The sequence below is a fragment of the Fundulus heteroclitus genome, chromosome 9 (assembly GCF_011125445.2).
Source record: "Fundulus heteroclitus isolate FHET01 chromosome 9, MU-UCD_Fhet_4.1, whole genome shotgun sequence".
NCBI lineage: Eukaryota > Metazoa > Chordata > Actinopteri > Cyprinodontiformes > Fundulidae > Fundulus > Fundulus heteroclitus.
In genome coordinates, this window is record NC_046369.1 from 23,718,097 (window position 1) to 23,862,275 (window position 144,179).

The 144,179-nt window shown below is 41.6% G+C and overlaps 5 protein-coding genes and 1 long non-coding RNA gene across 9 annotated transcripts in view; 3 read left to right on the plus strand and 3 right to left on the minus strand.

Moving 5' to 3' along the window:
* Positions 1-14,227: 14,227 nt before the first annotated feature.
* LOC105927826 (L-selectin-like) lies at positions 14,228-18,152 on the plus strand. The gene is made up of 7 exons (XM_036141671.1): positions 14,228-14,269; positions 14,371-14,450; positions 15,103-15,501; positions 15,602-15,706; positions 16,965-17,049; positions 17,680-17,783; positions 17,890-18,152. Exons 2-7 carry the CDS (start codon positions 14,411-14,413, stop codon positions 18,150-18,152), a joined length of 996 nt encoding a protein of 331 aa, XP_035997564.1. The 5' UTR covers positions 14,228-14,269; positions 14,371-14,410.
* A 20,028-nt stretch (positions 18,153-38,180) lies between these two features.
* On the plus strand, positions 38,181-38,566 carry LOC105927824. The gene is made up of 3 exons (XR_004931693.1): positions 38,181-38,263; positions 38,359-38,392; positions 38,503-38,566. It is a non-coding gene; the product is annotated as an uncharacterized LOC105927824 (long non-coding RNA).
* A 4,803-nt stretch (positions 38,567-43,369) lies between these two features.
* On the minus strand, positions 43,370-45,103 carry LOC105927881 (tubulin alpha-1C chain). The gene is made up of 3 exons (XM_012864848.3): positions 44,883-45,103; positions 44,657-44,805; positions 43,370-44,572 (listed from the first exon to the last, which is right to left on the minus strand). The coding sequence occupies exons 1-3, from the start codon at positions 45,001-45,003 to the stop codon at positions 43,598-43,600; spliced, it is 1,245 nt and encodes a 414-aa protein (XP_012720302.2). The 5' UTR covers positions 45,004-45,103; the 3' UTR covers positions 43,370-43,597.
* A 12,300-nt stretch (positions 45,104-57,403) lies between these two features.
* lmx1a (LIM homeobox transcription factor 1, alpha) lies at positions 57,404-72,722 on the minus strand. Of its 2 annotated transcripts, none has more exons than XM_036141278.1 (8): positions 72,386-72,722; positions 71,800-71,980; positions 63,374-63,594; positions 60,660-60,829; positions 60,234-60,311; positions 59,622-59,694; positions 59,157-59,345; positions 57,404-57,856 (listed from the first exon to the last, which is right to left on the minus strand). In XM_036141278.1, the coding sequence occupies exons 1-8, from the start codon at positions 72,510-72,512 to the stop codon at positions 57,714-57,716; spliced, it is 1,182 nt and encodes a 393-aa protein (XP_035997171.1). In that variant the 5' UTR covers positions 72,513-72,722; the 3' UTR covers positions 57,404-57,713. The 2 variants fall into 2 exon arrangements, with proteins under 2 accessions (XP_035997171.1, XP_035997170.1); XM_036141277.1 differs by having other exon boundaries at positions 60,660-60,832.
* Positions 72,723-74,738: 2,016 nt separating this feature from the next.
* rxrgb (retinoid X receptor, gamma b) lies at positions 74,739-120,217 on the minus strand. Of its 3 annotated transcripts, none has more exons than XM_021317649.2 (11): positions 120,039-120,217; positions 110,607-110,729; positions 91,075-91,310; positions 83,722-83,866; positions 83,361-83,540; positions 79,991-80,169; positions 78,536-78,665; positions 78,015-78,147; positions 76,747-76,838; positions 76,556-76,661; positions 74,739-75,262 (listed from the first exon to the last, which is right to left on the minus strand). In XM_021317649.2, exons 2-11 carry the CDS (start codon positions 110,671-110,673, stop codon positions 75,115-75,117), a joined length of 1,416 nt encoding a protein of 471 aa, XP_021173324.2. In that variant the 5' UTR covers positions 110,674-110,729; positions 120,039-120,217; the 3' UTR covers positions 74,739-75,114. The 3 variants fall into 3 exon arrangements, with proteins under 3 accessions (XP_021173324.2, XP_021173325.2, XP_012720272.3); XM_021317650.2 differs by having other exon boundaries at positions 79,991-80,151; positions 120,039-120,216; XM_012864818.3 differs by lacking the exon at positions 110,607-110,729 and having other exon boundaries at positions 120,039-120,215.
* A 7,104-nt stretch (positions 120,218-127,321) lies between these two features.
* atf6 (activating transcription factor 6) overlaps positions 127,322-144,179 on the plus strand; it is a 51,518-nt gene continuing 34,660 nt past the window's right edge. The window contains exons 1-7 of the mRNA XM_036141279.1: positions 127,322-127,548; positions 130,094-130,170; positions 130,337-130,415; positions 131,826-131,923; positions 132,633-132,756; positions 134,726-134,929; positions 137,676-137,845. Coding sequence (XP_035997172.1) covers positions 127,449-127,548; positions 130,094-130,170; positions 130,337-130,415; positions 131,826-131,923; positions 132,633-132,756; positions 134,726-134,929; positions 137,676-137,845 — 852 coding nt within the window. The 5' untranslated portion in view covers positions 127,322-127,448. The remainder of the gene's footprint in view (positions 127,549-130,093; positions 130,171-130,336; positions 130,416-131,825; positions 131,924-132,632; positions 132,757-134,725; positions 134,930-137,675; positions 137,846-144,179) is intronic.

Here is a 144,179-nt window from a genome sequence, read left to right on the forward strand (position 1 = left end):
ATCAAATTTTACTACTCATTTTGAAAGAAAATGCGAAAAGCTGCCCAGAAAAGAGCCAATGAGCATAAGTCGCTCACAACTACCACGCCTGCTACTGACGACCATAACTACACTGGCATGGAGCCACAAACAGATGCTGAGGAGGATGAATTTCCTCCGCTCCCGGTTACACCAAGTAAGTCTCCAGCTGCCAAGAAACCTTCTCCTAGTATTCCTCGAACAACAAGCAACCCAAACACTGAAGATCCCATTACCATGCTTGCTAACCTGATCAACACAAGAAGTGATGCACTGGAAATGAAGTTGGGAAATATGCTTGAGCAAATGGAACTTTTTAAAAAGAAGGTTGACTGCATTGAAAAACGTGTAGAGCTCACTGAAAAAAACACCACAGCTTGTTCGATTCGTGTTACCGAGCTGGAGCGCTACAGTCGCCGTTGGAACCTCAGACTTCACGGCGTCCCCGAGAAGGAGAAGGAGGACGTGGTGACGGAGGTGACCCAGGTCTGCCAGGAAATTCTGCCGAGGGAAAAAGAGAGGCTTCAGCTCTTTATTGATGTTGCTCACCGTGCTGGAAAAATATTCACCGGCAGCTCCCGTCCTCGACCTATTATCATTCGTTTTGTCGCCAGAAGGTACCGAGATTACATATGGAAAGCAGCTAAAGGCAACGACTTTCTAAAAAAAAATGGTCTCCGTTTTACCGAAGATCTGTGCAAAGAAGACCGCGACTTCCGACAGAAACTATGGCCGTCCATCCAGAAAGCTCGAAAAGAGGGGAAATCAGCATATTTTGTAGGTGGTCGCGGTTTCATCAATGGCGTAGAGATTCCTGCAGCTTTTGACCCAGTGGAGGAGTAATCTGGAGTTTAAATATCCTGCTTGGATCACTCTTTTGTTCTAAGAATGTATATTCTACTGCCAAATAATATTTAGTTCCTTAATAAGGTGCTGGTCCACGATGTTTATGTTACTATTCACCTTCTCTGACCGAGCACTTTTTTCTTGTTCTCTAAATGTTAAATCTTTCATTTATTTCTCTCAATGCCAGGGGGATGCGTAATATGTTAAAAAGGAAAGCTTTATTTCTATTTGCCAAAAATGTCAATCCTGATTTTTGTTTCTTTCAGGAGTGTCATTCAGTTGTTTCTGATGTTAATTTTTGGAAAGCCCAATGGGGAAATTCCATTTGGTTTTCTCATGGTTCTGAGCATTCTGCAGGAGTTATGACGTTAAAACATAGATTTAAGGGAAATATTATTGCTTCTGAATGTGACCTAATGGGACACTATATCTGTCAAGTTTTTTCTCTTTAAAACCATTGCTTCATTTGTGCTAATATTTATGGTTACAACAACAAAGGAGAGAATGATAAACTATTTCACTTAATAGAGATTTTTTTTTTTAGAATGGTTGAAGAAATTCCCCAAAGCTATAATTATCATAGGAGGAGATTTTAATACTGTTCTTGATGGGGATCTTGATAAATGGCCTCCAAGCAGACCTAATGCCTCTAACTCAACTGTCAAATCCTTTATGGAAAAATTCAACTTGACTGATATCTGGAGAGCTATCCATCCTCATGACTATATATTCACTTGGAATAATAAATCCTCAACTAGAATGTCCAGAATTGATTTCTGGTTAATATCAAACACAGTAAACAAGGAGAATGTAACTGTTAAAATACTTCCTACTCCTCTTACTGACCACAAAGCTATTGAATTAATTTTAAATTTTTCAGACAAAAAACAGTCTTTTTACTCACCATCATACTGGAAAATGAACAGTTCCTTACTGCAATTTGAAGAAGTCTCTGCAAGTATATCAACGTTATTAAATCAATACTGGTCTAAAGCTCATGTAGATGCTCGCTATAACCTTAATTGGGAATTGTTCAAATTTGAAGCTGGCAAATTCTTAAGAAAATTTAGTAGTAATAGGATCAAAACTATTAGAGCAGAAGAAAATTATATAATTTCCAGAATTGTTGAGATGTCTTATTCAAATCCTTCCACTTTAAGTGATTTAAAACAACAAGAATTAGCTGAATTACAAATTAAGTTAGACAATATATATATAAATAAAAGTAAAGGTGCTTTTGTTAGATCAAGAAAAAAATGGATGGAAGAAGGAGAACAAAATACCCATTACTTTTTCAATCTTAAAAAACATAATGCTGTCAATAATTCTATTAGCAGACTAAAAATTAACAACTCAACAACTGATAACCCCGATAATATTGCTAAATACTGTTGTTCTTTTTATGAGAATCTGTATCGTTCTAACCTCTGTCAAGCCTCAATTGATTCCTTATTAAATAATTTAATAGTGAAACCGATTTCTAATATCGACCAGAAACGTTGTGAGGAACCAATCACCATTCATGAAATTCTTGATGCTATTGCACATCTCAAAACCAACAAATCCCCTGGCACCGATGGTCTAAGTGCCGAATTCTATAAAAACTTTTCTAATAACCTCGCCCCTTTTTTACTAGAGGTTTTCAATGAAAGCATTAAAAATGTCTCTCTGCCAGCAACTCTTACACAGGGCTTAACCACACTTATACCGAAACCCAACAAAAACCCTTTATTTCTTGATAATTGGCGACCGATTTGTCTTCTTAATACCGACTATAAAATATTAGCCTTGGTGATCGCTAAAAGATTAAAATCAGTCCTTCATTCAATCATTGACGAAACTCAATCAGGATTTATGAAAAATCGGCATATCACGAATAATATAAGACTTGTTCTTGATATTTTAGATTATCCTGATTTTGTTTCTGATAATGGATTTATTTTATTTTTAGACTTCTATAAGGCTTTTGACACTGTAGAACATGGTTTTATATTTCAAAGTTTAGAAAAGTTTGGATTTGGAAAGCTATTTATAACGATTATCAAAACTCTATATCGAAACAACAACAGTTCTATCAAATTAAAGAATGGCTCCTCTCCTAGATTTAACATTAGCAGAGGAATCAGACAGGGGTGTCCTGTCTCCCCCTACCTGTTTCTTTTGGTAGCTCAGCTTCTGGCAGACCATATTAAAACGAGTCCTCTGAAAGGGTTAATTGTTGCTGAAAAAGAACTTATCCTAACACAACTGGCTGATGACACTACCCTGTTCTTAAAGGACAAGGATCAAGTTCCATTAGCGATCCAAGTAATAAATGGTTTCTCAAAAGCTTCTGGTCTGCATCTGAATCTCAACAAATGTGAAATTATGGCAGTTAAAGATTGCACAGAGACGTCAATTGAAGGCATTCCAGTTAAAAACAAGGTTGTTTATTTGGGCATAACCATTACAAAAGAACAAAAAAATCGTAGCTCCGTAAATTTTGAGCCTTTAATTCTAAAAGCTAAAAAGAAACTTAATCAGTGGTTGGTCAGGGATCTCTCACTACGAGGTCGTATTCTACTTAGTAAGGCTGAAGGCATCTCTAGGCTCACTTATGCTGCTCAGGCTTTAGATCTTGATAAAGGTGCTGAAAAAGAAATAGAAAAATTGCTCTTTAACTTTGTTTGGAGGAATAGAATCCATTACATTCGAAAATCTACTTTAATTAACTCGTACGAAAATGGAGGGCTTAACTGTTTATCTTTCTCCACCTTAACACTTTCAAAATAAATTGGATTCGCCAGTTCTTCGCATCTCAAACTTCTATATGGAATACTATTCCCCATCACATTTTTTCAAAATTTGGGGGTTTAACCTTCTTCCTGATGTGTAATTTTGATGTACATAAACTTCCTGTCAATCTCTCTAATTTTCACCGTCAGGCTTTTTTGTCATGGTCACTTATCTACAAACACAACTTATCGCCTCATCGGTATTTTATTTGGAACAATAAGGACATCCTATACAAGAAAAGATCATTGTTCTTGGATTCTTGGTTCAGGCATGAAATTACTCTGGTTGATCAACTGTTTGATGACAATGGCACATTATTGAGTTATGAGGGGTTTCTCTCTAAATTTGACCTCCCCATTTCTTCTGGAGAATACGCAAAGGTTTTTGGTGCTATTTCATCTGGGATTTGCATGTTATACAGACAGAGGCCTAGACTTAATTCTTCTTCATCTCCCTCTCTGACTCCCATGGACTCTTTTGTTGGAAAAATATGTCTCACCTCATCTCTACGTAAGAACAATAAGTCAATCAGATCCCTCTTTCAGAAAGAAATGACCACTGTTCCTGCTGTTATATCATATTGGACCCGATTTGTATCTGATGTGTCCTGGAAACGTACATGGCTGTTACCTAATCACTTTCTCCTCACTAACAAGGTGAAGGAAGTCTCATTCAAACTCATTCACAGGATTTATCCTGTGAAAGACTACCTAAAAAAGTTTAAACATGATATTCCTGTGAACTGTACTTTTTGTGATTTTCTCCCAGAAACTGTAACACATTTGTTCTGGTTGTGTCCATACTCTAAGATGTTTTGGCTACACTTCTGCAACTATGTGAATTCAAATGTTATGAAAAATTTTCAGCTTCATTGGAAAAACATTTTATTTGGCTTTCAACTGCAAGATAAAATGTTTCCCAAACCTTTCCTTATCAATCTTTTAATTTTGTTAGCCAAATTTCACTTGCATAAATTTAAATTTCTAAAAAAAAAGCCGGACTTTAAAGTTTTTTTAATAGAAGTTAAGCAATATTTTCATACAATTCAACTCTCTTCTCATCAGAAGGCACAGAAAACTATAGCAATCTGTTCCCAACTAGAAATTCTAGACAACTTAATGATGTAGAACGTTTGGTTATCTAACATAACCCCAGTTCTTAGAATAATATGAGCGAGGTGTCTCGCTATGGGATGCAGCCTCCTGCAGCCCTGATAGAAGCATTTATCTCAATCTGCCAATCCTGATTGGCCGGTGAAAGTGCTCGTCTTAAGCCACGCCCAGTAGCCCCGACTACTAAAGCGTGCGCAGATCACGTCACTTCAATTCAACAAGCAAACCTCTTCTCACCGCCCAGCAAGAAGGGTTGTCTGGCGAGACACCTCGCTCATATTATTCTAAGAACTGGGGTTATGTTAGATAACCAAACGTTCTTTTTCATAATATTCACTCGGTGTCTCGCTATGGGATATGGTAGCTCCCGTATTGCCAGACAGCTTATCGAACAAGAACCGGCCGTATGGGGAAGGTCCATAAGTTCCGTTATGACTTCAGGACCGCACTGGCCACGCACGGTCTGGACACGTCAAGCATGTAGAACCGCACAAAAGTCAGAGGCGAGGACCAACTCGCTGCCGAACAAATGTCCTGAACGGACACTCCCCTGAATAAAGCCCAGGACGCGGCCATCCCGCGGGTAGAGTGTGCACGTAAACCCGCCGGGGGCTGCAGACCCCTGCTTTCATACGCCAAAGCTATAGCCTCTACCACCCAGTGGGCGAGGCGCTGCTTTGTGATCGGCTGTCCCTTACGGGGCTCCGCCCAGGAGACAAAGAGCTGATCACTCCTCCTGATGTTCTGTGTCCTGTCCATATAAGAGCGTACGGCCCGAACAGGGCACAACATGTGCGCTCGCTGTTCACCGGGGGAAGCGGAGAACGCCGCCAGCTCGATCGGTGAACAAGAACCAACTACTTTAGGAACAAAAGCTGGGTTGGGTTTCAGAACCATACGCGTGTACCCCGGGTCGAACCGAGTACATGCGGGGTTCACAGAGAGCGCATGAATGTCGCTGACTCGTTTCGCAGAGGCCAGAGCCAGTAACAGCACTGTCTTAAGAGACAGATGTTTAAGACTGGTCCCCAACAATGGCTCAAAAGGGGGCCCTTTGAGCCCTTCCAGAACCACCATCAAATCCCACGGGGGCAGCAAAGGTTTGGAGACAGGGAGAAGCCTGCGCGCGCCCTTCATAAACCGGCACACCAAAGGGTGTTGGCTCGCCGTTTTGTCCCCAAATCCTATATGGCACGCCGCTATAGCAGCCAGATAGACCTTAACCGTGGAAAAGGCTTTTCCTTTATCAATCAGTTCCTGTAAAAACGACAGAATCGCTGGTACAGAACACTGAAAAGGAACGTAGTCCCGTTCAAGACACCACCGCTCAAACAGTCCCCACTTGGAGCCATATAGAGTCCTGGTGGAGGGAGCCCTGGCATTTTGTATAGTATTAACTACACTCTGAGGGAGCCCAGCAGTGGTCAAATTGAGCCACTCACGGGCCAGGCCCACAGCTGCAGTCGCTCCGGGTGCGGGTGGAACACTGTCCCCGCCCCCTGCGAGAGCAAGTCCCTGCGCAGCGGCAGCTGCCAAGGCTGGGCGCACAGCATCTGGAATATCTCCGCCAGCCAGTGTTGTGCTGGCCAGTGTGGAGCTATCAGGATCAGCTTGTGATTGGATGCCCTCACTCTGGCGAGAGTAGGGGGTATCAGGGCCAGCGGGGGGAACGCGTAGAGCAGCTCGTGCGGCCAAGCGTGCGCTAGTGCGTCTACGCCCAGGGGAGCATTCAGGGTCCTCAGAGAGAAGAACAGCTCGCATCGAGCGTTTTCCCTGGACGCGAACAGATCTATCTGGGCGCGGCCATAGCGCGCCCATATCTGCTCCACGACTTGCGGGTGCAGCGTCCATTCTCCGTACATTGGCGCGCCCCTGGACAGCAGGTCCGCACCTGTGTTTAAATCTCCCGGGACGTGCGTCGCCCTCAGGGAGAGAAAGTGGGCACTGCTCCAGAGGATCAGTTCGCGTGCCCGATCGTGCAACATACGAGAGCGCAAGCCTCCCTGGCGGTTGATATACGCCACTGTTGTCGTGTTGTCTGTCCTCACCAGGACATGGTGACCTGAGAGGAATGGGAGGAAGTGTCTCAGGGAAAGAAACACAGCTGAAAGTTCGAGGAAGTTTATGTGCAGGCGCTGGAGAGCTTGGCTCCAGCGACCCCTCACAGACCTGCCCTCGTGAATGCCGCCCCAGCCGTATAGGCTGGCATCCGTGGTCACAACCTTCCTGGACGAGACGGTGCCCATGGGCACCCCTTGGGTCAGGAAGGACGGGGCTCGCCAACAGCGCAGAGCTGTTACACAGTCCGCTGTGACCGTTATCCGCCGTGCGCCATGACGCACGGGGTCCATTCGGAGCGAAGCGACCCAGCGCTGAAAGTCCCGCATGTGAAGACGGCCGAGGCGAATCACGAGGATGGCTGAGGCCATCAGACCCAGCAACCGAAGGCACAGTCTGAACTGGACGGATCTGTGCCGACGGAAGTGTGCAAGGCAAGCTCTGAAAGTCGTCACCCTCTCCTCTGATAGGCGAGCTGTGAACGGCACAGAGCGCAGGGATAACCCCAGAAAGCATATCTCCTGCGTCGGAGATAGGTGGCTCTTTTCCATATTTATCACAAAACCCAAATCCATCAGGTGTGCTGTGACAATATGTGTGTGAACCCTGGCTTCCTGTTCTGACTGCGCTAACAGGAGCCAGTCGTCCAAATACGTGGCCAGACGTATCCCACGGCGTCTGAGCGGGGCTACCGCGGCCTCTGTGCACCGTATGAAAACCCTCGGGCTGAGAGACAGGCCGAATGGTAGAACACGGTATTCGTAACACACCCCTTGAAAGGCAAATCGGAGATATTGTCTGTGAGGGGGGTAAATGGGAATGTGGAAATACGCATCTTTCAGATCCACGGACGAAAACCAGTCGTTCGGTCTTACTAGACGCAGCAGTGCTGCATGTGTCAGCATCCTGAACTTGTATTTCCGCAGGAATTTGTTCAGGGCTCTCAGGTCCAGAATAGGGCGGATTCCCCTCCCCCCCCGTTTGGGGACGAGGAAGTATCTGGAGTAAAACCCTGACAGACTCTGTTCGGGAGATACGACAGAAACCGCTCGTTTGTCTATCAGAGAGAGGATCTCCTCCTGTAAGACTCGAGCTGATTCTCCCTGTGCATGTGAGTGTACTACGCCGGAGAAACGAGGAGGGACAGTGGCGAATTGAAGCCTGTATCCCCGGGAAATTGTGCGTAATACCCACGGTGGGGCCGCTGCTGCTTTCCAGCTTTCCCATTTGAGAGAAAGAGCAGGAGCATACTGCGGCTTTTGCTCCGCGCCCCCCTGTGGTAGAGCCGGGAAATGATCCTCGGGTACCACCGCAGGTGTGACGGGGCGCTCTGCTCTGCTCCGCGGGGACGGCGACGCCCATCCCGGTAGCAGGGCTGCAGGGGGCTGAATGGCCACCCTGCTTATGGAGAGAGCATTGTTTGTTTTGGCTTTTTTTATTATCTGCACCCTCGGCTCGTGGCCTGGATGTGACAGATTTATTGTTTTTATTTTCACACCGTTCAACCTTCGAACGTGTGTGTATGTGTGTGCTTGTGGACATTCTGCTCGGGGCGCAACAGCGCAACTCTCCGAGGCGATGTCCCTCTCCTCGCGGACCGGCTCTGGAACGGGCAGCGGTGGCACGGGGCGCGCACGAACAAGCCAAAACGGTGGGCCTGCGCAACGGGGAACTGCAGGCTGCACCAACTGAGGAACGGGCGGCTGTCAGGCCGCTCTCTTTTTCTTCATCGCCCGGGGGACCGAGGTCGCGGCGGCTGTGGGCAGCGGCGGCGCAGCGGTCGGGGAGGCGGATTTCCCATGCCAGCCGGCTCCGCGCTCCTTCCTCATCGGGAGGGGCTGGCCAGGTGGTGGTGGCCGTCTCGGTATTTTAAAACGCGGCGGCTGGGAGGCAGCTTGCCCAAAGGTTTTGCGCTGCACCGGAGGTGAAGGCGCTGGGGCTTTCCGAGGGAGACAAAGCTTGAGGGCCTCGTTGTCCTTCTTTTTTGCCTCGCATCTCTGCTGCATTGTGGCCAATGCGGAGCCGAAGATGCCTTCAGGGACGATTGGCATATCCAGGATGTCATCCCGCTCCCTGTCGGTCAGGTTAGCGAGACTGAGCCATCTCGCTCGCTCCTGGACGACGAGGGTTGCCATCACTTTTCCCGTGGCCTGGACCGAGACACGTTGGATGCGGAGAGACAAATCGGCGATGACCGCCATTTCCTCCCACGCATCCGGGTCTTGCTCCTCAGCGGACGCGCCAAACAACTCCGCTTGGTAGGCGGTGAGGATGGAGAGGGCGTTGAGGGCTCTGGCCGAGAGGGCAGCTGCTTTGTACGCCCTTTCGGTCAGCGCAGACTGAAAACGATCGGGCTTAGCTGGCAGCGTCGGGCGCCTGGTGGAAGCCGCGGACAGCTGGCTCGCGCTGCCTGGGCAGAGATGCGCAGCTACCGGGACTTCCACCGGAGGCATGGAGAAGAAGCCATGGGCGTCCATCGCCTCGCAATCGAGGGATGCCGCGCCCGCAATGGGGCTCCTGTTGCTGTACGGGCAGCTAGTCCATGTTTTGGAGAGCTCAGTCAGCAACTCGGGGAAGACAGGAAGAAGCTGCTTCATCGCGTTTCGCGCCAAGGGAAGCCGTTTGCCTTCATAGCGGGACCGGGTGGGCTCCGCTATTGCAATCGGCCAGGGGATCTCCAGTTTCTCTGCCGCGCGTTTGCACACGTCGAGCAGGTCCACATGGAGGGAGGGAGCTGGTGAGCTCGCTCCCCTGTCTTCCCTGGTGGAAGGGCTCGGCAGCTTCGGCTTTTCAGTCTGGACTGGCGCCATGAAGATGTCATCCTCTTCCTCGTCCTCTGATATGAGGAACGAGGCGTCGTCATCCTCCTCCATGGGGCTAACATCCAGCACGTCTTCCTCGGGAAACGGGGGAGCACGGAGCTGCTCGCACTGGGCACTCCAGTCGTAGCCAGTCTCCGGGGCTTCCCCAGCCATGTCCTCGTCCTCCTCCGCGGCTGCCTCGTGGGCGGCGGTGGGGAGGAATGGGTCACGGTCCGAGATGCTAACCTGGCGGGCTAGTCTTCGTCTGAGGCTCTTGACCGTGAACACTTTGCAGTGCCCACAGGACCCGGGAACTTCGAGGGCTGACCTGGCGTGGTCGACCCCCAGACAGGAACTGCACACCGGGTGGGTGTCCTTCCCCGAAATTTTGTTCCCGCAACCACAAAGACGGTATTCTCCTCTGGTGTGAGGGTTTTTCACGGTTGCCATTTTCCGACGAGCTGGAGTGCTGGTAGGGAAAGGGATCGTGGCTAGCTGGTGTGCTAGCTTGGTGGGGTCGAGAAATTCGCTGGTGTGCCAAATGCTCGACCGACTCGAGCGTCCGCGGAGGGGAGCCGAGAGGGATTCCGCCGTGGAGTGAACGGAAAAAAAGAGAAAACGATACCGGTCCGGTCTGGAGTGAGCGGACAGGGCAGAAATCGAAGCACAGTGCTAGCGTCCGGCGACGGAAGCTAGCAAGGTCCGTCTATGGGCAGTTAAGCTAGCAAAAGGCTCCGACGTGAGATAAGCTCTGAGGTGAGAAGAGGTTTTGAATTGAAGTGACGTGATCTGCGCACGCTTTAGTAGTCGGGGCTACTGGGCGTGGCTTAAGACGAGCACTTTCACCGGCCAATCAGGATTGGCAGATTGAGATAAATGCTTCTATCAGGGCTGCAGGAGGCTGCATCCCATAGCGAGACACCGAGTGAATATTATGAAAAAGAACATATATTTACTTGTGGATTACATACACGTATATATGACACTCCCCAGCGCATATGTTTGTATAATTGCTTGTCTTTTCTCCTAACTGTACTTGTTTATTCTGACATACCCCCTGGCATATTTGTTTGTTTGTTTGTTTATATATTGTTGTATGACTTTAATTGAAATAAAAAAAAAAAAAAAAAAAAAGGACGCAGCCGACCCAGCTATGGACATATATAAAGAGTAGACCCCGCATCGACCGCTGTTGCCTATTGGCGCTGACGAGATTTAGGGGCGCCACCTTGGGGCGGTCGACAACTCCGCTCAGTGTAATGTTTTAACCAGGTGCAGAAGCAATTTTAGTCAACTATACTCGCTGATTATTGAACTAATTTTCACGTTGTTGTTTTTTTTTTTTTTACTTTAAAGCTATAGCTATTATAACAAATTGTTCAGTGCATTTAAATATTCTTAGTGTGGTTAAAAGTAATTGAATATTCTGACAGAATTTATGTATGCTGCAAAACACAGCCACTCATACACTTGTAATAATGATGGTGTATGACTAGATCAAAACACAGTTACAGTATAGAGAGAGAGAGAAGAGAGAGAGAGTAGAGAGAAGAGATAGAGAGAGAGAGAGAGAGTAGAGAGAGAGAGAGAGAGAGAGAGGGAAGGAAGAGAGGCAAGAGAGAGAGAGAGAGAGAGAGAGAGAAGGCGAGAGAGAGAGAGAGAGAAGAGAGAGAGATGAGAGAGAGAGAGAGATAGAGAGAGAGAGAGAGAGAGAGAGAGAGATATAGCAGAGAGCAAGAGAGATAGATATAGAGAGAGGCAAGAGAGATAGAGAGAGAGATAGAGGAGTGCAGAGAGAGATAAGATAGATATAGAATATATAGATAGATATATATATATAGATATATTCAATATATAGATATATATAGATATATATATATAGATATATATATATATATATATATATATATATATAATTCAATATATATATATATATATATATATATATATATAATTCAATATATATATATATATGTGAATATCTTATTCACCAATGTCTAAAGCTCTGATGCCTTCACGGAGTAGATGCAATTTTGGAGAGACTAAGTCACAAAAACTTGGACGTGTAGACCTGTATCTCTCTATCTAATATTAAAAAAATCACATTCTAATATAAACAATATCTTTTAATCTTATTTGTGAAAAGTTATCCCTCGAGCCCTGACGTCAATAGTCCGTCGATTTAAACAAAAATACGCTGCCCAGTGCTGAGATATCATTAGCGTGTTCAGCTTGAATCAGCAGGTTAGGGTAGCAGGTCGACCGCCCCAAGATGGCGGCCGTAATTCCTGCGACGCGACAGTCAATGCGGGGTCTACTCTTATATTATGTCTATGGTGAACTACCCTATACATTTTTAGATATGATATGAGATTTGAAAAATAAAATGCAATGGTCCTTTTTCTTTTTGGTGGGCCTCCTATGGGTTTGTGAAGCATACCTGACAGTTTTAAGAATTCAGGTATTCATTTAAGTTTAATTAATCCTAAATTCCAAAATTCCAACATGACATTACTCATCCAGCTTGAGCAATAATTATTTAACTTGTGGGCAAAAGATGGACTAAACTCGGGACTAAATCAGATGGCTAAACTAGAGCAAACAAGGACTAAAACTTGCGAAAACAGCACCAGGTATAGAGACCACCAACAAATCCTGTGTTCACTCTCCACATAAGTAATTTAAGATAGCTACTGTGGCATAACGTTAATATTCTTTACATATTTGCTGAAGTGCTGGATTTTTTAAAATCTTCCTTAATTTTCAACAAAGAAATGTCTTAAGTTCTTAAGGCATAAAAATTCAAAACCATACCTCTGATAACTGTTCAGCTCTGTAGATCAAAAAAAAAAAAAAACGGCCTTTTTTATGTCACAGGATAGCTGCAGCACCACCAACTATTCTGCTCGATAGGAGGGGTAGGCCAAAAATGCGGACCAGATACAACCCTGGCACGTTCTTGTGTGTTAGCGCCAAGCTTGTGGGGAAAATGCGGACTGGATTTTTATCAGTGTGGCATTTTTCTAATAAGTAGTCTCACACTCACACTACACTTCCCTTATTAAATCGATCCAGGCCGAGCTCAGTCCGAGCTTGGATCAGTTAACCAAGCCAAGCTTGGTTCTGACGACCGTTTACACACCACGCTAGCACGGTTCCTTGGTTTCCTCGCCTCCTAGTGATGATCTGCGGTACTACTGCTCTCTAGGTTTGAAGGCGGCACCCAGCAAATCAAAATGGCGGCGCCCGTAACATTCAGGCAGTTATGCTTGGTGATAAGTCGTTTTTTGCGGCGAGTCAGGCTAAGATGGCAACTTTTGATGAATTTACTTGACAGAGACGGCTTTTGGGAAGTGGATAAGACAAACGAACGTCTAATAAGGATTTACAGACGCCGGAAACAACAACAGACACGGAGGTTCATCACACACTGATAAGCAGAATCCTCACACTGGAAATCGTGTGGCACAGTAGGGAAGCTAGTATTTTTATGAATGTCTGAAATGTCAGCTGACCACATGGAGATGACGCGGTCTGCTCATGTGCTCTTCATTATCAGATAACCGAGATAGAGAAAAACCGAGCCGAACCCACATCTGGAACTGGGCGGTCCGGTTATATCTGGCTCGGTTCAGTTCAGTTTGCGTTCCATTTACACTCAATAGTTATCTCAGTTAACGAGCTCTGACTGGTCTCGGCTTGGTTAAAAAAGGGTAGTGTAAACGGGGTAAGAGTCGAGCGAGCGGAGAAACAGCCGATCGAGCGCACAGCTGGTGTTGAGCGTGGAATGAGCAGATCGAGCGCGCGAGCGCGCGAGCAGAAAAGGAACTGAGAGCGAGGACAGTGGATTGAGAAGAGTTTTGAGCGCGCGCGTTGTCTCACTGCACGCTTGGATTGGTTCCTGCGCGCTCAATCAGAAGGCACAAATATCAGTCCATATTCGAAGCGGCAGTTTCTCGCGCGGCAGTAGATAAACCATGCGCAGAAGTAGTTTAACATACATACGAATATGTTTATTTTGCTCGCGGGACTTATGACATAAATGTAACTCGATAGATTTCTACCTTAATATCTCAGGACATCTTGCATCCACTAAGCCACCACTAGGAACCCGTATTAATCCTAAGCTGCTGTGGACCAGCTGGAACAAACTGAACATGACTATGTTGAATACTTTTTCTGCAACATTTATTACAATAAAATAAGATTCAATTTTTAGCTTTGTGTCATAATTAGAATCCATCTGACTGGTGATAATTAAAAGGGTTCCCCGTGAGGAGAATAACACTGAGTGTAAAAATGCGCTATAGGAGTTAAGAAGATTTGGAAAATGTCCATATCAGGACACAGAATTCACAGGTTGGCCAAGATATGAATTTGATCTCTAAATTGTAGTGAAATTTAAAGCCGCATAAACACTTCACTTAAGACTTTTTTTTGTCCAAAGTACAAGGAAACAAGTGTCTGTGTAATTCAGAAGAGAAAGAGATGTGACGTTGGGGAAATTCTGTGGAAATGCTTCGCTGGGAGGAAGCTTCCAGGAAACCTGGACGGGATCAGAGGAGGGTATAAAAACAGGCTCCTCATCAGATGAAGCTCTGAATCATATCAGGAGAATCAAAAGACTCTGGAAGCTCTTCAGCCATCACACCTAAAACTGTAAGTTCAGTGGATATCTTTTCTTTTTGGGTATGATTAGGTTGCTATTAGATAGTTTGGCATTGTTTTATCCTAATGCACGTTTTGATTTATTTCAACAGAAATTCATCTTTGGATCATTTCAGAAGAGTGGATATAAAGATGTCTGCCTCATCACTGCAGTTGGTCTTTTTTTGTTCAAGTATGTAAATATAATTTAAACAAAAATCTTACTAAGATTAGGGCTGGGCGATAAATTGATTTAATCGATTAATTCAAATTTACAATTCTTTAAGATTTCATTTTTGGAAAATCTGGATTTTATTTTGCCAATACACTCATTAGGTTTCCATGAAGAGAACAGCATGTGATGCTGAGTATATGTTTAGGCAAATGTATTGTCAAAATATTGAAACTTTTTTTTACCATAATATGAGGTACTTCACAAACTTAGTTTGAAGTTCACAAGTGCAGTGAAGCCTGTTCTTAGCTCAATGTGTAATACCACTAGGAGCAAATGTTTTGTTATATTTTCATTGTTTATAATGGCACGGCTACCATCTTGTTTTACAAGCATGTTTCACAGCTTGCACTTTGAATCCAGGTCAACTCCCTGACAAAATGCTTGACATAAAAAGCAAGGTTTTAAAATAATTTCTTTAATTTCTTTTTATGAAACAAAAAGGAGGAAAAAATCGATTAATCGGATTTGGTATGATAAAATCGGATATTTAATTTTTAATCCATATCGCCCAGCCCTAACTAAGATAAAATTTTTTACCTTTTGTAAATACAGTTTTAATGCATTCCTTCTGACCCCACAGTCTAACACGTATCTCTGTTCTCTGTGTCAGTGCTGTGCCTGTGGACTAGTGTAGAGGGCTGGTCTTACCACTACTCAGACGAGGTGATGGACTGGGAATCTGCTAGACAATGGTGCAGGACAAATTACACAGACATGGTGGCAAATCAGAACCAAGAGGAGATTGAGCACCTGAAAAGCTCACTGCCGAAGAAAAGTGGCCACTACTGGATTGGGATCTGTAAAGTTAATGACGTCTGGACTTGGGTTGGGACCAACAAGCCACTGACAGCAGAGGCAAGCAACTGGGCAACAAATGAACCAAATAATGGCCAGCAACAATCGGGAGAAGCCGAGGATTGTGTTGAGATGTACATCCAGAGGGAAAAAGAGGAAGGAAAATGGAACGATGAGGCTTGCACAAAACACAAGACTGCCTTGTGCTACACAGGTGAGAACTCATTTTGTTTTCTCTAGTTTTGGTGATATCATGAAATCATCCTTAAAACTTAGAATTTTGAGAATTAAAAAAGTATTTACATTTTTAACAGCTGCCTGTAAAACTGACTCATGCCTCCATGGTGAATGCGTGGAGACCATCAACAGCCACGTGTGTAAATGCAATCCAGGTTTTTATGGAAATAGGTGTGAGCAAGGTGAGAAGATGTACTTTATTGTTTCTATTTTTAGAAATTGGGTTCTATATGATGGAGCTTGATTTTAATAATCAAGCTCCATCATATATCAAAGCTCTGATTACCCCATATGCTCCTATTTTCTGACAAATCTTATAATGGCTTAGGTTATCCTGAACTATCTCTGTAGTAATGCTGCTATAGGCTTAGGCTGCTGGAGGACATCAAGATCCATGTTTCTCATGCTGCTGAGTTCTCCTACTGTTCTACAATTTGCATTGTGTGTTGTTATTTCAACTCTGTCTTTGTCTCTTTTTTGCCTCTGTCTTTTTTCTCTTTATAGTTGGTACACCTGGTCTGGTGTTCTGTTATTTGTGACACCATCCAGGAGCTGCAAATCTTCTGCCATTAGCCTATGACATAGAACGCATTCCTGGATCAATGGGTGCTTCTGTGCTTTTTGTGTCTCTTGTCTGTCTTCTCTAACCCCCAGTCGGTCGAGGCAGTTCACCCATAGCTTGATTCTGTTGGAGGTTTTTCCCTCCTATTAAAGGGGAGTTTTTCTCTCTACTGTCGCTTCATGCATGCTCTGTATGAGGGACTGCTGAAAAGCCATAGACAATGCAGACAACTGTCCCTGTGGCTCTACGCTCTTTCAGGAGGAGTGAATGCTGCTTGTCAAGACTTGATGCAATCTACTGGGTTTCCTTAGATAGGAAACATTTTGACCAAACTGTCTGGATGATTTGATTTAATTGGACTTTGAAAAGTGCCTTGAGATGACATGTGCTGTGAATTTCCGCTATATAAATAAACTGAGTTGAATTAAACTGAATGTTGATTCTTGAAGCATATGACATCTACATTTATTATGCTCTTCTTGCAGTTGTACAATGTAACAAAGAGGAAGTGATCAGACCCCAAAAAGGAGGTTTAGATTGCACTCATGAGTACAGGAACTTCTCCTATGACTCTTTGTGCCACTATTCCTGTAAGGAAGGATATAAGCTAAGTGTGTCTGAACCTCAAAGATGTCTTGCAACAGGGAACTGGTCAATGCAGTCTCCCATATGTGAATGTAATTTGAACTGTAATGGAAAGCTGAAATTACTCAGGTATATGCTTCTTTTTAACAAATAAAAGGTTCTAATTGTCCAATGATTTTCTGTGGTTTAAAAACTTAAATGTAGATTTGATGTGGTGATTCAACTAATACTAATGCCTTCAATACCTACTGAAAATCTCTTTTTGACATGATTTTCTGCTCTCTGTGATCCAGCGGTTCAGTGCCCCTCCCTCCAGAATCCAGACAATGGTTATATTACCTGTGCAGACGATGCAAACCTGAGCTTTAGCTACGGAAAGTCCTGCAGCTTCCGATGTGTCCCTGGCTATCGGCTGGTGGGACCGAGCACGCTCACATGCACAGCAGCAGCTGAATGGAGTGAGCAGGCGCCACACTGTGAAGGTGAGACACATAAAAGCTGCACAACTTTAAGAAAAATTTAACCCAATCTTGAACAAAATACATTTCAAAACTATTTTTAATATTTTTTTTCTTTATGACAGCTATCACTTGCCAGAACCCTGGAACAGGAGATCACCTTATCCTTCAGTGCAGCAAATCATTGCAATCCAACTCCACCTGCAACTTCAGCTGTGAACCAGGCTATAAGCTGCAGGGAGAGCAAAGCATTCAGTGTTTAGAAGATGGAAAGTGGAGCGATGCCAAGCCTTCCTGCAAAGGTATGGATGGCTTATCTTATACACAACATAAGCCATGTCTTAATCGTATATTACATTTACCTTGCATGGTTTCATAGCTTCACTTATGTTAAAACTATGTTGCCTTTTTTGTCACTAAGGGATGGGATTTTATTAAAAAGCTTGTTTTAATTTCATTGGTTTCATCTTGCAGCTGTCCGGTGTTCTGCTCTTAAGGATCCAGGCAATGGTTTCATTACTTGTGAAGACATGAGGTTCAGCTATTCCAAGTCCTGCAGCTTTAAATGCGCTCCTGGCTATCGATTGGTGGGACCGAGCACGCTGACATGCACAGCAGCAGCCGAATGGAGTGAGCAGGCGCCACACTGTGAAGGTGAGAGATGAATTTGGGAATGTACACCTTCTTTAGAATTCTGTCACCTTCTATGCATCAAAGAAGACTTTTCACTAAACATACATTTTATATCCTCCTGCATTAGCCATCACCTGTCAGAATCCAGTTGAGGGAGCTAACATGACTGCAAACTGCAGCAAACCTCTAACTGACCTGCGTCCCAGCTCCACCTGCAGCTTCAGTTGTGAACCAGGCTTTGAGCTGCTGGGGGCAAACACCACTACTTGCAGTCAAGATGGACATTGGAGTGAGGCCACACCTACCTGCAGCGGTATGAATAAAAACATCGACCTGCATGCAGATTTGAGATTTGTTGCTTCAATGGTAAAATCTTTAAATATATTCTAATGGGAGAAGAATTTGTGGTTTAAAACACACAACCGAGTTGAAATTAGATCAGATAATTTACTTTTCATTATGTTTCCACAGCTTCTTCAGCTTCTTCCACTGACATTGCCACTGGTTTGGTAGCAGTGGGCACTGTCTCAGCATCTGTTGCCGCTCTAATTATGCGGCTTCGGAAAAAAAGGAGGCAGAGGAAATTGGTGTTGAACAGGTAAATTTTGGCATTTATATCTCAAGACAGCCATCACCTGCCTCGATTATTAAAGTCTTGTCGCTCTGACCCCTGTCACCATGAAGGGCTTAAAGAGGACCCTCCTAAAGTACATCAAAAACGGCATTCCTGCTGGCCGGGACAATCTGAGTTTGCCAAAGGAGAACCAACCTAAAGCGGATGCCGTCTCTTTAGCACCAACACCTATGTAAGAATGCTGTTTGTGGACTTTACTTAAAGGAGCAAAAAGCGAAATTTCATAATTTAAGATAGAAAGAACAAAGAAATAGATTTGTGAAGAACTAAAGGCATATTTTAAGTTGGACTATGGTATAACATCACACACCACCTCTCTGTGTTGTTCTCCAATCTCTTGTTTACATAGCCGGGCCGGTCTCACACGCACGTACATGCACATGAAGAGTTGCCACTCAGTCAAGACTTACCTACTCCCCTCCCATAAAATGCCACCGCCAGGCACAAAATGGCGGAGAGCACACCCATCGGATCAAAATCTTCTCTTCCTAACAGCATTATAAAGTTATGAGCTAGTTACTACTTCATTCTCTGAAAGGAGATGCTGTTCTGCTGCGTATTTGTCCTTTGCAAATAGGATTATACGAGCTGATGGGTGAGAAGGGGAAATGGGTGCTGGAGTAAGGTAGAGAGAGAGTCGTGGCTTGATACACTATTGGTTTGGCCTACAGACAGTGCTCAAGCTCTACCTAGTGGTGAAATATCGCTTACCGCTCCATTAAGTAGAAACTTTGGTTATTTACAGGTCCATCTCAAAATATTAGCATATTGTGATAAAGTTTGTTATTTTCCATAATGTAAAGATAAAACTTGAACATTGATACATTTTAGATTCATTGCGCAATGAATGAAATATTTCAGGTCTTTTATTGTCTTAATACGGATGATTTTGGGATACAGCTCATAAAAACCCAAAATTCCCATCCCACAAAATTAGCATATTTCATCCGACCAATAAAAGAAAAGTGTTAATACAGAAAAAGTCGACCTTCAAATAATTATGTACAGTTATGCACTCAATACTTGGTCGGGAATCCTTTTGCAGAAATGACTGCTTCAGTGCGGCGTGGCATGGAGGCAATCAGCCTGTGGCACTGCTTAGGTGTTATGGAGGCCCAGGATGCTTCAATAGCGGCCTTTAGCTCATCCATGTTGGGTCTTGCGTCTCTCAACTTTCTCTTCACAATATCCCACATATTCTCTATGGGGTTCAGGTCAGGAGAGTTGGCAGGCCAATTGAGCACAGTGATACCATGGTCAGTAAACCATTTACCAGTGGTTTTGGCACTGTGAGCAGGTGCCAGGTCGTGCTGAAAAATTAAATCTTCATCTCCATAAAGCTTTTGAGCAGATGGAAGCATGAAGTGCTCCAAAATCTTCTGATAGCTAGCTGCATTGACCCTGCCCTTGATAAAAGACAGTGGACCAACACCAGCAGTTGACATGGCACCCCAGACCATCACTGACTTGGCACTGCACTTCCGGCATTTTGGCATTTCCTTCTCCCCAGTCTTCCTCCAGACTCTGGCACCTTGATTTCCAAATGACATGCAAAATTTGCTTTCATCTGAAAAAAGTACTTCGGACCACTAAGCAACAGTCCAGTGCTGCTTCTCTGTAGCCCAGGTCAGGCGCCTCTGCCGCTGTTTCTGGTTCAAAAGTGGCTTGACCTGGGTAATGCGGCACCTGTAGCCCATTTCCTGCACAAGCCTGTGCACGGTGGCTCTGGATGTTTCTACTCCAGACTCAGGCCACTGCTTCCCCAGGTACCCCAAGGTCTGGAGTCGGCCCTTCTCCACAATCTTCCTCAGGTCACCTCTTCTCGTTGTGCAGCGTTATCTGCCACACTTTTTCCTTCCCACAGATTTCCCACCGAGGTGCCTTGATACAGCACTCTGGGAACAGCCTATTCGTTCAGAAATATCTTTCTGTGTCATACCCTCTTGCTTGAGGATGGCCTTCTGGACAGCAGTCAGGTCAGCAGTCTTACCCATGATTGGGGTTTTGAGTGATGAACCAGGCTGGAAGTTTTAAAGGCCACAGGAATCTTTTGCAGGTGTTTAGAGTTAATTTGTTGATTCAGATGATTAGGTTCATAGCTCGTTTAGAGACCCTTTTCAAGATATGCTAATTTTGTGAGCCAACTTTTTACTTCTACTTCTTACATTTTCAAGCAATTATCTGTACTTTCTACTCATTACATTTTGAAAATTGTCTAATTACTTATATTTTATGTCGGTCTGTTTTAGTTCTGGCTTGTCAAAATTAAACAAAAACATACAAAAAAAAAAAAATTCAGATAAATAGCGCTACCCAAACAGAGCGATTTTGATTGTGGTTCGAGGCAGTACTGCCCCAAGTTGTTTGCCAAACACACAAACAAAAACTTAAGAAGAACAAAACGTAGAAGAAGAACATAAAATCTTTGAGATTATTTGTTATTTTCCTTTTTTTCTTAAATTTTTGATTAACAGCTAGGATTAATCATTCATTTTGACCACACCCTCTACTGTATGCAGACAACCATACTCCAGTAATTGTTATAAAAGGGCAATGCACTGATTTTCATGTCCAGTTTTGTTATCATGCATGTTGCCCTCATCAATTCCTGTAGCTACGCTTGAATGTTCATTTAAGTTCCAATAATAACAAGTAAAAGTTATTTATAATATGTCTATGAAGTTTAAGTTTTTGCACCAATACTTATTGGCAACCAGCCATCAGATTTTGTGCTCCATGAAAGCCATATAGATGTTCAGTATTGCACCTATATGGACATTTACTGTAATATATTTCCATTGTACTAAATGGTTTGTTTACAATGCACATATATGTTGGTGAAACAGACGATCCCAATTTCTTTGTATTTTTTTGCATCGGTACTTTTATAAATTCATTTGAGTTAAATGTTTGAGTTGATACAGAAATATTTTTAAAACCTAGTATCTATGCTTCTACTTGAGTAATTGGACATCCATGTAAATTTCACAGTTCTTTAACTTGAAGATTTCAAGTTCTGCTAATGAGAATTTGCAAGCTTTTTAACTTCTCCAGGAGTGTTTATCTGGTTCATTAATGTAATTGTGTGATGTTTTACATTGTTTTGTACATTGTCCCTCCCTATTCCCTGATTCACATCACCTGAAGCCATCAATTATAATCAATCTAGTTCCTCTGGTACTCTATTTAAACATGCCTCCCACAATCATTTTCCCCCCAGATTGTCTCTTTTCACTCCCTGCATTGTTCTCCTCAGTATCATTGTCGCTCAGCTTGATTATGCTGTGCTTGTGTTGCCTTCCCTTGTATGTTATTCTAGTAATTGTGTGTGCCGCTTGCTTCAGTGAGTTCTTGTAAGATTCTGTGACTCGCTCTGCCTTGTCTGGGAATCATCGGCTACTTTATCCGGTCACTCCCTGGACTGCCTCAGATTTAGGATTCTGCCTAGCACCTTGGATCATCAGCCATCACCAGCTTGTGCTGTTGTCACCTGCCTGTTTTTCCTGTAACCATCTCCAGTTTTACAATAAACCTTTTAAACTACAACAACCTGTTTGGCTTGAATATCAGATTATTTATTTTTTTGGGTGCTGCATTTGATACAGTTGATCACAATATTCTCCTACAAAGACTTGAGCATACTGTAGGGATTAAGGGAAAAGCATTAGGCTGGTTTAAATCTTATCTGTCGGACAGATTCCAGTTTGTTCATGTTAATAATAAATCTTCCTCAAACTCTAGGGTCACTTGTGGAGTACCACAAGGTTCAGTCCTTGGACCAATTCTATTTACTATATATATGCTTCCGATTGGCAAAATTATCAGACAGCATGGGATTAATTTCCACTGTTATGCTGATGACACTCAGCTATATTTATCCATAAATCCTGATGAATCCAATCAGTTACTTCGACTGCAGTCATGTCTTGTTGACATCAAAAGCTGGATGACTTTAAATTTCCTGCATTTAAATTCTGACAAGACAGAAGTTGTAATCTTTGGGCCAGAATCTTCAAAAAATAAAGTTCTTAATCAATCACTTAATCTGGATGGCATTAACTTGGCCTCTGGTAATAAAGTTAAAAATCTTGGTGTTGTTTTCGACCAAGACATGTCATTTAAATCTCATATTAAACAGGTTTCCAGAGTTTCCTTTTTTCACCTCCGGAATATCGCCAAAATTAGAAACATTCTGTCCAGGGGTGATGCTGAAAAACTAGTCCATGCATTTGTTACTTCAAGGCTGGACTATTGTAATTCTTTACTATCAGGAAGTCCACAAAATGCAGTTCAAAGTCTTCAGCTGATCCAAAATGCTGCGGCAAGAGTTCTGATGAAAATCAACAAGAGGGATCATATTTCTCCAATTTTAGCTTCCCTTCATTGGCTTCCTGTTAAATCAAGAATAGAATTTAAAATTCTCCTTCTAATGTATAAAGCTCTTAATAATCAAGCTCCATCATATATCAGAGCTCTGATTACCCCGTATGTTCCTAACAGAGCACTTCGCTCTCAGACTGCAGGTCTGCTGGTGGTTCCTAGAGTCTCTAAAAGTAGAATGGGAGGCAGATCCTTTAGCTATCAGGCTCCTCTCCTGTGGAACCAACTCCCAGTTTTGGTCCGTGAGGCAGACACCCTATCTATTTTTAAGACTAATCTTAAAACTTTCCTTTTTGACAAAGCTTATATTTAGAGTGGCTCATATTACCCTGAGCTATCTCTATAGTTGTGCTGTGATAGGCCTAGGCTGCTGGAGGACATCAGGATCTAATTTTCTCACTCTACTGATTTCTACTGTTCTTCAGTCTACTGTTCTTCAGTTTTGCATTGTATTACATTGAAATGACTGTTGTCATTTCAGCTTTTAACTTTTTGCTCTCTCTCTTTTTCTTCATAGTAGGTACACCTGGTCTGGCGTTCTGTTAACTGTGACATCATCCAGAGAAGACGGCTCACCCGCTACTACCATCTAATGTAGAACAGATTACTAGATCAATGTGTGCTTCTGTGCTTTTTTTGTCTCTCTTGTTGTGTCTCTGCTCTGTCTTCTGTAACCCCAGTCGGTCGAGGCAGATGACCGTTCATACTGAGCCCGGTTCTGCCGGAGGTTTTCCTTCCCGTTAATGGGGAGTTTTTCTTCCCACTGTCGCTTCATGCTTGCTCAGTATGAGGGATTGCAGCAAAGCCATGTACAATGCAGACGACTCTCCCTGTGGCTCTACGGTTCCCCAGGAGTGAATGCTGCTTGTCGGGACTTTGATGCAATCAACTGGTTTCCTTATATAGGAATTTTTTTTACCAATCTGTATAATCTGACCCAATCTGTATAATATGATTGAACTTGATTTTGTAAAGTGCCTTGAGATGACATGTTTCATGATTTGGCGATATATAAATAAATTGAATTGAATTGATTTGGTTCAGTCATTGCAATTTGCACACTTTTTAGCTTCTCAGGAGTGTTGTTTTGTACATTCAGCTAGAACATTTATTTCTTCGGTTAGTGTCTGTATGTTATGTGATTTGTGAGCCGATTTCACCAAATTTACTTCATGGTTACATAACAACAAAGACTCCTGATTCTTGTTTCATTTACAGTAACAACTAAAAAGCCTGGCTGGGCAGTGAACCGGTTACGAACCAGAGCAGCCCTGTGGAAACTTACGTTGTCCCAAATGACAACGTACCTGAGCTGCTCTGGGCCATCTACCTGATCTGGTGGAATGAGTGTGTTGTGTAGGGTGTCCAGGAATGTGATCAGATGGGCGGCGTTGTAGACTCATGACAATTTCAGAAATAGACATGGAGTGGTCACTATTGTGAAGCACAATCACTGTGATTACAATATTGAAATATTTATAATTTACTGTATACAGTGTTGAGAATATGCATCAGTTGTGGGACTCACTTGCACATAGTTACAGTATATTGCAATTCTTAGACTCTTTCTGAATTGCGTTCAAATGGCACCCTGTAGACCTGCTTCATCCTGAGATGATTCCTCTGACTCTGCCTCTGTTTCCAATGTTGGCATCCATTGCTCCAAAAAAAAACAAAAAACCGTGTGACGGGTGTTTGCTCACACTGACTCATCACCCTTGTGATGAGTCAGTGTGTGCATATTTTAATGGCTGTGTGTTCCTTGTGAAAACAGGATATTTCCGCATGAAACTTGTGCCAAAAGCAGAGTATTATGTGTAGTGTTTTGAGGAAAGTGTGTTTTAGAACTGCAATGTGAGTGTAAAGCAGGAATTGTGCTTGTAGTTCAGCAGAATTGTTTCAGGGGATTGGTGAATGAGTTATATGTTGTGGTCATTGTGTCTAAAGTACCACAATTTGTGTGTAAACAATTGAGAAAAACTGTGAGTATAAAAGGTACCAACACAAAGATACGACCATGTTCTTTTCCCATGCTGATCGATGACAGTCATCCTGTCCTGCTGACTCTACCCAGACCTCTGGGTCAACAGGAGTAGATGAATGGTACTGATGTTTGTCAGGAAGGAAAATGTTCTGATTAAGTTGTCTGTTTCAAAAATATCAGCATTCTAAAAAGTCAAAAGGAGTAAAAGTCAAAATTCACAGCAAATACTTTTACTTCTTTACATAACTCCACCAGACCCATGCCAATTCTCTAATGGGGCCCCTGACCCAAATTTAATTTGTCTCCACAACACCTCAGACATCTTTTTTATCATCCCTGTTTGATCCTATTACAGTTCTTTCACGAATGCTAAAACATATTTCTGGAAACCTCCTCCCATTTTCTCAAAAACCCAAATCCAAAAACCGAAACTACATTCACAAAACCACAGTTCTTTTTCATAATATTCACTCGGTGTCTCGCTATGGGATGCAGCCTCCTGCAGCCCTGATAGAAGCATTTATCTCAATCTGCCAATCCTGATTGGCCGGTGAAAGTGCTCGTCTTACGCCACGCCCAGTAGCCCCGACTACTAAAGCGTGCGCAGAACACGTCACTTCAATTCAAAACCTCTTCTCACCTCAGAGCTTATCTCACGTCGGAGCCTTTTGCTAGCTTAACTGCCCATAGACGGACCTTGCTAGCTTCCGTCGCCGGACGCTAGCACTGTGCTTCGATTTCTGCCCTGTCCGCTCACTCCAGACCGGACCGGTATCGTTTTTCTTTTTTTCCGTTCACTCCACGGCGGAATCCCTCTCGGCTCCCCTCCGCGGACGCTCGAGTCGGTCGAGCATTTGGCACACCAGCGAATTTCTCGACCCCACCACGCTAGCACACCAGCTAGCCACGATCCCTTTCCCTACCAGCACTCCAGCTCGTCGGAAAATGGCAACCGTGAAAAACCCTCACACCAGAGGAGACTACCGTCTTTGTGGTTGCGGGAACAAAATTTCGGGGAAGGACACCCACCCGGTGTGCAGTACCTGTCTGGGGGTCGACCACGCCAGGTCCGCCCTCGAAGTTCCCGGGTCCTGTGGGCACTGCAAAGTGTTCACGGTCAAGAGCCTCAGACGAAGACTAGCCCGCCAGGTTAGCATCTCGGACCGTGACCCATTCCTCCCCACCGCCGCCCACGAGGCAGCCGCGGAGGAGGACGAGGTCATGGCTGGGGAAGCCCCGGAGACTGGCTACGACTGGAGTACCCAGTGCGAGCAGCTCCGTGCCCCCCCGTTTCCCGAGGAAGACGTGCTGGATGTTAGCCCCATGGAGGAGGATGACGACGCCTCGTTCCTCATATCAGAGGACGAGGAAGAGGATGACATCTTCATGGCGCCAGTCCAGACTGAAAAGCCGAAGCTGCCGAGCCCTTCCACCAGGGAAGACAGGGGAGCGAGCTCACCAGCTCCCTCCCTCCATGTGGACCTGCTCGACGTGTGCAAACGCGCGGCAGAGAAACTGGAGATCCCCTGGCCGATTGCAATAGCGGAGCCCACCCGGTCCCGCTATGAAGGCAAACGGCTTCCCTTGGCGCGAAATGCGATGAAGCAGCTTCTTCCTGTCTTCCCCGAGTTGCTGACTGAGCTCTCCAAAACATGGACTAGCTGCCCGTACAGCAACAGGAGCCCCATTGCGGGCGCGGCATCCCTCGATTGCGAGGCGATGGACGCCCATGGCTTCTTCTCCATGCCTCCGGTGGAAGTCCCGGTAGCTGCGCATCTCTGCCCAGGCAGCGCGAGCCAGCTGTCCGCGGCTTCCACCAGGCGCCCGACGCTGCCAGCTAAGCCCGATCGTTTTCAGTCTGCGCTGACCGAAAGGGCGTACAAAGCAGCTGCCCTCTCGGCCAGAGCCCTCAACGCCCTCTCCATCCTCACCGCCTACCAAGCGGAGTTGTTTGGCGCGTCCGCTGAGGAGCAAGACCCGGATGCGTGGGAGGAAATGGCGGTCATCGCCGATTTGTCTCTCCGCATCCAACGTGTCTCGGTCCAGGCCACGGGAAAAGTGATGGCAACCCTCGTCGTCCAGGAGCGAGCGAGATGGCTCAGTCTCGCTAACCTGACCGACAGGGAGCGGGATGACATCCTGGATATGCCAATCGTCCCTGAAGGCATCTTCGGCTCCGCATTGGCCACAATGCAGCAGAGATGCGAGGCAAAAAAGAAGGACAACGAGGCCCTCAAGCTTTGTCTCCCTCGGAAAGCCCCAGCGCCTTCACCTCCGGTGCAGCGCAAAACCTTTGTGCAAGCTGCCTCCCAGCCGCCGCGTTTTAAAATACCGAGACGGCCACCACCACCTGGCCAGCCCCTCCCGATGAGGAAGGAGCGCGGAGCCGGCTGGCATGGGAAATCCGCCTCCCCGACCGCTGCGCCGCCGCTGCCCACAGCCGCCGCGACCTCGGTCCCCCGGGCGATGAAGAAAAAGAGAGCGGCCTGACAGCCGCCCGTTCCTCAGTTGGTGCAGCCTGCAGTTCCCCGTTGCGCAGGCCCACCGTTTTGGCTTGTTCGTGCGCGCCCCGTGCCACCGCTGCCCGTTCCAGAGCCGGTCCGCGAGGAGAGGGACATCGCCTCGGAGAGTTGCGCTGTTGCGCCCCGAGCAGAATGTCCACAAGCACACACATACACACACGTTCGAAGGTTGAACGGTGTGAAAATAAAAACAATAAATCTGTCACATCCAGGCCACGAGCCGAGGGTGCAGATAATAAAAAAAGCCAAAACAAACAATGCTCTCTCCATAAGCAGGGTGGCCATTCAGCCCCCTGCAGCCCTGCTACCGGGATGGGCGTCGCCGTCCCCGCGGAGCAGAGCAGAGCGCCCCGTCACACCTGCGGTGGTACCCGAGGATCATTTTCCGGCTCTACCACAGGGGGGCACGGAGCAAAAGCCGCAGTATGCTCCTGCTCTTTCTCTCAAATGGGAAAGCTGGAAAGCAGCAGCGGCCCCACCGTGGGTATTACGCACAATTTCCCGGGGATACAGGCTTCAATTCGCCACTGTCCCTCCCCGTTTCTCCGGCGTAGTACACTCACATGCACAGGGAGAATCAGCTCGAGTCTTACAGGAGGAGATCCTCTCTCTGATAGACAAACGAGCGGTTTCTGTCGTGTCTCCCGAACAGAGTCTGTCAGGGTTTTACTCCAGATACTTCCTCGTCCCCAAACGGGGGGGGAGGGGGATCCGCCCTATTCTGGACCTGAGAGCCCTGAACAAATTCCTGCGGAAATACAAGTTCAGGATGCTGACACATGCAGCACTGCTGCGTCTAGTAAGACCGAACGACTGGTTTTCGTCCGTGGATCTGAAAGATGCGTATTTCCACATTCCCATTTACCCCCCTCACAGACAATATCTCCGATTTGCCTTTCAAGGGGTGTGTTACGAATACCGTGTTCTACCATTCGGCCTGTCTCTCAGCCCGAGGGTTTTCATACGGTGCACAGAGGCCGCGGTAGCCCCGCTCAGACGCCGTGGGATACGTCTGGCCACGTATTTGGACGGCTGGCTCCTGTTAGCGCAGTCAGAACAGGAAGCCAGGGTTCACACACATATTGTCACAGCACACCTGATGGATTTGGGTTTTGTGATAAATATGGAAAAGAGCCACCTATCTCCGACGCAGGAGATATGCTTTCTGGGGTTATCCCTGCGCTCTGTGCCGTTCACAGCTCGCCTATCAGAGGAGAGGGTGACGACTTTCAGAGCTTGCCTTGCACACTTCCGTCGGCACAGATCCGTCCAGTTCAGACTGTGCCTTCGGTTGCTGGGTCTGATGGCCTCAGCCATCCTCGTGATTCGCCTCGGCCGTCTTCACATGCGGGACTTTCAGCGCTGGGTCGCTTCGCTCCGAATGGACCCCGTGCGTCATGGCGCACGGCGGATAACGGTCACAGCGGACTGTGTAACAGCTCTGCGCTGTTGGCGAGCCCCGTCCTTCCTGACCCAAGGGGTGCCCATGGGCACCGTCTCGTCCAGGAAGGTTGTGACCACGGATGCCAGCCTATACGGCTGGGGCGGCATTCACGAGGGCAGGTCTGTGAGGGGTCGCTGGAGCCAAGCTCTCCAGCGCCTGCACATAAACTTCCTCGAACTTTCAGCTGTGTTTCTTTCCCTGAGACACTTCCTCCCATTCCTCTCAGGTCACCATGTCCTGGTGAGGACAGACAACACGACAACAGTGGCGTATATCAACCGCCAGGGAGGCTTGCGCTCTCGTATGTTGCACGATCGGGCACGCGAACTGATCCTCTGGAGCAGTGCCCACTTTCTCTCCCTGAGGGCGACGCACGTCCCGGGAGATTTAAACACAGGTGCGGACCTGCTGTCCAGGGGCGCGCCAATGTACGGAGAATGGACGCTGCACCCGCAAGTCGTGGAGCAGATATGGGCGCGCTATGGCCGCGCCCAGATAGATCTGTTCGCGTCCAGGGAAAACGCTCGATGCGAGCTGTTCTTCTCTCTGAGGACCCTGAATGCTCCCCTGGGCGTAGACGCACTAGCGCACGCTTGGCCGCACGAGCTGCTCTACGCGTTCCCCCCGCTGGCCCTGATACCCCCTACTCTCGCCAGAGTGAGGGCATCCAATCACAAGCTGATCCTGATAGCTCCACACTGGCCAGCACAACACTGGCTGGCGGAGATATTCCAGATGCTGTGCACCCAGCCTTGGCAGCTGCCGCTGCGCAGGGACTTGCTCTCGCAGGGGGCGGGGACAGTGTTCCACCCGCACCCGGAGCGACTGCAGCTGTGGGCCTGGCCCGCGAGTGGCTCAATTTGACCACTGCTGGGCTCCCTCAGAGTGTAGTTAATACTATACAAAATGCCAGGGCTCCCTCCACCAGGACTCTATATGGCTCCAAGTGGGGACTGTTTGAGCGGTGGTGTCTTGAACGGGACTACGTTCCTTTTCAGTGTTCTGTACCAGCGATTCTGTCGTTTTTTACAGGAACTGATTGATAAAGGAAAAGCCTTTTCCACGGTTAAGGTCTATCTGGCTGCTATAGCGGCGTGCCATATAGGATTTGGGGACAAAACGGCGAGCCAACACCCTTTGGTGTGCCGGTTTATGAAGGGCGCGCGCAGGCTTCTCCCTGTCTCCAAACCTTTGCTGCCCCCGTGGGATTTGATGGTGGTTCTGGAAGGGCTCAAAGGGCCCCCTTTTGAGCCATTGTTGGGGATCAGTCTTAAACATCTGTCTCTTAAGACAGTGCTGTTACTGGCTCTGGCCTCTGCGAAACGAGTCAGCGACATTCATGCGCTCTCTGTGAACCCCGCATGTACTCGGTTCGACCCGGGGTACACGCGTATGGTTCTGAAACCCAACCCAGCTTTTGTTCCTAAAGTAGTTGGTTCTTGTTCACCGATCGAGCTGGCGGCGTTCTCCGCTTCCCCCGGTGAACAGCGAGCGCACATGTTGTGCCCTGTTCGGGCCGTACGCTCTTATATGGACAGGACACAGAACATCAGGAGGAGTGATCAGCTCTTTGTCTCCTGGGCGGAGCCCCGTAAGGGACAGCCGATCACAAAGCAGCGCCTCGCCCACTGGGTGGTAGAGGCTATAGCTTTGGCGTATGAAAGCAGGGGTCTGCAGCCCCCGGCGGGTTTACGTGCACACTCTACCCGCGGGATGGCCGCGTCCTGGGCTTTATTCAGGGGAGTGTCCGTTCAGGACATTTGTTCGGCAGCGAGTTGGTCCTCGCCTCTGACTTTTGTGCGGTTCTACATGCTTGACGTGTCCAGACCGTGCGTGGCCAGTGCGGTCCTGAAGTCATAACGGAACTTATGGACCTTCCCCATACGGCCGGTTCTTGTTCGATAAGCTGTCTGGCAATACGGGAGCTACCATATCCCATAGCGAGACACCGAGTGAATATTATGAAAAAGAACGTTTGGTTATCTAACATAACCCCAGTTCTTAGAATAATATGAGCGAGGTGTCTCGCCAGACAACCCTTCTTGCTGGGCGGTGAGAAGAGGTTTGCTTGTTGAATTGAAGTGACGTGTTCTGCGCACGCTTTAGTAGTCGGGGCTACTGGGCGTGGCGTAAGACGAGCACTTTCACCGGCCAATCAGGATTGGCAGATTGAGATAAATGCTTCTATCAGGGCTGCAGGAGGCTGCATCCCATAGCGAGACACCTCGCTCATATTATTCTAAGAACTGGGGTTATGTTAGATAACCAAACGACTTCTCAATCAAAATCAAACTTTCACCTCAAAACCAGTTCTCATGTGGTCGAAACCAAACAATGGGTTCAGTTCACACAGCAAGTAAAAACAGATTCACCTCAGAGCATTCGTTAGACACCACAGAAAACAATTCAAGACACAGAAACCAGTGGATGAAACTAACAGAAAAAGTTCATTGTTAAATTTAATATGAAATATCTTTTTTAACAAGATGAAAATTGAACAACAGAAAAAAGGGGGAAAAGACGGAAAAGCGCTTTACTGGCTCAGATTCATTCACCAAAAACTTGTTTTTGTGCATGATCTGGCTACAGGACTTCATCCACATCGCAGGCTGTACTTTCACTTGGCATTGATGGGGAACGAATCCTCTGATGTGCCGAACCCAGCCTTGACAAGAATCAACAGTTACATCATCACAGGCCTTTTTCATTGCCTGTAGTAAAATGTCCCTAGTATAAGGATGTCGGTCATAGACCTTCTACCGCCATGAAGAGAAAAACTCCTCATTCTTTAAGGGGCTGTGGGGTGGAAGGAGGACCTTGATGAAACACTGGTTGTTGGTGAACCACTTGCACATCAGGGCAGCATGGTGAAAACTCACATTGTCCCAAACTGTGACATACATTAGATGCACTGCTTGCTGATCCTGCTGTTTATGCGCGATCACAACATCCTGTAGACCACCCAGAAAGGTCAGGAGATGTTCAGTGTTACAGTATATGGTCCCAAGTTTGCAAACCGGTGGAGAACCCCCAGGTTACCTATGGCTGCGCAAAGGGTGACATTGCCACCATGCTGGCCAAGAAATTCCACAATGACACATTTGCCAATTGTCAATTGCCTGTTCTTTGAATGTCCTGATGATGCTGGCCACAGAGAATCTGCTCAAATTAGGCAGGATTCTTTGTCGTGATTGCCTCATTGTTAGCCCATTACAGTTTTTATTGGTTGCTTTGACCTGTTTGAAGAAACTGGCAACCTCTCAGTTTTCAGCATCACCATCTCTGCAGAGCAAAAGACACTTCCTGCAAATGAGTTAACCCATTCTCATTGGTTTGACACATTTTCCCTGTCCTTTTGCAAAACAGTTAACGCAGATGTCATTCATGCAGTCCAAACTCCATTGCTTTAGCTGCGGTAGCAAAACAGAAACCATAAGTTCCAAGCTCTTAGAAACTTCTTGATCAGAATGAAATCACTGAAACACCTGATAAACACTTCTTTACACAATTTTTCAAATTGCAGTCAGTTTGCAGGCTTTACGTAAAAGGTGCCATGTTGTGTGCTGTTCTTTGCAAGCATGGATGGTCAACGTAAGGCAGATGAGAGTCAGAGTAAGAGGTAGATGAGTCAGGGGAAGAAGATTATGAGGAAGAGGAATCCATGTGTGAGTTGGCAGTGTAGCTAGAAGGGCTGAAGTTACAGATGAAATTCAGGCAACTACAGTTTTTATTGGTTGCTTTGACCTGTTTGAAGAAACTGGCAACCTCTTAGTTTTCAGCATCACCATCTCTGCAGAGCAAAAGACACCTCTTGCAAATGAGTTAACCCATTTTCATTGGTTTGACTCATTTTCCCCACCCTTTTGCAAAACAGTTAACACAGATGTCATTCAAGCAGTCCAAACTCCATTGCTTTAGCTGTGGTAGCAAAACAGAAACTATATGTTCCAAGCTCTTAGAAACTTCTTGCTCAGAATGAAATCACTGAAGCACCTGATTGACACTTCTTTACACAATTTTTCAATTTGCAGTCAGTTTGCAAGCTTTGCGTAAAAGGTGCCATGTTGTGTGTTGTTCTTTGCAAGCATGGATGGTCAACGTAAGGCAGATGAGAGTCAGAGTAAGAGGTAGATGGGTCAGGGGAAGAATATTATGAGGAAGAGGAATCCATGTGTGAGGTGGCAGTGTAGCTGGAAGGGCTGAAGTTACAGATGAAATTTGGGAAACTATGATTGATCATGTGGTAAATCATGGCCTTTCACTTAGAAGTGCAGGACAAAGAGTCCAAACTTTTCTCAATAGAAACACGGTTGCATCCATTGTAAGAGTTTTTCAATGGGAGAGCAAGTATTGCTGCTATACGGTATATACATCTCTATCTATTCCTATAGAGGAATTCTTCAGTGCATGGAGATGGAAGGTATATAATCACCGCCCCTATGAGCAGATGCCCTTGCTCTATGCAATGTCTGCTGCTGCACAAGATGTAGATGCAGAGGCATGTCAAGGATGGATCAGGCATGCAAGAAGATTTTTCCCTAGGTGCATCGCAAACAAAAATATTGAATGTGACGTAGATGAGGCCATGTGGCCTATTCGTCAGGACAGAATGGACTAGAAGGAACAAACAGCTCTAGTATTTTCTGTTAGAATATTTCATTTTTTTTGGAATATTTCATTTGTTTATCTGGAAAAAAGAATGAAGAATCAATAAAATTTGCATGACAACATATTTGCTTCTGGATCCATTTTTTGCAAAAAGGCAAATTTGACTACAAATGACACTGCCATGTAAGCTGCGTACAGTCTTTGGCTACAATGAACCAGCAATGCTGCACTGATTTACACTAAGTGTGGTATTTTGTATTTTGTTGCCCCTTGTGTAACGAATGATTGGAAGGGCTGAAACATTTGTGTGCAAGTTGTGTTGTTTGAGGGCAACATTTGCTTTTGGTCCATATTTTAAATGTTTTGGCAGAGTTGTAACCTTTTGCAAACAAAATGTTTCATTTTGACCATTGGTGCCACTGTTTAGGTCTCTGCGTTAACTGTTTTGAAAAATGTGGGTTTTCAGTTGACTGCTGCGTCAAAGCAACCTATAAAAACTGTAACAAGAACACGATGTACAATGGTGATGGATGCTCTCTGTCTTTCTCTGCCTATTCCTTGTCTCCTTCCTCCTCGTCCACCACCTCTCATCTGTACTCCTCTGCCTCTTGGTATGTTTTGGTCCATTGTATCTTTTCGCGCATGTGCCATCTACTCTTCAGACCTGGCTTTTGTCCCACCCAGTTGATCTGACTGCATCATTAGATACACGTGTGTTCAATTCTGAGTTGTTGTGTGTTAAAGATCACCCTTTGTTGGAGTTGTGTTCACATTTTGCTGCAAGTGTTTAGAATTTTGCTAAGCAAGTGGATCACGGTGTGAAATGTGTTTAGTAACTGTGAATGTGTTCAAGGTTTTTGCAAATAAGAGCAGATGAGTTTTGTAGATTTTGTCTAAGTACCTGAAAAGTGTTTGAGGTTTGTCCAAAAGCAGCTATGACTCCAAAAAACTGTTTATGGAAGTGAGAATTTGGTTTTAAGAATAGGGTTTGGTGTTAGAGCAATAGTGAAAAACTGTATTTGTTTTGCTTTAATGTTACTTGTTTATAGGTGGGTAAATCAGTGATAATTTAAAAAGATTGGACAACAGGTGACAGATCTCATGTGTATTGTTTGAGAGTCCGATCTTTGTTCACTAGAGGATGATGTTCAGAGTTCAGTTCAAGGGGGAAAGTCCAAAGAAGTGGAAAATAAAATGTTGCATAGATGATTTAACATTTTTCAAGCTGTGAATTTCTGTTCTGCAACAACGCCAACATTCAGTTGAAGAAATTCATATATGTTCTATTTCTATTCTATTTCTATATTCTATTTCTATTCTAATAACTCTAATATATATATATATATATATATTTATATATATATATATATATATATATATATATATAAATAATTAGATATCTAAAACAGTAAATGATAAACTAATCAAAAATACATGAATTTGAAGGCGACAAATTCATGGTTAGCTCTTTAAGCTCTTTATAAGTATTTGCAAGACGTGTGGAGAGGGTTGCTAAGAAGGAAGTTGAGGGTTTCTGGTCAGAAACCAACGAAAGGTGTGCGTGAAAGCTGGATATCAGCAGGACCAGGCATCAAACTGGGCCAAGACTGTGAGGATCTGCATTAAAGGATGGGAAACACCGACAAGGAAAAGGTGATTAATGCCGTAAACTTAAGGACATGGTGTCTTACACCCTTTCATCTGTTTACTGTAATAGCTGCATCCCAGTGGACAATTAGAAATTTCCAATATGTAACATGATCTGGGTACCAGCTCCTGTTATCTACAGCCAAATCTAAAAATATAAGTGATGTAAACAAAGTAGGGGAAAGTTATGAAAGGAGTGATTCTAGTTTTAACAGAATTTTGGAAAATTGTAGTTTAATTAAACATAGCACACAATTTCAAGATAATCTTCTAAATGAAATAAACAATTAAGAAAAACTCTGTCTGACAACAAAGGACATTATGGAAAATTGTACATGTTCTGAAACAGATTCATTCAATGATGACTCTGTTGGCTATGTTTCCTGCTTCCTGAAATAAAAAAAAAAGGTTGAACCTAGCATAAATAATCAAGGTGTTTCTCCAAATGTTGTGAAATAGTGTAGAAATGAAACATCCCTGTCCCATCAAACTAAAAGAACCTGAGCAACTAAAAGTGGGTTACATAAGTTGGAAACCAAATGCCTGAATCATCTTTATTCATCTTTTTTGGTTTCAGTAAATTGCACATAAAAACTAAAAACCTGACCCTCGAACCACCATTATCAGAAAGGAGTGGAATTCCCCGAAACATTAATTCACGCTTAACTTGTCCAATAACTCCTTCAGCGCCTCCATTCAGTCGGTATTGTAAACATCCAGCTATTCTATGATAATGTCGGCTAAACTTTAAAAGGGAAAGTATAAAACTCCTTCGCCAACCTGAAGCTGCACCTAATATTCAACTTATATCAGGGTGCTGTGGTTTGAGCTTTTCTGTTTGAAATAAGTGGGAAAACAAGTTGTTGTTTTTAGTTTTTGCTACTTTTGCATCAGCATTTGTTGGTAAGTAAGATCTTTTTATTTTTGCAGATTACCTTTTTAGTCGTTAACTACTCCCCTTTATCTGTAAACAGATAAAAGCTGTTAGCTGAAGATGAAGTTGTTTCTGTTTATCATTCTTGGTGAGTTTTGATTTAAGCACATTGAAGAGTTGGATAAATATCAGTTGTCATTAGACATAAATCAATTCACCTTCCTAATCTATTTTCAGCTTGGTCGTTTGCAGAGGCTACCTTTGGCTGGACTTATCACTTCTCCAATCAAACCATGAACTGGACCCAGGCTAGGGAGTGGTGCCAGGCCCGTTTCACAGACATGGTGGTGATCCAGGAGCAGGCAGAGAACGACTACATTGTCTCCATTTTGCCCAGCAAAGACAGTACTCCATATTACTGGATTGGAATCACCAAAAATCACATAAATGAAACCTGGAGGTGGATCGGCAATAACAGCACGTGGGTCGGTGAACATTCATGGGCCGAAAAAGAGCCAAACAACAAACACGTCGCAGAGTTTTGTGTTGAGCTCTACGTGAACAATAGGTCGAACCGAGGGAAGTGGAATGATGAGACATGTGCCAAGGAAAAATCCCCAGTTTGCTATAAAGGTGAGTAAAACGGATACTTTTTTTTTTAGAAACTAGGTTAGGTGCTTGGATCCAGGTACTTACAGATTCACTTCTATACAGAAAACCCCTATTGCTATCTTCTGCTGTCACTTTATACATTCCATATTAAATAATACTGTATATTCTTCAGTGATGTATCAAGGTGTTGCTTGTTTGTATCTGTATCGGCTGGTTGTGCTGTTCTTTTTATATCCCTCTTGTGGGTGAAGAAGCAGACTGAGGATGTTGTATCGCTCGCTCCCTTTTCTCTCCTCTTTCTCTTTCACCTTTTTTCCCTTTTTTTTCCACTTCTACCTTCTTGTTTCAGTGTCCATTAAACATGTATTCTGCATATAAATTCTAATAAAGCTTCTTAAAACAGAAACTAGGTTAGTTGAAGGTAAAATAAACATATGTGATATGACAATGGGAATACTGAATGGTGAATAGTTTTTTTTCTTGACAGCTCAGTGTAATGATACATCATGTGTGAACGGAAGGTGCTGGGAGACCATAAACAACACAACGTGCCTGTGTGAGCCCGGCTATGAGGGGGACAAGTGCCAAACAGGTGAGGAGAAAGAGCTATAGCTAAAAGAATGAAACGCTTGAGATCCGCAGTACAGAGCCTGGACAGAACCATCAAGGTTTAGGATAATTTGGGATGAAAAAGCTAATGTGCAAAAGTTCTCTTCTAGCAGGTCCTGTTCAATGTACCAAAGTTCACATAGTAGACTAAAGCAGATTACTTTATGAACCACTGTCCAGACATCTCACCTGTTTGTCATTTCTTTCCACACACAGTCATTAACAGTGTTCTTATACTCATCCTGCTCTTCTTATGAACAATGATCCCAACATCTGTTCCCTTTATTTCCTGAAGCACACTTTATCAAAATATACACGCATAAGCACCTATGTCCTTTTAAAAAAACACAATATTTGATTTTTTTGGTCATTTTTGGATGATTACATAATGGCTTTGTGTTTGACCCGTCCGTGTCCCCAGCTGTGGAATGCCCCCCACTGTCTCAGCCTGGAAATGGAGACTTTCACTGCTCACCAGGTGGCTGGACATTTAGCACGACCTGTCGCTTTAAATGCCACACAGGATTCGTCATAAACGGCTCATCTGATGTGACCTGTGAGGCCAACAGGACCTGGAGTGATCCACAACCTTTTTGTGCTGGTAAATGTGTTGAGTCAAAAATGGCGTTGTGCATGCTTTAAATAAGAGAAACTCCCGTACTGTTTACCTCTACATAGAATCGGTTACCATGACTCTCTGCATTAGTATGCTTTTCTTTTCTTATTTTATTGGAAATGCATCTGTTTTACACATAACTGTAAAACACGACATAATTGCACCTGTGTTCAATCCGTTTGCACCCCCAGCTGTGAAGTGTCCCCCCCTCCCTCAGCCTGCTGATGGAAACCACAGCTGCTCCGATGAGGGCCAGATATTCAACTCAACCTGCCACTTCAAATGCCATTGGGGTTTCTTCATGATGGGCTCATCGGCAGTGACCTGTGCTGCGAATGGCTACTGGACCGGGCCGAGACCTGCTTGTACAAGTAATTATATGTGGTCTAAGCCTTTTGTGTTAGTTGAAATACATCGGGATGCTATTTGAAACATTGACTCTACAGTGGAAGAAAATAAAATCTGTAATGCTTTCCCCCAGGCTATAAACGGGCTCTGATGGCTGTAGCTGGGTGTGGAGTCTTGTCTTCATTCTTCTGCATCTGTTTCTGCTGCATAAAGCACAGAAAAAGTCAGTGTTTCTCTGTTTGGCTTTAAAGAAATGCGAGATGCTGTACAAACCTGCAGGCCAACTGATGAGTGTTTGCCTGATTTTTTTTCTTACAGGGTGGAAACGTGCTCAAGACAGGTCAGTGTTGAAGTAAGGAAGTTGTTCATAGCATCTCCACTGTTTTCACATTCTGCAGGGCGTTCAAGCAACGCAACACATATTGTGTATCTCTTTAATGTCAGTCTACTTGTCCTTCATAGGCAGCCTGAGGATGCAACAAGTCCATCCAGCGATGTAAATGGAGAAACAACAAGCGGAAACACACTCACACCCTAGCAAAATATGAACAGATTATTACAGTGTGCAGATTTTTATATTTATCATGGATAACTGTTTGTTTTAAACACTACCAAACCAGTTTTTCCATTACTTGTCCATTGTTAAGAACTGTTGTATGAACAAAGGTTGCATGTTGCACCTAATGGATTCTAATAAGAAAATGCTGTGGATGTCTTAAGACTTCAATCAAATTAAATGAAAAAATACACTTGAATGCAGTTGTTACAATTTTGTTACCCATTTTTAAGAATTAATCAGATTCTGTGGAAATCATTGAAATTAATTTATTTACTTCTAGTTCTTTGTACTAATGCACATGTTTTTTGCATCTTTGTAGGGACCACAACTTGACATAGTGTATTTAAGGGAGCTGTTAATCATTTGTTTGTTAAATTATTGCATTGTTTTGGCTGTTGAAAGTAAGGATTGGCTCGACTGATCATGGGATAAAATATATTTGATTATTGGAACATTTGTTCTGTGGAGATTAGATGCGTACATTTACTTAGACACTTAAAGCATGCATACGATTTCATATGCAAAATACAGATAAACACCTAAGTGGTAACACATTTTTCTACTGATAACACATGAGGAGGCATCCTCCTCTTTGGGGTTGTACATAATGGTCGTCTAGCCGGTCCCCTAACATTAGGGTAACCAGAGGAGAAGAAGAAGGAGGGAAGAGGAGAGAAATACTTGTAAATCCTTTGTTCTTTTTGTGGTTGGCAGCTGGGGCCCAGTGCTGGAATCTTGTAATCATTTCTCTGCCATATTTAGATTAAAGTGTTCAAGTCTAACTCTGTATTTATGTCATCCTTGGAGGGTGTTTTATTTTGGTGAGCTGCTAATAGGAAATAATCTAACCGGAGGGGAAGATAATGTGTCTGCACAAGGTCTGAGTGTGTGTGTGTGTGTGTGTGTATGAATAGAGCCCAGTGCTGGCTTTTCCCTATATACAAATGAAGACCTGCAAATTCATAAGGTTTATATTAGGGGTCCAACTTCCTAACAGAAAGTAGGTTTAAGCTATAGTAGATAATCCTGTTCAGGAACACTTTTTATAATACTGCCAGTAAAAACTCTAACCAATCACTGCTCTTCGCACCGAAGCAGGGATTTGTCATAGTTTTGTTCCTGCTCTCACTCCCCTCTATCCCTCAAGTTCTGGGCGTATCATCTTATCTATTGGTTTTTCCATATGCCATCATTCTGACGCAATTCGTGTAACGCCAATGTGTGCGCCCATTCCTTGTTAGTTCACTCAACCAATCACCTCGGGGAAGGTCTGAGACAAGAGCCAATAGTTACCCTTGCAGGGTATCACCTGATGTGGGTGAGCAAGTGAACAGAAACAATGGGCCCCAGCATGCATGTTCTCACAGGAGAACATCAGCTGGCAAATAGAGTGCAGATAAGAGGTGAGGTACAGCCCCAGAACCCAATTCACACTACTCTCCACCCAAACTTTAATTATAAAAAACATTCCTTGTTAGTTTCTGCTTGCTGGCTGTGCATGTACACTTCTAATGTTAATGGATTTGGTTAGCTTAGCGGTTAGCTGCTCCGCTGCTCTCATCGAGACTTGCCTGAGAGTCACAAAAAGCAAACCACGTTCATGTTTATGAGAAGAAGAGGAAGGACTCAGTAGAAAGAAACAAGACCAAGAGATTTTTTCATGCAATCCCCCTGAAGAGTGGAAGAGTAAGGTAAGACAGTCTCATGCATGTGCAAATATTCAAAAAGGGACTTGGGGAAACTTCTGGAAAAATCAAATTTAAACCCACTGTCAAAGGTCACACCAATGTGTTCTTGCAAATAAATAAGAACAAGAATGAAGATAAGAAAACAACACTGTTGCAACTGTGTTGAAGATAATATTGTTCAATTATATTAAGCTGGATGGCCGTTCAAGGCCGTTCTGAGTCAGACAAGGAGGCAACCAGTCAATGCCAACTCTGGAGGAGCTGCAGCCCAGGTCAATAATCTTGTTAGGATAACTATTAATTCTGCACTCTGCTCAAATCAGGCCTTTATGAAAGGTGGGGAATGAGGAAAGCGATTGTTGTAGAAAAGTCACAAGGTGTTCCTTCTTGGTTTTGCTGCAGGCCATGTATGGCATATAGAAAGCAGAAGATGTTGTGATCAGAAAAACCCAAAATGAAACTCTCTGGCCTGCATGTAAAACGGCGTGTGTGGCAGAAAACTATCCCTTCAAAACATTGTGAATAGACCCTCCCTACAGTGAAAAATGACGGCAGTATTTGAGTTGTGGGAAAGCTTTTCTTCAGCAGATACAGGGAAACTGGTAAAAGTTGATGGGAAGATGGTTTAAGAAAATAACGGAGCAATCCTAGGACAAAAGCTGTTTAAGACTTAAGACTACATGGAGGTTCAGTTTACACCAGAATAATATCCTTAAATATTTGTGCATATTTGTTTCTGTTTTTTTTTTTTTTAAAACAGCTGGGAGAAGACATCTTTACACACAGCCAGAGCTAGAGAGGTTTAACATGTTAGAACAGCCCAGTCCAAGCCTACATCTAATTGAAAATCTGTAGTTATACTTAAACCGACTTTCTCCTCTTTGTGCATGCACTTATTCTCAGGTAATAGTAATCAGGATGTTACTGATGTGGTATATGATACACGTGAAGTGTGTTTTAACTTCAGACGTTTAAAAAAGAAAGTATCCTCTCTCTAAAAATCTAAAAAAAAATTCACAATCGCATGCAACCTCTTGCCAGATCATGATCAATGTTCTCAGTGCTGTTTCCAACCCTTGGGATCTAAATACTTTTCCTGCCATTGCCATTGTGATTACAGCTTAGTAGACGTACCCCGACCGCTAGGCAAAGCGAGAGGTCATTGGAGCCACCCTGTTCCTTTGTGCTCAGGCACATGGAAGAGGAAAACCTGCAAAGTTCATATGTCACACATAAAAGGAACAATAAAATATTCTGCTTACTCTCACTGGGGTAGCATGAAATACTGGCTGCATGTCAGAGTACCAGAGCTACAACTCTACTGCTGAATTTTGGTGTTTTAAAGATTACAAGCTTAATAGTCAGAGCCGGCTACTGTGGTTGGGCAGCAGCTGTTGACACCGCATGAACAGGTAAATAAACTGCCTTTGACAAAAAAAAAAGGGCTTTTGAACTTTGATGTTTTTCATTTAGTCCGGCCCTACTGGAACTTACCAAGGGACTTTTTCTGCTTTGTTTTTGTTTTTGTAATACCCGATTGTGGCCTTCTACTTAAACAGGCTAAAGTCCTTCCTGTCTAGACTGGACAACGGGTCAGATCCAGGTTACACTCGTCACCAGTTTGTTTCACACTCATTTAGTGACGCATTGAGTAAAAACTCTGTGCTTTAATTTGTTGGTAACCCCTGGTTCTTTTACTATAAATTATGTAATCAAGACTGATAATACCCATACGTCACAGCTAATTGCTGTAAGGAGATTTAAACCTAATGTATTTTAAAAGGATATGGATATGGAGCACATCATTTCAAGTGCTTTGTCCATTACATTGGCTCACAGTGTACCTACACCTGGAAGAAGGCTAAGAATACCCACATCCAGAGAGGGAAATTTATGCCAATTGGTGCTTGCAATGGGTTGGCAATCAGTCTCTGCCTCAAGCAGATAAATAAATATCTATATAGCCAGGGCTCCATCCGAAAACGTCTAATTATAGCTCCTTGCTCCTGTTCCTTGACCCTTCATGGGGTCAATGGTAAAAACATTATTGTGGGGAGGAAAGGCGCTTTGGACTGCGGTGCCAATTTCAGAAATGCACATAGATGATTCTAGTCAAATCCGGGCCTACAGCTTTCCGAAAAAGAACAACAAAATGTGCGCTCTCTTCTCTCCGGACATTTCCGTTAATTTCCGCAAGGTGGGCTGTGCTTACATGTCATGTCACACGAAGGATTGTGGGATTCCTTATAGCTCCTCAGCGTCTGTAAGGGACATTACAAGGTTCCTGTGCAAAATGGGCTTTGAGAGGAAGCATACAGGCTCCCTTTCCTACCTCCTTCGTTACTGACTGCACTATTCGGACAGCACTTTCACTTTGGTGAGTCCTTGCCCAAAAGACGTATTTGGGTGGAGCCTAGGTGTATTGTTCCTGAGCGATGGATGGATGGATGGATGGATGGATGGATGGATGGATGGATGGATGGATGGATGGATGGATGGATGGATGGATTGATTGCCCCATAAGAGAGACTTGAGCCAAAATGCAAACCTGTTGATTTACTAGTTCATCTGGATTCTAACTTTCACCTATGGTTATGAGATGTGGACCATGAGCAAAAGAACAAGATCCAGATTGATAAGCGGTTCATATTAGCTTCCACTGTTGGCTGGTCTTACTCAGCCTTAGAGATAAGGTGAGGGGCTCAGTCAACCAGTCGACCTCGGAGTAGAGCCCCTTGGAGTTTGAGCACATAAAGCAGGGACCAGATATCAGGAAAGGACGCTGAACTTTCAAGTTATTATTTAGAAGGATATGCGCGATTTAAAATGTACATATAAATAGAATACACATTTTTCATAAGGACTTATTGTACAACTTTTATTTCAAACGTTCACATTTCACACATTTCATTTTTCAAAAATGTATAAAAATAAAAAGGTTGAAGTATTATCTTGTATATTATATCCTTATCTCGTTGCATAAGTCAAACAACTACTTTGACTTTTTTTAAAACCATTTACAGTTTTAAATCAATATTTAGTTTTCTTTTTGTAAAACAGCAAAAGCACAAAGGAAGAAAAACTACAAGCTTATGTTTTGGAAATTGTCTGTGTTATTTTCCAATCAGAAACAAATGTTCTTGAATGAATGAATGAATGAAAATAATATTAAATCTTTATTTACCAGGGTAATAAATGATTATAGCCTTTATAGGACAACTTTATAAGGCAAGTAAAGTATAGTAGTGCACCAAAAGCCACCTTTTTTTATTTATTAAAACTAAAACTTAGATAAGGTATGAATGCCTATTCAATATTCTTCTCCTTCATCTTCCTCTCCAAAGCTATCAGCTCCAACCTCCTCATAATCTTTCTCTAGAGCTGCCATATCCTCTCTGGCTTCAGAGAATTCACCCTCTTCCATCCCTTCGCCTACATACCAGTGAACAAAGGCCCGCTTGTTGTACATCAAATCAAACTTGTGGTTAAGCCGAGCCCAGGCATCTGCAATAGCCGTGGTGTTGCTCAGCATGCACACAGCCCTTTGGACCTTGGCCAGGTCTCCCCCAGGAACCACAGTGGGTGGCTGGTAGTTGATGCCCACTTTGAAACCAGTTGGGCACCAGTCCACAAACTGGATCGATCGCTTTGTTTTGATGGCAGCGATTGCGGCATTGACGTCTTTGGGCACGACGTCGCCACGATACAGAAGACAGCAAGCCATGTACTTGCCGAGGCGGGGGTCACATTTAACCATCTGATTGGCAGGCTCAAAGCAGGAGTTTGTGATCTCAGACACAGTGAGCTGCTCGTGGTGCGCCTTCTCGGCGGAGATCACCGGAGCGTACGTGGCCAGAGGGAAGTGGATGCGAGGATACGGCACCAAGTTGGTCTGGAACTCCGTCAGATCCACATTCAGGGCCCCATCGAAACGAAGAGAGGCGGTAATAGAGGACACGATCTGACTGATCAGCCTGTTCAGGTTGGTGTAGGTGGGACGCTCGATGCCAAGGTTTCTGCGGCAGATATCGTAGATTGCCTCGTTGTCCACCATAAAGGAGCAGTCAGAGTGCTCCAGGGTGGTGTGGGTGGTCAGGACGGAGTTGTAAGGCTCTACCACAGCAGTGGACACCTGAGGAGCTGGATAAATTGAAAACTCCAGTTTGGACTTCTTGCCGTAGTCCAGAGAAAGACGCTCCATAAGCAGGGAGGTAAACCCAGAGCCGGTTCCTCCACCAAAGCTGTGAAAAACCAGGAAGCCCTGAAGGCCTGTGCACTGGTCAGACTGGGGACCAAAGGAAAACACATAAAATTTTTTAGTTACATCTCATTCCACAAGCACAATAAATTCAATTGCCGAAATTGTCACCATTCTGCGGATCCTGTCCGTGACCAGGTCGATGATCTCCTTTCCAATGGTGTAGTGTCCACGGGCGTAGTTGTTGGCAGCATCTTCCTTGCCAGTGATCAGCTGCTCAGGGTGAAACAGCTGGCGGTAGGTTCCAGTGCGCACTTCATCTAAAGACAAGACACTCAATTAGGTTTATGAACATTTTTGCCTTTTATTCCCTGACAGATTTGAGGGTCTTTCCTACCAATGACAGAGGGCTCGAGATCTACAAAAATAGCTCTGGGGACGTGCTTCCCATTTCCGGTCTCATTGAAGAACGTATTGAAAGAGTCATCTCCTCCTCCGATGGTCTTGTCACTGGGCATCTGTCCATCCGGCTGTATCCCATGCTCCAGGCAGTAGAGCTCCCAGCAGGCATTACCAATCTGGGCACCGGCCTGTCCTATGTGTACAGAGATGCACTCGCGCTGTGGTGCCGGAGGAAAGAAGAAACAATCATCTTGATGCAATCTTTTTTTATAATCAAGACGTTCAAAATACAAGAAACAAGCAACCGAAAACTTTGTGCTGTCCCATTTTATTCCAACAAATTACATCTCAAGGCCATAAATCACATGCTATTTACCTACCAGAGCAACAAGATAAGGACTCTTTTGTTAACAGATACCAGCATCTGATGACTACGGTCATTTGACTAGTCAAACTAGAACCTTGGAAATGAACATGTAAATAGGTTTCCAGTTATTAAGTCAGATAACAGAAGCCCTTGTGCGAACAGAATCCCATTTAAATACAGTTCAGTGGCTGAAGAAGGCACAAGTGGGGCTGATTAAAGACAAGCAAGAACGCAGCTTCTCTGCCAATATGAGAAGAAGGCCCATGGTGTTTTAGTAAGCAAGTTTGGTTAAAGTACACAAAACACACACACAGTTTCAGTTCCCACGAGGCTCCTTACATTTTGTTCTAAAAGAAAGAAATTGTTATACTTGAAAAAACACTTTCATGACTCAGCAGTGACCTGTTCCTGTGCTAGTTTTGTTAGATTAAGTTAGTAGTTTGCTACAAATTATGCTGAACATTAATGCTTCATTGTACTCACCATGTTTCTTGAAGTTGAGAGTTTGAGGTTGGGGAAGAAGAAAGAGCAACAAAGTTCTCCCCCACTGACAGCTAAGAGTCTTGTGAAAGAAGAAACTAATGAGCGCAGGTAGGACGGCACTATTTATATTCATTTGACAGTAGAAGTGCCCACTTTACTCTGATTGGTTAGGTGTCAAGCAACACACTTTCCTATTGGTTGAAAATGAAACTAATATTTGACTTCCTGAAACTCCCCCAGCTTCTGCTGAAAAGAATTAAAATGGACATAGGAGAGTTTACTTTCAACTATCTTAGCTGAATAGTATTGTTCTGAATAAATTAAATTCAAAATATCTTCAAAATAACGGGCATGAAATACTCTTTTGTGATAATTTAAAAAATAAAGCAGAAATGGAATAAATTCATTTATCTATATCCTTTTTTCTCCTTATCATGTCCAGCTTCATGGTAACAGAATGATGCTCTGGCCTGGAGGTTTTTTTTAAGTATAACGAATCCCTTGATGCACAAACTTTAATGATTTATTTTATTGCTGGAAAGGTGTTATGTACAAACTGATACCAATCATGACAGAGGAAGATGGGAAGAGGAATAACAAGGACAGGGTAAAAGAAAGCGAGAGAGGACAGAGACACAAAGAAGATAGATTCACCAACCTGCTGCTACTCAAAGTCCTCCTATGACCACCATAGGAAAACCAGGAAAAGACAACCACAAACACCTGCAAAGAGACAAAACTAACAAAAAATGCAAACAAATAAAAAAAAACCTCAGTAACAACACTAGCAGCAATGATGTGAAACAAAACTCTTAATACTAATGGAGAAGACTACAGCTACTGTATTATGAGAGTACAAATGGGTGTGTGTGTGTGTGTGTGTGTGTGTGTGTGTGTGTGTGTGTGTTTGTGTGTGTGTGTGTGCGTGCGCGCGTGTGCATGTGTGGGTGTATGTGGGAATATGCAAAATATGTAGTGTAGACCTTTCATGAATTGCGCTCATTGACAGGTGCAGAGAGCCACCGCCATCCCCCTCCTGGGATCAGAACCAAACAGAGAGGAACCCGAGACCTTGGCCTACCAGCCCCACACCTGACTCAATCCCCAAGTGTGAGTCAGGTGTGGAATCCAGAGTCCCGCATACCCAAGCCCAACCACTCCAACCATCCCCTGCTCTGCCAAAACTCAACCCTCACTAAATGAATACCAACATTTTATTGCTTAACCTGCACAACAGCTAAACGGTGGACCAAACCCCCTATAACTGTGACCCAGACCCAGACTTTGATTTTTAAGGCTGAAACAAAAAATAAATTAATACAATACATAAATGATTACACAAACATGAAAGACAAATGTTGTTAACTTAGTGATGAATTAACATAAAATATGATTTCCCCATCTGATTATTTTGTATTTGAAATAGACATGTATTAGCTATTTATTTTACACCTTTTTATCCATTGAATTGTGGCACTTGGGGCCGTGGATATGCTCTGTTGGAGGTCACTAATGTGACGTGTTTAGGTTTAAACTCCAAATTCTAGCTGCAAAATTTTCACTCTGACAAATGGTTGTGAAACTGCAGAGTTCAGGAGTTTTTTTTATCATCTTCCTTTTACTGGAGAGCCGCTCCTCTTATTATCCTGAACTTACTCACCTGGTGCACTTGTTCCAGCCTAACAATCACCCTTTTTTTATAATATCCAGACCAAAACAGCAGCATCATATCTATACAAGGGGCTGTCCTTTGGACAGACAGGGGTTATACTAAATATAAACAACAATGGTACAAACATTCAGAGATTTTATTAAAAATAATGATTTCTTAACATCTTTTTTCCCCTCACTAAGTAAATGAACTCAACCTTTTTTTCCAACATTTTTGCAAATGAGAGAATACTGCAAAAAAATAATTTATTTTAACTATGAAACAGTCTGTATTGTTATTAGATTTTTTTTTTACACCTTTGCCAAATACTCCCTATGAAATGACAGAAGATGCGCCGACAGTGTGTGCGCTTTGTCTCATATTGTGAGACACTGAAGACAGAGCCGGTGGATATAACGCTTCACAACTTAGACTTAGACAAACTTTATTGTCATTTTGAATGCAGAGTGCATACAAAACGAAAATTTGTTGCATACAGTGTAAAACAATGTAATGAGATTGCAACTGAGATAAAAAAAACATTACATTATAAAGTGCTGCATAAGAATGATAAGAATGTAACAGTGCAGGAGAAAAAAAACAGTTTTTTGTCAAGAAAGTGTGCAGAAGAATGTTCAACCATGTTTGTAGTGCAAAAATAATGGTGCAAAAAGGCATTAATTTTAAAAGTTCAATGTTGGCAGTGCAACATAATAATGGTGCAAAATGCAGTAAACGTTCAGTTGTGTATGTTTAAATTTAAATTGTTCAGCAACGTTGGCAGTGCAAAATAATGATGCGAAATCACCATAAAGTTCAGTTCTGTCCATTTGTGATGCAGAGTCCAGTTTAGAGTTCAACAGTGTGATTGCAAAACCTGGTGGACCTGAGGGCAGCAGGGAGAACAGTCCATGGTGGGGGTGTGAGGGGTCTCTGATGATGTTATGGGCTCGGGATGCACAGCACTGGGAAGAAATGTCCTTAATGGAGGGAAGAGGAGCCGCGATGATCCTCTCTGCTGTCCTCACCACTCTCCTCACGTTCTTCCAGTCAGAGACGCTGCAGCCTGCACACCACACAGAGAGACAGAATGCTCTTTTTGGTGCTTCTGTAGAAGGTCTTGAGGATGGGCGGGGTCAGGTGGGCTCTCTTTATCCTCCACAGGAAGTACAAGCACTTCTGTGCCCCCTTCACCAGTGACGTGGTGTTCACAGACCAAGTGAAGTTGTCCATGACGCACACCCCCAGGAACTTGGTGCTGCTGACCACCTCCACATCTGAGCTGTTGATGAGAAGTGGAGCGTGGTGAGGCCCGGTTTTTCCTGAAGTCGACCTTGATCTCCTTCGTCTTCTCCACGTTCAGGATCAGGCTGTTGTCTCTGCACCAGTCCACCAGCTGCTCCACCTCCTCTTTGTAGTTCCGGTCGTTGTCGTCTCTGATCAGGCCCACCACCGTTGTGTCGTCTGCAAACTTCACGATGTGCTTGGTGGTGAACCTGGGGACGCAGTCGTGTGTCATCAGAGTGAACAGCAGAGGGCTCAAGATGGATGTTGGCTAGACAGAGATCTTTAGCAATTACTTGAGTACAATCACTCTAGATATCTAGAGTCCTGATCCCTTTGTTTAAAAGAGTCATGTCATGCAAAATCCCCTTTTTTAGCCCTTATATACATTTTGTTGAGCACTTAAGAGTCTGTAGGAATACAGAAAAATTTAACGTTGTCTCTCCAGGTACAGCATAGATATCTTTATATCCTGTTTGGCTCATATTTCTCAAGGTGTTATTTTTTTTTTCATTTCCTTTTTTTTTTTTTTGAAAAATTATGTCACATTATTGGCTGTGGAGCTGCTAAACAAGGTCGTGGACTTCTGGCTAAACAATATCACGAATATGCGTTTTTATTCTTTGCTGCAATTTTACAGTCCAAGCTGAAGAATGCCAAAGTACAAGTGGATATTTAAAAGTGCTCAGTTGTTGTGTGTATTAACCTACACAATTCATTACACCATACCCCAGCATAAAACAAAAATGACCAAATGGGTTGGAGCGCTCTATGAACTGGGGGGCAGGGTGTGAAGTGGCTTATTTGCATTTAAAGAGACCGCACCAAAACCAGTTGCTCTTAGTGGCACCTCAGAACAGGTGGACACTCAGATGAGACTGTCCACCTCAGTCTCATCTGATCAAGGCAGGTTATTGTTAAAGTCCAAGTAAATTCTTAGAAACCCAACATGAACAGGACTTTTTTTCTGACACGGCTCCCTGTTATGAGTCTTATCATCCTGTTCAAGGATGCTAAAATAAATGTGCCTCTATGTGAAATCATAGTTGTACCTTAAGGGAACAGGAAGTTGCTGATTAATTTGGAATTAACAGTTTGAGTAATGTAAAATAGTAAAGCATAGAATCTCTCTGTTCTGTCAACATTAATTTTAAAGGGACTGTTAGGGCCATGTGTTTGTTAAAAACAATTATTTCTTGACATGGAATTAAAGCTACCATGACTAAAGATTGTTTTTTTCCCCCCACAGCATTCAGGCTATGGGTATTCGCTCACAGTAAAAAATTATTGTAACCTTTCTGTAAATCAGTCAGTTTTTACTGCAAAAAACATCCATTTAGTATGGAAAGTAAGTAAGTCATTCAATAGGTAGGGCATTTTATCTAGTAATCCTGATTAATTTGTATCCGTAGCACACAATAGGGGGTTTTCAGCTGACGTCACGCTCACGTGACTACTCAGCGCGTCTGCCATATTGGGTGGCAGTCGTTTCGCACCGTTGACCTGCATTGTATGACGCCTTAGGCAGTATTGGAAGTGAACAATGGGGAAAACGTGTTTAATGGTTGGTTGCACGGCCCGTGGAGGTGGAGATCAACGCTCTTTCTATCGCCTACTAGCCGTAATAGTGAATCAGTGTAAAAAAAAAAACAGCTGTCTGAACAACGCCGTCACCCATGGCTGACACGGATATCCAGGTCCGATTTGGACGGTGTTAAGCTGGAATACGCCAGAGTCTGCGGTGCTCACTTTGTCACAGGTAATTAACTGTTAAGTATTTAAAACATATAAGAAGAATATATTAATAATAGGGCTTGGGCGTTATGACTTATTACTTTCCGCGGCTGTCATGTTGACTGCCTCCGCCGCCTCTACTGCCTATTACTACCGCATACTGTACTCCCTCTCTCAGCCGTGTTTTATTTTGATTAATTTCACCTTAACTTGATTTCAACCATGGTAAACCGTTGCTGTATTGTGGGCTGTAACAGCGCAACACATGATCGCCATGGGAAAAACATAGAAACAGATTAATTTTCCACCGCTTTCCTGCCTGGAGGCGCAACCACGGAGAACAACTGTTAGCGATAACAAAGAGTCGTCGGCTCGCTTGGATCGCGGCTGTAAGACGACCGAACATAACTTTCCACAGTATCCCGATGTCAATGAGAGTGTGTTCTAAACGTTTGAAACACATAGCAGCAAGTTAAAAGTACATTACATGCGCGAGTGGTTGTTAGCACTGACGGTTAGCAGCTACTAAACTAGCATGGGCCTGAGCCCGTCTGAGCGCAGCTTACCTTTGAACGAGTTGCTGTTTGCTGGCTTTATGATCTGCAGCTCCTACCGGCGCCAATACGGTAAATACAACTTAATTTTTCACTGGTCATTGTTCTGCTTAAATAATTAAAGCCGCGAGCGGCGTCGATCGGCCCTGCAGCCAAGCGCCTTCGCGCTTGGCTGCAGGGCCAATCGCCGCCGCTCGCGGTGGCCGCCAGCCACCGCAGAAGCATGCGACACATTTGCGTCGGATTGTTTACATTTTTACCATCTTATTAAAACTCACCCGTCCACGTATGATGGCGATTTCCTTGATGTACATAACCAGATGTGAACTGGTTGTGAGCCTCTAGATCCTTGTAAGCTCTCATTTCCTCAAGAGTGTGCAGAGGGTTTTCACCGAACACCAGGTAATGCACTATGTCGCCGTGCTCTACATTTGGCCAATCATCTGGATTACGGCTAAACAAGGCACCGTGGAGGGCATACGGGTCCATATGGTCGATCACGGAACATTTCCTCAGATATACGTCCTTATCTGGTCGCTCTAGCGTGCTGGCGTACTTATCCATTCGCGATACGATAATACGTGTAAGACAACTAGAGATAAGGAAGTGTGCCACCCAATATGGCAGACCGGAAGTTGGCCAGTGACGTCAGTGAAAACACCCTATTCACATGTTTATAAACCAGTTATCTATACACATTTACAGTTATGGCGTAAACACCCACTGATAACACTCTCAAAACTGTGTATACTATTTGTATCCATTTCCAAACAAATCTCTTTAAACAATTTGGGAAAAAACAGGAAATATGTAAGAAGTTTGGTCTCAAACCCAAAATACCATAACCAACAATTAGAAAAGTGTTTACAGTAAACACAAAGTTCTGGGGTTTTATCTAGGAATTATCACTCTACAAATTGTGAAATTGTCCTTTAACTGAAGGATATTTCCGGCTGAATAACTGATTCACTAATAAGTAAAATAATATAGACGAAAATATGCTTTCTACTGGAATTAATTCATAAAAAGACGCCAAGTTCCCAGCTAAAACAATAGATGGAAGCAAATTACTATAATGTGTTTGGCAGTCCTTACTTTCAAATTAGTTGACTTTTTTTGGCACTAGTAGCCTTTATTTGAAAGTAGGCTGACAGAGTTGACAGACAGGGGGAAGACATGGAGCAAAAGTCCACTGGCTGCCTTGCGGAGTGAGACCTCTGAACACAGGTCGGGTTCTCTACCCTTGTCCCACCACTGTGCCAGTGAAATCAACAGACTTGACCTTTCACAGGAAAAAAAATTATAAATAAATAACATGCATAGGAAAATTGGTTTTATGAACCAGCTGCAAGTCATCTGTGATCCACAAGGGGGCGCTGCAGTTCCCGACGCGCCTTCAGTACCATGGGGCCGTGGTGCTCTGACAAACTTCTGGGGCTTCACAGAACAATACACGTGGACTCTATGTAACATTTGGGTGACTTTTGAAGCCAAATGCTTGTATTATAATTTATACAGCATATCAGAAATATGGGGCTGAAGACATATTTGTATATATCACAGTTCTTAGGTTTGTATTTGTCAAGAATTTTTAAAACCATTATCAATTTTTATTTCCCCTTTCTCAATTATGCGTTACATTTTGTCGTTCTGCCACATACCAAATGCATTGTAGTCTGTGGTTGCAACACAACAAAATGTGAGAAAGTGAATGTGAATATTTTTGCAAGGTGCGGTATGTGATCCCAGGATCCTAAACAAGATGTAGGCCCTATTTCATGGCTCAATATGTACAGTGCAGTGTTAGAAAGCTAATTGACAGAATTGTTTCTGCTCTAATTGTTTCTTCTCTAACTGCTCTCATGCTTCCTGAGGCTTTATTTTGTGGCATACTGTAGCAGTAAAGGGATGTTTTAACATGTCTAAGATTATTTTTCACTATTCATCCCATTGGGAACGAAAAGTCCCATAATGAACCTCAAACCCACTTCTGCATACTTCATACACATCAAACTGGATCACATAGTCCAAAAACATGATTGTCAGGTCAATTGCTTTCTGCAAATTGCGTGTGTGGTTGTTTTTTTTTTTTTGTCCCGTGTGTCTCAGTGTTGTCCTGTGATTGATGGACATCCTGTACAGGATGTACCCGGCCTTTCACCCAATGACCACTAGAGATCGCCACCAGCCCCCATGTGACCCTGCATGGATAAGCAGGAACAGATTCCTGTAAAAAGAAAGCCACCTTTTTCACACACCGTCTGAAAGTCCTTCACTACAGTTTTACAAAGCGAAGCTGAAAGGTGCTCCACGTCTATACATTTTGTTCGTCTTCCAGCTGTCAGGTCTCCTTGAGTTGGCTTTGTCCTTTTGATTATGGAACAGATGCGCACCTTGTTGTCAGGGAAAATAACTTCTTATATATTCCCTACAGCTACATGGGGATGCTAAAACTATGGGAAAATGTCTGAATTTTAATCTGTATCAAACTTTGTCCAATTTTTTATATGCTTTAAGGCTAGGCAAGGCAACTTTATTTATAAAGCACTTTTCAGTAACAAGACAAATCAAAGTGCTGCAGTGATGGTAGCTACAGCAGGCCAATGGCTTTCTTCTAGTCATGGCACCATAACATTGGAGGATAAACTGTATTCATAGTTTAACTCTGAATTCGGTGAAAGTTTCTACCTCAATGGCCAAAACTCAACCAAGTTGGGTAAGGATCCAAACACCTGCATGGTGCCAAGCATTAGCTTTCAATCATGTATATTTACAAATGGAGCAAATGGATCAACAGGCCTGTCCTTATATCCTGCCTATGAATGAGTGCAATTTCAGCTGTGACTTTGAGCATCTTTTCATTTGGTAACAACACAAACTGCTGGAAAGGCATGGAGGAGCTGTTTTACTCGGTGCAGGCTTTGATTGGCTCATTCTGACACATGCTTATTCTGTGATCTAAGCTAGGGGGGCTTTTAGACAAACATGTTAAAGATGCAAGACTCTGGCCATTGAGGACTGACTTTGCGCACCATTGATTTTTACTCTTCCATATCAGCTCTTGGGGTCATTGTAAAGATGAAAGGTGAACTTCTACCCCAGTCTGCAGTATTTTGCAGCATCTAACATGACCGGCCTGTATTTAGATCCATCCCTCTTTTCATCCACTCCGACCTACCTCTCTCCCTGTGAAGCACAAATCATCCCCATAACATGATGCTGCCACTGCCATGTTTCAGATAGAGTGTTCTTGGACTTGTGTGGTATTATTTCATTTTGTGTTTGCATTTTCTTTTTCCCTCCAGAGTTACCATGGACTTCTTGGTTGCTTCTCTTCTCTGACGCTCTTCCTATCAAGCCTGTCAGCTGACTAGGGTTGCCATGTCTTGGTATGTTTTTAGCTGTGGTATCCTCTGTACACAAATGACTTCTAAAGATATTTGGTCGCACAGGATTGTTAGGCAACGGAGTGGTTTAAATACAAATGCATGATGCCCTTTAATGGTTTGTTTGAAGAAACAAAGAAATGGAGAAAAAAAATCATTAAATGGAAGTAAAGAGATGAAATTAATAACTTTCCTAGTTGGATGGGTCTATTGCATAGAACATACATTAAAATTTGGTTTTAATGTGAAACAAGGGTAATGAATACTTCTGCAAAGCATACCGTTTAGATTGGGCTGCCACTGTAAACATGCTTTGGAGCGCCCTCTGCTGTTGTGGTTCTCTCATACTGACACAGGACTGGTTTTATTGGTGGCACAGAAAAAAAAAAGAGGGAAAAACATCTACTCTCTGCTACACTGCAAACTATCTTAAACAATTATTTTCCAGGTAATGGGATAACAGCAAACAATCGTGCTCAGCATGACAAGGCAGACCAAACCAACATTTTAATATGCTGTATTATGCTATTGAACATATCTGTAAAACTCTATTCATAGTAATATCCACCTGTATATTATATTCAGTACATATCCAGCTGTAAATTTAGTTCAGAGTACTAGTTATCTATATATTATACTCATAGAACAAATCGATCCGTAAAATTCTGTTTATAATAGTATACATCTCTATATTTATTCAGTAATAACCCATGTCCTGTACATATGGAACCATTGCTTTTCCTGCACTTGCTGCTATTGCACTTCTGGTTAGACCTAAACTGCATTTCATTGCCTTTTACCTGTACCTGTGTAATGACAGTAACGTTGAATCTAATCTAATCTAATCTAATCTAATCTAATCTAATCTAATCTAATATGGAGTGCTTTTTGCTGTTGAAATATTTTCAGTGCTTGTTGTTATATATTAATTCTAATTTTTTATCTGTAACCATGCTTTCTTTTTTTTTGTTTTGCTTCTAAATGTCCAAATACAGCTTCTCGGTTGATAAACATGCGGGTTTGTGGCATACATTGTGTTTTTTCTCTGCTCTTTAATGCAAAGCAGCATCGAAATAAATATGATTTCTTTTATTGATTATTAACAAATCTATTCACTTCCATTTATTACTCAAGCACTTGTTGATTAAAAAAAACAGGGCTTTTAAACAGTCACAAAGTGTCTTTTAGAGCGATAGAAGGTTTTTGTAAGCAGAAAGGACTACGGAAGAAAACTAGCTCTTGTGCTAATTCCAACATTTTACATTGATGCTTAAAGCTGTCATGTTAATTAATGTGCATTGTCCTAATTTAAATAAATACAATTAAATAAAAGCAATAAAATCTCACCTAATACTGTGAATAACTCATTTAAATCAGATATTTATATAAACTGTATAAGAACACAACCTTTCCTAACAGTGTTTGACCAAAGCGACCATTGCTACATTTGAAAGACAAACTGAAAGCCTAATTGTGAGAACGCCACCCCAGCTGTAAAGTCCAGGCGTGACAGCATCATGTTTGGGTGTTTTGCGTCATGGAAGTGAAGGCTTCGGCACAAACGGCTCTCACAAAGTAGCTTTAGGACACAACGTCAAGGTTTTTAAAGACCATCACAGAGCCTCGATCTAAGCCCAATAAAAATGTGTGTGTGAGTAAGGCCCCCCAGTACCTGACCCAGTTTCATTGGTTCTGCCAGGAGAAATGGTCCAAAACTGTAAAAACTCATGGTGGCATACCCAAAATGTCTGACCCAAGTTTAGACATACAAAGAAAATATATGTAAAATTAAGCATTTGAAGGACATAATAAAAAAAAAAAACAGAATAACTAAAACAAAGTGAAAGAATGTGCCTTTTTGTGTTTATCTGATCTGCATAAAATCCTTCTTTTGTTGTTTTACCCTCTTATCCGTTGCTACAAAAACTCCTCCTTTCGCCGGTGAAAGCGCTGGAACATCTTCAGGAAAGCATGTGCATCTGTCTTGGTGCTGCAGCAGCATGAAGCCAATTATACCAGTTAAGAGACGGAGGGTTTGTGGCCTGTGGTTGGCACGAGGGGTGCAATTAATAACCAACCGCTGACAGGAAACTGTTTGGCTACCATCATGATAATAATGAGGTTATTGCTACCTGCTGTGACTGTATGATCACATTTTAACTTTTCTTTTTTTTGTGTGTGTTTATCCTACGCCTGCTGCCGGTGTTCTGTGCAAACGCTCACAAGCACGTTCATCCGTTCTCTCGTTCTTTTTTACCCAAAGACACAAGTTACCTCTCCCCTTGAGGAAAAACAGTGCTGCTCCTCCTTACACACGCGAGCTCGCGTTCATGCAAATGCCAGCAGATACTTGGAGCAGATACAAATACAAAGGGACTCACACAAAGATATTCTCTGCTGCACACTTCTTTAGCTCTCTGCTTGGCAGCGGATCGCCACGCTGACAGACACTTAGATTGTTCCTGACCAATGACTTGCGCTCTCTGCTCTGCGAGGTCCGATTTCATAGTGGGAAACGTGAGAGGAGTCCAGGAGAGGGTTCACGGCAGGGGCAAGGAGGCAATCCGTACGGCGGAGCTTCATATCTCCACGTCACGCTGGGCATTCTCTCCTGACACAGCTTTCAGCCCCTCCGCTGTCTGGTGCCCCGTCAATTCTGAGGGGTTTCTCGGCCTTCCAGCCAAAGGATTGGAGGCATTCCAGTCGGGCACGGTGCCTGGGTGGTCCCACCACCCCACCCTCTTCCCTCACCCGCTGGAAGAAAGAGGAGGCAGAAGAATGCAAGAAGCACAATGCGATCGTTGATGAGGACGGCGTGGCTGCGACGCTCACCTGCCGCTGACCGATGCGACTGTGAGGGCTCCGCGTTTTGCAATCTACAGATCCACCCAACGGCCAGGGGACGAAGATCCACTGACCCCCTCGTTTAGGTGGGGCTGGAAAGTGAGGAGGATGGACTGACCTGCGTGTAACCTGAAGATTCTTTACACTAACAAAAGAAAAACCATGCATGTTTCATATTTTTTATTATTTTTTAACAGTATACACACACACACATACACACACACACGTCGTGAGAATAAATACAAATACGCTAGCAGGTGATTATTTACATGCATAAAAGGAGTCTAATGCATAAATGCAAAAAGTGAGGGCGGCAGCGTCGTGCTTGCAGGGTTCATACACGTGGTAGAAGTTGTGCTGCACAGGAGGATTGCAACGCAGCAAAGGCAGTAACGTGATGACGTTGGTCAAGAAGTGAAAATGATAAATTACACAGCATCACAGTGTACCCAGGCCCGCCTCTGAATACATTCACGGATTTAAATGGCCTGCAGAGATAAACCATGGAGCCCGGACTCCAGCCTCAGGAGGCAAAGTAGGAATCCTGCATGGAGTACAGGCAGTCGATGGGAGTCAGCGGAGACGATCCAGCCAGGGAGAGGCAGTCGTTTTCTGCAACGTGACACAAAGGCTCCCTGTCCACGTCTCCGTACAAGCCCTGAAAACCTGTGAAGATCCAAATCCTTATCAGCGGAGTGTACCCACACACATGCCCCAGATTTGACCTTGTGCTTGCATGACCTCTCTTTAATTTTTTTTTATCCAGTGCCAACGGCTTTGCCAGACTTTTAAGGTAAAGCAAAACCTCTGACCCAATGCAGATCGCTCCCACGATAATAAAGAAGACATGTGGAGTACAGAGCCGTGTCTGTTAAAAGGTTTTGTTGGACTATTGATTGATACAGGTTGAAGTTATTCCGATACAAACAATCGCTTATCCCTCATTAAGAAGTTCAGAAAGCTTTGAATTAATTTATGATTAGTCGTATCCTACTAGATTGATTGTTGATGTTTCAGACTTTAGGAAACCTTTACTTGATAGAACGATTAAATATTTTAAATACCACAATGACACATTGTTAGTAAGGAAATACTATCTATGCCTCTGGTGATAGGTTGTGGACACGTTTGGCGACTGAAAGGTCTGTTTGACTTATTTAAAAAAAATAGTTAAATCCTTTATGTTAACTGGTTCAATAACATGAAAGTCTTTGAATCAGTCATCTCTGACTCATTTGGGTCATTAGTTCTTCTTGATGGAATCAAAGTTCCATTGAAATAACTCAATAACTTGTGAGATAACTCTAAAAATCGTGTATATTTAAGCCTTTTCTAAATGTATGTATGTAGATAAACTTGTTCTTCACCGACTAAACAATCAGCAGTTAGTTTGCATAAAACGGGACTCAAGTAGAATAAACAGCAATGACCTAACGACATAAGAGTAGGACTGTTTGCATATATATTATCGAATAATATAATATATATAATATTTTCTAATGCATGATTTCACTTGTCAGTTCTTTTCTGTCCTAAGAGAATTTAAATTTTAAAGAATCAAATGTTTTTACATTTTCTATGAATAGACCTTCAAAAAAAAAACATATTTCTCACAAATATAACTAGAAACTTAAAGGCTAGATATCTTTACTGCTCTGGGTTGCTTTTGCATTGGGTTAGCTCCAACTTTGTTGGAGAACAGCCTTACAACAAAATAATTGATTTTTTTTATGTCTAGGGAAACAACAAGCATCCGAAGACAGAAAAAAGAAAGAAAATGGTCAAAAAAAGGAAGCAGAAGCTAACCTAATTTCAGATTCCTCGTTGCTGTGCGAAATTTTTCTAAGTTAAACTTTAACATTTTGTTAAAAAAAAAGTAAATGTATTAACTTTTCTTTGTTGGTCAAATCACAAAAGTTTTTTTTTTATTGAATAAAACAGGCTTTGATTTGCAGAGCGCATTTACCGTAAGGGTGCATGTGATCCCCTGGCATCTGGGGCGGAGTCAGGCCCTGTCTGAAGGGGTCTGTGTCCCAGTCCTGCTGCTCCAGAGCGGTGAACCCCATCTGCTGCTGCTGCTGCTGCTGCTGCTGAACATGGACAAATGATGACCCAAGGTGCTTCCTCTCTGAAGTCAAGCTGCCACACGAGGGCACTGTAGAGCAGAGAACATCAACAGAGGTCGTGCTTGAAATTGTTTTATAACGTTCATTGATGAGTTTTTTTTTTTGTTCCTTTAAAATAAATGTGACTTTTTTAAGCTCCTCTTAGAGCCTATTAACGCTGCAGGATCTAGATTTGTTTTGTTTTTTTTGTATCTCTGATTTTGTCTCTTTTACTGCAGACCCTTCGTTCAACTAAATTGTGCGTCTAAAATTGTAATAGTTAAAGGAACAAGTGATAAGATGTGCAATATTATGCCTGAACTTACCTGTGGTGAGTTCACACTGCTCCTGAGTGTGCTGCTGTTCCTGCTGCTGTTGTCTTCTGGCTAATTTCTTTATCTAAAAGAAAATGTCGACACAAGGCAAAATAAATTATTAATAATAATAATAATAATAATAATAATAATAATAATAATAATAATAATAATAATAATAATAATAATAATAATAATAATAATAATAATAATAATAATAGGAAGAAGAAGAATCGTTTTTTAAAAATCAGTCTGCTCTTGGCAGCCAGGCACATGACCACAGTCATTCAGTTGCAAGGTATTAACAGTGAAGTCAAGAACATCTGTCATTGAGTGAGAGAAGCCACACATGAATTCACTTTGCAAGGAAATATTAGGTCTAATCTCCAGTGATCTCTCTGCAAGATGTCATCAGCTTCCTGTATATAGAGATAAATGGGCTGATTTCCACTCGGGCTTACAAACACAGTGTACAAAGACTGCTTTTATTAAAAGTGCATGTAAGTGTGTGTGTGTGTGTGTGTGTGTATGTTTGTGTGTGTGTGTGTGTGTGTGTGTGTGTGTGTGTGTGTGTGTGTGTGTGTGTGTGTGTGTGTGTGTGTGTGTGTGTGTGTGTGTGCTTACCTTAGCTCTCTGGTTCTGGAACCAGACCTGCACAACCCGGACACTCAGGCCAGTCTCCGCTGCCAAGGTCTCCCTTACCTTGGATTAAGATTCAGGTGGGTAGCAGGAAAAAAAAAACATAAAGCAGGGTTAGAAAAGTAAAAAATAAGATGATAGATGATTAGACATTTGAAGGTTAAAAAACTCTGTATGCTCTCACCGGTCTAAATAAAACACAAAGGACACACGGTACATTTGAAATGCTCTTGGATTTCATTAAAGACAAATCTGCTTTGGGTATTCAAATTGTAAATCACCAACTTTAAATCGAAAAGACAGTTGAAACATCCCTGTGTCATCTGTGTGAGATAAGCCCAAATCCGGTGCAGCGAATGCAGTCGCTTGTGTTCTCCCACACTGAATGCAAACGAAGAACAAGCTCCCTACCTTTCGGCACGGCTTCGATGACACCTCAAAGGAAGCCTTGAAAGTCCGTCTCTGCTGGGTAGTCAGAATAGTGCGAGGTCTTTTGGGACGTTTGGTTTCTGGATGATCTGCGCCACCTAGTCTGCGTGTGACCCGCCCCGACTCCTCCTCTTCATCATTGTCACTTTTACCTGCTGGGACGACGTGTGTAGTTTAGTGCCAGCTAACACACTTTTACCAAGCAAAACTCCAAGGTGCTGATTTGAATTGTTGAGGAACCCATTTGCAAGCAGGTGAAGGAAACCGTAGTGCTTGGTCGTCTCATTGACTGGCATTGTTGAAAATTTATGAATATCCCATAAAGTTTTTTTTTTTAGCAACTCATTGTGGCCCCAGAAATTACAGGGGCCACATTTAATCAAAACATTTGTGAATAAAATTCTGATTTTGAGGAAATAACATCTCAACTAAAAGGGACAATTTTAAAGTATTTTTTAATTTTTTTTAGCAAAGAAGCAGGAAATGTGTCTGGCAAATTTCAAGAAAAATAATGCATCTGGGTGGACCTATTGGACTTTAAAACTATGTTCTCTTGAAGGTCTGTCAAAATCAGTCGATTGCATCACTACTTTTATTTTATTCAGAATCCATCGTGGATTTCACTCGCTTTCTTCTGATAAAAACTCAAGGCACTATTGCTTTATACAGTACGATGTAAGACGTCAACTTTTGTGGTGTTACAAAAAAATAATTTTGTGGACCACCATAAACCATCAAATCATTTTGAACGTTACAATTAAAAAAATCAAAACCATACTGTGCATTTGCTCTGCCATCGCCTTTACTTTGACGCCCATGAATAAAATCCAACCAACCAAATGCTAACAGAAGTCACTTAATTAATAAACAGAGAACAGTTCTGCGTGGATCTGCTTTTGGGTAATTTAAACTTAAAGCAAGAACGACTGTTGATTCAAATTAGAAAAGAACAAAAACTAAAACTAATGAAGACCAGTCTTGTCAGGAATAAAGTTGTGATGCTGGCTAAAACTTGTGAGGTTCTAAAACAATATACTAATGTTTGAACCTCTTACAGAGCGCTGTTTGATCCATCATTTAAAAGTAAAATGTCAGCCTGAGAGAGAAGAGTATTAAACAGAGAAGCAACTGAGGAATCCACGAGATATCCGCAGCTCAGGTGGGCCAATCTGCCAACAGGACAACCAGCCGTGGTGCATTCCAGAAATCTGATCATTATGGAAAGATAGCAAGACAGAGGTGCTGCTTACCTACCAGACAGGGGACACAGCACACATGTGGAAGAAGGCACACTGTTATACTGTGATATTTAACCTTCTTCCCTACATGTAAAACACTTTGTGTGGTGGAAACCTAAAGCCGCACATCACCCTGAACGCACCGACCCCATGGTGACACGTGGTAGTTGTAGCATCATGCCGTGGGGGTGCTCCTCTATAAATTTGGTTTCACCTATAAATTTGGGTTTCAGACCTGTTTTCAGTGGGTTGAGGGTCTTTGGACGGGCAAAAAAAAAAAATAAGTTCAAGAAATTAAAAATCATCGGCACGTCTATTCCTACTCGGTGACAGCAGGTGGCAATAATGCCCTGCGACGCAGACTCTCATTTGACACAATAGAAGAAGTTTGTTTGCCTCAGCTAATTCAGCATGTCTAAATGCAGGTATGATGCAGATTCTATCAAATATGGATTTCCTGATTAGATCAAAGTCACACTTTGTCATTGAATGTGTTTATTTTGCAATCCAATCATTCTTACTACAGACAGCCTTTATTTTGAGCCTGTCGTCATATCCAGTGTTGCATGAAGCATCTATATATACATTTATGCATCATAATTCTATAAAATTCAACTTAGAAGTTTGTTTCTGACAGGAAATTAGTCTGGACTCTCTCAAAGGATAGTAAAACAACAGAAAACGAGTATCAATTTAAAAAAAAATTGCATCTGTCTTTATTTACATATTATTACTAACAGTATATTTAAAATAATTAACACCCTGCTCAGTAAAGGATAGAAAAATGTTTACTGTTATCGCAGCTTTTAAATCCATCTTAAGATCGATAATCACTAGCTTTCTGAATGAATTCAAGTTCATCCCCAAACTCTTGAAGTCTGTGAGGTTGGAGGGCCCTCTTGCCAGCACCCTAATCTTTCGCTCAATCCACCGATTCTAAATTCGATTCAAGTCAGGGTGCTGGCTGTGAAACTACTGAATGTTAATATTACTTCCAGCCAAAAGAAGTGTTTTGGTCAAACAAAAACTTTGATTTGCATCTATCTGTCGTATATTTTTGGTCTTAATCTATTATTATTAGTAAAAAAAAATGCTCAACAACTATCTTAGAGTAAGCAATATGAGAAATACAATGGCTTTTTAATAAATAAACGATGAGTAACTAAAATGTATTTTTCATCCTGAAATATTTATGCCTAATTAATTGAAGTAAGCATTACCTAAATATAAAATAATCGATCTATTTATGACAATACATAAAACATGAACAATAATACATGTGAGCCTAAGTAAATTATACCTGTATATTGTCTGCTTTTCAAAAGCTGCTGCCCGCTTTAGCCAGCTGCGTGATTTTGTGCATTCCGGTTTCAACAACCCCTGAAGCTAACGTACAGAACACGTTTATCTTTAACATTCGGCGAAAGAGCAGCGGCATCGAGCATCCAAACTGTATACCTGTATCTGAAGATGCTGGACTGGCCAGAGCTTGGTGGTAGTCCTCTCTGGCGCACAGAAGCTGTCCCTCCCTGAGGACGCAGCGGTCCCCGGTCTGCAGGCGGCAGGAGCAGACCTTGCAGGTGAAGCAGCGCAGGTGGAATGCGGCGGCCCCTGCTCGCATCACCAGCTCTGCGGGGGAGATGGCCTCCGCGCAGCGCCCGCACCGGACTGCGAACAGACTGCAGAGAAGCAGGTATGAGTGGGCACGCACAGAGGACTCCCGGTAGCTGTGCTTTTGTTTGCTTTAGGTCCTCCGGGCCTCCTTGCGCCTCAGTAAAACGGGACTTCATGAGAAACAAATAGACTTTCTTGACCTGGGGAATGTTGCTGAGTCTAGCTGTCACTCAAAAGCACCACCAGCGCCTGACTTCTCCCCTTTCCTCCCCCTCCTGCCCCGAACCATTTAGACACATACCCCCAGTGTGTCGGGTGTGTATCTTAGCGCCTGGCAACCAGGACTGGTGGGCTCAGCCCTGAGAGACTGTTGCCGTGGCTCCGACTGCTGTGTCCGAGGCTGTGCTCCTGGGGGCTCGGGAGAAAAGGCTCTCGGCAGGCCATGGCTCCAGGCTGAGGGGGGGAATCAGGTCTCCTGGTGGGAGAGACTGAGCCGCCGGTCCCAGGAATTATCCGTGGAATTATCTTTAAGTCTGCTTAACCAATGTTGGACAAAGGCAGAGCCGGCCCCCGAGCAGCGGGACCATTGTCCTCCAGTTGGCACGGCCACATTTTGGGTCTGTCACGCAGGATGATGCGTCATCATCCCGGAGCTGCCGTTTGTTTCCAGACCTGACTGGGTCACCAGTCAGTGAAGAGGCATGAGAAAGTGACAGTCTACGCGCCCCCCCCCCTTTTTTTTCACCTAAAAATACTGCATTTTCCCTACAAGGAGAGTGAAGAGAGGGCTTTATTTTTTAATATTATAGAATGCAAAGGGTATCATAATGTCTTTGGTTTATTTAGCCCTGATTTTCCTGAGACCAAGCAAAATCTATTGCACATAAAACTTTGATGATTAATGACCTAGTATGTGATACAGTTACTGAAGTACAATGCTTTTTTGTTTAATCAGGAAAGTTATTGCAGATAAACTTTGTGTAGAGTTGACACAATATATTTACATAAACTGTACAGACAGACAAAGCCTCAAGCCTATTTGCTAAAAACCAGAATAACGAAAGATATATATATATATTTTTTGTGAATTTGCATACATTTGCTTAAAACGTATGATTTGAGTCAAATGTTTTTGATCTCCTTCCAGAAGCTTCTCACAGTACCTTTCTATCCAACAGAGCCGGTGTGACTGAATCAGGTTAGCGAGCCTCCTTGTGCACCCGCACCTTTTCACCTCCTCCCACAAATATTCTATGTGACTGAGATTATGGCTTTGTGATGGCCACTCCGAAACACGGTGCGTGCTCTTCTTAAACAACTTTGTAACTAATTTTGGTGGTATGCCTATGCTTAGGCTCCTTGCCCCTTTGGAAGACCCATTTGTGATCAAGTTTAAGCCTCCTGACTGATGTCTTGGGATGTTGTTTCATTATTTACTCGTACTATTCTTTCCTCAACGTGCCATTTATGTTGTGAGGCGTTTCAGTCCACCCTGAAGCGAAATAGCCCTCAGCATGATGCTGCCACCCCCGTATCTCAGTTGAGACGGTGTTCTCAGGCTTCCAATCTTCCCCGTTTTTGAGCAACTTTTGCACCAAGACATATTTATCTCTGGGACACAGACGTCTCCCTCCTCAGTGGTACAGCTGGACATTCTGTTATGCTTTTTATATCTGAACACAGCGACTTTTGGTATTGGTGAATTGTACCCAAGGATGAACCAACAGTCAATTGTCTTCCTGATGTCTTGGCCAATTTCTTTTGTCTGAGGCGTTGCCTACATTTACAGGTGTTCCACTATTTATTTAACTAAAATGTTGTGAATCAACCTTTTAAAAGCTTGAACAGTCATGATATCATCATCTGAGCTTCCCCAAACTGTTTAAATAAATAGTAATCTGATTTTTTTTTTTTTAAAGTTAGGTATGTTGTTATTGTATTTCAGCAATTACATTTTTTGGAAATCTAGGATTAATCAGGAAAGGCTTAATCTGATTTTGTGTCAAACAGTGAAAAATAAGGTTATGTGTTTATATGGAGTGCATGCTACTATCTAGTTTAAACTTTTTCCTTTTTATATTATTGAATTTGAATGATTTTATTGGATGTTGTTGTTCATGGTAGAAGATGATGTTTTTTTTTTACCTTTTCCGAGCATTTTCACCATGCAGAAAAATTTATTAAGCTAGACACCAACATAAAAAACATATTAAACTTTATGACCATTTTAAGTAAACTATATTGTAGTGTGTTCTAGTATTTCTCTTTAACTATCCTGGGGGGGAAATAAAGTGCACTTAATATTTGGGACGTTTGGAATATACATTTTGCTTAGTATTCACAAACCAACACAGACTGAAAGTAAAGACAAAACAAACACTCCTGATGGAGGATCCCTGTCAAGTGCTCCACAGCTCCTGCATCCTAAAGGCAAACATTGCTGGGACCTCTCGCTGTTACTCTGGAAACGGTGGACACAGGTCCCAGAGGCTCGCCCGTCGCCCTACTTGACCCGCCAGAGCCGTCTGTCCCTCAGCGCTGACGATGTGGGCTTTAAAACGGCCAACATACCATCTGTGGTATGCGCATTCCTGCGGTGACACAACTGTGCGTTGCCCAAATATATCAAACGGAGTGTGGCTGGGAAAAATACCCGGAGTGTTTGTGGGTCTCCGGGATACACCGAGCTTATCTCTCCCTGTGATGCTAATCATGGATGTCAGCAGAGAGCAAACTTCGGGCATTAATGTTTTGAGATCATTTCTTGTTTCGAGAATCGCCGTTCCATTACACTCCGAGTCCAGTTCGCCCTATTAGCCCTTGTTGTCTTAAGAGATCAGTAATGCAAAGGCAAGAGTACCTCAAATACTTATGGAGCAGCTCAAGATGTTTAATATTTCAGTGTTTCCGCTGACATGATTGGCCCTGCGACTAAGCCGGGCGAGCGGGAACACTCAGTCACGCTGGATTAAGACCAATTAGTGACATGGTGGTTATAGAGAAATATGTCAGCAGAGTATTGCACTCCTCAACACTGATATAGGGCACTTGTGAGGTGGATGCACTGTGTGAAAAAAAAAAAAAAAAAAAAGAATAACGCTACACCGGCTCATTGTTCTTGCCGTGACCTCGGAGCTGACCTTTGACAGTCGGGCAAACGGGCCGCTGGTCTGCTGGACGTGCAGAGATCCAGTTTCTGGATCAGGTTATACTGGATCCTCTGCTGAACACACTCAGCAACACAGGAAACATATCAGATATGCATCTACGGGTCAAGTGCACCACCAGTCACGGTGCAGATCTGAAGACCAATCTGCTGTCCAGTCCACTGAGCCATTTAGGTAACCTGTATACTGACAGTCCAACCAGACCAAACCTCCTGTTGTCTGACAGGACTGCTATTTTAATAAATGATACAGCGGCTTGCTGCATGTAATCCATCGCTTCGCTGAGAACTAATTGAACTAATTGATTTAATGAATCTACTGGTTCTACAATGTAAAAGCCAAAAGATCACAAGTTCACATATTCCTCACCCCATCTTATTTTAATAAGTGATAATCATGTACAATATGTCTCTGTTTGAATGTGGTGTGTACATGTAGAGATGATGTTCATTTTACATCTATATGTGCTTTTTTGCCTATTCATTAAGGGGGTTAGGATTCTAGTGGTTTGTGTACAACTATCTTAATTGTTCATGGCTTCACTCATTTTCACCTGCAAGTAATACTTTAAAACCTCTCACCAATGTGCTGAATGGCCCCACTCTGTTTCAGGCTGGGCTCATCAGTTAGAATATAATGAGTTTTTTTTTTTTAAACAGAACAAGTTCAAATCTAAATTTACAAGTATAGAAAATGTTGGTGTTATATCACAAAAAAAGGGCTGAAATATTTTACCTTATTCTGAAAATGAGTGTGCGTGTAAAGTAAAAAAACGACTTGGTTAAGAATTACTATGGAAGACCATTATTGTCAATCTTTAGTGGCAACTGCTACATCAGACACAGAATATAAAATGAGATGAATGTCTTATTTTCATAAAGCAGTTTTCAAACTACAAGTTCTAGGGACAATCTTGTTATTTTGAGACAATCCCTGAGTTTTTTTTTTATCAAATTAGAAATAGAAAAATTGACGATTTTACATGTTAGGAAAATGCATTATTTATCTATTTAAAATTATACTTAACATTTCATATTTTACACCCCCCGATTTGTTATAAATAATTTTCTGAAAGCAATAATACTATTTTGTTTTGCTATTCAACAAATGCATACACTTGTTTCAGTTTACATACTATAATTGCATTCAAGGTTAATGTTTTTATTTAAATGTTTATAATCCACTGATTATCATTTTAATTTATTTTTTATTCAAACTTGGCAAAACTGTTTTGAATCGTTACTTTACAAAAGAAATGCTCTAAAACAAGTTTGTAACAGCATTTTGCTTGTTCATAAATATTTTTGTGCGCAGTATGAAGAACCTGTGCTCCTAACACGGATCTTGGAGGGACTCCAAAAGCAATGTAGAAGTTTTTTAATGACATTCTCCCATTTTTATTTCCAAATCAACATGGTTATGTGTACAGAACTGCAACCCATTAAGTTATATCTAATTTGATGATCAATGTACTTTAAAATCCTGTCAGTTTATTTTGTTCTAATTGAAAAAATACAATCTGTGATTCCAAAGGTTACTTTAATCACAGATAGCAATCTCGTCTTCAATAGTTTGTAAAGCTTTGCATTATCTTTTAAATAAGCAACTGTTATTTGTGTGATTGTGTCAGAAGAATACTGTACAACCCATAATATTAACATTCTACCTCTAAATTTAAAAAAATGACAAAGACATGAATAAATGCACTAAAATATCTTGTGAAATTAGAGGACAACAACAGACCCCTAAAACAAGTTTACTGAATGTTGCTTTAACGGGACTTTCCAATAAGAGTATTTACATAAATTATCATTTTTATCTTAATATAAATGTACTTTTTTCTTTGTAATTATTTTAAGTCCAGGAATAAAGCTATTCTATGATTTCATTTGAAAAGTTATGTGATATACATTTGTTCATCTGCTGGCTTTATGTTTTAGTTTTATTCTTTCAATTACATTTTGCAAGAACGTTCTCCATTACCTGTAACTTTCTGTAAGTTTAACTACAGAAAACACTTTTATATCTTATAGCGCCGTTCAGACTCCTAACACACTCCTCTGGCTGCCACCGTGAGCGCAGAAAAAGAAGCCAGATCCAGACAGAAGATCCAGCATGTGGTAAGAGACAAATGTTGTCTCAGTATGGAGAAGAAAAAAAAAAAAATCACACTGCATCTTGAGAACTGGAGAAGCGGGACGCCGTTTGTCTGGTGAGCCGTTTCTGGCACACATTTTAAAACACTCATCGAGGACAAAAGCGGTGCCCAATATGCGTCACCCAGACAGGGCGGTGGGGGAAGTGGAGAGGGCAGGAGAAGGCGGGAGGAGGTGCTTTCAGAGGTGGAGCTTTGGCACCAGGCCTCCTGCTAATTGATCAGCTCAGATATCTCACGGTCGACTGGACCTCGTCCCGTTGCTCAACTCGGGGGCTGCTGCAGGAAGAGATTTCCAGATGCCACCGCGCATATCGCCAGGGCTCCTGGAGCGCACTGTCCCCCAAAATAAGTTCACACCATCCGCACCGTCTCTCTGCGAGGGATGCACCAGACCCTCTGACATATGGCTCTGCTCTGCTAATTACCTCTTTGCTCTACACTTTGGATCTGAACCGTCATCTTGATGCTATGTCGGATTTTGGCTTTGGCCCGAATTAAGTGTTATTTCCAGTCATTGCAAAAGCATTAATAGAATTTACAGATTAGTGTCCCTCCTAAAAGTGTTTGACAGCATTACTGAGGACAACTGGACAGCTTTACCGATTGGACAAACATTTTTTGGTGGCCTTCTTGGCTGGGCGACCATTGCTAAACGGTTCAGGAACAATCTGGGCTGATGCCTTTCGGCGTGTGCTCTTGTTTGGGTGAGAGCAGCTTCGAGGAAGAATGTGAAGATGGGGTGGTGGGTAAACAGGAACGAGGAAGGAAGTTTTTTTTTGTTTTTTTCCGAGGGAGGTGTGAGAGGTGGGGAGGGGACCATATGTTTTCCCCAGCTTGCAGTTGCCACACGGATGGTCCTCAACATCTTAACACATTTTGACAATGTGTCAGCTGAGCCGTACCCCTGGTTGCGCGTGAAGGTGCGATGGCGTTACTGTGCGTGTGTTGTCTGGGGTGATGTGCAGTAAACAATAGCTTCCCTTCGCTCCCTCTCCACCCGCCCACCCTGCAGTCACCTTGCTCTCTCCGCTCACCTGGCCAACTTTCCTTAAAGTCATGATGCACAGGCGAAAACCTCTGCAAAGCACAGCCACAAAGACCTGTTTATTGTCCGAATGTGTAAAACGCTTCATTGAATCTGCCCCCGGTCTTTTGTATCTCCCTTTTACACAGTCGAACACAAACCAACACATGCATTCCTCATCAAGGTCAAGACGTGGACGATGGTGAAACCAGCATGCAAAACCCGTTCACATTCTGTAAAAAAAAAATCACCGGATAGAAATTCCTGCTGCTCTACGGGACATTTTTAAATGTACCTTCCTGTTTGGGATAAAGACGGTAAACTTTGGATACATATCACAGGATTGGGAAAAGAAGGACAAACATTGTTTGGGTATCTTCTTAGCAGCAAGCAAAAACACACTGACGAAGAAGTGGCTAACTCAAGAGAATCCAACCACGGCCGCTTGGATTGATGGGACAATGGACATTTACAGGATGGAGAAGATGTCGACTAATCACAAACTGGATTTTTGTTTGACTCCCACTAGAAAAAAATGGGTTCATTATGTGACACATCAGAGGGCTAATGTAGTTATCTAGTGGGTGCAATCTAATTTCTAGATCACCCCCCAACGTTCTGTTAGTATAACTTTTTAGTTTTGCACTGACGTAAAAATTTAAGTTGCATACTTTTCTATTACATACCGAGTGCGTGAATATGTGCTAGGAATGGGCCCATCAGTGACTTTATTTTTTTTTTTTAAAGATGTGGACTATGGAAGTTTTGGGTAAGTTGGATAAACGTCGGGACTGTTGGCTTTAAGGAAATGGACATAAAAGGAAAACGTTCCCTTGTAAACTATAAGGTAAGATATAAGGAATACGTAATTTAGATGGTTATACACAGCGCCCTGCAAAATACACATACTCCTTGAGCTTTTTCCCATTTTGTCAAAACACAAACTTCAGTGTTCTGCCTCTTTTCCTCAGATTCCCCGGAATAAAACCCAGTACATAAGCCCTTCATGACTCCATTTAGTGACCTGTCTGTAATTAATCTCAGCATCAAACCAGCTGTTATTTGAAGGTCTCAGATGTTTTTTGGAGAGCGTCACTGAACAAACAGACCAAGGAGGAAGCCAGGGGAGAAGCTTAGAGGTGGGTTGGGTTATAAAATTGTTTAAATATCCACAGTTTTAGGTGTGACCATCTATTGATGGGAGCAACTATTAGCCCTGCTCTCCATAAATGTGAACTTCATGGAAGAGTGGCTTGAAGAAAGCCACCTGATACGGGACCAGGTAAACATGTAAAATATGCCCCTCTTGTTAAATGAGACCAGGATTGGATATTTTTGGCCAGCTTACCAGATGCTGTCTGTGGTTAAAACTAACACTGCACCCTTTATTTAGGAGCCACCCACCCTACAGTGATACATGGTGGTGGCAGCATCATGCTGCGGGGAGGATTTTCTTCAGCAGCCACACAAAAAGCTGAGACTTAATGGGAGGATAGAGGGAACCAAATCTAGATGTGCGAGGATGGTACAGACATATGTTGAAAGGTAAAATTCCTACAAAAAATATATATTTTGTGGTTGAAACAAAAGCAGAAGGGAGTCTAGGGGGTGAGAATGCCTTTAAATTTGCTGCCTCATGAAACCTCTGTTAGCACAGATTAATGATGCCTAACATTATTTAGAATGTTAACACGGAAATTTAAATATATTATAATTGGCTGAAAATAATTATCACGTAATAATGATTAAAGGTAGGTTATTTAGTTGCTTTGAACCCGAACTGCAAGAGTTTGTCCGCAGACAATCATACATTATTATATTAACCAGGCTGTGGTTTGGATCTGCGGCCAGTTTGAAAATGGCGACTTTTGAGTTAAAAAAAAAAAGTTTTAGTAAGGAAAGATGAAGTTCTTGCACTCACTCCGCGTAGTCCCGCCTGCAGAAAAGTTTGCGGTCCCGCAGAAAGCAGGAGTTCCTGAGCGGGTCCCCGCACGCCGCGCACCGCACGCACTCCTCATGCCAGAGGCCGTCGCTGACTCTGAGCAGGAACCTGTCTCTGATCGGCCGGTGGCATCCGGCGCACACTGCCTTCTGATCCATGCCTGCAGGATTTAAGGGGGGTAGATCCTCTGATTAGTGGGTTTTTAACAACATCGGCGTTTTAGAAGGGGATGTGAAAAAAACGAAATAGCCCCAAAATTCATCCGCCGGTCATCAGCCGGGACATGCTGGATTTCAACAAAATCGTCAGAATTGCCTTTGATTTATTCGCTGCTTGACTGTCAATTGTAATTACTGCCATATAAGCCAAAATAAATCCTAACATCATACTGACATGTTACAACAAAAATAAGAAAAAAAAAATCACAATTCCAGTGATATACAGGGATTTTTTTTTTGGTAATCCTCTGAGAAGTTTACACACAAGAGAAAGCGCATCTAATGAACTTTTGGAACTCATGCGTCTGAGTTATAACCCACTAAATGGTTATAATAACACACTTTACCTGTAATATGCGGATTTCTCGACGGCAAAAATGTACTTTGTTTCACAAAGTTCCTCTTCTTGTCAGAGCATCTCTGGCGTTTGGAGTCCTGCTGCTGCGGCGCGCTGCTGAGAGCAGAGCCGCGCATCAAAAGTTTCTCCCTGCGCGGGGCTTCCGCTCAGAGACCCCTACATGCGTCCACGCTCATCCAGCAAAAAGCACTGCGCAGCTCTGTCAATTATCCTATTAGCGGAGAACGGGAAAGAAACAGAGAGCCGGAGAGACTTCTTCCATGTGCAGGTGCAGCTTACCTCTCTCCAAGTCCCCCCTCCTCCCTCTGCCACTTTCTCTCCCCCTGCGGTCTCCTACTTTCTCCACTCTGAATTCCTCTGAGGAAGCAGCACTATCTTTTTTTGTTGCTCATTAGATAGATAGATAGATAGATAGATAGATAGATAGATAGATAGATAGATAGATAGATAGATAGATAGATAGATAGATAGATAGATAGATAGATAGATAGATAGATAGATAGATAGATAGATAGATAGATAGATAGATAGATAGATAGATAGATAGATAGATAGATAGATAGATAGATAGATAGATAGATAGATAGATAGATAGATAAAATATCAAAAACGTTCTATTTAACCATTTAATAAGTTTGTAAGACGAATGTGTTTATTTTTGTAAATGAATTCATGAATCTCTGGGTCATTTTTTTTTTTTTTTTACACTGCAGCATCTTGTTTATGCTAATAAAAACTATTCGAACAGATCATGTTTGGTTATGCTCTTATTTCCCAGGAATCCAAGAAATATTGAAAGCTGCAATCTGGAGTAAAAGCCATGTTGTTAAACCAGGCTGGTAGTTGGGAGGCATTGTTAAAAACTGCAATTAATCAAATGCAGGATTTAAAAACTAAGATGCGTATAAATGTATTTGCTTTGTATACTTATAAAGATATATACACACACATTACCAGTTAAAGGTTTTGACTGACCCTTGTCTTTCAATGGTTTTTCCTGATTCTTCTGACTTTCTATACTGAAGATACGCGACGAAGAGCTCAAAACTACGACTTGAAAGTAGAATTATGAATCAAGCACAAAAAACACCTTCTATATTTTAGCTTTTTTCTGAATACACACACACACCTATATATATATATATATATATATATATATATATATATATATATATATATATATATATATATATATATATATATATATATATATATATAGCCCCCTTAATGGAATAGTTGCTATTTTAGCCTCTCTGCCTCTGAAGATGCCTTTCTTGCAAGTTCCAGTGCAGCAATGAAACAGATTCTTATTGAAAAGACTGAGAAGGAAAAAAGATCCAGTCAATGATTAGCTACAACTTTAAAAGAGCCTATGTGGGGGCCTACGTGGGGCTAGGCCTACCGACAGCTTAACCGGGCGTATAGCCTGCAAACCCAGTAATATTCTGTTTATGTGCACTAAAGACAGAAAATTCTAAAGTTTTCCAAAGAAAGCTTTCAGCCCGATTCTGGTGAAGTGGTTTGATCCATTGGACGTCCTTGTAAAAAACCAACAGGCCAACACAACTGTTTAAAAATGATCATATCCAAACCTCTAGATGAAATGCAACACGTTGCATGAATTCTTTAGCGTTTTCTGTCCATGTCAGTGGCCGGGTTACGTTAAATCAACATAAAAAAGGTTTGGTGTAGTTTTCACAACAGCTGTACTCGGTTTAACATTTAGGGTCATGATTTTGAAGGAATGAAGACATTTCTAAAAATGATGCCATGTTTGTGAGAACCCTGTTTAGACAGGACAAATAGGGATATTGTTTTGAAACAACAGCTTTGTGTTCATGTAGATAAGGGGGGCGACGATCTGCACACGTAGAAGAAAATTGTGAAGGAGCACCAAAACTGACACTGTCCTGTTGGCCCACATCATCGTAAAAGTGAATCAAGGTGCAGCCAAAAGAGAGCAGTTGCATCCACCTTTTGCATCAAAGTCTTGATACTTAACAACCATCAAAAACTTTTATGTATTGTCCAGTTAATTTTCTCTCACTTGTCAGCAGTTTTTCCATTCATTTTCTTCCCACCAAACACATAATCCCAGCAAAATGTTCCCTAATGACGTTTAATGTCTCCTTGGTGTCCTGCAGCTAAACCATGAAGCAAGAAGAAGACGCAGGAGTCTGCAAACCCATGATGACTAAATAAAAATATTGTAAGACGCTTCGTTGGCGCCCCCTAGTGGACAAAACGTGGAAATGCGAAGAGGTGATCAGGATCATCTTTACTTTTTATCGGAAAACATCAGAGCAGATCAGTGAGAATAACACAAACAAGCAACACATTTCTCTTAGCTTTTAAATAACTTTATTCTGTAAGAAGCCTTAAACTTGTTCTTTTATGAAATGTTTTTTTTTGTTGTTGTTGTTTTTCTTCCTCTTAGAATGAAATACAATTCCTCTTTAAATTGCATTGAGATGCTTTTTAAAACAAGTACAAGAAATTATCTATTTACAAAATATGTTACCACCTCTATCAGAATTTGTGTGCATACGGGGTAGCCTTCCCAACAACGGGAAAACGTCACAGTTATTTTAATCGTATAGTTTTACTTGGTAGAAAATAGCTTGCTTTACAGTTTCGATCAAGTCTTTTGTTTGATTCCATCTTCACGTCGCTCACAAGGTGGAAGTATTTACAGGGGAGGGAAGGGCAGTTCGGCTGTCATGTGATCTGATGGGGAGCCTCCAGCATCTCCATCAGGAAGGTGTCGATGGGCGTGTCCCCGATTAGCTTAAAGAAGAACAGATGCTCCAAACACTTGAGACCGATGGAGCGCAGAGCCGGCAGGCGCAGAAGCAGCTTGGCAAACCTGCAAACAATCAAAAAAAGTGTTAGACATATAAAATGTACACTGTGATTTATTTCTTCGCCCGAAAGCCTTAAAAATTGCCACAAATTTCTTGTAACATGACGCTTTACAACAAAGATCAATGCGTTTCATTGTTGTTGTTGTTTTTTTGTGTGAAATGGACCAACACAAAGTAGAGCAGAACTGTAAGGCGGAAAGGTGGCTTACATTTGTAAGCAGCCCCCTTTACTCTGATCCAGTTCAACCAATTCTCTTTAGAAGTCACCTAATTAGTAATTAGGGTCGCCCGGGGTGTAATTGGATCTCGGCCTAACCACAGCTGTTCTGTGAAGGCCTCAGATTAGTTAACAGACAGCACCACGAAGGCAAAAGGACCACAGCAGACAGGACAGGGAGAAATGGACGACTGCAAGTCGGCCAACACATGGTAGAAGTTCCCTTTAAAGTTTACCACAAGCCATGCAAAAGCATACATGTGAAGGAGTTGGTTTGATCAAGTTGTATCAGAATTTAGCTGTTTAGCCCACATGCAAAATGCTTTACTGGGCGAAAAGCTAACACTACGCCCCAAACACACCATGCCTACTATGAAACATGGTTGTTGGCAGCATCATGCTGTGGGCTTGCTTTCTTCAGCAGAGGCAGGGAAACCGGTAACAGTTGGTCTGGAACATGGAGAGAACGAGATACGGGGCGACGAGGAGGAAAACCTGTTAGGCTGACCATTCAGTCGGACTAAAATCTGCACGTAAAATCCGTTAGAGACAAACCTCAACAAAGGTGGACGTGTAACCACGAATTCTGCAAAGTATGGAGTCAGGGAGGCTGCATACAAACTCAAATGGCAAACTTTTTAGTTGGTAAAAGCCATAAAAAAAAACATGTATCATTGTCCTTCCACTTCAACACGAGGCACTATTTTACTGTGGTCTATCACATTAAATCCTAATTGAAGTTTGTGGCTGTAAGTGTAGCAAAATGTAGAGAAGACAAATGTGAAAACGTTCTAAGACACTTGGTCCTCAGAATATGACTAATGTCTATAAAAACATTTCTTAACATTTGCACACAACATCAAAACCACTAACTAGAACTCTATAAAGTTGGCATGTCGTTCCCCAGATGGCTTCCCTTTAATTGGCTGAAACATTTCGTGTCCTCTCGTTCTAAACACCTTTAAAAGTAACACAATAACTACAACCCTGTCGTGTCAGAGCTGTCTAGTGAACTGTACCAGAACCTTTTCTCGCTTAATGCTGTGACATGTGCTGCTGTGGCTAAAGTCTCTCCCACCTGCCCGGCTGGTCGGGGTACTTCTGTTTTGTATACGACTCCAACGAAGCGTAGACTTTTTCTCTTAGCGCCTCCACCTCCGATGGGTTCGACAAACCTTTTGCATCTGGAACACACAATCAAACACGGGCCACATGTTCAGCGCAACAGTCCGCGGCAGCAGAGAGGAAAGCGGCGCGGCCCGTACTGACCTGGGTTGAATAGAACGATGGCTCGCAGACAGCCCAGCTCTGTCTTATCCATCTGCATATCTTTCATTTTGGATACCAACTCGGTGAGGACTCTGCCGGAGGCCAAAGATCTCGGCGTTAGCAGGATTTAAAAAAACAGATCTTCTGAAATCAGCGTTCAGTAAAGATTTACAACCTGAGTCTTAGCTGAATAATCCTAGACAGTTCATATGGGACACTTTGGAGTTTGGATCTTCTTTGTGAACGTTTTGAGCCAAAAAGCCTCCACTGGTTTCAGAACTCCAAGCCTTTTCAGCCTTAAATTTCTAATGTTTTTTTTTTTGTTTGTTTTCAGAACATTTTGGACATTTGTGCACAAAGTAATTTACCCCTAACAGATTGATCTGTAATTACATCATAAATAAACACAATGCTGAAACTGGCCTCCAATGCGTGGACAATATATGCTACAGATGCATTTTACAGACATTTTTTTTTATATTTCCCAAAATAGATCAGCGCCACTCTAACATTTGGACTCATATGATCATGTTCGGAGTGTCCAAGGTGTGCCTCAGGGGCCATTTGTGGCCTTCAGAATGAATGTGTGCAGCCCATGAACTTCATCCACCAGAAAAGGTAAAAAAAAAATAAAAAAAATTTTATCATTTGGAATTCATTAAAATTGACTTTTTTGGGCCACTCGGTAAAAAGTTTGGATACACTTGCTCTAAATGCAGATTCTTTAAAGTACCATTTATGAACACCAGCATGTACAGAAAAAAGTAGTGTTTTGTTATTTTTTGGGGATTTAAACTGGACCCAGTTCAAGCAACCAGGGAATGGTTGTATAAAGTAGAGTCAAAACAGGTTGTGAAATGGCCCTTTTTTGATTTTCCATTGGTTAAATAAAAAAAAAAAAACAGAATAGTGATGAGTACAATGTTAAAATCAAGGAATGGTGTATAAAATCCAAACATGTGAGAAGTAATTTAAACATAAATCATCCGTACTATAGTTTATTTTATCCATCCTTATTTATACCAGGAAAATAATAAAAGCAGACTATGTAGGAATCCTGCTTCACTTCCCAGCATAAGACCTTAATAACAAAAATATATCATCAGATTTTTTTTTTCTTCCAATCCATTAATATAATCAAGGTATTTATACATACAAGACTTACTTCCTACACTTCACAATATGTAACCGACAGAGGAGGAGGTCTAAGCTCAGTTATAGCGGTCGCTGCACTTCTAACTCTTTGGTCCTTTCCTAAACCTTCCTACCTATCAAAGATGGATCCCACTCCTGCGCTGTGGGCGCTACTTCTGTGGACGTGTAGACCCGTAGCCAACAGGATGCCGTCTTTTACCGTGACCGAGCGATGCGAGAAAGAGGCAATGAGCAGCTCATTCCAGCCTGGACAGAAAAAAAAAACAAAGGCAAACCGACCACATGATGCGTTTTATCATTAGTACGATTTGTTGAGTGTGTCTCGTCTCTTTTCTGCGACTCCCTTTTACTCCTGGCATGCGTGTGAGCTCTCCCACCAGCAGGGGTCAGCATGGGTGGCTCTGCAAACCACACTGGTGGGACTTTGGCAAATAGTCCAGTTCTATTCGGTCTCACTGCTCTGCTAAACTATTTGGCCAAAAATGTGCTTGAGCAAATGTAAAAGCCTGAAATAGACACAAACTGACTGTGTGTGTGTGTGTGTATCATTTGAAAAATACTTCTCTTACTGGTTTTACATCTAATTTTCTTGTTTTGTTGTTGTGCGTGCATGAGCTTGTATATGCGGGCCTACCTGCTCGGAGCAGGATGACCTGGTCGTCCAGAGGGAGCTCGGAGAAGTGCGGGATCCTTTTGGCCCACTCCACCAAGGTGAAGAGCTGCTTGTCCGCCGCCTGGCAGATGTTGGTGACGGGGTCGTTGGTCTGGAGGGGACCGTGGAGAGAGGAGGACCAAACAATGTAGTTAATACCTGAGCTTGCAAGCTCCGTCGGTGACTCATAATAGCCACGGTTGCACCTGCTCCGCAGTCAGAGCAGCGGGGGGGGGCTATATTTGGTTAGTTTCTAAACCTGCAGTTTCCGTTCACAACTTTAGACCCTTAAAATAATCCTTCTTTTCAGGTGCAAGGTGACAGAACCTTTCCAGAATGAACACTTAAAAAAAAAAAAAACAGTGCCTTGTAAAAGTATTAACACCCGTTCAATCGTTTCACATCGGACTGATCGGAGGAAACCTTGTTCGAGGCTATTAAAGACGTGAGGCCGAGGTGAGATTCACCTTACAGCACGAAAAAGATCAAAAATCAAGGATCTGTATTGTCGTCTTGTAACTATAATAACATTTTGGTGAGACAACAACTCAGAATCCACACATAGCACACAGACACAAATCAAGACACAACGTTCAAGCTGAATGCGCTGACAACACGTCTGAGAAGCTAAAAAAAGCATGAAAATATTCTTTAGCATCTGATAAGATTTAAATGTCCACGTCAAAAGAGACAGATAGCAGAGGCACTGCTATCTTTTTATTCAGTCTGATTGAGTTTGGACTGTTTTGCAAAGAAGAATGGCCACAAATATCTGTCTCTGTAGTGGGTAGTGATGTACCCCAAAAGAGTATTCAGCCGCTAGACTAAATACAAACAAATGCCACGTTTTAGATTTATATTTGTGAAAAAGATTTGAAAAGCATGTATTCTTGTCCTTCCGGTGTAACGATTATGTACTTTTCTTGTGTTTGCATATCATACAAAATCCCACAAAGCGTACATACAAGTTTGCAGTTTAAATACCATGAAAGACATGTGGGCAAGTTCAAGGCGGCGCGCTGCAGGTCTCCAGCTGTACAGACGATCACTGAAGCGCTAGTTTTGGTTCAGATTATTCTGATCACTTTTTTTTTCTCCTATTTGATAGACAACTGAATCAGACTTCAGAGCGGATTATAACACCTGGAAGTCTAAATTGGATTTAGTCTTGCAAGCTGCTTAACCTTTTAGGACTAACCTTTGATTATCTTGTCAAGGAATCCTATATCAGTGTTTGGAGATTCCTCTCTAAACTCATTTGATCTTGGACTGACTGGATTCTTCACTATCTGTGATACCTGTAGTTTGCTCCCCAGTTCCCTAATCCTATTAGGTGGCCACAGTACATATTTTACAAACAGTGGCCCCATTTTTATTAGTTCTTAGGTTTAGTCTCATAATAAAGCAAAGTAGCCGTTTATTGGCGCCGCCCCCTACCGAGTTCCCGGGGCTGCCGTCGCTGTACGTCTCCGTTTTGGGCTCCACGGCCAGCTCGGCATCGAGGATCTTTTCCACCGGCATGTCCTCGTTGAAGGTGCTGGTGGATTCCACCTCGTTCTCGCCGCGCTCCTTCCCACGCTGCCTCTCTTCCTGCACAGCTGCGCACACGCCCACACCCAAACACGGACACACACACAAGACATCCATTTAAGTTCAAACTCCCCACCTTTGACAGCCTTTTTTAATAGATAGTCAGTGAATTTTCGCTGTGTTTCCTCTATTTTTTCAGAAGAGGTTCACTAAGAAGCCAAAAATATAAAGACCTTCTGTCTCGGAATGCTGAATATCAATTCAACAAAACACACACAAATATGGAAAGTTTCATTGAGTATTTTTGGAAATAACATGACAGAGTGTGTTGGGGAAATGTAACAAAATGTTTATAAAAATATTAGAACATGAAAGCATGTTTACTTTTTATGAGCATTTGCTTCTTTCCTTGCTCCTTTATTAGAAATGTAGTTGCTTGTCAGAAAAACACAAAGATTTACAGAAAGATTTAGGGCACATGTTCCCAAACCTTTCAGTGTGTGACCCCCAAAATAACAGTACCAGAGACTGGTGACCCCTTTTGGGCATAATTCTATGAAAACTCTCGCAACAAAGATCAGTCTTCCCCCTGCCTTAAAATAAGGAACATTGAGAACCTTGTAAAGTTATATCTTGGTATCAGTTTTAAAAATAACAAAATACTAAATCTTTTCAGCACATCAGCATCAAATTATTATTAGTACCAGGACTTTGAAACGACTGTTCAAACAATTGTGTGATTTTAATTTCATAATATTTCAAATTTATTCTCATAATATTTAATTTTATTCTCATATTATTATGACTCTATTATCTTAATATTATGACTTCATTCCCAAAATATTTCAAATTTATTCTCATATTATTATGAATTTATTCTTATATCATTTCAAATTTATTCTCATAATGTTTCAATTTTTTTCTCATAATACTTAGACTTTATTCTCATATTATTATGACTTTATTCTTGTAATATTTAGACTTTATTCTCATATTATTATGACTTTATTTTCATAATGTAACAACTGTATTTTTGGAATGTTATTTATTCTTGTACACAATATTATGACTTTATTCTCTTAACTGCAAAAACAAATTTCAATAATGTAATTAAAGAAAATAAATTATTGGCCAAGAGGGAGTAGATTTCCACAAAAAAACTTGGATATTTTGAGATTAATTTCACACATATGTGAGAAAAAAACTTGGGATGTTTGAGAAAAGTTTGAGATTTTCATGATTAAAGGCATACATGTCTAATATTAAAACTAGGATATTCTAAGACATCTCATCTTGCGACCCCCACGTGGTGTATGAGACCCCCTTAGCGTTCCCGACCTCCACTTCGGGAACCCCTGGTCTAGAGGGTTGCAAAAAAAATCTAATATTGTGAAATAAAAAGATATAAATTAACTCCTTTGTATTATTTTAGAAACAATAGATGTTTTGTTGTTTTTTTGCACAAGAAAGTTTACCTTTTTAACTACATGATTTTTTACCGCTCAATATCAGGAGAGAAAAGGCAGACTAATAAAAGTGGTTAGGAGTTGCTGCAAAGTTATCTGTTACTGTGAGTCTCTAAGGCTACGTTCACACTGCAGCCTGAAATGACCCAATTCCGATTTTTTTGCCCATATGCGACCTGTATCTGATCTTTTTATGACAGTCTGAACAACACAGATTGGAATTTTTTAAATGCGACCCAGGCCACTTGGATACATGGTCCTGAATCCGATATGTATCCGAATTCGGGTCGCATTTAAAGAATGCTGCTTGTCGGGACTTTGATGCAATCAACTGGTTTCCTTATATAGGACATTTTTTGACCAATCTGTATAATCTGACCCAATCTGTATAATATGATTGAACTTGACTTTGTAAAGTGCCTTGAGATAACATGTTTCATGATTTGGCACTATATAAATAAAATTGAATTGAATTGAATTGAATTATCCGACCTGTACGTCACCGATACTCTACAAACGTCACTATTCTGCGTCCTGCTATGCAGAAGCAGGAAGAAAGACGACACCCATAGCTGACTACAATGAGAAGAGCAGTCAGTGGACAGAAAGCTCCAGTTAGAAAATAAATTAATGACCGCAAGATGCGCGCCAGCATTATAATCCATGTTTACTTCCGCAAACACTGAGGATGCTTTCTACGTGTGACGTCATCGCGTCCTCGAGTGCGCATGCGGGACACTTCCAAGCACCGTTTGGATCATTTTCAGCACTTAGTCTTGTTTGGTTGGAGTCGGCCAGCATCCCGCCTCTTGACATGTTAATATTTGTCCACTTTACCTTGCAGACGTTATCCAGGTCTGTCACATTGTGCAGACATCTCATGTCCACAGCTCCATGACATGGACCCCACAGATTTAGCTCCTGATTCTGGTTTAGCCATTTCAAACTAGTAATAATGTGTTTTTGTTCTGATTTGGATGCATGCTTGGGCTCACAGTGACACCTGAAACTAAGACCCTTCCTCATCTTCGGCCTTCCACCAAACATTTAAAGGTTTTGGGTGAAAACCGCTCCATAGTGAGGTCTCTATTGACGTATGGCTTTGGGTTATTTTGTGCAGATAAACCTACAGGAAAGCTGAACTTTAGTTCAGGTTCAGCAGAAATAAGAGCTGTGCGAAAGCAAGAAGACTGAAAGGTGGAACTGAATCACTGAGCAGCTCGCCCACGTTTTAGCTTAAGGAAGCATCGACTTATAGTCAGGTTATTAAAACAATTTTTGATTTTGTATTTTTCTTTTCAGCTGGTTTGTATTCTTCAGCTAAATAATACAGGATAAAGGTCACACTAAAGGCAGAAAAAGCCAGGAAATGATGTACCATGGGCTTATCTTTAAATAAAAAAAAACTGACATTTTTACTGAGCACTTTTAAGAGCCTCTGCAGATGGACTTCACCTCCAACAATTAAACTTAAATATGGATTTATCTCGCTATAAACAAAGAGAAGTTCAAGTGACCCATCACAATAAGGGATCGGATCACATAAAATCTATGCAACCACTAAACAACAATTAAACTGCTTTAAGTTGTTTTAACAAGCGATACTATGGGTCTAACTTTCAAACAACCTCGAGTCAGCTAGTTTATGTAGGAATAACAAAAAAATCAGATCGGCACCTGCGGATTGATGCTGTTTAGTGTTTGAAGTCTGTGAAGAACACATGTTCACAGAACAGGAAGGCGTCACGAACGATGAAAACTGTACGAGCAAAACCTCCTTAGTACGAATGAAAAGGATTCCACAGGCTCACCTTCTCTCTTCATGCCCATGGCCAGGCACTTCTGATAGCGGCAGTACTGGCAGCGGTTCCGCTGCCGCTTGTCTATCAGGCACTCTTTGTTGTCTCGACACGTGTAGGTGAGATCTTTCCGGACCGTGCGCTTGAAGAAGCCTTTGCAGCCCTCGCAGCTGTACACGCCGTAGTGCTTCCCTGCGGGACACAAATCCACCCTGTCAGACCTGCTCTAAGCCGCCCGCGTGAGGAACTCGAATCTTATTCTGGAGAACGTCTCGGCACTCGTCGTGAACTCTAGATGATTACAGCTGACGCACAACAGAGCACAACTTGAGAGGGTGCTTTGGCAAAAGCCTGGTCCGCCCTCGAACATTACCTGAAGAGCGATCCCCGCAAATGGCACAGATGTGCTTTGACATCCCCCCCGGGCTCGTACATTGGTAGTTGATGTTCCCCAGCGGCTGGAGGCCAGGCGGAGGCTTGATGTCCTCCGAGCTGCTAACACTGTTCATTGAGTTCATCTGAGGAGTGCAGGAAGACAGAAGAGAGAACAAAGAGTTGAAGCTGGGGTGGCTGGAGCCGGGCAAAACACAGCACAGGAGGAAGTACAGAGGAAGTGAAAGGAGTTCAGCAGTCTCATGACAGTATCTCCCTTCCCCTTTCTGTTGTTTTTTTTTTTCATTCTGCCTTCTGCTAGATCACATTTTTTTTTTCCCTCTCCCCACCCACACACGCTGCAAAAGTGTCTCAGCAAACAATCACATGCTCGGTCAGAGGGAGGGGCTGAATTCGCTCTCTGAGACTTGTCATACAAGTTTGTGTGTGTGTGTGTGTGTGTGCGTGCGTGTGTGTGTGTGTGTGTGTGTGCGTGTGTGTGTGTTTGTGAGCCTTGTTGAAAAGGGAGGCGTAGGAGAGAAAACACACGAGATTTGCAGTACTCAAAAACAACAGCAGAGGGCACTCAGAGTTTCCTGTTTCACAGCTACTCCAATAAATCTAGCTTTAAAGAGAACAATAAGGGTAAGAAATCGTTTTCTTCATATAAAACAGCGTCTTCACCAGGATCCCAGAAGTGTGCACTTTAACTGATGTACATTGTTGTGAAAAAGTATTTGCCCCCCTCGCACATTTCTTCAGCTTCTGCTTCGTTGTCACACTTGAATGTTTCAGATCGTCAGAAAAATGATGGCATCAGACAAAAATAACCTGCTAAATGCAAAATACAGTTTTCAAATGACAACTTACATTATTAAAGGACAACAAGGTTTCCAAAACCAACTTAAGGCTATGGGGAGAAAAAAAGTATTTGCCCCTTAAACATAATAACTGGTTGTGCCACTCTTGGGATCAACTCCTGCCCTCAAGCGTCTTCAGCAACTGGCAACAAATCTTTGGAGGAATTTCAGACAACCCTTCTATGTGGAAATGTTTTATTTGAGCCGCACCAGAGGGATTTCAAGCATGAACAGCCTATTTAAGGTCACGTCACAGCATCGTCCAAAGTCAGTGTCCAAACTTTGACTAGGCCCTTCATTTTCTTTCCTTTTTTTTTTTCTTTTTTTTTTTGCTTCTTATGCTTTAGGTCTTTTTTCCTGCTGAATAATACAGGTGTTCTTAAGTCTAAGGTCTCAATAACGTTCTCCTTCAGGATGTTCTGGTAGCAAGCAGAATTCATGGTTTTCATTTAATCCAGAAAAGCTTTGTTTTATGCCAGATGTCCAAATAAGTCCACTTATGTTTGTCAGTGCACAGAAATTTTTCTTTAGCCTTATGGCAGCGGTTTCCCCCTTCAACTCTCCCACGGAGATCGTTTTGCCCAGTCTCTATCTTATTGTTAAATCACGAACACTGACCTGGACCGAGGAAGGTGAGGCCAGCAGTGCTTTAGATGTTGCTCTGAGTTCTTTTGTTATAAATCATCAATGAGTTATTGAAAGTAATTTGGTGAACCTGCTACTATGGGAGAAGTCTCTTGTGGACAATGGCTCTCACTGTGGTCGGAAAGCCTTACAAATGGCTTTGTAACTCTTTTTAGATGGACGACTCTCTGTGCTTGATTTTCTTTAACGTGGGTCATGATGTGTCGCTTTTCGAGATCTTTTACGTTGTCAGACACGCACTTTTTAAGCGATTTATTGACCCCAAATGTCAGAGAGTAATTAGGTCTGGGTGTAGTTAGCGAAATTGAACTCGGCTTCCATAAAAGTGAGGTTATTCCCTCATGATCTAACAACTGACAGTAATTATATTTTCACACTGAGTCAGGTTGGTTTGGATAGTTTTTCCATAAATAAATGAAATCACCACCGTAAAACCGCTATTTGTACTTACTCAGCTTATCTTTGTGCAATATAAGACATTAAACATTCATGTGTGACTAAAAATAGCAATAACAGATGACATCTTTAAAGGGGCAAATACTTTTCGCAGCACTGTAAGGGATTAGACAAGCAACAGGTTCTGACATCATGGCGCGCGACGAGAAACCTGAGCCTCAACAATGATTACCAAGGACATCCCTACGGTAGAAAACTCTTAGATGATCACTTTCAAGACTGAGTGAAAGTCAGCTCGCCTTTGACTCCTGCATATTTTCAGCCTCTTATCGACATCCCGCCCTTTGACCTTGAGCTGCCATTGACAGCCCTGCAGACTGAACATTTGTCTCACGTATTCACGTCTGGTAGCATGCAAATATCTGCAAAACAACTGGAGAGAGACCTATATATTTAGCCCACAATGACCTATGGATAGTCCCTCTCAAAGTCACCTTTAGCTCTTCCCATCACTTATTTACATCGTGAATTCCCCATATCCTCCGATGGTCGACTGAACCTGGACATCTCCGACCTCGTAAGGCTACCAGAGAATTTCCGTCATGTTAGTTCTCCCTTACGTTGTCAGAGTGAACTGGTTTTTCGTGCATCTGTCACCCCTTCCCAGTGTGGGCGCCCCGGAGGCGGAGAGTCATACTTAAATGAAACATCAGTTCCTGAATACTTGCTCACCGGTGAGTCAGTGGTGAGCAGCGATTATTCTTCAGCATGCAGTGGTGTTGTCACAAATAATTAATATCACATAGACTAAAAAAGTAAACCTTTTCAGGGCCGTCGCTGAGACAGGATGCTGCTTTAGAAGAAAAAAAAGAAACAACAAACCGCTGATGCTAAGGGCTACAAGCTCTCACTATGGATTATTGATGGATCTTATATTCTTTATTTAACACAGGAGCACGTTGCTTCGTGCAGGCTTGGTTTATGCGTGGCTTTAAATGGGTCAGACTCCACTGTGTGCGCTGCAAATCAGCACCTTTTCTAAAGTGTGAGAAATGGACAGGGGCCATAATAATTTGGGTAAGAACATTATGCACTTTAAGCCATTATCTATCCAGGGTGGAATGTTTATACAATATTAGTTTGTTTCTTCTAATCCTCACCAGGTCAAATTTCGTAAGTGTCCATTAGCGTTTTCTATGCTTTTGTGGAAATCTGAATGCTGCACTCGTCAGATTTAGTAGGGCTAAGTTAAGTTGCTTTGTTTACCCGCACAGACTGAAAAATGTCTAAAAGTTTCAACCGTCTGAAAGGAAAATGGTTCGGTTCAAAAGCCAGGACTCCTCAATATGTTCCTGAAACACCACAGTCGCTGCCCACGAAAAAGCCGGGTTTGCAACTATTTGACCATAAAACTTTCACATGTGGGCAAAAGTTTTATGGTCAAAAAAGAGGAACATTATTATTTGTATGAAGTGACAACAATGATGTTTGAGGGTATCTGGAGTTTTTAAATCTGGACTAATGGTTAAGCATGGTGGTGGCAGCATCATACTGAGGGTCTGTTTCGGTTTTCCCTGGATTTCTACAGCGATACAAATCCAGGGGAAAAATGAAAAAAAGGAGGGCTGTCTCCAAATTCATCCACTTCACCATCAATCATCAGCTAGTTGCATTTGGGACACGACTGGGTGCTCTAACTGGAGGACGATGCTAAACAAACATCAGAACTGGGTTTGGGTCAAGCAGGATGACCCTAAGCCTTCTGGACTGACCTCAACGCTTTGACATTTTTGGATTACCCAGAAGCTGGGTCCTTGCAAGGTAACCATCCAGACTGAAAAGGCTTTTCCAATTCTTAAAAGAGGCGTCAAATATCCCAGCAGAATTATGCCTGAAGGTTGTCGATTCATACAGAAAACATTTGGTTCCTCTTCATCTTGCTACGGGACATTTTAGCCAAATATTAGTGTGTTTTTGATCTTGTAAATTTGACACTGCAGGTTTGAGAAACTATCTGACAGATGCAAAGATGTGCATCCCATTCTTGTTTGTTTTTTTTTTGTAAAAAAAATAGTTTTATCTTGTATTATGATTCAACTCAGAAAAAAAGAGGGGTTTAAAAACGACATCCCTGGCGATTGATCGCTTTGTGTAAACTTCTGACCCAAACACTCTTTCTTCCTAAACTGAACATACAGTGGGGTTTAAAAGAAACCACTGCTATCTTTATTGCATGAATTAATCTTTTAACATGAGTGTTGAGTCTATAAGAGAGAACTCAACACTGATGGGTTCATTTAGAAAATCATTGACTTGAATTGTTAATGAAATCAACCATTAGTTACACCCTTAAATATAAATAAGCATGAAAGCCACTCACCACAACCAATCAAAGCCAGAGAAGGGTTTTAAGAGCCAGTAATTATCATGTTATTCGAAAAATTTCAATGCAAGTGACCCCTGTACAAGGAAGAAACAATTAATAAAAGGAAAGGAGAGCTATCCGTTGTAGGTACCAGATCTGCTCGGGGCCTTGCGCCTCCCGATGACGTCACAATATGGCAACTCCACTCAAACAAACTACATTGCGCCCGCGGTGTCTTTGTAATGAATCAATCTTATTTAGTTAATTTACGGTGATCGTTTGGCACTGTCGGTTATTTGACCAAATACCTATAATACCTTAAAACACATCCCATTATTGTAATAGGGCTACATAAAAGTAATGCAAACTAGTTTTTCCAATATAATAAGTGTATATATATATATATATATATATATATATATATACATATATAAATCATTGACTATGTAACTATACATGCCCTTTTTTATGTTTCCCTTTTAAAATGTTGAAAGTTTTAACAAATAAATTAATTAATAAATAAATAAATTAATTAATTAATTAATTAATTTTACAGATTACAGGAAATGTGTATATCTTTTTCTCACATATGTAAAAAAAAGGTATACCAATTAAATAACTGTATAATCAAGAAAATAAAAGTAAAACATTAATGACCATAATTTAATCTATCTTCAAGGTATTGTGGGCAATTTTCACATGCACAACAGCATCCCACCTCTGCTCAGAGGGATTAGTTTAAAGAATCTCCCAAATACTAGGCTTTTCTAAAAAATAACACGACTCAGGTATTTGGTCAAATAACCGACAGTGCCAAACGATCACCGTAAATTCACTAAATAAAATGGATTCGTTACAAATAGAGACAGCGGGTGCAATGTAGTTTGTTTGAGTGGAGTCATCGGGAGGCGAAAGATAATGGAGAATTTCTTTGCATCCATGTTTACAAACCGCAATCCCGCTCTCGAAGAAAACCTACAATCCCGCTATAATTACGTTAGTAAATTGTCCGGACCAATCACAATGTTTTGCGTAATCGTGCAAACGTTAAGCCAATCATGTATAGTGACGTCATCGGGAGGCGCAGGGCCCCGAGCAGATCTGGTACCTACACCGTCTCTGTTGGGAGGACAGAGTAGTTGGACTATATTTCCCTGCTTCTAACATAAAGCCAAAATAAATGTAACTTTTATATTAAATTAACTCACTTGGTTTATTGCTTCTAGCGCGTACTCAAGGCGCAGGCTGCCTTACATGAATGCACTTCTAGTTTCAGCATTACAGTCAGGCAGTCTTGTAGACAGCTCAGGGGTCCAATCAGGTAGAGACAAAGTGTACCGTAATGCTCCGAATATCCGTTGAAAATTTTAAAAGATTTTTGTGCGCGTTTTACCACATAAAATGAGTTAGTGAGCACAACAGTAATCATATATAAGGCGCACCATCAATTTTTGAGAAAATTTAAGGATTTTAAGTGTGCATTATAGTCCGAAAAATACAGTAATACTTTTTTGTTTGCCTGCCCACCCCCCACCCCCCTGCAAAAACTGCAAGATGTGACATGACACAATACATATGGATGCCCTTGTTTTTGAAGAGCAATGAAAAGACTGTTCCACCAAATCTTTGCATCTCCCCAGGCTGTTGCTATAGGTTAGCTCCATACCACGACTGAAGTAATCTATCACACTGATTGCTGCTCCCTGCAGCATGGGCCTCAGCTCAGCCACCGCACGTGATCATGTGTGCTTCTGTGATCGCAGGTGATTCTTGCGGGGCTTGTAGCTAAATCATTTTACGCAACGGGCCACATAAAGCAGACATCTTCATTAGCTCTCTGTCTTTAAAATGGCCCATTGTGCCACACAATTACAGTGCGTTGCAAAAACTATTTACAGCCCTGGAACTTTTTCACATTTTGTGATGTTACACACACCGTACACTGCCGATGTGTCTTGTTGGGAGTTCATGTGACTGACCTACACAAGGTACAACATGACTGTGGAGTGGAAAAAAAAGTTATATATGGCGTTAACATCTAGAAATCTGAAAAGTGCGGCGTGCACACCTTAATGGATATTAGGGCAACAAACTTGCCCTAATATCCATTAAGGGTTGCACATCACACTTTTCAGTTTAAAATCATCTGCGTTTAATATTAGTTCAGCATAAATGTAGCTGTGCAGTGATTGCATCAGAGATTCTGGCCTTCCTTTTAACCTGCATGAAAGATGCTATCTGTGGCAGAAAGGTGACGGTACTTTTCCCCCACAGATACTTTTTTTTCAGCTGGTCAGAGTTGATGGGAAGTTGGATGAAGAACAATCTTAAGTCCACAGGAGCTACAAAACTGCTAAAAATAGGTTCATAGGTTTATCTTCGAGCGACGCTGATGTTCATAAATGTTCACCATCCAACCTGAATTGGCTTGAGATATTTCGCTTTGATCAGGGCCAACATTTCAATCTACTCAAATGTGCCCTTCAACTTGTTTTGCTGTTGTAATTGCGGAAAAAGGTGCCACTATTCTGAATGAATACAGAAAGCAATAAAGGTTCTGGTTCTAACATGAAAAAATGTGTCAAAGTTCACGCGGTATAAATACTTTTGCAAGGTCAGTGTAACTTGGCAGTCTTGTCTAAGTCGCTCCTTTTAATCAGAAATGATGCATGCAGTGTAGTGCTGGGGTGTCAGGTTTTTTTCTGGAGGTACAGAGCGACTGCCCCTCTGCAGGACAGCAGTAATTCATGACTCAGAGATGACCTTTGGGGCAAGAAGTTTAAAAGGTCAACAGAAAGGTTGAGGAGAAAGAGGAGAGCTTGAGAGTGCCAGCCAACCATACTGGAGAGACCCATCTATCAAGCCCTGATCTGAAGTTAGATATCCCACAAATGAAAAGCACATGATTAACAGTGGATTTCTAACTACTATGATGTTTCACAATGTTTTCTGGCAGAAAGGGCAACTTTGAACAGTCAGAGTGGAGGACCAAGCGTCATATTAGAACATTTTGATCAATGTAAGTTCAAACTCTTGGGAGCAAAAGATTTGATCTGATTTCAATCTCAACAGCCACACATTTTCTCACCTGCGGACTGCTGATGGGTCCAAAGTTCATGTTGGGAGTAGACTGAAGGGGTACGGAGGCCGAACCCAGAGACGACGTGATGACAGGATACGGCGACGCCAGGCCGTTCATCGGCGAGCCCAAGGTGGACATGGGGGACGGTAGCGGCCTGGAGGTGCTGATGACGGAGGGGTGGCCCACCATGCCAGCCATGGACGGGGGGTGTGTGTGGCCTGCACTCATTGGCCCTGCCGAATCTGGATAAGATAGAAGCGTAGTGAGATAACTGAGCAACCCACTTGACTCCACATACTTTGACCTCATGAATTACTTATTGAACCAGAATACTTATGTTAATCATAACTCATTCAGACTCCAGTTTCCTACCAAAGGATGAATCAAAGTCTAATATTTACACATAGTTTATAACCCTTTATGGTTTCCACTTATTCACGAGGAGCATATCTCTCCCTTAAGCTTTTAAAAACATGGCCACATGCTGGTTGAGCTGTTGTTCTACTGCAGGTTTATAAGAGCTTTTGAAAGGAAAAGATAAGCGACTTACAACTGCAACAATAAGCCAACAGAGCCTAGAAAACACAGAACTGAAGAGAACAGGAAGATCCTTCGACGGTGAACGCCTGGATATGAGTTAACTCTTTAATGCTACTGTCAGTCATCAGATATGTAATTTAAATACAGTAAAAATAGAGCACAGTTACAGAAACTGCATATAGGTGTAGATGTGTGGTTGCTTTTCTGTTGCATTTGCATGAACCTCTTGCCTCACAGCATTCACTATTTAAACTATAGACAGATTTTAAGGCAAATCTTAAAGAGATTACATTTATTGTTGGGCTTCATGATATCAAGTAACTATGTATCTAAATGGCCTGTACTTGTATAGCACTTTATCAAGTCCAGACGACCCCAAAGTCACAGATTCACAACCTGATGAGCTACATTTGCAGCCACAGCTGCCTTGGGGCAGACACTGGCACCATCGGACCCTCTGACCACCGCCAGCAGGTAAAGCAGGTGAAGTGTCTTGCCCAAGAACACAACGACGGAAACAGGATGAACTTCTAAGCTCCTGCGCTACTGTTGCTCCTGCAACATCGACTGTACTATTGCTGAAAATTACTGTGATAATTTTTCTGACCCTTTTGTTTCTGTACCATCATAAAATATCCCTTAGCCACCAAAGAAATACACCAGCAAGTTAGTCCCTCCAGCTTTGCCAAAGATAGAACTTATATGGAAACTTTAATATCCTATCACATATTACATCCATTCTGTCTTCTGTCATTGTTATATTGCCATGATGACAGCAGTTGATACACAGTAATGGAGGTCAAAATCTAAAGGACGCTCGATTTATATGGCTGCACCTATTTGATTTTGGAGACGGAAAATAAACCTTAAAAATTAATATTATAGCTTTCGAATATTAGTCAACCAGTGGGCTACAGCGTGAATCAGCTCATCTATCAACAATGTGTCTCAAGCTTTGTTCTGTGTCAGACTTTAACAACACCTTCATATTATTGGTAACACTGACAAAGATACCTTTTTTTTTTATTCACAAATTAGACCATTCATTTATTCACTGATGATTCTCTGATCAAAAGCATTGGTTACAAAATCATTTGAATATTTTAAGTAAAGCAATTTTTAAATTCCACCTTTAATTTTTAAAGTAGATCACAGTATTGTTTTTTCAGCGTGATTGGCCCTGACTGGTGAGTCAGAAATCTCAATCTGGTCTTTTTTGATTAGTGAACGCACAAAACCTGAGAACTACAATGTAAAAACAACACTCTTCCCTGAGGAAGGACCTGCTGTGGGAAGAAGACTAAACATCGGCTATCTTCAGCGTCAGTAATCTGGTTTCTCAGAATTTCAAGTGTTCAAGTGTAGAAGTTCATCTCAATACATTATATCCATCCATCCATCCATTTTCTAACCCGCTTAATCCCTCATGGGGTCGCGGGGGTTGCTTGTGCCTATCTCCAGCATTCACCGGGCGAGAGGCTGGGTCATTACATTATAATATTATTAAAAAGTTCAATTCACTTAGTGAAACACATTACATAGATTATACACAGACGGATGTCTTCAAGCCATTTGAGGGCATAATATTACATCAGAAAAACATTTTTAATGCATAAATGTGTGCTTGGTGAAAAGTATGTTTTATACCTGCTTAAAGGTTGCTGTTTTTTTTCCAAAGCTACTTTTACTCTGACAAACGAGCCTCATTAAAACGTGTATTCTAATTTACTGAGCTGTACCTTTAAGTCCAAGTTCACCAAAAACTGGAGATAAGCCATTTTTACTTCCTGTTTCTGGTCTAAATATCATGTGATGTGACACAGAGCCCTGTTTTCTCTTAGCTGCTCTTAAAAATGGGAAAGACAAGAGAGCATGCCATTGAAGTAAGATATGATGTGTTGATTTTCAAGAGAAAATAACTTGTTGAAACTTGGATATAACTACAATTAGAGCAATAATTAAACTGTTTAAAACAACATGATGGGTAACAAACCAGATTGGATAGGAACCCTCGTAGGAATGAAACTGTTACAGTTTTTAATAATTACTGTGAGGAAATCCTTCCAGGTTCTTATCAGTAATTTAAAATAAAATGACCAATAAAACTGGAAGCAAAACCCACAGTATTAAAAATTTCAACTACCGTCCTGAAAAACTTGAAAAGAGTCTTAAGCATAAATGTTCTGAGCTCAAAGAACACATTTACAGGACAATAAAGTTGCTTATTGTATCTTTTTTGCAATAAAAACATGACAGATGCTGAGAGCATTATGAATTGGGTGTGTCGACTTGTATTTGCCTGTGACTTAATTTAATAGAGAGCCATTGTAAAGTTTTTTATTTTTTTATATGATATATATTTTTTATTTTCATGCCCAGCCTGACCCAAGTTTTTTTTGCCTCTAAGCATAATAAGCACTATAGAGTGGGAAATACGGTCAAACAAAAAAACTCTAAATCTCATTGGTAGAGAACTGAAAGCCCATTTTCAGTGCAATGAAAGATACATTTTAACACTGTTTATATATCGTTATCTGAGGTGCAAATAAATGTGGAGGGTACTGTATGTACAGAGGATTCAGGTTAAGGCTGCACAATTTATCACACATTTATCATCATCGCAATATCATGGATCGCAATACGCATATCATAAAGAATCGCCTGGAGAGCAATACGAGTTAGCTCATTGTTTAAGCACCCTGCATCCGGGCTCTCAGTGCCTCTAGTATGTTTGGTTGCATTTGTTGTTTAATGCAACATAAAACATTTTAGACAATAAAAAAAGTGGTAAAAGTTGTTTCATTGTGAAAACATCACAACCTTTTCATTAAAACATTGTGTCTGAGGTGGAAATGATGAATGTTTTTGGGGGTTTTTTTAGTAACTAAATAGAAAACCCATGTTTGCTATGATCCTAAAGCAGAGAGGCATTAACGCTTTAATTCTGTCTGAAGCAATCAAACTTCTGTCATCAGTTATAAAAAAAAAACTAGAACCTTACAGCCCAAGACAGATGATTACAGCATATAATCATTCTTCCTAATGTTTTAAGTTCAGTGACTGACTACAAAGATCCTAAAAATAATTGGGGTCACACAGGGGGAAAAAAAAACCCCAGATTAAAGCCAACTGAGATCATGTAGACCAAAGAAACCATGTGCTTCTGTGCTATCAGTGCTCGGTGTGTATGGCTACACTGTCTGAAGCCCACCTGATTTCGGTCACAGGGCGCTGACTTTGCCTTACATCTATTGATGTAAACTGACAGGCTGGCATTTACATAGATGACCTACTTAGAAAAGCCGTCAGTCAGCTGGGTAACGGGGCAAACGCCGTAATTTCATGCATGTGTTGTAGCTGTGAACCACACAACTTTCAACAGAAAAACAACATACGTGTAAAGGATGTACAACAACTGCGTGCCATACACAAAATTACCCAAACGCCACAAGCTATCCCAACGCAGCAGCAGAAATCCAGGGCGACGTTGTTGACTCGGAGAATGAAAATGAATAAAGCTGAGTTGCCTTGAGCAAAATCTTACTGAGGAAACAACGGCGTGTCCATTGTAAGCATGTAAACATTTGGATCAGACTGCAGAAGCTGCTGCCTGTGTGTCAGTGCCGTCAGCCACCAAACACCATAACACACACACACACACACACACACACACATGCTCGGTGTGATAATGGGCGCAGTGCCAAAGGTTGTAGTTAAATGTCACATTCTTGTGGCTCGTGTGTTAGGATGTGGTGGCGTGATAACATGAAAAACACAATAAATGGCAAGTCAAGCAACAGCATCTTGGTTTTGAATTCTACAACAATCTTTGTTTTGTTCTCCTGTGCTGCTGCAAACTGGCGTGCTGAGTCAAAATACGACAGATGCCCAAAAACCGAGGCACAATCTTAGCTGGCAGGGAAAATACTCGCCCTTCGCAAGAAAATTCAACCTCTTTAGACCTCCATCACTTGTGTTACTTTCACTTTTTGAAGATGCTACAGTGGCTACAGAAATACCTGGTGGGATTATCGAGCTCTAAGAAAGGCATTTGGTTCTAGAGATCATAATTTGTTATTTTCAACCGTACTTAAGCCATAAACAATCCCTTGAACCTATAACAACATCAATCAAGAGTAACAAACACAAAATTCCAAAAGGAGAACCATCTTAGCCTCACGTGAGACTTTATTGTAGTTTTTCTGCTCATCTGAGTGAAGGAAAATGATAAATAAGTAATAACTTTGTGTTTTCACCTAAAACACACTCTTTCAGGGAAACATCTTTTAATGAATAGGTCTGACTTATTTTCTGCGTGTAGCATTTCAGATGACATATCTCCTGCTTTCCTACATTAACGATATCAAAGAAAACAGGTTTAGATTTTTGGAAATGTCAGGGCAAATAAAACAAAGCATTGTATAATACAACCAATCTTTTAAAGACCTTATGATTTGCCCGCATTGGTTGAAGAAATGCCAAAAAATACGATGAGAAAGAAATCTATAGCCTAATGCCACATCTATAACTCTATCAAGAACATCTCACTCACACTGAAAATAAGAAACTGGGTCCTGAGTCAGTTAACCAACCTTCAATGTTCACATCACATCATCTTTGTATTAAATTGCAGGAACCCTCAAGAGCTTTAGGGGACCCTGACGCCACCCAAAAGAGTTTTCCTTTCCCCATCAGAGCAGAGAAGCAGAAATCATTTGGCAATTGTGTTGACAAGTCAGGTTTGATTAGGATGCAGAATCTTAAATCCAGACGTGCTTTGATCTCAATTTGTCATTATGCGTTATTGAATGAAAATATTGGTACTTCTCAAACATCTAATACAGCAACACATTTATTTGCAACAAATATTCCAAACATCTTCAGCATCTTACAGAAATGTGTACATTTGATTCAGTTGGTTTGTACTGAAATTACCAGGTTTACTCTTTATCCCTTGTACAATTATTTTGGCTCCAGCAACCCCGATCCTGAGCCCAAGTTTCATCTCGTAAGTTTTCTTGCTGCTTAGCCACTAAATAATGACAAGTTCTGAGCAGCTGTATACCAATCAAAGGTTTGTTTTATGCTAAGAGAGGAATAGTTTGAAAGCAAAGCTCTACTTAATTGGTTTCTGACCTCTCCTTGGATTATTTGCAGTTACTTGCATCCATTTATATAGTTGGAAAGGCGTTTTAGTTTTCCTACTTAAAACTCATGTGCTGTTTTATTTGATCTGGAGGGAAAACCGTTCAAGCACTAAAACAGACCCCGGGCCGTTTTTCTTGCCCAGAGGCAGCAGTTGTTCCAGAAAGTGGACACTCAGTGACCTTTAATTCTGAGGAAGGAACCTTAATGAATGTTACTTTTCTTTCTTTTTTTTTGAAAATGACAAAGTTTGTCTATCATTTCCCAATGTTGTTAGCAGTGAATTCAGTTTCCTGGCATCTAGAATGTCACTAAAAAAAGAAATAGCTTGTTATTTTGCAAGTGTTTTGAAATCCTGTGCTAATACTTAACCTCTGGTAGCAATGCAGCCCCCGTCAGCTTTTTTTTTCCACTTTATATTTCAGACAATAACATCTTTCAAAAGGAAACAGAAAGTCCTGGTAATGCGAGAAGTGTACTGATGTTTGCCTGTCTCTCTGGCTGGATGTAACACTTTTTTTGTTGTTGCATGGACACTTAAAAAACACAGCTGGCCATTCAGTCCTTCTATGTGTGCCAAGTAACAGGTATTGCACAACTTTCTGTTTAGCACTGAGACTATGGCCTCCACCCCTTTTTTACTTGCTCACTTTCTTCAACCCAACATGTATGATCCCTCGCAGACAAAAACGCTGCAGTGCCTCCCTCTCTGACCCCAGAAAAAGACTGGAGACAGAATAAGCCGTGCATTAAAGTAATATTTCAATATTTTTTAATTTTTTATTTCAATGTGTTTTAAAAGCCATTAAAGAAAAAGAAATACCTCAATTTCAATTCAACAATGGTGGGAGTGTTCCCACTTTGGAGCGCATGTTGATCCAGTCAACAAGATTATGTAATAGATGACCACTGTACAGCATGTACTGTGTCTGATTCTGTGCACTGACCCCTCTCTTCATGTGCATGGCAGATTCCCCTCGGGTTCACAAATATCTTGTCTGGTAGGCAGACAAGATGACAAAAAGGGCGGTCGTCATGGCAGACATTTGGAAAACCTAGTTCTGAGACATCGCAGAGATATAAAAAAGGAAAAACCCAGGTTGGTGGGGGTGTGCATGTTTTGCTCATAAAGAGCTCCGACCTTGTAAGTACTGAGCAGATCTGGACCAGTTGTTGCACGTCATCAGCAAATATACACACGTAGTGAAAGAAAATGAGTTTGTGTTTCTATTTAGACAAGAAACTTTATAGTGACTACCCTCACTGGCCACTTTATTAGGCACACCGCGCTAAAACTGAACTGGACTTCCTTTTGGCTTCACAAGGGCCATAATTCTTCACGGCTTAGACACAACAGGTGGCGAGAAATATCTCGCAGAGATGTTTGTCCATATTGCACTGTGGCATCAAACAGCTGCTGCAGATGTGTGACCTGCACGTCACTGAGATGAATGTCCTGTTCTTCCACATCCCTAAGCTGTTCTATTTCACCGACGACTGTGGAAGATACCGAAGAAGAGTGAAGTTGTCGTCGGGTTCAATATACTAGTTAGAAACTTGGTGACACGGTGCATTGTCCTGACAGAAGTAGCCATCAGAAGAGGAAAAGGTTGTAGTCATAAGGTAATGGACACGGTCAGCAACAATACTCCGTCAACAATGATGCACAGACAGGATGTGGCAAGAAATTATCCCTCAACCAGCAGCCTGAACCGTTAACAAAAGTCAGGATGGATCGATGCTTTCATGTTGTTTACGGCAAATTCTGACCCTGCCGTCCAAATGTTGCAGCTCAATTTGAGACTCAACAGACCAGGCAACATTTTATTGTCCAGGTTAGGTGAGCCAGTGTGAATTTTAATAATAATAATAATAATAATAATTGAATTTTATTGATTTCACAATGGAGAAATTCACTTCTGCATCTTAACCCATCCCCTCGGGGAGCAGTGGGCTGCCACTGTGCGGCGCCTGGGGAGCAATCTGGGGTTAAGGATCTTGCTCAGGGACCCAGAGTGCAGGCAGTGGGGATCGAACCGGGTACTTGCAACCTTCTCAGAGTGCAAGCACGCTGCTCTAATCACTAGGCCAACAACCAGCCTCAACTTACTATACTCATCTTACAGAACTGGTGCCCGGTGTTGTCTTCTGCTGCTTTAGTGTGTCTGCTTCAAGGTCTGAGGTGTTGTGTAGCGGCGGTTGCCATTCATTACCAATCCGCCTAGTTTCCTCTGACCTCTGACATCAACATGACGTTTTCGGAAACATTCTTTGTAATGTGCATGGAAATCCCATCATTTCATCCGCTTCCTGTCCAACTTCAGTGAGCCACACCTCATGCATTCAGATGCTCTTGTGTGATTTGCTGATTTGTTATTGTCTTTAACAATGAATTGCACAGGTGTGATTAAAAAGCTGGGCGGTCTTATTTCATACATACAGAAACTATTGCCCATAACTCACCCTCAGCCATCTGTCTACAATTCCTAATAGAAGAGAGCAATAAGACAACCCCGTCTTATTACTGTCTAGTGAACCCAGTTCATTATGACATTGATATGCCCATATTATAAGTACAATAAAGATAAATTATCAATATATTATTTGTCCCTATTGGTTGCATTAGAGCAAATGTTTTAATGTCTATTGACGAGCTTACAGAAGCAGTAACAATTACAGTTCACGATTATTGCCATCCCCGATAAAGATGTGTAAAATACCTTAGATAATATCCATCTTTAATTGTAGTAGAATAATCTCAAGCTGTAAGTATTGCTGCAGTCAGCCAACAGGAAGTTTGCTAAGATAGCTGTCTGTCTCATTTCCAGGTGATTTAACTGCTGTTGTGACTAAATATGGCTAAGTTTAGACAAGAAGCCATTTTCAGGTATCCACATCGACTTATGTCTACCTTACTTAAATGGCACGTGATCTTGTCTTTCCATTTTCAAACAGTGACTCTGGCTCCATCCGAATACTTCTAGTAATAGTAAAAATGCTTAAGTTACCTTCATTTATGGCAAACAAGAGCGTAGCACGTGTAAAAAAAACTACAATATTCTTTTTAATTTTCTATTGTGACATACAAGAAAAAAGCAACTCTAAAAGGCCAATAGCGTACCGCGCACGTGACGTCACCAACTCAAGAGCAACGCCCCTTTTGCCGCTTAGGTAGGGCATACAGGTAGAGAACACCCGTAGCAACCAGCTATTACACGCACAGCAGAACCAGCGATATGACCGACTTTACAGCCGTTAAACTTTCCCAAGACGATGTTCCAGGCGCACGGATTACTGGTCGAACTGTCGAAGAACACACCAACCTTCAGCTCAAACGATGGCTTGAGTGTCGAGGGCTTAAAAAGACCGGAAAACGGGCCGAGTTGATCGAACGGTAAGCTTTGTTTATTTTTCCTGCGCGGCGGTCATGGCGTCGTCGGCCGTTTTTTTGTTTGTAATCACCGTCCAGGGATCGGTATATGTTTAATGTTTGTCTTATTTGAAATGTTTTTGAGTAAGCTATCCTGGTAGCAGGCTATCATGTTAGCGCCTGCTACCATGATAGCCTATATGCTATCATGGTAGCAGGCGCTTCATTATTAACATGTCGGCCACCAAAATACTCTTACCTGTTCACTACTTGATGTCGCTGGAATTGGGTCAGGATGTTCTTCGGTTGTGCCCTTTCCTCCGACAACATGCTTGCTACATATGTACTTGAATTTGGTAACTTTTTCCGGGTTGAACTGTTGTGTAGGCTGACCGCACCGGTGTACCCAGCGCACACATTTCTCCTTGGCAGTCTTGAAGAAAACATCCTTCATATGCGGCCGATCAGCGTACCTCGAGTCGCTGTTGCACGTTCCATAGCAACAATGTTTAAAAACCATGGTTTTAGATTTGGTAAAAGCAGTCGTTTACCGAGTAAAACCAAGGGTAATGCACGTCTCTTTTACAGCGAAACAGCGGCGGACTATGCAAGCTTGTCCTACTGCGTACCACGTGATGTGACGTCATCGTGACGTTACGTTTCTAAAAATAGCTTGCGCGCAGGAACGCTATTATAGGTGTCAGTTTGTGAAGGATGTTCTTAGTGAACCCTTAATCTTTTCTTTTATTTGTAAGGTTATTATGAGTATGCAAGTTGTCACTAATGCAAATAGGCCATAATTAAGCATCCAATAATAGTACTGTTTAATTAAGTTTAAAAATAGGGAGCTGTTATAATTATTGCTACTTGGCTGCTATGATGCATACCACCAATACACATTTTTCATAGTAAAATCCTTTTTAAGCATACAATATAGAAAAGGTGACACACAGTTCTTCTCTAGATACACTGTCCAATTTCATGCAGATCAGACGTAACGCAGGCAAAGTGGCTCCCTTTGTCATTTTCATCAGTACGTCTCAGTCATGCGTGAAGGTTGCTTTAACAGATTTGCTTTGCCATTGATGTTATGTCTGCAAAGAGGAAGACGCCCATGCATGAAAAGAGGAAACAACCCTGCTTTTGAACAAGCATTTTAAAGAGTTTCATCAGTGAGCTGATAAATCTGTATGATTTTTTCAAATCGTTTTGAGCTTACAGTTTAAAAACAGATACAACTCTATGCTAGCAAAAGTCATGTAAAGATGTTTTAAATGGATAGCTTTTAAGACGTACAAGGACAAATAAAAAGAATTATATATAGAAATATACCAGCAACATGTTTTTAAAGTAAATCCATAAAATCCCTGCAGATGTCCACAAGTTGTTTAGTTTTTGTTTGTTTTTTTAACATCATTTTAGGTCGACTGAGCCTTGTCTTCATTTAGCCCAGAAGCCCATTTCAAAATATTTCCAGTCATTGTTTGATGACTGAAGGAGCACCACCCATCGCCGCTTCTAATTTAATGCCTCTTTAATACGACAACAGGCAGGTTGCATGGCGCATGCCTGTTACAAGTAACTTTCTTTTCTAAAGGTTGAAGCATTAAAATCTAAATAATGCATGAACAGCGTCAGATAAGCATAAAAATATACATAATATTGTAATATTTTAGCAGTTGCAGGAATAATTGTTGCTTTTCTGTTTAAAGGAGCATTGCACACATTTAAAGATTAAATATTATTAGCTTTTATTTACCATACATGCCCTTACAATTTCCCCACATGTAAAATGAGTTTTCCTCTGTTTACAGAAGTTGCCTCTATAGGCTAATCAGTTCATGAGAGAATGATTCGGGTTGAATCCTCGGGCCGTGTGTGTGGGTGGGACATACTGCTCACTCTCGTTCATCTGGCTACTTTGTTGAGTCTCCACCACCACCACTGACGCATTAGCGAGAGAATACGGGCTAACTTCTATATTTATTGCTTTCTTACCTCAGCAGACATTGCGCCTCTAAACAGAACAGTCGCATTGACAGGTGCTTTTTCTCTTCTGCAATACGCGTGCAAAACACTGGTGTCATTTCAACTTGTCGCCAGAGGGGGCACACTTCTGCAAAAACTTTGGAACTTTCACTATGCTCTTCTAAATTAAAAGCAATTAGATCATAACACACATTTTTGTTTAAACTTTTTTCCCGCTAAAAAGTAGTTATATGATATTGTGGTATAAATTCTCCTCAAAGTTATCCCACCGAGAGAATCTCATAGTGGCCCGTGCCTATTTATGTTTCTCTCAGCTCATTCCTAGCTGATGAGCCACACTTGGACGTTTCCAAATGTCCACTTGTTCTGCCGTCGGTCTTCAGACACCGAGCAATGAGATACTTGTCAAAACGCATCTTCAAGTGATTTCTGTAAGGATTCATACTCTATGTTTGCTTCTGCTGTACGCTGCAACACAAGATCAACACGTCATATGCATAAACAGCGGTTCCAAACTCAAACCTCTCAGCACTTTTAAGCTAAACGCCCTGGGGAGCTGAAACATATGGCCGACCAGCTGGTAGGATGCCCAAAAGGGAATGACCGGAGAGGTAAGCACTCTTTGCAGGAGGAAGGTGTGTTTACATTTGTGTATGTCTGTTTGTGTGAGTAAGAAGGACCAACATGATAATTCAAAGACACATACAATTCCCCACTGCCGCTCAAAATGGCTTATCCTGAAATAACCTCTTTGTAAACTCTTTGTACACTCTTTCCGTCCTGCTTGAGCATCTATTTGAGAGCAAACAGACAGGCAGAGCAGAGAAGGGTACCTTTGACCGCTGGCGTCGCCAATCAAAGGTCACATATTGCCAAATTTCCAAACCAAGTTCACAGGAGTCCTCTACCTGCAGGATTCTCATAACGCTGAGCGTTCCCAGAAGCGACTGCAGCAGGGGAGCATGCAGCTCACAAACAAAATCAGCAACCGATAAAGACAGTTGGGTCGCAGGACGAGATGCGTGGCTTAAGTAACTGTGGGTCTAAGCATTAAATGCAAAAAAATGCTAGTTTTTCCTAAAACTAAAGTATAAGATTTACAGCTATTTATGAATCTAACTGGTGGTTGCGGGGGGGATGCTGCCTTTTGTAAAGTTAAGTATAAACAATATCAGATTGTCTTATTTCCTGCTAGAAAATGACTTAAGATACCAATCTTTAATAAATATTGGACAATTACCACAAAAGTCTTACACCAATCTGGTAATTAGAAGGTTTAGATAGACATCACAGACCATAACCTCTCGAACTGCCGCCCTGCTAATTACTGGGTTGGAACTGGATAGAGTGATCTACTGTGTGGTAACTCAATAAGGCCATAGCCTCCAAACTAATAATATCTCCTGTCTGGAGAGCAGACCAGCAGTGGGAGTGTTTGGAGGGGGGTGTCGGGGGTGAGAAGCAACAAATCCACGCCTGAACAGCAACGCAAGTCCAAATGTCTAAGATTAGCCTTAACAAAGGCGAAAAGTCCCCAGCATGTACATCAGTTTGTTTAATAAATGGCTTAGAAGTATCTATGTTTAGTGACTATGTGTGTGCCAGTGTTTCCAAAATGGGTATGTGGGGGGGCGTAGTTAATAGTGCTGCAACCAAAGGAACAGAGAACTTCTAAAATCATCAGATGGATAGCCTGCGCAGCTCATTACGTGGCGCGGGCTTGAGATTAAGACATAACCTAACTGAGAGTCCATCTGCACTGTGCTCACGTGCGCAGCTCGTGTGCAACTAACTTCGTAAAATCCCCTCCATCAATCAATACAACTGCACCACACTTGAACCATTCATTCTATTTTTCTGCCTAAATGGGGTTGATGTTTGATTAATTGTGTCGCTAAATCCTCTTATCCCATAGTAAGCATCTACAGCTCAGTAGGCCAGCTGTCAAGAAGGTGGGAGGCCCTGGGAGGAGGGGGGTGGAACAGAGCCAGGGAGGAAGGGAAGCAATGGTTGGTGAGATGGACGGATGTAGTGTGAGATGGGAGGATGGGGGGAGGGCTCTGTCCCATTTCCCTTCCACACCACCACCACGCTGCCTTCAAATCTCCCTGGTGGGAAAGGCAAACCGTCTACGTGCTTATTATCTGCACAGATGTGTTATTAAGAGTAGGAATGGACCAGCAGGAGACACCCTATAAAGTGAACATTGGGGAAAAGTGTAAAAAATTAAATTACAAACGGAGATGCGCTGATCAGTCTTTTCCTGGCAGATACCTTTGAATGACAACAGTATGTTTATTTTTTTTTTACTTTTTGTGGGAATCCGCATGCTTCCATTTGCCTGTCACTTTGCTGCAGGTACATCTGATTTCCCCACTGAGGAAAAATGAAGGGCATTCCTATTCTTTCTATTTTGTTCCCTTTTTTCTCTGATGTCTGACCTGTCATAATTTACATCAACTACAAAACTTAAGGTGCAGATTCTTTGACGTAGGAAGTAGTGTTGAATCCAAAGGAACATTATGGGATTACAAAATTTCTGCCACTTATGCATCGATGTAGGGGTGGGTGATACAGACTTTACAATTTATCAAGATATATTGTGGTATTATTGTGATAATGATCAAAGTGATCATAAAAGACTATTTACAGCTTCTTGCAGTCTTTTTTTAAGTCACTGTATGGCTGTGACTTCATGTCAAATTAATTAGAGTTCCACAAACAAAAATGCTGTGCTTAAAAAATATATTTAATAGTATAACATATAACAGACTAAAACAAAATAGTCTTCATCAGAACTCTAGCCACTTAACATACTGTGACTTTTAACACTAAATAACACACAGTAACTACATATAATTCGATTTTTGAATTTATTGATATTTATTATTGCTCTCAAGGAACCAAAGGTGCAAAGAAATAGTACACATTACTATACGGACAATATTGGCAGTGTTTGGGGATTTCAGACACCACCAGTTGGAATGTATTGTTGTCATGATAAAGCCAAATTCTTATCATGATAAGAATTTTTTTTATGATAACAATAAAACTATTTGATAAATGCTCACCCCTACATCAAAGCATATGCCCATAACCTATCTGATAAAGCTCAAAAAAGCCCATTAAAGTACCATTGCTATTGGTTGATGCAGTTATAGTCCCAAGGTTTTGTGAGTTCTAAAGATGCCGTCACACCATCTCCTATCTAGCCATGTATGCTGGCATATTAGTAAACACATTTATAATGCGGGTTTAAACATAAGTAACCAAAAACGAGTTTGTGGGAATCAAGCCCTGGCATGTTTCTGAAATATACACATCGCTTTTGCGTCACTGCTGTTCTGAATAGTGCATGTGCAGTGGGATCTAGACTGTGGATGTACAAGTCATGTGAGCGCTGCGCTACTGCGACAGATTGGTGCCTCTCAAAAAAATTTACCTGGTTTTACTTTAAAAAAATTACTCCTACTGCTGCTGAAACAATATTGATTGTTACAGTCAGAAAAAATAACATCAATAACATGGGATAACTGCTTAACGGAGATACCAGCTTGCTAAATATTATCGTAACAGTGTTAAGATAATAGGAATGGATGGCGCTCCTTTTGTGTGTGCATCAATACTGTTTGTGTTTCTCATGATCACAAATATTACAGCCAATTTATGCCTTTTGAAGCATAAATTAAAGAAACAATATATTAGCTTGTCAGCTGTCAGCCAGTGCAAAGCAACAGACCTGGAAAGCATCTCAGAAGGAATCTCAGAAAGAATCTATGGTGCAAACAACCAATGAAAACTAAATATCAGCCTTTGCCTGATTAGGAGACATATATATAGGCTGAAAAGGGGAAAAATTTATTATTTTTTTCATATGCAGCAAAGTGTCCAATTTTGCCTTGCGGACACCTGTTTCACTGACATATCTCTTTTTGCCTACAGGATAAAGCTCTTTTTTATTCCTTTCTTCCTGAGAACTTAAAGAAACGAGAGAAAATGTTATTTTCAATTAAGACAGACGGCTGTGAAAACACACGAAATGGAGCTGGTGAACTTCTCTGACCCCCGAAATGTGCCCTCTGGTGAACTTAAACAAATATTCTTTGAAAAAAAAAACGTTAACTCAATAACCCAAACCCTTTCACAGAGTTTGCCAACATCTAAGAACTGACAAACGAACATAAACATTTCATTTTGTAAATATGAAGCACATTTCATTTGTTGCTGTTTTTTTTTCTTCCGCATTTTTGCGTCATTAAACACGCAAAGACCTTCCAGAGAGACAGAGAGACATATTACACAGAAGCAGAAGCGGCAGATCGATTTGCGAGGCCAGTGCTGAGACAAGGACAAGATAAAGATTGTTTTGCAAGTGATAAAAAAGTTTGAAGCTTAAACAAAACGAGCCTACAGAGAACAGGCTGACCAAGCAGCCCTGGAAAGCAAACAAACAGCCGTACTAAAAGGCTCAATGCAAATCAAAGCAGCCACCCTCACGGCTGAGCCTGATGAGGTAACTCCGATTAGTTCCTGGAAGTAGTGAACTCCGGCTACACAGGAGGACTATGAGGAGGTGGACACAAGCTCATGCTGTGACCCAGGTTGTGTGAGCAGGGCAACCTGACTGCTGGACTCCACAACCGACAGCAATTACTTGTGAGAGAAGAAAGATTATGGCTACAACTGTAGAAATAAGAGAATACTGATAAAAAAAATAGATATTAAAGGGAAGTTATTTTGATTCCTTTTAAACAAGTTAGGATAGTTCTATTGGCTATGCAAAACATGTTAATTAGATTTTTTTACATTAGATTTCACCACCTCAATTTCATTTCACCTACTTTGACTCCTTTCAGAATGAGCTGTTTTTAGGACTTTGTCACTTTTATGCAAATGAGCTGCAACTTATAGCATAAAACATATACCTAAAACATTTAGCATTTTAGAGAAACACAGATGTTACAGCTGCACACAACGGATTAGCCCCGATGCAAAAACTTTGAGTGACCGATTAGCAGATTTAAGTCTCATTTTCTCAAACCCCAGAACGTGAAAAAATCCTTTAATTCACTGTACAGTGTAATAAAAATAAAAAAACTTTTAGACTCAAGCACAATTTGGTCCTATCACTCCGAGGTAAAACAGAACACAATCTCTGCGATGCTGTGCTGAACCGCTGTGGTTTGAGATAAACGCTAAAGTCGGACACATACTGATGGTTTTAGAGGATGTAATCCTCACAGTCATCAGCTTAAACAGAATGAGACAGAAACATAGAAAACTGCATATTCAGTTGTGCTGGCATGAAGCACTGCCAAAACCCCCACCACTAAACAGGTGAACAAAAACACGAAGAAATGCACATTGAACAATGCTTGTAAATGCAAAAGAAAAAACAAGTGTCACTAAGTATATATCTGATTTCAGGGATATCTAAGTTGAAAAAGTAGGTATGCATGCTTAAGGCATTTTATATTATCGCTTTCAAGAGTCAGAAAACACTCGTAATGAACAACATCATTATACCTGTTATAATCAATGTTATAATGTATTAGCAGCAGCAAGAATTATTGTGGATTTTTAGCTTTAAACAAAACAATTTACAGTTCAGACTAAGAGGTTTAGATTGTTATGTACCATAAGCCATAATCATTGCTATACCCCTGGCAGATTTAGATGTAAAGCAATCCTTTAATTTTACCTAAATGTTTTTCATATTGGAAGTATTATTTACATTTTTGAAGCACCCCGGCCCGGGTCCTGACATGAATCTGATAGAGAATCTGTGGAGGGAACTAAACATTAGGAGAATGACAAAAAAACCTTCCCACCTCAAAGACTTGTAGCTTAACTCCAGAGTTCAACTGTTAAAATACCAGGGCAATAAGCAACAATTATATTCAGATAATTATAAGCAGGACTTGAATGCTGCAATGCAAATTAAGATATTTTTACAGAAAATCCTTTTAATGATTTTCAACATCCCATTTTTTAATCAGATATAAATGAAAACCATCCATCTATTTCCTATATCCACTTATCCATGGAGGCGCATGGGGCTGGTACCTATCTCAATGGGCGAGAGGGAGGTTTAAATCAAAACTTTGTTTTTTGTTTTTTATACTCTTTTTCAATTGTTTCTACATCTTTTGAGAAATGCCTGCCTTACTTCCTACCAGAAACAAACTTCTCTGTGAAAATCATAAAATTAAATCTGCCAGAGATATGGATAATTATAGGCTAAACTATATCATATAGTGAGGATCTCATAGAGGCGGCAGTTTCATCATGAGCAAAAATAAAATTAAGTTGATTTGTCTTGATTTAGGTGTGACTGGAAAAAAATAAAAGAATGAATAAAGAATAAAAACACATGCATGCATGTGTTTTATTACATGTGACCCATTGTCTCACAACTTGGTCACAAGCAAATAAAACAGCATTAAAATCCATAGAGTCTTTATACAAACAGACCAAAATATTGGTCAAAATACCATTAAGACAGCATCATTGCAAGATTTTAGAAAAAACATGGGCTCTCGGTTTAGGAGAATGTTTTTAAATTCTCAAATCTTTTTCTTATGTACAAAATTATTAAAGGTCTGTCATCTCCACCCCTTACTCAGTTTGTAAATATAAGGAACAACACTTCTCGTATAACAAGAGGGACAATCAGGGTAAATTGTGTTGTTCCTTTCCGGAAAAGTGCTTTTGGTGAGAGAGCATTTTGGGTTACAGAAGCGCAGGAGTGGATCTCTATCCCTCAGACAATCAGAACATCTGCTACTTATAATCAATTTAAAAAAACAACTAAATAATTGGTTCATAACACATCACATCTGTCAACATTCTGAATAACAAGCACCTTCTCCTAATCCATCATGGGACCACCTGTGTTTTTGTCATCGGTACGAACAATTAATTTAGTTTTAATTGCTTCTTATACTTTTCATGTTAATTAAGTGATTGATTGCATTGACAAATTTGTGCAGTTTAGTCATTTTAACCTTGTTTATATAACCATAGTTTTTTTTATTTTTTAGCAAGACAAAATTGCACTTTGTCCAGGGACAACAGATGAAAAATAGCCTTTTTGCTAATTCTGGGCGCATTTACAGAATGTTAATTAATGTGCATTGTCCCTACCAAATAAATAACAGCTGAGCCAGAAATCAAAGTTCTCCATTCACCAGACTGTCTTCCAGCCATCGCCTATGATCGTGAGATGCGGAGCAGAACCGAACGGAGAGTCCACATACAAATGGGAAGTGCAGCGCTGTTCCTCTGGATTGAAACAAGGAAACCTGATTTGGTTCAAGGAACCTGAGGAGATGGATGTCTCGGTTTCCCTCCTGATTTCACCTCTACAATCCAGTCTTAGATGAGCGAAAGACAACGCATGAATGAGTGAATGGATGGATGAACAGAAGGACAGACTGAAACGATTTGTTTTCTCGCACTTACTACTTCCATCTGAAAGCTGAACTGACGTGTGTGTTTTATAAGATAGGCGTGAAACTTTTCAGATTCAATTCCCGCTGTCAGAAAGTACCAAACGTAAGACACATAACGGTTAACGTAAAAATCAAGAATATGAAAATATTTCAGTGTCTAACAGGTACACTTTGCATTTAATCCACACCTAATCCTCAACCTCAGAATGATATGGATTTAATCACAGCCCCGTCAAACATCCAGATGTGCTCTCAGCAGAGATGAGACCAGAGCAATCTGCCCTCGCACCATCAACAAGGTTTTTAACCCCTGAGACTCCAATGAACGCGCGTTTGTTTACACCTGTAAGCCGGAGTGATACACCAGCTCCTCTCAAAGGACACTTAAGAGAACAATAGCTCTCTGTTATCTACACCACTCACAGATATAATCACACACGCTTATGAACAGCGAAGCGTGTTCGAGTGAGTGGGCCTCAACACATCCCAGTCCAATCTCGGGAAGGGGAAATAAGAGGAGAGATGCTCATCCACCAACAGAGGGACTCAGACTGACAGGCAGTGGAGACAAACAGGGGTGGGGAGGGAGGGGGGGGGGCAAACCACGGTGGAAGGGGGCTAATAGGAAGGGACAAGTGTTGAGAGTTAAACAGATAGTGAAGGACAAGGCAAAGAGAGCTGCAAGCGTCCTTTAAGGTTGAGTGACATTCCCGCTGAACACATGTGAGACCTCAAGTGAGTCACAAGCTCTCAATTCTAGCAGTAAAACAGCAAAGCCTTGTAGCTGTCACAACTGCTTAAAATTAGTCATTGGTTTAAAAAGCACAAACCACGGCTCGGGTGCATGAATCCTAGAAAAAACGAGGTTGCAACACCGGCAACTATTCCCGCTGCATGTGACAACAGGTAGGCATGAAGTGAGGTCAGGTTTCAAGGAGATCCGCGGATTGGACTTAATCAATGGAACTAATAGAAATAAATAGAAAGGGTTTTCCTTCAAGATTTCACAAACACAAAGCAGGAAAAACCCATTTACTCACAGTGACCACAACCCATTTCCCTCCCAGGGCTGCCTCCGGCTGCAGGTAGAGAGACGGGGTGCCACATGGCCAAAAACACGGGAGCTCGAGCTGAGTTTCAGCGGATCCCCGATCGCACACTTTCTAGGAGAGAACAGGAAGGAAAGGCTCCATGTGCTGAAGGAGGAGCTGTTTTCGAGTTAGTAATGCCAGGGAGGGGGGTGCGGCCCTGCATAGCAAAAGGAGGCGGAGTCCACCGGGCGCCAGTTATAGGATTACCCAGATTATCCTTACACGGAGATCAATCCCACAGGAACAGTTTGCTGGCCGACTGCTGCACAAATCAGCTCTTCCACCACCCACTCAACCCGTGTCTTTCCCTCTGTGCGCGGTTCTATAGCTGTGCGGTGGGGACACCTGTTGCAGAGCATGACCAGGGTGTCAAGCGTATGGGGAGGCGGGGGTCAAACTTAAAAGAGCCCCAGAACAACGAGAAGACTCCGATTACTAGCTCGTAAAAAGGGATCAAGACTGGAGACCATGTAAAGACACTGCAGGGAAACTCAATAGCAACCAGAGGGTTTTTTTTTTCTTTCTGTGTGTCAAGGACATTTCTGTAATATATCTTGTTTTTTCTGTGTAGATTAAACAAAAATAGGCTGAGAAAGTGAAAACATGGAAGCAGATATTAAAGAATATTCTCTTTCATCTCGTTTCAAGCATCTGAAATCTCCCATCGAGCCAGAAAATAAACGTAACAGCATGCATGCTGAATGGTATTACTTGATGGCATGGGGAGTTCTTCCTGAGCGCTGGACTGCTATGTTTATGTGTTTAACAAGTGTTACGGCATTCCAGCACGTTAAGAATTGTCTTTTTTCCAAAGCTGTGGGACGGACAAGAAAAAGATGCTGCAAAGCGACGACCTTGATGCAAACACAGGCCAGAAATACACCTTAAAGGCAACAGAGAACAATAGCTGGCCAATCGTCATGCAGCAGAAACAAACTACAGTACATAGCCAGTAGTTTGCTGTGTGACTCCTAATAAAAATACTACTTCAACAGGATTTGGTTTGAATGAAGCAAACGACACAAAAAAAAAATCAGTCATTTGTTCACAATTCAAGGACATTTAATCTATTTTCTCATGCAAGCACAGCATATGACGAACAAAAATGTCCCAAGCCAATGAAGGTGAAGCAGGCACTGATTTTAGTCTGCAGCTGCTCAGCTTTAATTTATCCCACCCACCCATCACATGATCATCTTCTGAATTAAAAACTGCAGTCCTGAGATCTTGAGAAGCTTTCCTTGATATGTGCGCACGTCTTTCCCTCTGCGTGACTCAACAGTTTCCTTGTGCAAGACACCTGGGTCGACACTGGATCGACTAACCACACATTACTTGAAGGAGACACTCCGGTAACCCTAGCCTCTCGGCGACAGTAGTTGGGCAGGAAAATCGGTCGCCGGCCATGCAAATGAAAAAAGAGAAGTAACCCCAGAGGAAGAACTTAAGACTATCTTTTTATTCCTAAAAGCATGCTGTCTTATGGTAGTGTGTCATGGCCCACATAAAACATGTCAAATCAACTCCTGAGAGCCCTAATTAGAAATTAGAGATGTAACACGGATTACAAAGACATGGGAGGAGGATAATTGGCATTGCTAAATTTAGGTTACACTCTTTAATCTTAAATTTGAGTTTGAAATATTATTATCAGCGCACTCTAACCTCAGGAGGAAAGTTTTCTTATATTCTTGTCCCTTCAAAAGACGTTAGTTTTGACAATGATGTAACATGTAAAGTTTATTAGTGAAATAACAATTTCGTTTTTTTGGGGTTTTTTTTACTTTACTTTACCTTTTTGGTTTGGATAAATTTTACCAAAAGTTTTGGAAGTTTAAGGTATTTTGTTTGTTTAGGCACCAAATCTACTTTGCTCGGGTTAGGAAAAGAGGTTTTTGGCTAAAATACTTGTTTAAGTCTTTAAAAACTAAAATGAAAAAATTAAAATGGAAAATCAAATCCCATGAGAGAATTTAAAAATAGATACGTAAGGTCCAAGACAATAAGGAGCTTTTCAGCTGTGTGAGTCATAGGCGAAAAAGAGATAACCCCCAGAAGAAAGATAAATTTGTCTTACTTTTAAAGAAAGAGAAAGAGGAAAAATTATCTACATAAAGAGGTGTTTTGATATCTAAATGAATTGCAAACTTGTGCACTTGTGGACCAACGAAGCCTGACTTTTAACCCGTATACTAATGCAATATTTGGGCTGAACATATTAGCTAAAATAAAATCTAATGTTCCATGTGTTTTTTAGGGCTAAATTAGAACAGTAACCTGAAATAGCACCAAAAACAGATAAAGGCTGCCGCTCTTTGGAGGAAAGATCAAAGGTCTAACTTAACAACGTGTTGCTAATTTTAACCTGACAATAAACAACTTTTAAAAGAGTGGAGTTTAAGTTAACACGATAGCTGTGATTTGGAACATTACATTTCTGTTAAAAAACCTTACATTATCGATGCACAACCATTATCTCTAAAGGTTTGACCATTAAAATAAAACAATTTTTGTTACTAAAGAGAAATACTATATGACCTCCGTGCAGGAAATGATAGTAGACCTACATGGTTCACAAATTATCGTGGGTATAATATAGAACGTTATATAATAAGACAGCTTAAATTTTGCATGTTATTAAAAGTACAGCTAAAGGAATGGTCAATCTAGAAAATTTTTAAAAAGTCATGGTTTCAAAGCCATTAAGAAGATTCATAACGTTACTGTTGTTTGAAGTGCTTTTAATGAGAGACCAAAGAAATTGCATAGAGTGGGACAGGGTTACCTCTGCTCCACATGTTGCTGTGCACTGTCAGTCAGCTGGCCTGAAGAAGGCTAAGAAACATTTCCCTTCACTTACAGAAAGTGAGTTTTCAGCTGTTTAACAGCAGTTACAAAAAGTGAGGACAGCCATGTCATCCGACTCTTATTAAGGTAACGCTGTTTAAAAGAAACTATACCTGAATCAATTTTTGTCTGGTTAAGAAATATGCTTTTTACCCAATGTATTATGAGTTAAAAGACGTCATTTGATCAAAAACAATTGACTGATTGGTTGTGCGGTCAAGCGAGTCCAGACATTTTTTTTTTTTTTTTGTAGGAATAAGCACCGAACTGAGGACAACCCAGGACGAATTTTCTCTGCCAATGGAACAACGAGGGGCTTTGACATTTCCCTATAAAAAAATAAAATTTACCTGAGACGTAACCATTTATGTCAAAGAAAACATGTAAAACTTGATGAAACCTTGTTTCTTCCTAGAGGATTGTGCACGGGCTGGAGGCGGGTGTTTAGTCTCGTGCATGTCAACTCGGAGGAAACCAAATGGGAGAGAAAGAGGGTTTCATATTTGGAAAAAATTGTTGGGGGCGGGGCTTATAGATCAAATTAAAGGTTTCTCCTCACTCGTGGTTCAATTTTGTGCAGGATCTGGGTTAGTTCCTTTAACACTACAAATAACAACCTACAGCTCAGACCAAAATTACTCATGCCAATTTTAATAATGTACCACTACACGTTTTCTCGGGCTAGAAGTAATATTTACATTTTAAAGCCAGAGTCTGGGCGTGAGTCTGACAGAGAATCTGTGTAGGGAGCTAAAGATAAGGGTGATGGAATGGAGACCATCCTACTTCAAAGACTTGAAGCCTGTAACCATAAATTAATTGTTTAGTGGAAACATGTCAAAAGCTTTAAAAGAAAACTGGCACACAATTGACTGTTTTAATATATTTTAAGAGAGGTCCATCTCATTTCCTATCAGAAGCAAACTTGATGAATGGATGAAAATTTTCTTAGATCAAAATGAATAATTTTTGGGTGTACATGTATGAGTGATGCGTCTGTAGCTGTCTTAGCTACAGGAGGAGATAGCCTGACTAACAGCCAGTCCATACCACCTTGTGTGTTACTCTACAATAAGCAGAACTGCCAAAATCTGTAACATTTACTGCAATATGCACATAAAGAAACTACCAATAACTTTAGTAGCTGTTTTACTCCATATATTTGCTTATGTCATTGGGCGCCAAGGTATTAACGCCTGCTTTTCTGTTTTTAATAACAGCAAACAGATCATGTCAGACAGGTTTGTTTTAAACCTTTGTGCAAATACAATGAGACTGCTCAATTTTTCTCAATGTTATCATGCCGTGAGAATCTTATACCGGCTCACGCTTGTTAGAAATATGGGGAAACATTACGTCAAGGTACTGAAGATGAAAGTGGCAGTGAGACTGAGCGCGACCTTGCCTCATTCTCCCAAACAATATAACTATCCTGTTCCTTTTGCAACACCCTGAAGATTAAACATCACCGCACTGTAAACATGACAAAAGCCACCGCGCTTCTTGGTGTGTTTTTCCGCAGAGGTATTTGAGCTGCACATGTTCTAAAATGAGTTTGGCAGCCTGAGTGTGAATGTGCTTAAAAGGGATTTGTAGTAAGAGTAACTATACAGAACCATGAGTAGGTCCCTCCTCACTTTGCTGTTTTTGCAAAACCTTATAAAGTCATTATAAAAGGAAGGAAAAATCTTACCATGACTCACATTCAGCATATTTTAATAAGCTATAACTCATAGGGAAACTAATAATTCAGAGTCAGCTATTTTTTTTCCCCTGCCATTATGCATTAAGCATTAATTCCCGCACTCTCTTAGTTTTTCAACTCGACAATTTCTGCACTCATGTTTGCTTGCTTGGTATTTTCCCCTAAGAAAATGTTTTGCAGACGCGCTAGCCGCTGGGGCTGTGAATGTGCACCTGCAACCATTTAAAAACATTAATCAAGCTACTGCACAGCTGCTCGGTTGATTGCAAACTCAATCCCGCCAAGATCAGAGAGAAGTAAGACAAATCTACAAAAAAAAAAAAAATAAAATAAAATTACATCCATGCATCGATGTGTTGTTACAGTGATATTAGCAAAGAGATAACGAAAACCTCTAATGACAAAATACTCCTGCAGCCCATTGGTCTTTCCAGGTTCTCAGCGTGATTAAAGCTGGAATTAAATCATGGCTATGACCTTCTTCGCTAATGACTAATTACTGGCAATTAGCCCAGAGAATGGCCTCCTTACGCCCCGTACTTTTTTTTTTCTTCCCCTTATTCTCGGCACATACGCGCACAAAAAGACATCTGAGTCTTCCCACTCACATACAAACGCACACGCCCAATGAAAAGCATTGCAAAAACACAAAATGCCCATTGTATATATTGTGTGCGAGCACACGTGTTGGCACTGAAGCGTAGCCGGTCTCAAGCTAGAGTGCCTGAGCAAACACCTGAAGAGGGCCACGCCTTCCTTACCTGTGTGGTTTATTCCTCGCTGTGCACGACTCAGCACTGAGGCTGCTACTCTACAACCCGCATTCTTCAAGTCATGTGATGCCGTGATACGTGCATATTTCACTGAAATATGCACATATGACGGATTGCACGGATAAAAGGTTTCTTGGGTGTACGTCGTGGCTTTGTGTTTGCGGTTTGAGTGCACGAGGAGGTGAATCAACGACCCTTGGCAAGTGATGAGCGTTCACATCAACTCTGATGACTTCTTCCCCCGCCACTCCTACTTCCACAACCTCCATTTCCCCCTTTGCTCTGCTCCCTTCCCTCTTCCATGCTGTTCTTCTTTCTGCTGTGACTTCCCCGGCTCTGCAAGCCAAATAAGTTCTCACCGTCAAAAATAAAAGCAGCAAGAGGGCACTCGTCAGCTCGTCTGGAATCACTTCCACTGACAAAAAATAAAAATTGCTGAAGCGCAGGGAGACAGAGGGAAGGGGTGAGGTGTGTGGGGGGGGGGGGGGGGGGGGGATAAAAATGCTGATTCTATAGCTGCTAAGCCCCGGGCAGGCCTGTGTGTAAACCTGCTGAAACATAACATGTCTGGGAAAAGCTGAGGAGGAGGAAGATCACGAAACAATCCCTACATAATCACCAGCTTGTTTCTTGACTCCACACGCCTTCGGCTTCATGCTTGTAACAGATTACAAAGGTTGACCATTACAGAGTGGAGAAATGAGCGCAATTTATGACTCCATTACGCCCCTGAGTGTGTGGGCCGTCGATGCAAAAAAACATGTCACAAATCACCGTTGCGAGCCAAGACAGAGACAAAGGAAGACTTGAAATGATCTCACAGCTGATTTTTTTTTTTTGTGTTGTTTTGTTTGTGTCGTTTTTTTTCTGAGTGCTGCGACACGTGACGTAGAGTTTAGAAATAAACGTTCGCTTCTTTCTCACTTTGAGGAAATTTTTGAGGCTCAACAACGCCACTTGGGACTGCTGTGGGATTGCGTAACTTTCCGCCGCAAATTTGGAACGAGCAGCATTCAAAGCTCTGAAACTTCCAATATTAAGACGTTTCCCTCGGGACGAACAATCACAACTGAGAACGCATCAGAAATATGAGGCAGAGCAGTTGAGAACGTGTGCGTGACTCTTGAGATGCCCATATTACTGCCTGATCAGGAATTGACAGTGAAAGTGAAGCCCCTTAAGATGGGGTGTGTGGGGGGGGGGGGGCGGAGACCGCTCTGTACCTTCTGTACCACGGGTTTCCTCTCTAGTGTTTCCCATCCACATCTCTCTGTCTTTCCCTGAGGAGCTGCATTCATTATGGAGGCAATTTTCAGCCTCACTAGATAGTCCTGATACAGCTGCGATAACACAACAAAGCGCCTGTTACAGTGCCTCGCAAAAGTATGCATAACCTTTGAACTTCTTCCCGTTTTGTCATGTTGCAACCACAAGTCTCAATGCATTTCAGGGAATTTTATCTAATCCGTCAACACACACTAGTGTACACTTGTGAAGTAGGGCTGGGTGATATGATATATCTCTGATTTTTTTATAAATATTTTACCGAATCCAATTAATCGATTTCGCTTCTACTTTGTCATAAAAGCAAATTGCTGCAAATATTTTTTTTAAAACTTACTTTTATTTTAAATAATCTCATCTGGATGTTGACCTGAAATCAAAGAGCAGCTTATTACGAGCTTTAAAACATGCTTATAAAACAAGATGGCAGGCCCATCAATAGTAAATAATGAAAATACAGCAAAACGTTGGCTGCTAGTTGTATTGCACATCTAAGAACAGGCCTCACTTCGCTGGAGTAACTTCACACCAACTTCAAAAAATAAGTAAACGAGTAAATGAAAGTGCTTCGCCTTAGGGTAAAACGTTTTCCTCTTTGGAGTCTTTTGATAATATATTTACCCAAACATATATTCAACATTGCATGCTATCACCAAAACAATTTCCCCTTTCAGGACTGATACAGCGCAAAGGCTCATTGAAACTCCCGTCATGCATTGGCAAATAAATAAATAAAGAATCTTGATTTTCCAAAATTAAATCTTCAGGAGTTGCAAATTCGGTTTAATAGATAAAATCGGTTTATCGCCCAGCCCTACAGTGAAGTGTAAAGAAAATGACATTAAAGATCTGAAAAGAGTGTGACATTCATCTCCTATACCACAGTATTTATGCAGCATGTACTTTGTACCTATTACGCCGCTAGTTAAACGCTGAACTGCATTTTGTCGCTCCGCACCTGTACGTGTGCAATGACAATAAAGTTGTATCTAATCTAATCTAATCTAATTTATCTGTTACTTTGATGCCCCCAAATAAAATCCAGTGCCCTCACCAGTCACCGCATTAGTAATCGGAGTCTTTTCGGAGGTTGATTTAATCTTAGTATAAATATAGCTGTTCTGTGGATGGCCCGTGGCTGTCGACCTAAACTGACAGTCTGGGCAAAGAGAGCAGAGAAGCAGCAAAGAGGCCCTTGATAACACTGGATGTCCAGAAGAGACCCACAGCTCATTAGAGATAATCTGTCGACAAGGAAATCCTTAGTCGTGCACTCCACAGACCAGGCCTCTATGGAGGAGTTGCAAGAAGACATGCAGTTGCAGAAAGAAACGCACTAAAGGTCCTCTTTGCAGTTTTGCTACAAGCCATGCAGGGCACACGGAGGACACAACAGCGAAGGAGCTCCGGTCAGATGAGGGGAAGACTAAAGTTTCTGGCCTACATGCAGAATGCTAACACTGCAGATCACCCTGAACACACCATCCCCGTGGAGAAGCATGGTGGCAGAAGCATCATGCTGCCGGGACCTTTTCTTTAACAGGGAGGGTAAAGGATGAATACAGCTCAATACAGGTCAACACTGAGAGAACATCTGTTAGGAGCTGTGCTCAACGTATTTTGCAGATAAACGAGTAAAAGTTTCATTCTTGCAAAGCTGGCGGAGACAGACATATACCCTCAAAGACCTGCAGTAAACAATTTACGAAAACGACGGATCAAGACCTTTCCTGTTCACAATTATGGACTACATCATGTTGGGGTCTGATTTATAAATCCCCAATAAAAGAAATTTAGTTTGTTGTGGTGACCCGATAAACCTAATACTTTTGCAAGGCACCGTATTCCTTTTCCAAAGAGACCTTTCATTTCCCTGCAACAGTCTACTGTCATTGCTTCTTCTATAAAAAGCCCGTCATTTTTCCACTGCTCTAGTTCAATCAATGTGTCACTCTGGGTGGGGGGGGGGGGGTGGCATCACATGATAGTTGATGGGTTTGTTTACTCGGTCAGGCTCAATAATCATTTATTCAAGATTCAGATTAACTGTAAAGCCAAGCATCTCATGCAGAGAGAGCTCGGGAAACCAAGCAATAACCACTCCACACGTTGCCCGAGCGGTCACTCGGGATGAGGGAGAGAGTCATCAGCCGGTTCAAGGGGAAAGTCACAGAAAAAGGGGTGACCCGAGAGCTGCTTTGCTGTGCAAAATCACATCCCCCGATGTTTTCCGGAGAGACTCCCACTGCGCTGACCGCCAGGCCGCGTCGAGGACGCACGCTCCTCTCCGCCACCTCAAAGGGACTCCCAAGTTTGTTTATCAGCAGAAAGCCGACATTCCTCCGCGCAGCTACACGCAGCCCTCGTCGGATCTGACCACCGTCCCAGACCAATAAATTGCGCTTCTGTCTCGAACAGTTTAGCAAGAGACGCGCGACAAGCGCCATAAATTACATAAGCGCAATTAAAGTGCCAACCTCTGACCTTGCCAGAGCGAGCGCAAGCGCGATCACCTGACTTTCTGCGATGGCAACAACTCTCGATTCGGCGTGAAAAAAAAAAGAAAAAGAAAAATCTCGTTTAACAGCTTAACTTCACATCCGCGGGCAGGACTCGGCTGGTTAAAGTCCGCCAAACAGTTTCGCTGAACAGACCCACGGAGAAGACGCCATGAAAACGAACCTCCGCGAGTCAAAACAAAACGCCAAGCAACAAGCGGGGTCGATGGCAGCGAGGATCGCCTCGCTTAGCAGCGCAAGGACTTTTACTTACTGAGGTGCAAATATGGATCATTGCTGTCCATAGTGAGCGAGTTGTTGCGTCGGTTTCCTACAGTGGTTGCCGCTCCGCATCCCAGCGCATTCCTCTCCCTCTCTCTCTCGTCTCTCCCCCTCTCTCTCTCTCTCTCTCTCTCTCTTTCTCTCTCTCTCTCTCGCTCTCTCTCTCTCTTCTAGCCCGACTGAACTCTGCAAGGCGGCTCAGCTCAGCGCGGGGGCCCAGCCAGGGAGGGGGGCGCGGCAGAACAGGGCTTCTCCCAATGACAGCAGTGGTCGGAGCCCTGTCGAGCTCCAGCGCGGATCATGATGAAACATTTCTCCCACTCTGACAATGTGTTGCAATACCTGTTTCTCTTCCCCCCACCCCCACCTATTTCACAGGCTTAATTTTCATTTTGGCGAGATCAAATAAAAAGTCCGTCTCTGGCACACCCGCAGTCGAAAGCGTGCGGCCGTGATTCTGACACAGAGCGTAAACGCCGTGGCAACATTTTTAAACCGATATCACCGATTAATACATCGATTAGTCTGCTTCAGCTGAGTACACGCTGTTGTAGCTGTTTCACACATCTGGGCTTTTAGGCGAACTCGTCAATGCGCACTGCGAGTCTCCCCCCAAATATAGGTATATATCGCGCTCCATATGCTTAATTAATCGCGCAATTACATTTTTCTTCCTCAACGCAAAGCACTGTTTTTAATCTCCCGCAGTGGTTCTGTGAGGGGGGGCTATTCCTCCTGTGTTTACCTAATTGTTAAGAGCGAGTCCTGGTCTGGATACCCCCCGCAGCCCCCCAACCCCTCCTCACACCCCTGTTCAGAGTGCGGGGTCATGCAGGGGTGAAGCTCCCGGTACCTCAGAAGGTTATCCAGGAGTCAAGCCGCGCTGAGGCATTCACTGTGCTGAACCGCGGAGCGGCCAGACGCTCCGTCAACGCCCCGGCCCCGCTGACCACTCAGCGGACCCCCTTTATAGACCTGCCCCGCTAATGGAGCGAGCACCCGCGGATCCACCGCCGTCCTTGTAACAGCGACCCATAAAGGCGCACAGGAGGAAGCTAACCAAGATGAATTGCGTTTTTTTTTTCTCTCTCTCTCTCTCTCTCTCTCGCCTCATTCTACACTAATCAGAGCTTTTCATTTGTTATGGCACCGCGCCAGCCCCTCCACCGCAGCCTCCATTAGGGCCAGATAACGTATAAATTCATTAAAGTCAAAGAAGGGGGCATTAAAATGGTCATTTGTCAGATCTCCCTTTGTGTGTCCCTAATGGTGGCACATGGTTCAAGGCATTGAGATGATTTGGGTTGCTTTCTTTAAACTGCTCTGTGCGTAAGGAGCGGGACGTGGGAAGGATTAAAGAATCTCACTTTTCCCTTGGAAACATATTCAAATTTCTAAATTCCTTCGTTCTTTTTGTTTGCATGTTATTCAACCTTAAACAACAACAACAACAAAAAAGGCTTTGCCGTGATTTGTGTGTACTTTATTTATTACTGTTTGTAATTTGAAAAACAAGTTGGGTTTTTTTGTTTTTGTTTTTTGTTTTTTTGCAAAACTACGGTTAATGTTTTATTTAATTCTTATCAAGTCATCCATCAACTCCAGAGTGCCCCCCACTCCTTTACACAAATACAAACTCACAGTGAGTGAAGCAACCCTTTTCACTAATCCCTTTGTATTCACACTGCCTGTTCCCACCAAACAATGTCCTAAAGACTAATCTTAAACTAAGTTCAACAAACCTATAGGCCACCTGTTTAGAAGCCACAGTGCAGCTAAAACGGGCCAGCAAAAAAAAAAAAAAAAACTTAACCAAAAAAAACCTATAATAATAATAATAATAATTACAACAAATAATCTGACGCAAGTCATTTTAAGAAATTTAAGTTGCATCTTTACAAAAACACAAAATATGAATTTGTTCCATCCCAGTGTGGCCAGCCCCCATCTTTGTGGCTGTTTCTTGCAGCGTTGTCATGGGAGATGACTCTTCCCATCTGCCTACTAAGTCAGTAGCCCATCTCCATCAAGCTTTATCAGAGGGGAGACCCCCCCGCGCACGCTCTCTCCTGGACCCTCTTCAGCCCCCCCCGACACCCCCTTGTCCCTCTCTCCATACATAAGCCCGAGATGATAAGTGTTGGGACTCTTTGTGCGGGCTTGGAAAAAGACAATGCCACACATCACTACAGAGCATCATCCATCTCGCAGGACATCAATCTGGCACACAAAAGATGAAATGTGGCTCGAGCTGCCTTTTGGCCAAGTGGTTTCTCTTTGCTTAGAAGTGGCTTTGTCTTTCATCTCTCTTTCTCCGTTGCGTGGCTAGATTTGTGTTAGACCAAGAAATCGCTTTCGGTTGTGAACGCATGTTAGAAAAACCGGTCGGTTTTGCCTTAGAGCGCCGGCGCAAATGTCAAAGATTTTGAGTCATCCGACAAAAGCAGCTTTTATCGTTTCGCACCGAAAAGGCCTAATTGAAGTGAATTCCTGTTATCGAATGAAAGCTGCGTCATGCCTCTCTTCTCTTTTCACCAATGCGAGGCTGGTTGTCACATGAGAAACACCACTGGGCTCTTGTTTCTCCTCTTCTGCTCATAATTAGCTTTACATTGTTCCAAGACCAGCAGGGTGCTTTGTTTTGCTTTGTTCGCTGTCTGTTAACGCTGTGAGACTTTGGTGTAATTTATGAATGCATAATCAGTAAAGCAGTTCCAAGCACACAAGCCATCACAGAAACATGGTTCCTCAGGCCGTTTAGATACATTTTAATGAAAAGGAGTCAAACAAGCAAGGGTCTCTGAATCGCTTGATTCAAAACTACACTATACCTGTTAATTTTTCAGATAAAATACAATTCCAGCTATAAATGTGGATTAATTCATGTTTAGTGTTGGGGGGTTTCGTTTAGGTATTTTTCCTACTTGATAAACACGGTATGACAGTGCCTTGTTAAAACATTCATAAGATTTTTCACATTTTATCATGTTTCACCCTCAAATATCTTGCAATTTTGCATAAAAAAAATACACAACATAGTGCGTAGCTGTGTGGTGGAAGGAAAACGATGCAGCAAATCGTAACCAGAGTCTGTCATCTCGGAATAAAAGCAGCTGCTCTGAAAAGTCCTCCGTTTGTTGTTAAGGAATATTAATGAACAAACAGCATCATGACAGCCAAGAGAAAGATCAGGGGAGTAAGTTGTGGAGAAGCAGAGTTAGGGTGTAAAACAAGCAGAGTGTGGTTCAGTCTACCATCCATGAATGAAAAAAGCTTGGGACAGTTACAAACCTACCAAAACACGGCCGTCCACAAATCGGACCTTTCTAAAACATAGCAGAAAGCAATTCTCTGAAGAGGCTTTGAGAGGTCCTGTTTCAGGCCATGTAGGGTACAAAGCGAACAGGTGAATGAAAGTGCTCTGGACCAAAATTGAAATTTTGGACATCCGTGCAAAACTCTAGAGTGTGGTACTGTGCATCATGCTGAATATACAACCCCTCCAAGGTAAAGCATGGGACTCTTCGCTTGAGATGGGAAAATCCAGTTAAGAAAACCAGGCAAGACTTGAGAACTGCTGTTCACAGATGCTCGGCGTTTGATCCAACCGGAGCTATTTAGCAAAGACAAATGGAGCGGCTGTAATTGCGATAAAAATGTGGAAAAAGTTCAAGAAGTGTGAATGCATTTGGAAAAAGCTGTATGTTTCAACTACACGTTTGAATGAAATTGGCCCTTTTTTTTAATTCATGATAAAAAAAATCGAGTCACATCATAGCCAAACTATATAAAGGCGTGCAGAAAAACATTCTTTAAATCACAAATAGGGCTCTTACAGACAATAATTGTGATCCGTAAGATCACAATCACCAAATGCAAAAAAAAAACAAAAAAAAAAACATTGTCGCTCAGGCTGTGCTTTAGACACAAAAAAGGCCTCGCGCACACAAAGCCGATTCTGTAACATCATGACCAAAAAAAGCCTTAATCCATTTTCCTCAGATGCTCCATAAACCGTTCAGCCAAACTATCAGGGTAACCCGTTAATCTGCTCGCTATGGCTCTGCGTTAGAAGCTTTAAACAATCAATATGATGAGCCTCGGCCGGTGCAGAGCAGAGGCGACATCCGTTAAAACACCTCTCCAATCTCGGCTTGTCATTACTGGACATCACATCAACGCTGGCTGTATTCTTAGATGACTGGGACGTCCACGGCACGATCAAGCACTGTTTATATTCATCTGTTAGCTGATCAGCACCATCCAATAATTATAATCATAGGTTTACTGGATTAAAGGATAGCCGGCGAGGCTTTAGGTTATAGACCGCAGGTTGATTGCAGACCCCTGCCAGATGGTTGACCTTCGCATTGGTTGTCACCTTGCCGTAATAAGTTAAGACAGACTAGGGGCTTGTTCTTTTTAAAAGGAGCTGAACCGGACCACCTCAGGTTAATCTCTCTACAGCCTGAAATGACCATGAGGGATTAGGCCCAGTGTACACCTGCTGCTGATTTTTAACACACTATGTCTCCGCTCTGCCGGGATCAGCTTTCAAAATCCCTCTGTCAAAAAATATACGTTATGTAAATTGTGACATTTAAAAAAAAAAGTATTATTATTGAGATATATTTAGCCAAAGCAGAAATTAGATTTGCTTCCTAATATCATTTTTCACCTGTTACCATCTTTAAAAAGCTTTACTCATATTTATAATTAATGTAGTATACAAAAAAATACTTCTGACTGATTTGATCCATTTTAGCATTCGAACAAAGTTTAATTAAACAGATTAAAACCCAGACGCTTGGACTTTCTGTCGTGACACTGAAGTAGAATTCACACCAGGAGCGAGACGTCAGCAGCCCTTCAGCCCCGCAGAAGAATCTGTCCAGTCCTGTCTGACGCAGCCCAGAGACGGTGACATCCCTTTAGGTGGTTTAGCAACAGTCCTCCGTCAAGCTGGAAACTTGACCCGAACTTAACATTTATTTGCACTTTGATTTGCATGAGTCTGACACTCTTGCATGAGTGACACGTGAGTGTAAGCCCTGTGGAGCCATCAGCGTGTGAAAGACCCAAGAACTTTGCAATGCCCAAATCAGCTAGAAGAGCTAGTTCTTAACAAACTATAGGGTTTTAAGCACAAATACTGGCTTTATAAGTGAGAAGAAGACAGCATAGACGAGGATTCAGTTTAGTTATTTTTTATTAATTAGATTTTAGAAGAAAAAAAGTTTTGAACTTTGCCTTGGAGAAAGACACAACCATTTCTGAAATAGGCATTCTAAGTCATTAGTCATGCTGTAAATGCTAATTGTTAGGGTTGGCCAGTAGATTTATTACTTTACTCATTATTATGCCACAGTTTGCTTTATGGAATTGTTCTTATTACTATAATAATAATAATAATAATAATAATAACAATAACAACAACACATCAAACTTAGTTCGGTGCTTTTTTGAACACTCAAAGACACTTTACAAAACAAATTTTAAAAACAGAAATATACGGAAAAGCAAGTTTAAATAGGTGGGTTTTCAGATGTGATTTAAAGTGCTGTGATGAGTTCTTGATGGTTTGGGGCAGTGAGTTCCAAAGTATGGGGGCAACAGCAGCAAAGGCTCGGTCCCCCCAGATCCGGTGTTTGGAGCAAACTTTATCAAAAACAGCAACCTCCTTGAAAGTTTTATGCAATGGGTTGGATTATTTTAAAACAAACAGTAGTAAAAATGCAGCCTTTATTACAGTTTGTGAACTGTTTTTCCACATCTCTAACAATTGTAAATCAGAAATCACTTAAATTAATTTATTTTGCTGCTTCCCATTGAAAATTAGTATGCTGTGAAAAGAGCTGGCCCAAGGAATAAGCAAACTAAGCCGTCGCTTGAGGGCTCCAAATCATCAGGGACCTCCCATAAATTTTGGAACTTTAACACAGACCATATATCTGATCTTTTTCTTTTACTGTTTGATTGTTGCATTGTTGGATCATAGTTACAATCTGATGCTACAAACTGAATCTTTTCTTTGTGTTTGAGCTTGACTTGTTCACACATACATCTCAGTAGATAGCCGACTATCTGTGATTGAGTTTAACCTCCGCCAGTTATACTTGGGGCCACCTCCATTATACCCCCAGATCTGCATCAAAACATTGCTAATGTTGGTAATGTTCTCTACAGGATGAGAGGCCCCCAGTCAAATTCCATTTGAGGTACCATACAACCTTGGGCAAGCCCTGATTGTGAAACTACTGGCTTGAAACAACAAAACGTCTCTGCGCAACGTGGCACAACGACAAAACAGTTACAAGTCAAGGTCTGGCTTGTTGCGTGTCTTACACTTTGACAAAAGGAACCAATTTTTTTTTAAATATAAAACAATCAATGTTAGGTTGTGCAGGATCGGCTAAAGGGACAAGGATATAATTGTTCTTAATATGTATCTAACACCTAAAATGGAAAGTGTCATAATGAATTGAAACAGAAAAAAATATAAATAAATACCTTAATTGATGCATGTTATAACCCTTTAGCACATAAACTAAGGACTATCTTTTGCGGTTGATTTATTTCCTTTGTTGAAACAGTTCTGTTTGGCAGCAAATTTGATACTGTTGGAAGGCTTGAACATTTCCACCTTGAATGGCCCAACATTTGTTCGGAAAATGTAGCAGAGTTGGGTATGTGGGTCACTTTAAAACTTTTCAAATCTTCCCCACCAATGTCAAACAGCTCGTTCTGCCACTGACTCTTCTGTGAACCAAGCAGCAGATTCCATGTGCACGGGAACCTGAACATGAGGACAGATATAATTTCCATTAATAATTTATTTATTGTGGATGTTGTTCGATGCCAAAACGCACAATTAAATAACACACCACTGACATTTAAATTACCAGGGACACATGTATTAATATAATGTATTATTTATCAAATTCACACATGTATAAATATTATGGAAGGTTTGATAAAGCTATTGGATAACGGTCCTCTTGGCCCTTAAAAAAAAGGCAGCATATCTATCCCCCCCATCCCAGATGTGTGGTTTTAAGCCGCTGTAAATTACTTAGGATTTCACTTTTAAGCTGTCAGTCTTGTTCAGACTCTTCTTGACACATAAAGGTCAAGCACTCGGCGACATCCTCAACATAGAGTTGAAATCAATGAAAAAAAAAGAACCCCCTCTTCAGTAGTGCTATATCGTCCCCTAGTGGCTACTTAATGTAGCGCAAGCCGTCCGACGGAGTCGTTGTGCAGCAGGCTGGTCCCTCAACGGCACCCGTAGGTGGTACAGCGAAGAAAGACGTGTACCTAATCTGACAGTGATGCGAGTGCTTACGCTTGGTCTCAGTTGTTTTCCCTTCGAGCGATAAGACACTAATGAATTCACAGGAGCATGCCATCAGACTTAAAGTTAGACTTCGGAGATTGTCAGCAATACCCTGCGATGGATAGCGAGACAGGCATGTTCTCTATCGACCAGGGAGGAGAGTGGGGTAAGAACGCCTGATTCTTTCTAGAAACACCCACACAAGCAAGCGGTTCGTAGAGACAGCTCGCCGCTGGAAGACAGCGGCATCCCACCGTAAAACGGCGAAATAAACACCACCTTCGCTGATTAAAAGCGGTCACCGCGGGAACGTTGAGGTTGTTGTTGTTGTAACGTTTTCCGGAGTTACTGTCAGTTAGCCAGTTAGCATTAGCATGCTGTGGACGCCGAGATGACGTAACATTGTCGGTTTTTATGTAAATATTCTAAAAGGCACGAGATTAAAAGGATTCATTGTTAATTATATAAAACTGTCAAATGTAAGAAATACTCCGCTGTCATCTTAGCTGCTGTGTTCAAGTTTGTTCCGCTTCTTTTGCTCATGTTTACATAGATTTCGTTTATTTATGCAACGTATGATAACAAGGGCTAATTGCTGCCATACTTTGGGTAATACAACAGTTTCATAATAAAATACATAAATACATAAATGTAATAATAAGGGTTCAATTGATGGTTCTTAAGCAATTTCACATTAACTAAGAAAACTACACTTTAAATGTTTTATTATTATTTATTATTATTATTATTATTATAGTTATTATTATTATTATTATTATTATTAATAATATTGTTAGAAAGAGCTGAATAACACTAAAATGTAACAATAATTCTAGATTTAAAGGGTCATTTTCGGTTCTGTCTCCTGATTCTTTCTTATATTAATCTGAATTTATCATTGTTGCAGAATGAGATGTGCTTTGACAGTAGCTTGATGCATTTAGCCTCTCATAGTAGTACTCTAATTTAGCTATTCACCATGTGGGATTGAGAAGTGTACATATTATTTTATTAGTTTAGACATCCATGTAAGATCTGGCTTTAGATTCATTTTGCAGACACCTCTGGTGCTGATTCTAATGTAAATGGTCATCAGGAAATCTGTTCAAGCAATTATCCCTGCGATAAAGTACCTGCTTTTTACCTTTTACAATTCCTGAACGGGTTTTTTTTCTACACAGCAAACATGACATGTCTTGAAAGTTTGTTGTTGTTTTTTTTTTTTTTTACTGTATTTTCCAATTTTCCACTCTTGACAATCTGCACACTGTGCGCTACTTTGGCCGGACCTAGAAACTGACTTGGTGCTTTATAATAATAAGAAAATAATCAGCATATCTAAACATTCTTTTAAATATGGTAACTAGGGTTGGACAATTCAATAACAATATATATTGATCGATAGACGTATATCGATGATAGAAAAAAAAAAGTCAATAAAACGTTAAATACAATAATAGTTTTCTTTCCTTTTGCATTCTAGCCTGTCTTGTAGCTTAATACTACATCCTCCCAACCAATCACAAACGCAGACCAAGGAACGCTCTGCCCCCTTCAAAGAGTTCAGAGAGCATTTGTTCTTTTTAATTTTTTAAAATACTTGCAGTTTTGGTAAAAAGTTGGTTGAATAAAGTGTTGAGTTTGAATTCAGTGTTTGTATATTCTGTATCTAAAAATAGGTTGCTAAGTAACAGCATAAAATGGCCAGGGCTGCACTTAAAATATATGTTTTGAATTTGTTGATAATTATCGATATCGAGCAAAATGATTTCTATTGTATCTATATGCTTTTTTCCCCTATATCGTCCAGCCCTAATGGTAACAGAGAGGAAGATAAAGTCACTTATATCACTGAGTCTTAAGAGCTGTGGAAAGTGAGAATTGTTTGGCATCCGGTAGCAAAAAGTAGTTTCCTTATGTGTTTGTACTTTGTGCAACAACGTCATAAATGTGATGGTATAAACTGAAATGATGTATTTGTAAACCGATGTCATCTGCTGCAGTTAGCACGGTGCCTTTCACATAAATGTTTTCACTGTCACTTTTTAACTCATGAATGGCTCATCTAAAAATCGTGCCATTGTCCTGTCATTGTCTGTCAGGCAGATCACATGTTAATCTCTGGGCTTTAGAAATATCGTGCTAGGGGCTAAACGTTTTCCTCGGTCGGGTCTGGCTTACATTCTGTTATCATAATCTCAGCCAGGGTGTCTAACACTTAGAAGTTTTGGAAATGAGTAGAGTGGCTAGACTCTTTCAGATATATCACTAAACCAATACCGCTCTGCAGTAATGGCCGTCATGCCCAATGAGATGTTGCACCTAAACATTAATATAAGGATAAGAGAGAAGGATAATGCAGATTAAAAAACATAGTTATTGCAATTATTTAAGCTCATATGTCTATTACGTGCAATGTGATGGTCACACACATGACAGCCTTCACAGAATCTCTGCTGCATGTCTTAGTAACCTTTAAACTGATTAAACAGTCGTATTAATCACATTTCTATGTCCTTCAAGGCACTTTTCTCTTGTATTTCCCAGATTGATTGGACATTGCGTAAAAGTTGGATTCTTGTCAATACTAGTGATCTGATAATTGAAGTTCCGTCAAATGTATCAATCTTAATATCAGCATCTATAGTTTATTATAATACTATTTTAATTAAAAAAAACACAATATTTATACTGTTTCAATTGTTACACAGACCTAAGCCTGTTCGATGAACTGGATAACCTGGGGGATGCGGATGAGCTGCTCGAGGCCCTCGAAAGCGGTGCCTATGTGAGTATCTCTAGAGTCGATCTAGTGATCAGGATGTATCTCTTTCAGTAATGTTTGTTTTATGAAACGTTAACAACAATTTACAAGCTCACAAAGATGATAGTGGCAGTTTTCCATAAAGTTTAAATTTGTTTTAAAAATATGTTTTTTGTGGGGGGGTCCCCAGGCAAACGGTGGTCATCATCTGGATTTTGATATCGACATTCCTCCTTGGAATGAAACGGACACAAGCAGCACCTGCACAGGTATGGAAAGCATTAGTCATGATTTGTTTGTCTTCAGTTTTCGTTTTAATGCAAAATTGTATAATTAGGTGGAGAATTAAGTAGAAACTAAATTTTTGCATTAGATAAAATTAGAGTAAATTTGTGCTACGATGAAAAGGAAAGATTTAGAGATGTTAGAGTTGCACAGTATATTGAATTCCACAGTATCTGCCTGATTTTTAACTTAGTATTTACTGTTTCATGATGTCTTTGTTGTATATTTTTGCTTTTACTTGAACTTTTATTGTTTTTTTATTCTCTTTTGTTGTTTTTTACATTTTTATGTTCAGCACTTTGGCCAGCGTTTGCTCCTTTTTAAAACTGTTTTATAATTGAAGTTGGCCTGGCATAGCATGACATGGAATATTAGAATATCAGAATTGCAAACGTTTGCTATGTTTTAATATGTCCAGGAATGCTTAGAGTGGTCACTCTCCTATTTTGTTTTTTTATAATGCTTTAACATTTGATCAATTCCTACCTCACTGTGAGAGCTTTAATATAAACAGATATAAGATATTCAAATTCAAAATATTCTTCTAGCCTTTTTGGTCATTATTTATACTAGGAGCAGATGTGACGCTGCTGTGTGAGAGAGCCGTCTCTGTAAAGACAAAATGATTACAAAGTTGATATTTTAAACTGTCTTTCGCATCTCATTTAGATTAGTGCGGTTAGCATGGCCAGTGTTGCTAAAACACCAGTCTATGTGGCTTTGTCCTAGAGAATGTAGATCTTTACCTTTACTCTCAGATTTCCAAAATGCTGCCAACATGTCCAAATCCAGCAATTTTTACGGCAGACACAGGTTGAGGGCGCAAAATGATAAAACCTATCAACTCTCCTGTTCTACGTTTAGCCTTCCTGGTATCTGCTGAAAGTCTCACTCTCTCTCGCCCTCTTGCTGCCTGACTAAATGTCAGACATATCTGGGCAGGTCGTATAAAAAACAGTTTACTTTTAAATAGCTTTGTACAACTTTATGATTTCTCTAGCTGCTTTAACAGGGGTGGTTGTAACAGGGAGAACAAAAGTTAACTATTACCCCTATCAACAACTTCCACACTGAAGACTGTTTTTGTTAAGACAAACATCAAGCTTTTCCAGTCACTGACTGTGCCAGTGCCTTAGATTTCAGTGGCCAAGATGCTAAAGCTTGCAGAAAGTAAAAGAAACATTGTGACAAAGGAATATAAAAAGAGAAGAGGAAAATGTGAGTTAACACTGACCAGTTTCATTATTGCCATATTTTCCGATTATGTTGCATTTACATGTGATAATTTCTTTCAGCCCCAAAAGGAAAAATAGTTTGGGGCAATATTTGGGACTTTGCTGCATGATTTTCTTTCCAGGTTATTGACTTGATTGTTTGTGTCCTTGTGCATCCAGATGGCGAGGTGAGTGTGGCCTCTCTGTCCCCTGCCCACACTCTGAGCTCCATCCCCTCTCCTGCTTCTGTGGACGCCCTGTCTCCCTCCTCCCTACATGTAAGAATCTGCCCTCAAAAGCTGGTCCTTCCCCGTTTCCTGCGTTTTGAATATGGATTTCTAATGCAAATTATTATTTTTTTTGCAATTGTTTTGGTTGTGAGCATTTCCATATGTACCCATCTTCGAATGCCGTTAGAACAAAGACAATTTCTTCCAGATGTGCGTCAAAATATTGGCAGTCGTTGTTTAAATTTAGGGAATAAAGCATACTTGGTTAAGAAACTTATTAATAAAATCCATAAACACCTTGTCAGTATAATAATGAGCTGTCTGTGTGAGCTGTGTGCCAACCACTCATTAAAGAAAAAAAGGTGCCGACAACTTCAGATTCATTAGCATAATTTAGCAGGCAGATGTTATCACAGTGTGTCAAAACAAGGGCATGGGTTACATCTTTTTTTTTTTTTTTTTTTTTTTTTTTAACCCAATAGTCAGCACACATTTGTCTACTAATTACCCTGACAATTCAAGGACGCACTTGTCAACTGTGAGCCTTTAAAAGCCACTCATATTTTATTAATGCGTGAGCTTGAGACACATTAGCTTAAAAGGATTTTATGCTTTGCGTCCTAGCCAAAGAGTCAAGCATGCTTAGCAGTAGAATAAGAATATTATATTTGCGCATATATACATCTGTTCAGTACCTAAACATGCTAGTTGCCCACATGATATAGAGCTCTCATGTTACGTCCGTTTCTCCATCCAGGATGAGGCCCTGTCCCCACAGTCGCAGCTTTCCCCAATTTCTATTTCATCCGAGTCCAGTGGCTTTTCTGAAATCTCTCCGCCACCCAAGAAGGCTGCAAAGAGGAGCACTCAGGGGACACGAGGTAGGGCCTTGTACACAAGATGAGCTACAAATGCTTTAGGGGGAAATAAGGACAAAGTTAAAGCAGATTACATTATTACACAATAAATACATAAAAAGAATAATAGAACAAATTTCAGCTACACAGGAGAAGAGAACAACATTGCATAGATAAGACCTAATAAAACAAAGTGATAAAATGTTTGATTTTTATCTGTAAGCTGCTGTAAAAAAATGTTTTCATTCTTGGTTTAAGGGTGCCAACAGTTTCTGCACCTCTCAGGTTGTCAGGGAGTTTGTTCCAAAGCTCAGGAGCAAAGAAAGTAAACGTGACTCCCGCTTATTTAGATCTGGTACAGGAAATATTGAGTAAAGTGTCTGATGACCCGAGGGGTCTAGATGGTTGATATGTGACAAGCAACTCAGAAATATGTGTCCATTACAGATTTAACAGTTGCCTTCAACACAATAAACCACAACATTCTGGCATCTCTCTTAGATAATTGTCGCTATCCAGGGTACTGCACTAGAGTGGTTGTGCCTAGCTGAAAGAAGTTTTAGTGTTGGACTAAATGTTTGCAGATCCTTCTCTGTTCCGGTGTTGTGTGGGGTCCCACAAGGCTCAAATGTTGGACCTCTGGTGCTTCCTCCGTATCTCCAGTCCCTTGGCTTCATTTTCAGAAAGCATATGATTGTTTTTCATTGTTATGTAGATTATACTGTATGCCAGATTTAAACAAAGGTCTGAGGAGTTAAAACCTACGAGGGCTGTTAACTGTCAATGAAAATAAGACCGAGGTGATGATTCTTATTCAGAATTTCAATGTCTATTGTAATGAATATGGATTTTAGATCAGTGAAGTAGTAAAATCCAGCTTTCTTTCACCTGAGGTAACTGGACAAAATAAAAAGCATCTTCAGAACAGTAATCTATGTATTTGTTATGATTTGATTACTTTAATTCTTAACACCTTGGAGATGGTAAGTCAACTTTATTGTGCCTTCGGTTGGTGCAAAACGCTGCTTTACGACTTTTAACTGGAAAATGGAAGTGATATTGGTCCTGTTTTATTCTCTCTGCATTGGTTGCCTGCACCTTTTGGAGTTTATTTCAAAACTTTTATGTTTGCTTTTAAGTCTTTATGTGGTCTTGCCCTTCCCTACCTCTCTGAGCTGCTGCACCTGCGCTCACCTTCTCAGTCACCCAGCTCAGCTGACCAGCTGTTGCTGGAGGTGCCAAGGACACTGCAATGCTCAGGGGAGATCAGGCTTTTGTTGTTGCAAATTAGAAAAGCTTCTTCCCATGACATTTTTTAAATCCACTTTACTTGGATTTTATTTCTACTTTTAATTGTTTGATTTGTTTTAAATTCTAATGTTTAGTTTGTTTATTTTAATCATTCTTTTTGCCATGCCCTGTGCTTTAAGCCAGGGCCCATCCACTTATCAGTATTATGTACATACTGTAAGAAATTGTGGTAACACAGAAATAGAAGTTGTTTTATTAGCTTATGGTAAAAGAAGCTGCAATGCTACATAACCAGAGTGTGGGAGGCATGTGGATATTTAGCGCCTTGAGGAACCCCACATCTGAGCTTTGGTCAGTTAATATTTACCAAACGGCACAAAGAACTCTGTCTGCCGAGAACAATCTTTTCCAGTTTTTTAATTTATTACAAGATAATACTTGCTGTTTCTAGACACTAAGTAGATTTTGATCCACCAATTAAAACACAGCAGAAATATCCAGTAACACCCAGAACAAAAGTTTTCCATGCACTGCTGTTGACATGCAAGACAGCTTCTATTGCCAACATGGTTCTTTTAACCTTAAATCCACCAAAGTTTAAAAAGTTTTTGTAAATGTCTTGTTACAAAACCATTCTAGCATTTTGACTGTCAAAAAAGAAGTTTTAACTGTTAATGTAAATATCCTAGCCTATGCTAAATCCAGTCTTTTTTTCACCCCCAAACCCTCATATATATCACAGCTAAACCTGCTCAGCCTGCAAAGAGGCCAATTCAGATAGGCCCAAAGGTCTCCATCCAGCCCAAACCGCTGATTGCAGCCATGCCTTTGGGTCCTGCAGCAGCTCCTTTGCAGGCCAAGACCATCATCATCCAGCCCCTGCAGACCACTGTGCTGCCTGTGGTCAAACCGGCTCCGGTAAACATCCAACCAGCGCCCCCACCAGGTCAGTGCTTGCACCGTATAAAAACTTGAATCGTTCTATTTTTTTGACATAAAAACTGGAATCACTCTATTTTTATTTTATTTATTTTTTTGCATTGGAATGTAAAACTTTACAGAGAAGATTTTATATCTTGCTATATTTTAGAGACTGATTATATTTATTGTTTTCCTTTCCCCGTTAATTTGGTTTATACTAACGTAGTATTTCAACAGAGCCAGCAGATGGCACTTTAATCTCAGTTTTTTCCTCATCAGGAAATCTTCAGTGAATCTGATTTTCAGGTCTTGAATAAAAGTGATGCAGAAATTTGACGCACAATCTGCTGGGACATTCAGCCATTGTGAACATAGAAGCAAAATTCTAAACATGCTAGCAAGAATCTGCGTATCAGCTGATGTTTGTGGTTTTCATTAAAGTCATCAAGGTTGTTTTGTGCTTTTGCTGGCCTTGATTAGGGGTCTTACATCAGCACCACGAAGGCCAGTGTAAATAATGATGTCACTGCATGGAGATCAACTGGGTGGGGTGGCTGACCTCTGTTAAAGTGCATTTGAACCTCTGGCCTGTTTTCCGGGTGTTGGCCGATATGGCAAGTGGTTCAGGATGAGACATCCAAGAGCAAACCTCAAGATTGATATCCAACATTAAGTGTTTAAAAATCTGGTTTGTGTTTACAGGTGGGCAGCACAGCTTCAATTAAAGAATAAATAAATAGATGTGTTACATAGAGTCTGATCTGAGCAGTTATTTGTCCTTAAAGAACGAGCAAACAGGTGTACTGGTCGCTTCCCTTTTTATTCCAGCCTTGTAAATTCCTCCCACAGATGGTGAACTTGGCCAGAGGAAAAAAATGCCGGCAGATCACAGATTTGTTGGAAATTCTAGCAAACGCTTTCATGTGATTAGCACTGACAGCATTAAAGATGGAAGATTGTCGGGTCTGTTTGAGTAAGCGTTGCTTCCACTATCTCACTTAAACGTGTAAGGCTCACCGACGAGCAGGACATTAGTGGACACAGATATTACTCTGTTTTTGGTCCTTAATTCCTTTTTTGGGCCCTAAATTGTGGGCACGTGTTTGTGTGAGTTCAAGAACATAACTCATGAACCTCTCAGTTTGGAATGTGGACGTTCAACTCCACAGGTCAGTATGCCAAATATCTTCACCACCTGTACTACAAGCACACAGAGGCAAGGGCTAGGCCCCCAGAGGCTGATAGGTTTTGGAGGGACTTGGGCTGTACCGTTTGCAGGAGGAGAGGCTCTTTAAGCAGTGAACTGATTCAGCATCTGACAATGGAGGTTGAAAATGTCTCTCATGCAGAGGAGGTTTGCAAACCAATCAGATTGTTGGAATTCCTAAATAAGACACTAAACAATTCACTACAGTCATAACACCATCAGTTTCCTCTCCCTAGAAAGTAAAACATTTTTGGCCATGAATTGCTGTAACAATATCTAGTTTCATTATTTATTTTTCATTGCTCAAACTCTCAACCAAGTGTCAAAAAATTATTTGAGTCCCATATTATTGATATCAAGTTATTATTGATATTAAGTGCCTGACTTAACTAAACTTTTAGGTCCCGAATCCAAAGTGTTAGGTAGCGAGATATGTTTAGCAAAGCTAGCTTTCTTTTTTTTAAATCTGTGCCTCTTTTCCTGTGCATTACTTGCAACACTTTATCAGAGCCTCTTCACAGTGTTTTGTTGATCTGCTTATTCTCCGAGTTTCTTAATATTGCAAATGTTTTTCCGTCTTTCAAAGACGATCTTGTCCATGTTGAAAAAGAGACTGTGTTGCCGGCTGCTGCTTCCTGCTGCAACACTGGTCAATAGTGTTTTGGACATAGAAATCAAAGTTAAGTTTATGAATCAACTGGATCTGTGAGGTTTGTTCGCACAACATTAACTGGAGCCGCATTAAAATATGTCGGCCTTACTACAGGTAATTTTAAAGAGAAAGAAAAGTTTGTAGCCATAACCCAACACTTCTGCTCAGTCAAACGTCTGAGTTTGTGAACATAAAACAGGGATTTTTATAAGTTGAATGTAGTACCAGGCTTGGACGATATTAGATATTTATTATTGGCAAATGCCTAATATTAAATGACAGAACTGATGTATCCACAGCGTGATGTATTAGTGCAGTCTAGCAGACAACGAAGCAACGGTTTAATTAAGATAAAGACATTGTTAGACTAAAATAGACCTCCTAGAAACGAGCTCTGATATTAATCTTAAACCTCCAATGTTACAGAACAGATTTGATTAATGTAAGCCTTTTTTTAAAGTTTATAGGGTAATGGGAATCTAAGGATGTGCTCTTATTTGCTGCTCCGTTCAGTGTAGGTCTACTCACAACGCTCACAACCGTGTGTGTGATCTGTTGCTGATGATTTAGTCCAGGAACACACCTGCTGACACAGTCAAAGGCACGGGGCCAAGCTTCAGAGTCATCTACAAGCAGCTGCAGAAAATTGTTGCATGCTTTTAATCTCAGCAACACTGTTAGAAGTAGACTACGTATTATCAGAGGCACACAAAGTTAAGCTAGTCGTGAAGACGAAACATCCCAACCCGCCTGGTTTAGCGGTGTGGACTAATCACCATTTACCAAATTCGATGTCATACTCACCTGTACGTGTAATCACGATGTGTTGGTTGTAGAGTAAGCGTGTGATTACAGTAAAGCTTGTAATTTTGTCAAATTAAAAAAAGCGCACGTCCTCTGTCTTTCACCCAGGTCATCCTATTGTGTTGTCTCAGCCGAGCCAGCTACTCCAGATCCAGACACCACAGGCCGTCTCCGCTAATGTGGTCGGTGTGCCGGCACTCAGCCAGGACAAGCCTGTTCCGGTAGCCGCCCCCCCACTGGTCTCAGTCGTGCTTCGAAGCCCTTCCTCAGACGACGACGTAAGTCAGCTAACACTGAGATGTCAGCACGCAGGAAAGGTACCTGGCATGAGAGCTGATACGCTCAAAATGAAACGCAGAGGTGCCGGAGACAAAGGATGGATACCTTTGCTGTCAATAGCATGGTTTGCATTGGCTACAACTAGTCAAAGTCCTAAACTTTCACATGCGGTTCAAGGAACTGCTGCTCCACTTTAACAAGCATCTCCCATGCCTAAAGAAAGCTGGGGGGGGGGTGGATTTTATGATCACATTCCCATTACATTAGCCTCCACAACTAACTCAAACATGGTTAAATAGTTCTTGGTTTACCGGCATTGTATCAGGTTAACTTCTTTCAATGCCTTAAATTTTTTTTAAATAAAAGTGCTAATTTATAAAGCTAATATGGAGCACTTTGAAAGCTCAGGTGCATGCAGAGTCTGAGTATAACAAAGACCAACCACCTGGTGTGATCGGCCAAACAAAAATGGTAAGACATTACGTCTGAGTTTGTGCATTTAAGATGCACACATGGCTCCATTTAAAATCACTGGCTGGCCTGTCTCCAGTGGATCAGTGTGTCTCTTGTCACGTTTCTCATTCAGATAGCTCCCACGCCAGCAAGGTTAAAGGTTGACATTTAAAGTTGACTTTCTGCATATATATATATATATATATATATATATATATATATATATATATATATAATATATAGCCCTTAGCTGTTGCTTATGTATAGGCATGCAAGGGCATGCTCATATGCGCTTTCTTGCAGCTGCACAGGATTACAGTTTGCACGAAAATGCTCAGTCTCTCTCTATACAACGTATGACGTATGGCTGTCAAGCTCACACTGGATGGATCGAGTCCAACCCAAACTCATTCTATGTGACCCTTTTCTTGTATTTACATTAATTTTCGAAGAACCATTAACTTTTAAGTTGTGTTTAGAATACGAAAATAAAGTGCTGATGGAAATGCAGTTTTTTTTCAATGTTAATGATGTGTTTTTCCACATGGCTGGACAAGATTTATTGCATTTCATGGACCATGCATGTCAGAGTTGACACTAATGACTACGGACCAGGGCTGTTGTATTATTTTAAGGCCTTGATATAAAACTTTTTTTTTTTCCTTTGTCATAAAAAGAAGCACAGAAGCAAAAAATTAAATGTTCAAACAAAATTGTGTAAACCTGCTAATGAATTTTGTTTGTTGGTTGATTTTAGCCTTTTTGTAAAACAGAGAAGACTTTCTTAGCCGTAGTTTGAAAACCTAATTCCATTGGGGTTTAATTCCTTTATTTTCCAGTATGAAAAGTGCATTGGCTGTTATTTTAAGAAACTTTTTACAACTTATATCAGCAGATTTAGGGAATGAGACCATTTATTTAAAATAAAAAATTTTGAAAGGGTTTGAATATACTGGAGCAGAATTAGTTAATTAAATTAATGTTAATGACGTTTAATTGAATTCATCTCACACTAATAAAAAAAGTTCCTATATTTCGTTAACTAGAAATTTTGTGAAATTTTTATATTTGACAATATTTGAGGTGCTACGATTAGTGCCCCCTTAAATAATTAGCATAAAATAATTGCAACTTTGTGTGCAATAAATGTATGGTTTCTTTTTTTAACGAATAATTTAGCCTTTTATTTTGGTAAAAGCATGTATGCATGCAATTTTAGAAATGGCATCAATCAAAAATGTAAAAATTAAAAGATAGGGGTGCACCGATCAATTGGACTGTTTCTCTTCATCGGTTCTTGTCAGGGATCGGGAGGCCAGATGCTGAAGGTTTTTTTTTTTTTTCTTTCCGGTATTCATGAAATGCATAAAAACTAAGAACTTCCACCAAGTTTTGACCAACGAACACGTTAACTAATGAAATGTACTTTCTTTGTGCGTTTTCTGAGTTTAATAAACTGAGACAAATGCTCGGATGGATAAATTGCAGTCATTTTATGATGCCTTCATTTTTTGTTGGATTCAGATCTACAACCTTCATTATTGCACGTTTCTTCTCCTGTGTTAAAGTCATCAGAAATGAAAAACAGATTACGTTAATATTCGAATTGGCAGGTCAGACCTCAGAGAGAACCCGAACTCGCTATCAGCCAGGAAAGGCCTGATTGTTGCATCCCTTTTCAAAACAACTGGAACTGTGACCAACAAATCTGGACGAACACCCGTGTTTATTTTGCCAACAGTGAGGAGGTTGCTAAGTTGCAATATTGTGTGTTTTATTTCATTGTCAGGTAATACTACTGCAATAAAAAATGTATTTATTTGAACACTTTTTAAATAACTTTACTAGGGGTGTTAATAAGTGTGGAGGGTGCTGTAAATCGTTTATGGAATAAGTGACTTGGTCATTAGGCTTTAATGGAGCCGAAAACAATCGGCTCCATTAAAGTGACGATCGCTATTTTCTCGCTGCCTTGCTTGCTACTTTGCCAACAAGTGTAGCTTAAATTGCTGCATTACTGGACGGGTGGATTGACGTAATTGTGTCAAAGGGAAGAAAGACGCAGACAATATGTCTCCCACAATGTAGATTAGACATTCATTTCGCAACGCTTCAACATTTTCTGGGATTTTCTACTTTTTTCCTCCTGGTTTTTTGTTATTAAAGTTTTACTTGTCAGCATCACTTTCCCTTTGTTCTTAAGCTTTTTTTTTTTTTTTTTTTTATTCTTTATTATTTATTCTTTGGTCTGACCTTTAGTGAGCTTGTTCTTCCACCACTTCTTGTTAGCAGAACTGCCATATTTATTGTCCCTTCTAACAAAACTTGGCAATAAAATGCAGGGAGAAAGCCGTAAATTAAATAGGAAATTTAAATAGCTTTTAACACAAAAACAGTTTATCACGTTAAAGAATGAGACCAAATATAACAGAAAAACTTAACCGGATCGCCCCCTATTATTATCACTGTATAAAGCTGACATGTGGGACTGCTGCATGAGAAGGGGAATACCTTCAGCTATGACCTAATGCCGCAATTTCTTTTTGTTTCATTCGTCTGGGCAATTCATCTTGAGCCTAACAATGTTGGAAATTGTCCGGTTATTGTGGGTATAATCAAGTGTGGAGACACACTTTTCCTGCCAAATCTAGAGAGCGGTGTGAAGGAATTTCAGACCTCGGAGGCCAAAATAAATACCCCCCCACCCACTACCCACAATTTGTGAAGGTAGGGTCAATACTATTTACAACGTGGGATTAAAAGAGAGGCTCTGAGCTCTGGGATTCCCTGAGGAGGGCAGGAAGCTGACTGATTTTGTTAATTCCTAAGGGAAAGTCCTGAAAGTTCATTACATAAGATGTTATATTTAAAAAGCATTTTAAAGTTTAACAAAACAGTGCTTCTTTTTTTTATATAAAAAATATGTCAAAGGTCTCAGCTGGTGGCCATTTAAACAAATGCAGTGGATGTTCGGAGAGCCCCGTTCACGCTGTGTGAGAGGGCCGGCTTTGCTTGCGTCCCCCACAGCTGCGCTCACTCACTTCAGCTTGGCTGCCTGTTGAATTAGTAAATAACTCTTAAACATGACATGCATGAGCCAGGTGCTGCTGCGAGCTGCGTCTTCAGCGAGCCCATGGTTGTCACTGCTCCTGTTTTCTTTCTTTCCCAGTACTGTATTTTGGCCTCTGCGGCTGGGTGTTAAAACGGCTGCTAATGATTACACGCTTCAGACAGGTGGTACGCCGGACGAGGCCCTTTGCGACAGCTGTAAACAGCCATCAGGGGATCGGGTCAGTGTAATGTAATGGGCTGCTACGCAACCAAGGATTACACTGTGTGGGCTTCAGCCATTTGGGGGTTCTAGACAAACAGGAAAAAAAAGTTCCAGATTGAAACTAGAGGTGGAAAAAATTAAATCCTCCCATCAGTGGGAACGGCGATGGCCTAAGAGGGTGTTGAGCAATCTACGGTTAATGAAGTAAGGTTTAAACTTTGTTCTTAATATAACCATCCATTTGACAACAAACCTGAAATTTAACTTGTTTGCATCATAAGACTTCCAAATATAAGAAACCTAAATTTAAATCTGAGCGTTATTGAAACATATCAAGTTATTCCAATTATTTAATTGATTTTATTGATTCTTAAGAATACTTGTTTTAAGGGTAAAATAGCAGTCTTTCTCTGTATCACTGCATTTCTACAAATATAGTAAAAAATCCTTGGAAGTTATTGGTCAGATGTGCATTCACAAATAAAGCCATTCCAAATAAATAATGTTTGAGAGGAAAGTAGCTGTAATTTACTGTTAAGTGTGTGATTGTTGAATAATTCGTTGTTGTGCCTGTAGAGCAGCGTTCTAAAGGAGCCGTTCTGTTGTGAACGATTGTTATTTTTCATAAGCGCCACCGTCACGCTGTGTGTTTGTTCAAGTTAAAATGTTTTACTGTTTTCAAATGTTCTTTTTTGTTTCTACACTATCCCTACTTGCTTTTATTCTGTTTTATTTTCCTATATTTTAATCATGTAAAGCACTTTGCATTGTCTCTGTACTGAATTGTGCTATATAAATAAATTTGCCTTGCCTTGCCTTGCCTTGAGGGAGCGGTTTGTATTGCACAGTCCTCCACAATGAAATGGTTTCACTTGTATTTTAAAACAAAAAGTGATTACAGAGACACTATGCTGTAATTTTGTCTTTACTTTCTTATATTAGGTAACTATTGGTAAGTGGATTAGAGCGTGTAACACAGTTAGAGTTGTTATGCTTGTCTTCGCTGTGAGATTTCCAAAAGGTTGACAACATTTCCAAATGCATTATATCCCACAATGGACTGATTTAGACTTTCTAAGGGATAAATCATAACTTTCCTGTAATACGTTCAGCTTGTCGAAACAGCCAGTAGCTTCCCTTCTAGAAGCTTTAGTCTTTCCTCTGACTTGTTTGTTAAACATCTCAGTAAAACTGATTTTGAGTCTTCTTCCTTCAGTAACAGCTTCCACACGGAAGAGTGTTTTTGTTTTTAGTGGGACTTATTAATACTTAGTAAAAAAAAAACATTGGATTTTCAGTTTCCAACACAAGCAACAGTCATTGCCTGTCAAGTGTAAAACGGTCCAGTTGTGGTCACAAGCTGAAAGATCAATCGTGGTGTCTCTCTTTTCTCTTCTGAATGACCCTTGAAATGCTGAAAAAAAAGGGAGCTCCAACAACACTCAATGGGAGCCAGGCATGCTGGGAACTGTTGTTTCACTCTTGACGGCTCTTCCTTTTTTTTTTTTCTTCACCTGCATCCGTCTGTTGAAAAGTTGTTGAATGGGCATTGCTCCATTGAGAGACAAATGAATCATTTACACACACAGGCCTGTTCAGGGGAATGTTTGCTATCTGCAGTCGGCCACTGTAAACGACCGCATTTCCAAGCACATCACTGTTCTTGTTAACCTTTCCCACTGCCACAAAAACACAGCTTGAACCTGCATTGGTGTTAACCTCTTCACGATTCAAAGGCGCTTTATTGAAACATGCCACTTTCTGTCTCAAATTCTTTTCGCCGTCCTCATTGTTGAGTCAATATAAAGCTCCCCCCGCTCCCCTGGTAACCGCTTACTCGTAGTTTTCCCAGGCTGGGGCCGGTGGCACGGCTCCCAGTTTTGGGCTAAGAGACAGAGGAGTTTCTCAGGAGACAGAACACAAATACAGCGATCCAAATAACTTAATCACCAGCGGGACCATAAGGCCTGTGTTCACAAAGGCTCTCCCTGGGGAAGGTGATTGGGTTGAAAAAATTTAAACTGGTATAGGACAGGTATTCTCTAAGTTAATTTATGCGCCATATAGGTTTGCATTCACTGACTAGATCTCGCCTCCCTTTTCATGAATGTGATGTGGAGAGATTTGCAAGGCATGGTTTAATACATATTTATTCATCAGTTTGTTTTCATGCACTGCATATTATGTGTTTACGGCAATGTGAAAGAAACCTTTGCGTTAGCTAACTGTGTGCGCACAGACACCGACCTATAGGATGGCTACGTTCCCTTTGTGTTTACGTGTCTTGGATGTGAACCCAACCCTCACAGAGCGACTCCCTACATAAACACGTTCCCCCTCGAGTTTAGAACCGAGTCATCATCGCGAGGGATCTCTTGACCTCGGAGAATCTGTTATAAACACCATCGGTTCAAAGCACAAATGAGTGCACTTTAGGGCCGTCTGTTGCACTGTTAAGGCCGGGGGTTTGTTTTAGAGGGGGTCCTCAACACATCTTGAACACGTGTGTTTAATATTATTTGACTCTGATAAATGAAGATAAAAGCAGAAGTCCCTCAACCTCTGTGGGTTGGCTTTTGTTTTTTACTGTCAACTGCGTCTTCATC

Bases quoted from the DNA above. Each gene is read 5' to 3' on its own strand.
- LOC105927826 (XM_036141671.1), top strand. From the start codon at position 14,411: ATGTCTGCCTCATCACTGCAGTTGGTCTTTTTTTGTTCAA. The intron at 15,707-16,964 runs GTGAGAAGATGT...TCTGTGATCCAG, and splicing joins TGGAAATAGGTGTGAGCAAG to CGGTTCAGTGCCCCTCCCTC. The intron at 17,050-17,679 runs GTCCTGCAGCTT...CAGCTATTCCAA, and splicing joins CTGAGCTTTAGCTACGGAAA to GTCCTGCAGCTTTAAATGCG.
- LOC105927881 (XM_012864848.3), bottom strand. From the start codon at position 45,003: ATGCCCAGTGACAAGACCATCGGAGGAGGAGATGACTCTTTCAATACG. The intron at 44,806-44,882 runs GTAGGAAAGACC...TCTTGTCTTTAG, and splicing joins TCTCGAGCCCTCTGTCATTG to ATGAAGTGCGCACTGGAACC. The intron at 44,573-44,656 runs GTGACAATTTCG...TTTGGTCCCCAG, and splicing joins CGGACAGGATCCGCAGAATG to TCTGACCAGTGCACAGGCCT.
- rxrgb (XM_021317649.2), bottom strand. From the start codon at position 110,673: ATGTGGCACCCCGTCTCTCTACCTGCAGCCGGAGGCAGCCCTGGGAGG. The intron at 78,666-79,990 runs GTAGGGGGCGGC...GGTCCCCTCCAG, and splicing joins ACGGCAGCCCCGGGAACTCG to ACCAACGACCCCGTCACCAA. The intron at 76,662-76,746 runs GTCAGTACGGGC...TGTGTGTTCCAG, and splicing joins CATCGTTCTATTCAACCCAG to ATGCAAAAGGTTTGTCGAAC.
- lmx1a (XM_036141277.1), bottom strand. From the start codon at position 72,512: ATGCGCGGCTCTGCTCTCAGCAGCGCGCCGCAGCAGCAGGACTCCAAA. The intron at 60,833-63,373 runs GTATACAGTTTG...ACGTCGTCCCAG, and splicing joins TCCAGCATCTTCAGATACAG to CAGGTAAAAGTGACAATGAT. The intron at 57,857-59,156 runs GTAAATGCGCTC...GGATCTTCACAG, and splicing joins GGATCACATGCACCCTTACG to GTTTTCAGGGCTTGTACGGA.